This window comes from Balaenoptera musculus, chromosome 6, assembly GCF_009873245.2.
Source record: "Balaenoptera musculus isolate JJ_BM4_2016_0621 chromosome 6, mBalMus1.pri.v3, whole genome shotgun sequence".
Lineage (NCBI taxonomy): Eukaryota > Metazoa > Chordata > Mammalia > Artiodactyla > Balaenopteridae > Balaenoptera > Balaenoptera musculus.
Genome location: NC_045790.1, coordinates 97,276,180 through 97,420,358, shown reverse-complemented (window position 1 = coordinate 97,420,358; position 144,179 = coordinate 97,276,180). Strand labels below are relative to the sequence as shown.

General features: G+C 44.6%; 1 protein-coding gene across 1 annotated transcript; it reads left to right on the top strand.

Moving 5' to 3' along the window:
- Nucleotides 1–39,809: 39,809 nt before the first annotated feature.
- TNC (tenascin C) lies at nt 39,810–131,207 on the top strand. The gene is given in 33 exon segments (XM_036855126.1): nt 39,810–40,024; nt 66,005–66,598; nt 69,175–70,584; nt 71,885–72,148; nt 73,243–73,358; nt 74,115–74,271; nt 77,964–78,233; nt 78,979–79,164; nt 79,408–79,497; nt 80,987–81,250; nt 89,043–89,315; nt 89,880–90,152; nt 90,762–91,034; nt 93,843–94,065; nt 94,067–94,113; nt 96,421–96,458; nt 96,460–96,508; nt 96,511–96,534; nt 96,537–96,692; nt 104,523–104,795; nt 106,344–106,616; nt 112,013–112,135; nt 113,107–113,250; nt 115,076–115,197; nt 117,009–117,150; nt 117,915–118,023; nt 118,025–118,043; nt 121,325–121,457; nt 123,082–123,233; nt 124,000–124,096; nt 124,975–125,136; nt 127,734–127,897; nt 130,493–131,207. Coding segments are annotated over 32 exon segments (6,594 nt in total). The 5' UTR covers nt 39,810–40,024; nt 66,005–66,141; the 3' UTR covers nt 130,604–131,207.
- The last annotated feature ends 12,972 nt before the right edge of the window (nt 131,208–144,179 follow it).

Genomic DNA, 144,179 nt, shown 5'->3' with positions numbered 1-144,179 from the left:
TCAATTACACTGCTCTCTAGCCCAGCAAACCCTCCCCCGACTGGGTCATCCCAGAAAACCATCACATCTCATGGTGTGAAATTGTCTTGGAAACTCAAGCCCTAGGCTCAAACCCCTACCAAAGCAGAACAAAGAAAAGAGTGACACCTCAAAAAGGGGGGTTGGAGTGTAAAGACATCTTCCAGATCCTTGTGCATGGAGATCATGGTATAATCAGGGCTAAAGCACAACCTGTGGACTTGGATAACCAGGGCTCAAATGTTGGGTCCACCACTTAATAGCTGTGTGACCTTGAAAAAGTATAATAACCTCACTGTAGCTTAGTTTCTCGTCTAAAAAGTGGGCATTATAACACCACCTACCTCACAGATTGCAGTGAGGGTCAATTAAACTAACACATAGAAAATGTTTAGCACGTTGTCTGGCACATAGTAATTGCTCAGTAAATTTTAGCTGGCACACTATCAAGCTACAAAGGTAGAGGTAAACTAAATTGGTTGGTCTCCAGCACCAAAGCCAGGAGCTTCTGTGAACCTTTTGAACATGAAAATTGCATGAGAGTAGACAACCAAGGAAAGGAATCAGAGAAGTGAAAAGTATAATATCAATAAAAATTAGACTGGCCAAAACACAATTCTGAAAGCCAGATTTGTTAACTCATAGGAAATGTCTCTGGCAGAGGACCGAGTAACCCAGTTTGGAGAAATAATTAGACTGCAGACTGGACACGACAATGACTAAAAGGAAAAGAGTGTGGCAGAGTGTCGTAGCTGAGAGCACTTCCTCACCACACTGCAGTTTTCCCGGGAATGAGCTCAGTTTAGGATTAAGAATTTGGTCCCCTCCATGGAGATGCTGAACAGCTGCAATTCATTTTCAATTCCTGTCAAGACACTTGGATGCAAGAAGCTGGGGCAGGAATGCAAGGACGTGACATCCAGAGAGGCTACGTTCACCAGGGGACCATGGAAATGAGCTAGATACAGACGCATCCATGATTCCCATGCTGAAATGTAAATTAGGAAATCTTCAACGTGGTGAGATGAACTTCTCCAGATATGAATTTCTTCTGTTTCAACTTGGAACTGGTTAAGGTGCCTCGTGGTTGTGTTGGCTTCGATGTGTGGGTCTGAGCCCTGGGCTGGGAGCCTGCTACCTCCAGCTAACTTACTAAGTGACCTTGGGTAAATGCCTTTCCCTCTCTGGGCTTCATTTACTTTAAGTGTAAAGTGAGTGAGCTGGACCACTCCAAATCTCCTTCAGCTTTAGATGGACATGACATGTGGCCATAAAGAAACATAAATAACTGACTCTTGTTGTGGTTTCAAGGGGTCCAATAAATGACACCCCATTCCTCTCCCCAAATTCAGAACCAACTGCACAATTGAATTAGAGTCATATTTAAACAAGGGAATCCAAAAGTCAGATTCATCAGATAAAAGTTTGGTCTGAGGACATAGTTTAGGTCTGTGAAATCATGGGCTTCCTAACGCTGCACCTGAAAGTCGCATATGGGCGCTCCCAGTCAAGGGCAGCTCTGCATGACTACGTATCCTCCCCAGCCCCATGCGGCCAATTTATTTTAATCACATGGCAGAAAGCAGACCAGAACATTGCCCCCCTGCAGGCAGAGAGATCCAAAAAGGGAAAGGAGAAATCAGCTAACCAGTGGCTCTCAAACTTAAGTGGGCATCACAACCACCTAGTGGGCTTAACACACAGAAGGGTGGGCCCATCCCAGGAGTTTCTGATTCAGTAGCCTGGGCTGTGGCCTGAGAATCTGCACGTCTAACATCTTCCCTAATGATATCGATGTCGCTGGTCCTGGGACCTCATTAAGAACCACTAACCTAAGCTAAGTATCCTCAACAAATTCTCTCAAACTCAGCAAGCTGATCAAGTCACTGTTCCCCTGCTGGCGGGCCGCAGGGAGCGGGGAGGACATCCAGAGGCTCCAGGGACCCCAGGCAGACAGCTCTCCACATGGAGTGAGGGATGAGTGCCCCCAACACCAACTATTACATCTTTAGCGATTCTTATTCACGGAGTGCTTATTGATTTACTGACAAAAAGAAAGAAAAGCAATGCTACTATAATTGGGCTTTATTACATTAACTATAAGAATTGATCATTCGTAAGAATACCAGTATGATGCTTAAGAATAGTTATATTACTCTTCTGATTAAAAATAAAGTTTCAGGGGCTTCCCTGGTGGCGCAGTGGTTGAGAGTCTGCCTGCCAATGCAGGGGACACAGGTTCGAGCCCTGGTCTGGGAAGATCCCGCATGCCGCGGAGCGACTGGGCCCGTGAGCCACAGTTGCTGAGCCTGCGCGTCTGGAGCCTGTGCTCCGCAACGGGAGAGGCCGCGATGGTGGGAGGCCTGCGCATCGCGATGAAGAGTGGCCCCCGCTTGCCGCAACTGGAGAGAGCCCTCACACAGAAACGAAGACTCAACACAGTCATGAATAAATAAATAAATTAATTTAAAAAAAGAACGTGAATTTCTTTAAAAAAAATAAAAATAAAGTTTCATAATTTTCAGTGTGTTGGCCTAAAATGAAACAGTATAACAGACGGAGCAGGAGGAGAATTCTTATAAGTCTTTTCTTTGAAATTATATGCAATGTTGAATTAGATATTGCCCTAGACTTTACACTTGTGCTACTGATATAAACAGTTGGCAATCTTCATTAAGGAAACATCGAGGAGCTTAGTATCTCCTGCTACACTGCGTGCTGGCAAAAGTCGATGTACTAGGAGTTCCAAGATCAGGATTATGGTGAACCTTGGCTGTTTTTTCAGTTGGGTGACCTTCAGTGTGTCACATCCCCTTTCTGACCCTCTTTCCTCATCTGTGAAAGACAATGAAAAGGTTTGTACCCTCTTACCTTTCTCTGTTCAGCTTTGAGTACTTTCTATTTTTGCATGATACAAGTTCATCTGGTGCTTGTTGATTGAGAGCCCTTAAAATCAAGTAACTCATCTCATTCAGTAAAGCAGAAAAAAATCATGGATACTTAGAGAAGTAGAAGGCTGGTGAAATGCTGGCTGTCAACTTGGCCTTCTTTTCAGCCTGAATTGATTTGATTAAAGGAGAAGATAAGAGTCACTCTCACCTCCAGGTCTAGAGAAGAGCTCTTTATGCTAAACAGGCAGCTGGAAGGAGTTTAAACATTCCTCCAGCTTTAGAATTTCTCCCAAGGTTGAAAAAGCTAAATCAAATCAAAATGTGTCATCATCAAACATTCGAGAGGAATAATTTTCATCATGCAGTTACTAGGAGAGCGTGGTCTCTGCCTTCTTAGGAAATATCTGCTAGGAGGATTTGGATACAGGTAAAGAGGAACAAGTAGATGGGTCTACTTTTATCTGATGAAGCTGACATCTGGATTCTCTTGTTTAAATATGGCTCTAATTTCAGTTATACTGTTGGTCCTGAATTTGGGGAGAAGGAAGGGGTTTCATTTATTGGGCCCCCCTTAAAACCACAATAGTTATTTATGTTTCTTTATGGCCACATATCATGCCCATCTAAAGCTGAAGGAGATTTGGAGGGGTCCAACTCACTCACTCTACACTTAAGGCAACTGAAGCCCAGAGAGGGGAACGCATTTACTCAGCTTCACTCAGCAAGCTAACTGAAGGTGGAAGGCTCTTAGCCCTGGAATAGAAATATGAAGGTACATCAGGGGTTACTTTAAAACCCATTCATCAGCTGAGAATGCGGATTGGCTGAGATTTAGCATTCCAAGCCCACAGATGGGAGCCAGCTATTAAGTCTGGGCAGGGCACAGAGGGTTGGAAGCTATTAGCCTGAAACCCAGGCATGGTTGAGAGTTAGAGAAAGAAGATGGCGAAGACACAACCCACGGGAAGCCAAAGATTTAAGAGACAGAGAAGGAACAGTCAGAGTTGCCCAAGCAAAAGAGTGGTGCAAACAGATGTCGAAAGAGATGTGAGCCTCAGCAAGGACCAATTAACACTATCCATGTCGGTGATGAGTTCTAGTAAAATAAGAACTAGAAAGGTGGCCACTGGGTTTAGTAATATGAAGACTGGCTTGACCTCAGTGGGAACAGACTCAGGGAAGTGGGGGCACAGGGAGAAGCCTGAAGAAAATGAACTGGCAAATGACTCTGAGAAGAGGGGAGGTAGTGAATAGAGACTCTGTAAGGACACGTTTAACAGAGCCGGACATACAGGATATGACCAGAAACATGGGAACAGAGAAGAAAGTGATGAAGGTAAAACAGAGGAATGTATATTCCAGGATGAGAAGAAAATGCCACGCAGGGCGCAGCAGAAGGATGAGAAGCTAAGGTTTCTGCGGAACTCTTTTAGGTAAATTGATGCTTATGTATTATTCAAAGACACGTATCCGTGAATTAAATTACAAGCCTGAAGAGACAACAAAGAGGAAGGTCTCTTCTCCTTCTGGACAGCTTCTTTGCATCTTTGGCACATCTTCTATTCAGTCTAAATATTTATGGAGAGAGCTTTACTTGGAATTGCACCATATCCTTCAAGGGATGTTAGCAACATGACAAAGAGCCAGAGAGAGATGATGAATGCAAGATGCATGGTGAGGTGGGTGGGAGTGCCCGAGGCAGTGGTTCTGACTGCTACATTTTCCAGAGAGATGTTTTGATGGAATTTGGCCTTATGGGCAGGAATGCATTAATCATAATCTGTAGGAACATCTCAAGATGGGCAATCAGAATGATTCACTTGCTGTTAGCTCTTATCTTTCTTTGTGTTGATATTGTGATATTGTCAGTGACGCCTCCCAGGAAGGAAAAGATGGAAAAGCCCTTCTCTGTCTGACGGCCATCCACTTATCTATGACCTACACAGCCCATGACCTGGTCCTTGCCTGCACCTTTATCCCCATCACTTCCAGCAGTAACCCTCACCAATGCCACTCCACTCACACTCGCTTTCACTGTTATTCAAATACACCCAACTGGGCCTGCCTCAAGACATCGGTCCTGTTTTTGCCTCTGTCTGGAAAGCACTTATCGAACATATTTTCAAGGTTCTTCTCCATTTCTTCTCTGATCAAAAGACATCCCCCTGAAAAGGCCTTCCCGAGCCACTCTTTTTAAAATAAATCCCAAACCCATATCATTTTCTAGACCTTTGCCTTGTTATATTCTCCCACATTACTTCTACTTTGAATACTTATTTATGTGTTCCATCTCTTCCACTAGACAGAGGAATATTTTGCCTTTCTTAGTGCTGTATCCCCTAATATCTGGAAGAGTGCCTGGCACAGAAGAAGTGCCCAATAATTATTTGGTGAATGGGTGAAATCGTGAATCAGTTTAATTCATTAATTCTCCAGTAAGGCCCTTCTGGGAGCAGGGTCGGGTAGGTGCCCTTCATCTCTGCTTCTACACCTTCCAGATGTCTATCTAATATGATTCTATAATGTATTAGAATAAGAAGTTCTCGTGTCTGGCTCTCCCGGATGTTGGTAAGTTCCCGAAGTTCCTGAGGCATGGCTGATTTATCTTTGTCTCTGGTGTCTCACACAACATCGTTGTTCACTGGACTGAAGGCGAAAGGTTTTACACACTAAATACCAATAACCAAGCAGTGGGACAAAAGGTGGACTCTTGGGATTTAGCAATGACTCGTCTAGAAGAAGGAGAGATGGTGTTGCCACAAATTACATTTAGCTCAATCAACAAAATATATTAAGTAACCATTCAGAGTGACGCACCTGGTCAGCAGGCATTTTTTAAAACTTTTAATTTTATATTGGAGCATAGCCGATCAACAATGTTGTGATAGTTTCGGGTGCACAGCAAAGGGACTCAGCCATACATATACATGTATCCATTCTCCCCCCAAACTCCCCTCCCATCCAGGCTGCCCCATAATATTGAGCAGAGTTCCCTGTGTAGGTTATCCATTTTAAATATAGCAGTGTATACATGTGGATCCCAAACTCCCTGACTATTCCTTCCCCCTATCGTTCCCCCCTGATAACAATAAGCTCATTCTCTAAGTCTGTGAGTCTGTTTCTGTTTTGAAAATAAGTTCATTTGTATCATTTCTTTTTAGATGCCCCATATAAGGGATAACATACGATATTTCTCTTTCTCTGTCTGACTTACATCACTCAGTATGAGAATCTCTAGGGCAGGCAGCATTTTGAACTGAGGAGCAGCCAACCTCTATTCCAGCCATGGCCTTTATGTGAGTCTGAACAAGGTCCTTCCCGCTCTGGGCCATTCCCATCTGTACAGTGAGAAGATTAGGCCACGGGATGGCTAAAGGTGCCCATGGTATTCCAGGATTCAACACACCCAGGATAGTGAATACTGCAAATGGAGTAAGAAAAATATGTAGAATGCATACCCTGCTCTCAAAAAAGGCAACCACGCAGGATTTAGAGTCAAACCCAATTGGGTTTGAACCCAGACGCTGGAACTTACAAACTCCGTGAATTTAGGAAAAATGCATTCATCGGTCTAAGCATCCATAAAACGGAAATAGTAATTCCTAGCTCAATAAACAGTACCTTGCTTTGCCCTTCTTCATATATCCCATGACTAGCCTTTTAAGTAGAGCTGACTTAAGAACCAGATGATTCTTTTATAAACACCACCCGGCAGTTTGGATATCTCAAGCGCTGTTGCAGCTTCAGCCGACCCCGACACGGGAGGAGATGGCCTCTCTCACAAGGCTAAGGTTTTCCAGGACTCCCCTTTGAGGCCTCTGGGCAGACTCCATTTGTATTACCCAGGAAGGTTCTGGAGCCGATTCTTTTGCTAGAATTCCATGGTAAACATTCTTACACGTGACTTACTGCCTGTCATATCTCTGCAGCTCCCTTTCCAGAAGGGATTCCTACCGAATGAGGTCAGTCACTCACTTTCCGTAACTCCCATTTTTTTTTCACCCCTTTTGGTCTTGGCATTAAGATGCTGAGCAACTGTCTCTGGCTACATCAAGGGGCTGCTTCCAACAGCTGTGGGAGCAAAATGTTCCAGCAGCCTAAGACAGAGCCAAGGAGATCCAGGGAGGTAAAGCCCAGATTCCAAATCCATTTGGGGAAATTCCAAGTTAGTAGATCTAGTAGTCTTGAAGTACAGTTAATGAGAAGTTCTTATATATGCTTCTAGAGGATTTGGAAATGGATAAAATGTGAAAGTACTTGTCCTCTCATAGACATCTTCATCCATCAATGGCCCCCTGATGCCACGAATGATGTTTCTTCTCACTATGCTTCCAAAATGTTGGGGACCCTTAAAAAAACAGAGTTAAGCACACTGTAGAGTGCATGTAACTCCTTACTTGACAGACTGGCAGCAGCTCCCTCCCCACAGGCATGGGGGCCTTCAGGTGACCATCCCCACTGCTCTCTTCAAGAGGACCATGAACGTCTCAGGGGACCTCAGGCATATACTCACCCTCATGATCTCATATTGCTGAATTAAGAATAAGTTTGATAAATCACTTTATCTTTCATCTCATAGAGCTAATGCTTGATGCATGATGAATGCAGAGGTAAGAGCTGAATAGATTAAAATAAAGACTCTTGGCCCACCTGACTTAGGAAACGGCTCCTATTTCTCTCTCTAGCAGATCCTAATTCGTCTGTGGCTTCTTATTAAAATAACACTTCAGAAACAGCAATAGAAGAACTCAATTTGATTCAGACCATGAGTCTTCCATCAGTCACTCACCAGGCCTTCGCGGAACCCCTGGAGAAGCAAGGCTCGGAAGCCATGTTACCTGAATTTCAGTCCCAGCCTCCTGAGCAAGTTTTCTAATATCTCTGAGCCTCAGTTTTCTAAATCATAAAATGGCAATAATAAGAGAACCTATCTCCTAGGCTTGTTGGGAGGATTAAGGGTCAACACGTGTAAAGTAGTGTTCAACATCGAGTAGGATCTCAATAGGTGTCAGCCGTTATTGCTGGGAGTAGCAATAGTAGCATAGAGATAGCAGTTGGACAGCAGTACTGATAGTACTAGTAGTTAGAACTGTACGGTAATAGAGGAACATAATAGCACTAGTAGTATAGTAGTCATAGTAGCATGACAGTAATATTAGTAGTAGTCACGTTGTAGTAATGGTGCAGTAGTATATTAATAGCAATAGTTAACAGTATAGTGGTGATAGTAGTAGAATCGTAGGTATAGTTATATAGTATTAATGGTAGTAGTAGTATCATACAAGTAAAACACTAGAAATAGTGTTATAGTAGTACTAGTAGAAGTAATAGTATTGAAGGATAGCAGTAATGTAGTAATATTTGCTAGGCACCAGACATGGGCCCTTGCACTCAAGGAGCTCCTACTCCCCCAGATTCCTTGACTGTCCAAGATGAAAGTGGGCTTTGGGGGTCATCTAGTGCCCAGCCCACATTATAGAGGTGAGAACACTAAGGTCAGGAAAAGTGAAGTGACCCACATGAGATCACTTGGAGTTAATGTCAGAGTTTGGGCTCAAATTCTAGTCCCCTCACTCTCCCCCCAGTACTCTTTCCAATGGACCATAGGGCCACTTGTAGGTCATTTACAATCTCCTCTTACCAACTACCCACTCACACCCACCCAAATCCACTTTCCTCCAACCCATGAGAAAGCTGAAGTCCCCCAAACAAGTCATGCTCTCCGCTACCTTTGTGCTTTTACACGTGCTGTTCCCTCTACCTTAGAGACACTACCTCTCTGCTCATCTCAGTAACTCCTATTCATCTTTGGCACCTATCTTCTCTTTAAAATGTTTCCTAAGAGCTCCTTCCATCCTGGTTCCCAGGCTGCATTAGAGCAGTCTTTTTTCTTCTTCTATAATTCCTTACAACAAGGTCTATCCTAGCATTTATTATACAGAGTTCGAATCCATTTTTTAGATACCAGCATTATTATAAGTAGTTTACAAATTTTCATAAGAACTCCTATGAAGTTCTTTAAATGTATTTGTCTTATCTGTTTTCCAGTCCACTTGCTCGTTCCATAAATAATTATGGAGCGCCCACTATGTCCATGCATTAGGCCATAACGCATGCTATTGTTCATAGTATCTGTGAACAAGATATCATTGCTTCTGTTCTCAAGGAGCTAACAGTCTAATGGGAGAGGCAGGCAAGGAAGCAGCTAATTACAATACAATATACTAAGTCTTATAATAGGGGGGGCCCTGCGAGCATATGGAAGGGGAGCAGACCCAAGTTGGGAGGGGGTGTAGGAGAAGGCTTCCTGGGAGATGTGACATCTAGGTTTGGACTTGAAGAATGGGTTATTTGGATGGAGAAAAGTTGTAAAACTGTTCTAGGGTGGAAAGAGGTGCATGATGGAAAGACAGAAGGGAACATAGGTAGGAAAAGTTGGGGAGTGGGACGGGGAGTAGTACCAGGAGAGAAGGGCCGCCAAAGATGAACTGGACAGGTGGGGCGGTCAGCAGGGCAGGGCCAGTGTCAGAGCCCAGGAGCTCCTGAGGAAGCGATGCTAGCTCATTTACTACCAAGTTCGTCATACCCAGCACAACATCTAACACAGAGTAAGTACTTAATAAGTATTTGTCAAATGATTGCTTGAATGAACAAGCTATGGATAAAAAACAGAATGCTCTTAGGAATTTGGAGAAACTCCTTTTGTTCCTTTTTTTAAGGATTTCTACTATTTGAGACAGACAATTTCATCCCCAGACACTCTGAATACAGCCTGTTTGGTCACACTGTGTCCAAAGCACAATTCATAGCACTTTTTCTAGAGTTCCCCAAAGATTTCCAGTTTCATGGAGCCAGACTGGGGACATGTGTTTGGTGTTTTATAGATGGAAGAACAAAAGGGCAGATTCCAGAGAAGCATCAAGCTGAGCCCAAGTGATAAGAGAAATGACTAGAGAAGAAACAATAGTAAAAGAAACTTTTTGAAAATACAAGTACGTAAATCATCCTATAGCTATGCTGTCCTGATTAGAAACCCAAAATAGAAAAGAATTATTTTCTTCTGTGCTAATATTTCATCATAACTGGTAGTTCAACACCCCCGGGAGCCTGGAGTTTGTAGTTCTTTGAGCTGGCAGCTGGAAGGACTGACCTCAGAGCACTACCTTGTAGCCAGATCTCGGGAAAAAACACAGCATTGAGTGTGGGCTTCCGGAATCCTACGGAAACCTCTTGTTCCAGCACAGGGTTTCAAGAAGGAGACAAGGCTCCCTTAGGGGGTTGGCTGACAGAAGAAAGAAACTATTAAAGCATAAAGTCATACCAGGCATGGTGCCAGATCCCAAGTAGCCCTGGGGGTCACTGGCTAAGGACCAGGAAGTCAGGGGTCTGCCAATCAGTCATTTACGCAGCACCCTCTGTGCCTGTGACTGTACTTAGTCAGCTGAGACCGCAGTCCCTGTTCAACACTCAATGGCATGGTGGGTAGAAAGACAAGAGGCCCTACAGACATGATGATGTACCTCAAATGCTGGTCCTACGATTACGCATTGCTTACCCAAGGTAAATCTTCCAATCTTGTCTGGAAATTAAAAAAAAAGAAAGAAAGGATGGAAGGAAGGAAGAAAGGGAGGGAGGGAGGGAGGGAAGCAGGAAGAGAGGGAAGGAGGAAGGAAAGTGAGGGAGGGAGGGAGGAAGGAGAAAGAGAAAGGAAAGAAAGAAGAAAGAAAAAGAAAGAAAGAAAGAAAAAAGAAAGAAAGAAAGAAAGAGAGAAAGAAAGAAAGAAAGAAAGAAAAAGAAAGAAAGAAAGAAAAAAGAAAGAAAGAAAGAAAAAGAAAGGAAGGAAGGAAGGAAGAAGGGAGGGAGGGAGGGAGAGAGGGAGGAAGGAAGAAAAAGAAAGGAAAGAAAGAAGGAAGAAAGGAAGGAAGGTAGAAGGGAAGGAAGAAAGGGAGAAAGAGAGAAAACAGAAAAATGCTGTTGTAAGAACTAAATGAAATCACCTATTTAAGGCACAATTCCTCGCACGCAACACGACTTTATTAAATATTAGTGCCCTTCCTTATATTTGCTCACTGTCAACATAAGGGCTTTTAAAAATCCCCTTGTTACTCAGTTCGGAGGTTCCAAAATTTGTACAAATGCACATAAATTAGCTCTACTCTTGTCCCAAATGAATAAGGATCTAATAAACAGAGCATTCAGGGACTTGCCCATGTTGGGAGGGCAAGGAGGAACATATGCTCCTGGTGGACGCACACGCTCACCTGGAAGGGTCTTAATGGCTGCACCTCGCATTGCGTGCAAAACCATTAATATTTTTCAGTTTAAACTTTGAAAAATCAGAATCAGGTCTAGAAGATAGGATTGGGGTCAGTCATGCCTAAATGAAAATCTCAGTTACCATTGTGTGGTTCTGAAAGTGTTATTTAATCTCTGAAACCCCATTTCCTTTGTCATAAATGAAGATAATATCTATACCTCATAAGGTTTAAATATTAGAACGTATCATATATATGAAATTGTCTAATACAGGAGGTGCTCAACAACTTCCTTCATTCATTCACTCATTCATGTGACAAATATGCATCAAGCACCCCCAACGTGCCCGGAGGTACCCTAGGGATCTGTGATGCAGTGGTGAGCTAAATAATGCCTCTGCCCTCATGAAGACTTTACTCCAGTAGAGAAGACGGGCAATAAAAAGATAAGCAAATAGATTTCTCTCAGCCATAAAGTGTGCTATGAAGGAAAGGATGTAGAGCAATAGGATGAACAGTGGTAAGAGTGATGGTGCTAGAAATAAGCACAAGATTTTTTCCCCTTTGCTCACACAGTTCTTCTCCTTTTGAATTCCAAACTCTCCCACCCTCCAATCCTGGCCTCCAGCAAGCATGAATAAGAGGTTATAGTCTGTTGAACTGAGTCATCTGACATCTTTTAAATAAAGTAGTAGACACCAATAGAAGAGGGCATGGTCAACAGGATGGACAGTTTGGGTGTCTCTTTGGAGACCCTTGGAGACTCACAGCTATGCGGTCTCCAGGCTTGTCATAGCTGACTTGACAGAGGCAACTCTGGGGGAATGAGACATCCCTCCAAAGGAGGCTGTCCTCAATAATGCCATCTTTGTTGCCACAGAACATCGGTGACCTTGTTCTGAGCTGGGTCCAAGTCTGGAAAGAAGGGAACGGCCAGCTGTGAAAAGATCAATTTGTTTCCAATCCACTTTTTCTTACCGTCAGAGAGGCTGGCTCCCCACATTGACTGGGTCTGTCAGGGACAGATGCCAAGTAGGGCACAGACTGAAGAAACACCCCCTGTTCCCACTGAAGCAGGAGCATTCAGCCTTCTGAGCAGAGTCTGTGGCATTACCCACCACCCAGTTGTATTGGCTTGGGGAGACAAGGATTGGAGTAGTCAAGAGAGATGCCTCATTTCTAATTCAAAACTGTAACTATTCAAATCCTCCCCTTCTTCACGTTTGAAAATACCCAGTGTTAGCTGGAGGTGGGAGAGCCAGTGCTCCCGTATACCATGATTAGGAGTAACCTCTAAATTGAGGTAACCTCTTTAGAGACCCATTTGGCAGTATTTATGGAAACTGCAAGTTTGTTATAGCGGTCCATTTCCAGGAATTCATCCTTTAGATAAAGTCTCAGAAGTGCACCAAGATGAATGCAGGAGGATGTTTATTGCAGCACTGTTTGAACTAGTAAACATTTGGAATCAACTGAATATTATGTTGTAGTTAAAAAGAACGGGGTACGTGTAGATTTGTGTGGAGAGAGGTCCAAAAGAAAAAGGAGTAAAGCAAAATGTAATTTTCTATGTATGTACAGTAAAATCCATTTGTTATCTATAAAGTTAACCCCTCTATCAATGTATACATCCTGCTGTACTTCTGCTTATACTTCTGTCTAGTCCCACCCCACTCCCAAGATGTGATGATCTCACATGGCAAAAGGACTCATGCCATAGGTGGACGGAAGAATAAGAGGTCTTGCAAACCTCTATTAACTTTACTCTGTAGGTCTGTTTTCCTGGGCCAGGGTGAAGTAGACTCAATAGCCAGATAGGTGGTAATTTGCTTAGGTGGTTTATGATTTTTTCTGAGCTCTGTCTGAATGGGCAACTAAAATCATACTGTCAGTATTTTCAGGTTTTCAGTCTCTTCATAATGGATGACCCATTTCCTTCTTTCAACAAACAGCACAGAGAACAAATGTAAAGGAACCTAAAAACTCCCTAAACGAAAACAACAGTTCATATTGGCACAACCAGAATTTGCTCCCTTTTAGCTCTAAAACATCCAAAAGTTTTTCTAGTTGCAAATGTTACCGAGTTTATGGTGAGCACCAAATATTGAAGAAAAAATAAGTAATTCTGCCCATCCTACCCCTGGTGAGCTGTGGAATTTTGATCAAGCTTCAGCTGGGCTTCAGCTTCTCCCCGGGCTTCAGCTGTCCCTGTGGTACCTATGACAGGGACTATGTATACTCAGATCAACTCAAGGACGGCAAATACAGAGCACCAGTATCACTTCTCTCCTTGCCTCCTCCAACAGGTATGATTAATCACTCACACCATTCCTTCCTACAGATCCTCTGAATCCTTCTTGATACAGAAGGGCTATATAAGCAGTTACTCACAATTAATCCAAGTTGATACAAAAGATAAGGCTTAATCACCTTCTCCAGACTACATGATCTCTGAAGTTTTTTCCAGATTTGACATTCTGTTTCCATAATTCAAGGATTCATTTGAATCCTAGCTCATTCATGAAGTCAAGCTAGATTGCTAAAACACAAGTTAGTTTTTCCCACTTCTGAGTTATAGAATCTGGTTCATATAATTCAATATGGACTTGACTTCTGGCTGCTCTGCATTCCTGCCTTATTGTTGATACCTGTACAACTATGCTGCCTCTCTGGGGAGACTGAATATAATTACTATAATTAGAGAAAAGATATCTCATATAGCAATTTTCAAACTGCTATGCACTGTACAGCCAGAGGTACCCAAGGATTCTCCAAGGGCTCCAGTTGGCAGATAGCTTTAGGGAAATTTTCAGATTCTCAGCTTCCATTTTCACTATTTCTCAAGAATCTGAGGATTAGGAGGCTCCTTTTATAAATGCCTTTCTCCCACTTTACAAAAGGAAGCCAGGAGTCTCACTCATCCTGAGTTGCCTTAGGGTATAAGAATCTCCAGGGCACCAAATAAAGGTACAATTCACAATTCTGTTTTAACTGTTGAGAAAGAGAGTGACTAATGATCCAGTAATAAATCATTTTGCAAATCAGATGACTTCCAGTGTTTTGGTTACAACAAAACTGGAGGGGAATCTAATTAAAGCATCAGTTGAGAAATCATTTAAAAATGCTTTTTTGATGATTATCCCTACGTAATTCTGGCATACAACCTGGTAGGTGGTTATAACTCTGCTCTAACAAAAATCCTCCTTTCTCATTTATTTATTTCTGTGAATAGGTTTCTCAGTGATTACAACCAAAAAATGAAAACAAGGAGTAGAATTTATATAATACCATCTCATGTTAGCAATAATAAATATTTCTTAACAGATATATGATCTAATTGAAACAAATTCATCTCATTCAGAGAAACATTTCCAATAAAGCTTTGTGTTTCATGTCATAAGTATTTATCAAAATTTCAATAAATATATAGCGAATTGATCCGTTGAGTACTTCTAACAATTGTTATGACAATTCGATCCAGAGGAAATCATTTTGTGCTAGAACCTTATACTTACAGAACATTAAAGAAATTTTAATATCAATTTATATACATGTTTTGTTTCAGAGGAATATAATAACATGATCACTGAAAGACTTTCAAGTACAAAACACATACTAGATTAGGATAAACTCCTGTGGAGGAAACGTAATGGAAATACACATTTAAGGAGAAAAAGGAACTACATAAATTTTCAATTGTTAAGGAAGATCTTATTCATATATTTTTAATGGGTAGATGATAGTATCAAATCACCATGCAATTTAGATTTCATTAAATCTATTTAAAACAGTGATACGACAGTTTTATTTTTAAATGACTGTATTTTTAATATACTTGAAGTTATATCGTTTGCAACTATTTAAATGTACAATAAAAACATTTGTCGACTTTAAAAGGTACATAGTTTTCCAAGATTATTTTAGAGGGTACAAAAGCAAACTCTTAAAGACTACTGTATTTTACCACAGTGAATTCTCTTCAATAATTATAATAGGGCAGGTCAAATCATCAAAATGACTTGCTAATGAACTAGTCTGTGTAAAGAAGGTGAGGATGACACGTTTTCTAAGTATAAATGTTACCTGTCAAGCAGGGCTGAGATTGGACTAGATCTGAGCCTATTTTTCCATCCCAGTCCACTGTTTCCACCCATGGACCCACGCTACCCTTTGTTAACTGGGTGCCCTCACTTGCATTAGGAAAATGAAAGATTTTTAAGTCCTGGGTCTTTGTTGAGAGGTTAAAAAAAATCTCTTTAGTTACAGTAAATAATGTTGGTATCTTGGAATCAACACCTCATCTAGGGAACACAGGTAAAGCAGTAAATATTTGTATCATATCTTAGGATGTCCTTTCCTTCTGAGGTCAATTTCAGATGCTCTTCTTCCTGGGCAGATTGCTGAGTTGGGGTGAAGGCAAGGTAAGATAGTGGGAGGAGGGGAAAAAAGCATCCTGTCTACCTATCGTTGCTTCCGTTTTTAAGTGGGGTTTATTTATCCATTGACTCACGTTCAGTAAGCCTAACCCCGACACCCACTCTGTACCAAGTTCTAGGTTAGGATCTGGGGCTTCAAGGCCAAGAAGACATAGGTTCTTCCCTTGAAGAGTTTACAGTTTACTAAGCGGAAGACAAACTCATGAACAAACTATTAAGAAACTCTGTAGTACGTATTGTATTGGAAGAATTGTCAAAATGCTAGGGATCAGAGAAGATGGGGTGATCAATTCAACAAGAGGAGGTGATATCTGAGCAGGGTCTTAATTAAAAAGTAAGAAGTAAGGGCAGTCCCAGCTGAAGGCACAGCACACACTTTGACACGGAAGCATATACGGTCATGTCATTTGAAGAGTGGAAAGTACATCGTGGCTAAAGTAGAGGGTAGAATCAGCATGCAGGGGGCAGGAGCAGGAGGTGAAGTGCAAGAAACAAGTTGAGGATAGGTCATGGCGGGCGTTGAAAGCCCTGCTGAGGCATTTGGAGTTTGAACTTGAACTTTTGAACAAGGGAAAGGAGCATGACTAGCTCAGAATTGGTGGGTGATATATAATTCTGGGTGGCCCTGGGTTAGAACACGTGAAAAACACCTAGCCCGGCACTGCATACAAACAGATTCTCCAAAAAAACCCTTAGTTGATCCCTCAACTCCTTTTCCTTTCTCAAAGAAAGCAGAGCTCTGAATCCATGAAATACAGTGCATCCAGTATAAAATAAAATAAAAATCCATGTTTTATACTGAGAAGAAGCGGAAATGAGCCAAGAATAAGGTCAGAACGATTCCTTTGTTTTATCGATATTTATCAGGTACCTACTCCTTTACATGTGGTTCTACACATTTTTTTCTCTACTACAAATCTGCCAAGTAGGAACTATGATCCCCACATTACAAATGTGGACACGGGGTTACAGATGGGTTAAGTAACTTGCCCGAGGTCACATAGCTATTCACAAGCCCAAGCAATCTGGCTTACATGCCCTTAACCACTGTACTGTCTCTCTGAGACTATCAGGATGACTGTTCTGCACTGTGAGAAGGAAAACACAGCAAACCAGTGGGGAGAGTGGGTGCCTCTAGGGATATGTCTGGCCTATCCTTGGCTCCACGTCAAGTGAAGGGGTCCTACGTACACGTGCACACAGGCCTCGTCTGGAGAGGAATGGAGCGTGGGCACTGTGTCCTGCTGAGGCCAAGCTCACCAAGAAGCCCTCGTGCCACCCACTGCCTCTATTCCTGACCTGGAACTACCAGGTCCACCCAGAGGCCATCCTCACTCCTTCCCTGATCCCATTTCAGTGGATGGCATCACCACCCATGGGGCCCCCAATCCAGGACGCTGCTTCTCTCTACTTCATGCCCCACATCTGCTCAATCACCAAGCCCTGGCAAGCTTGGCTTTAACATCAAAAAAATCCTCCCAGTTCCCTCCATCCCCACAGCTCCCACCCTGGTCCACACAACCATCACCTCTTGCTTACATGATTATGACGGCACTTCACTGGTCTCCCTGACTCTGATTTGCCTGCTTCATGCTGCAGCCAGGATGATATTTGTAAAGCCTGACTCTACCCTTGTCCCTGTCTTGTGGACACTCTGGAATGGTCTCTCATCATCCACCTAGAGGAGGAGAGTTCAAAATCCTTCACATGGCTCTCAAGGGCCCTGCATGAGAACCTGCCAACTAGCCTCTCTCACCAGCCCTCCCCCCAGCACTCCCTCTCTCCCCCACCTTCACTCCTCAAAGATTCCTAGAACACGTACGCTGTTTCTCAGCTCCACACCTGGTAGGGCAGACCCCTCTGCCTGTCCCTGCCTCCCTCTCTTCTTCCCCTCTCCTCCGTAACTCCAAATCATATTCAAGATTCTGTTCAGGTGTAACTCTCTCTAGCAAGGTTCCCCCCGCTTGCATCTGGATCCTCTACTTGTTCTCTCATGGCCCCTGTACATGGGATTCCAACTGTTACTTATTTATCTCCTCTTCTGGGCTATATGCCTCTTAAGGCCAAGCCCCCTCATTCATCTGAATTCTTCCCTGCCTAGAACAATGCTAAACACACAGCAAGTGATCAGCAAATATGCATTAAATAAATGGATAAATATCTTCATCGTCAAGTTCACCTCATAATGGATGCTATATGTTCTCACAGTAGATGCTGTATGTTTGCATTGTTAGACATTTATTAACTCATTAGGGCCACCCCAGCTTCCCTCTCGCAGGGATGGTAAAGACAGACGGCTTCATCACCTCTATGGGACCACGTTCCCTTCGCAGGGGAACCCCTCATCCAACTAATTGAAAACAGGGGCTGAAAAACTCCCCCTCTGCAGTTTTAAAGGTCTGAATAGGCCTTCCGACCATGGATGAGAACATGATGGATTTTTCACATCCACTTTTCCAAAAACAGAAAGGAATCTACTCCAAGCTCTGGAAAAGAAGAGCTCTTGTAACATTTCTTTTTGGGGGGGAAGTGTTCCCATGAAGTGAGCCCCAGACTACCGAGTGGAAATCATGTCCTCACTCTCCCCTCCTTTTCCCTAACACACACACACACACACACACACACACACAGACACACACACAGACACACACACACTTAGAAGCAGATGTTTGAGGATTTTCCAAAATCAGGGACAGGTTTTGTTTCATGAGCTGTTTCATTGAGGGAAAGACACATTGAGCTTGCTAAAGGTCGAGAAAGGAGATGATCAGGGGCAGAGCGTAAGATAGTCCAGATGTCCAAGCCCTACCCACGTTTTGACACAGAGCTGTTGGGAGAAGTTTTGCAAATCTGATTCTAAAATCTATCATGATGTCACTGAACATTCTTTCTATCATGATGAAACACAGAACAATACATGTCCTATGGGAAATGCCCCGGCAGAAGCCCAAGGTATTGAATGCTCTGACTCCTTGGTTACACCACTGTTGAGCTTTCCTTGTACCTTTCTCTAAATATAAAATGAGCCTGGATGGACCTTGTAATACTTGGGTAGGAAAAAGAATTCCAAGGGTTTCAGTAAAACATACTTTGTTCCCACCATTTTGAGGGCCTGTTATGCCCAGACTGTGGTGCACGCAGAGCTAGACGAAGACATACATTTTTAAGCCTTTGAGGAGCTTAACATCTAGGAACTTCCATTTACTCATTTTTAATATGGATCTGGTAACATCTACCCACAGTCAATTTGAGAAGATTCCATGAAACAGAATGTGTAAAACAATTATCCCAGTGCCTGACACATGTGGGCTCGTAATAAATGTTACCTTATTTTGTAATCTCATGAGAGAGACACATCTGGAAGCAATTACTTAAGATCCAGGCAAGGTGGGTCATCAAGGAATAGAGATACAAGTAAAACAGAGATATTCTGAGCCGAATTTTGAGGAATAGTTTACAGAGCAGGTGGCATTTGGCTTGAGCATTAGAAGATGAAATGGCATTTTAGATAAGATGAGAGAGCCGTTTTCCCAGAAGTCTGTGTAACTGAAGCCCATCACTTGAGTGTGGAAAGAAACATTTCCTGGCTCAGCTAGTTACTATTGTGTCATTTATTAACATTATCAAATCTTTTCCATGTGGCTCTGCTTCCTATCCAAAAATAGATTACAAGCGAGAAACTGAGATTCTAGTTCCCAGAGCATCTTCATAATCTGTCTCTCCCGTGAATGCTGATGGCTAGACGGTGTTAAGTCTCTGTAGGGGGAGGTACTCTACAGTGATTCAATCGCCTTCTCTTAAAAGTGGGAACAGCTGTCGGTTCTCCGGGGATGGAGGGAGGAAGGACATCATTTATCGGAGAGCCCGTGGGAAAACAGAGAGTCCTCCGCACGTGGGTAGAGATCAGTGCTCTCTCTGGCTCACATCGTTGCTATGAGGGACTAGACTGGGTAGCAGAGACTGTATGTGGACTGCAGCCAGGAGGGCACGTGATTAGGGGGTCCCTAGCCTAGTGACACACACACGGGGGTGCTGGCAGGTGCTCAAATCACCGTGGATAAGCAGCATGTTCTCATCCAGGCCAGGCACGGGCCGTTCCGTGATGTGCCGTGAAACTCCCTATTCCGAAGCGGACACGGTCGTTTTTGGAAGGTCAGAAAATCTGAATAAACGCACACTCCACAGGCGAGCACACAGTACTCCTTGTGATCTGGTCAGCCCTATCTCTCCCTCGCAGATCCCGTGCCCATCCCTCCTGAACTACTCGCCGCAACTGAATGCTCTTACATGCCTCCTGGCCTTTGCACACGCTGTGTCTTCTACCAGAACATTCTTCCCCAGCTGCTTTGCACTGAGGACGTTTCAAAATTCAGCGTAGAGATAAATCAGCTAATCCTCCCTCCAGCCTAGGTGAGATGACCCTCATCCCGCAGGCACCTACCTCAGTCATAGGCTTCATGTCACTGGATGGTAACAGTCCTGTTTCTCCTCTTCTTTTTTCACACTTGCCTGTAAGCTCCTCAAGAGCAGAGACTGGAAGTTTAGGTCCCAGCTGCACACACTGTACCTCGTACACTCAAATGGATGTCTGTGGAATAAACAAATCAACGAAGCAATTACAATATGGGCAGATTCACATGGAACAGAGATAAAAGGGCCCCATGGATCCTTCTTCCCAAAGAGTTCTATTTTCACCCAAATTCGTTGACCTAGTCCAGTGTCAGGAAGGAAGAAAATTTCCTCTACCCTTCTAGGTTCTTCTGGCTGGTCTAAGAATGAAATTGACATAAGACAGATTAACAGGAGAAAAACAAACAAAAGTTTAACATGTATACATGGGAGAGACCCAAGAAAACTGAGCAACTCGCCAAAATAGCTGACACCCTCACCTTAAATACCATCTTCAGCTAAATACAAAAGATGACGTTGGGGGTAGTGGTTTGGGACAGCAAAGGGGAGGAAGGCAGTTCACAGAGATGGAAAAACAAATGCCTGGTAAATGAATGTTTGCTGAGCCATGCAGAGACAATGGGACACGGAGCGGACCCTGATTTCTAGGCCTCCACCACGGTTAGCCTGTGTTCTTCGCAGATATCTCTGGTGATAGCCCTATTCTGGGAACAGGCCTTCTATGTAAATTCTTTTAGGCAGTTAGGGGGAAGGTCAGAGTTTCCCCCTGAGTCCTCTGGGCCTTGATTTTTTTCAGCTCGAAATAATCCACATGTCAAAGACACATTTCAGAATGGCACGTTTTGCTCCCTTACACCAGCCCCCAGGGGAGTTTTTCCCACCACCTTGTCCCTAGCCCATCACTGTCACCAGGACGGAAGATTATATGTAAAAAGAATTAGTCATCCATTGAAAAGTGAGATCTGAGGTGCACAGCCAAATCTGTTACCTAAATTTGGGATTACCCCAAATCCCTGACCATCCCCCAAATGTCTGATCAAATGAAACTCATTTCCTCACTTTCCTAAGACAACTACCCTGGCAGTCCAGTGGTCAGGGGCTCTGCACTTCCACTGCAGGGGGCATGGGTTCGATCCCTGGTCAGGGAACTAAAATCCTGCATGCCACGTAGCATGGCCAAAAAAAACAAAACAAAACAACAACAACAACAAAAAAAACCATGAAAACCTAAGATAACCAGATAAACTATATTTCCCAGCTTTCTTTGTGGTTAAATTTGGCCGTGTGATTGGATTCTAACCAACGGAATGTCACTACTGTGTCTGGTCCATAATCCCACCTGTGAAATCTCCTTGCTCTTTCTGCTTCTGCTGGCTTACTGCAGGAAAGCACAGTCTCTGTGGAAGCCAAGCGGGTAGACCCATAAGATAGGAAGATTCTAGTAATGCTGCTTCAAAGAAAGCCAACCCCCTGTAGGGCTTTATATGAGCAAGATATAAACTTCCATCTTGTTAAGCCACTGAAAACACTTTTTCTGTGACAGCAAGTGTTCTTACCCCAATCAATATACTCTCTAACTGTACACATGTCACCCTTGAGCCCACGACACTATGAATCGGATACCCACACAAGCAAGGATTCTGAGAGGATGGGCCCCAATGATGGCAGGTAACATCCAGAGCTTGAGACAGAAGGTGAGAGCAACACAGCCTGGGGACAAGTGCAGGCCCAGGTGAGAGATGGGAGGCCCTAGGAACTAACTTTGCCTGTTTGCTAAAGAGCAATGCCAAGAGGGGTCCTAGATCCTTCCACCACTCCACCGTGGCAGGGAGGTCTTGGGTTAGCTGTGCTCTCCGCCAAAGATTAGCTCTCTTCTCACTAGTGAGAGGCATCTAGCTAAATGGTTAAGACCCAGGTCTCGAAGGAAGTGAGGTTGGAATCTGGGCTTTGCCCCTTAGTAGCTCTTGCCCTTTGGATGAACCAGCTTTGCTCACCCTCTATTATATCAGCTCTCAGGTGGGGATGCTAATGCACACACACATCACTGTCTTAGAATGACAGGAGATGATACTTGTTAAACACATAACACAATTCGTGGAATATTATAAACACTCAATTTTCAGTACCCATTCTTACTCTTTCATATGAAATACAAAACCTTCAAGATTTCTATCATTTATATATTTCTTTTAAAAAAGTTACTGAATACTTACCACCTGTCATGACAAACACAAAAAAATACACAGACAGAAATATCCAGTCCCTCAAAAGAGGATACCGATATCTTTTGGCTTTTTCTATTGCTCAGCTTTCTTCCCTTTAACAGACAGAATTGCAAATGAACTCCTCTCTCCTCGCCTGTCTTGCAATAAGTTTGGGTCTTGGAAGGTGAAAGGCCAGCCCACAGAGCACCAGGCAACTGTGGGTCTCCGAGCCAGAGCTGCTGCTGATGTAATCGGATCTAGCCACAGAGACTGTGACTAAGTGAAACGCCATCCGCTGTGAGGTTTCCCTCTGGTCCCAGGAGGGACCGGAGCAGGATACGAGGCGGCAGCGCCAGCGAGGTGCGTGGTCTGCGCGGAAATGGTGAGATTCCCCCACGTGTGCTGTGTCTCACCACAGGCCCGTGTGGGTCTCCCCAGCATGACATCTTGCTGGAGCTCCCAGGCAGGAGATGTGGGTGTGTGTGAGCGTTCACATGGTGGGGGGTGTGGGGGGGGAGGGGCGGGGCATGGAGGGCATAAATCAGGGTTTCTCAGTCTCGCCACTGTTGACATATTTGTGTGGGATAATTCTTTGCTGTAGGGGCGGCAGCGCTGTCTGTACATTGTAAGATATTCAACAGCATCCCTGGCCTCTACCCACTAATTTCAGGTAGCACTTCCCCCCCAAGTTGTGGTAGCCAAAACGTCTCCAGTCATTTACAAATGCCCCGCGGGGGGCTAAATCACCCTCTGTTGAAAAACCACTGGCACAGATCAAAGAATGAAACAAATCAGCCCTCTTCTTATTAAAGGCAGGGGTAAGAATTCAGGGGAAACATAAAATACAGTAACTCTCCAACTCCTTATCTAGTTTTAGAAGTGAAGTAAAAAGCTGGCGTTAGCTTTGATCGTTCAGATGATATTTGTTCAATAAAGAGGCAAATGTGGCAATTATACTTCAATAAAGATGTTTAAAAAAAAAAAAAGAGGCAAATGTATTGATAGAAGTAATAATAATTACCAACTATTTAGCAGTTCTATAAGCTTAGCTCTTCTAAGCACTGTATCTCACTGACTCTGAATGACAGACCTGAGTGTAGGTGTTCTTATCTCCATTTTACAAATGAAGACATTGAGGCCCCGGGAGGTGAACAGTCTTGCCCAGGAGCCTACAGCTCAGGAGCAACTGAGCAACTGAGCTGGGATCTGAACCCAGGTCTGCGTGATTTAAGGTCCAAACTCAGAGCCATTGCACTATCTTAGCCCATTATTGTGGAGTCTGTATGCAACGTTATAAAAATTCCAAAGCCGGTGATTTAAACCAATGAGTATCTAATGAGAACGTCTACCTTCAACATCAGCCTAGACAAACGGTGGGTGGATTTGAGTGAAAGAATCAGACCTCCATGCTCTTACTTAAACAAGACTAACTAACCCACATTTATAAATCAACATGAGATAGTACATAATTAACCCTTAAATTGGTGGCACACGTTAAAGGTGTATAACCAGAATGCTAAAGAGAAAGAATATGGTTTAATGCCTGTGTCCCTGAGTGGGGTGGCCCATATACCGTGAGGCTCCTCAGTGAGGACTTGGAGCTGAAAGCATGTACTTGGCATTGGACGGTCCTGGGTTCTAACCCCCACTCTGACACTTACCAGCTATGTGACTTTGGGCAGAGCACTTTACAACTGGGAGCCTAGCTAACTTCTCAGTAGGATGGAGATTAAAATACTGACCTCTCAGAACTGAACTGAGAACAGGTAGTGGGAACCAACATACAGTGTCCTGGGCTTCCCTGGTGGCACAGTGGTTAAGAATCCGCCTGCCAAGGCAGGGGACACGGGTTCGAGCCCTGGTCCGGGAAGATCCCACATGCCGCGGAGCAACTAAGCCCGTGCGCCACAACTACTGAGCCCGCACACCTAGAACCCGAGCTCCGTAACAACCGCAACAAAGAGTAACCCCCCGCTCTCTGCAACTAGAGAGAGCCCGCGCGCAGCAACGAAGACCCAAGGCAGCCAAAAATAAGTAAATAAATAAATAAATTTATTTTTTAAAAAAAACAAACATACAGGGTCCTACAGCCACGTGGCTTTTCTTTCATCACACCCATCACTTTTGTAATTATATGTTTATTTGTATATTTACATGTTTAATGGATCGCTCACCCAGGATTTTGAAAGTTCTATAAGAGCGGGGACTGTCTCTCTTTTATTCATTGCCTCTCCAGCACCTGACATAGTACTTGGTACATAGTAGATAGTCATTTTTTTTTTTTAATTAATTAATTATTTATTTATTTTTGGCTGTGTTGGGTCTTCGTTTCTGTGCGTGGGCTTTCTCTAGTTGCGGCGAGTGGGGGCTACTCTTCATCGCGGTGCGCGGGCCTCTCACTGTCACGGCCTCTCTTGCTGCGGAGCACAGGCTCCAGACGCGCAGGCTCAGTAATTGTGGCTCACGGGCCTATTGCTCCGCGGCATGTGGGATCTTCCCAGACCAGGGCTCGAACCCGTGTCCCCTGCATTGGCAGGCGGATTCTCAACCACTGCGCCACCAGAGAAGCCCGATAGTCATTTTTTAAATGTTGAGTGAATAGTAAATGTTAATGCATTCTTTCTCCCTGAATTTTCTTCTAAGATAATGAGTTTCCTGACACTGGAAGTATTCAAGCAATGGAACAATTAGATTCTCTATTCCTCTGTGTCCCTATCATTGTCTCTTATGGGGCCTTTCACCACAGCACACATCACACTGTTTTGCAATTACCCGTTTCTGTGCCTGTCTTCCCCATGAGTCTATAAACTCCTTCAGAGCTGAATGGATCACCTTTTAATCCCTGTGCCATGGTTCCAAGTCTAATAAATAAAATTTGCAAAGTAAAGACATTGATACCTTAGAGGGCATCCATCGACCAAATTAGAACTCAGACAAAGTTACCACTCTGTTTTCTTCCAAGTCACCAATTCTAAGCCTCAGCAACTCTAACTGCTGCCAGCTCTGCTCACACAACATCCAACAATCAGGAACAAAAGACTGGGGTGTTATTTCTATTGTTTCAGACAAGCATAGATAATCAATAACTCTGTATTAAATTAAATTGGCCTCTTTTACAAAGAAAAATTGTGAGCCAGATTTTCCATATCAAACTCTGCACTTCAAAGATGATTAAATTCAAGCATTCATAAACAAATATCGATAGAGTGCCAGCCACTGTTCAAGGCTCTGGTTAAATCCTGTTGGGTCATTCAAGATGGAGAGAATGATTTTGACATTGGGCATTCTTCTCATTTCCCCAAAGGAAACCAGATGTTCCTATTGGATTGTTCGGGTTAGACAGCAAAAAAGGAGCTCAGAAATCTTGGAGATAAACTCTTCATCCTCCAGTCTCAGCACCTTTGGAGAAGGGAACATCTGATGCTCAAAGGAAATAGTTAATTAAGCCACAAATACTTCCTAGCCAAAGGGAAGGCTCCTCCAAAGCAGAATGCTTAGGCATTGGAAAGGCTGGCATACCTGTAGATCTCATCTCTCTAATCACCATGCAACTTCCCTGAAAACAGGAATAGCTATTACTTCATCTGTGATTGTTCTCCGGGGGAAGAAAGAAGAAAATAGCATTTTTTGTGTCTGGGGACATAAGCTGATAGCCTTATGTATATAACGCAGTAGCAGGTACAATACTCTACAATACTGGAGGATAAGAAACATTTCATTTCTTTCTCTTCATTTCTCTCAACCATGCCATGCTGCGCTAAGTCCCCACCAAAGTAACTGGTAAAATAAAATAAAATAAAACCCAAATAACTGGTAAAATTTAATCTCAGCTGTGTTGGAAATTGTTTCTCTTACAAACTGGCTTATTCAAGAGTCCAGGGGTCTTACGTGGGCCCAGAACATCTGGGAACCAGTTGTATGCCTCGTTCCTCTCTGGCCACGGCAGGTATCCTCATTGTGCAAGCCTGCACCCCTAGAAGTGGGTGGCTTTGCTCTTTCCATACCCCACCATGGTGCTGGGATCTTAGTAAGGCCTAAGCTCATTAGTTGAACTAATATGTAAGTGCCATTTTTGTAGATCAAATGTAGTCAAATACCAGAAATTTTATATAAATCACCTATTGACTAAGTGTGCAAACAAGATTGCAACTTGCTAAAGAGCCAAAGCACTTCTACTTCTTTGGAAAACAACCATGTGCTACTAATTTCTGCTCATTAAACAGAAATTTAATCTTCTGGGATCTTCTCCCAGAAGATCCCACGTTGGCAATACTATACTAGCTTAGAAGAACTACTGGCAGAATATACTTCAAAGTTAGCACCCCTCAGCTGGTCTCCTACAATGCAGCTGTCTCACTGATTCATCCTGGCCCCCGCCCCCTCCTGTCTATGGGGATTATCAAGTCTTCACTGTAATTTCCTTATAAAGTATTTCCATGGAGGAAATCGTCTATCATCTGCCTTAAGGAATGAGTCATGTATCTATACTCTCAGAAGAGCACTCTCCCCATATCCCATTCATCTGCAAGCCGAATCCAAGCCTGGCCTGGGCAGGTGTTCCAAAGCATTTAGAAAGCCTTTGAACTTCCCTACAGAGGCCGCTGTCTGAGACAATGTCTGAAAGACTTGCTTGACATATCACTAAGGGGATCTTTTGGTCCCCACACACCATAACTCCCTCGGATGAGATCACTAAGCCAAATGGAAACCAGAGGGAAACAGAAGAGAGAGACAGGGTTTGTAGATCGTGCACAGAAGCACAGACGGAGTGGGGAGCCTGGCATGTGTCTACTTGCCCTTCTCAGTCACCTTTTTTGTCTTTTCTAAGTAGAAAAAGCTCGATCTATGTGAAGGATTTTTTTAACCTATAAACTCCTCTGGTGTTTGTGGGTCTTACAGAAATCTCGACAAGTTGCTTCCTCCATGTGAAACATTACAGAATGAGAAGATCTGGATTTTAGCCTCAGCTAACTATGATTCATAGTGTGTGGGCAAAGCAGGCAATGCTCCGGGCCTCCTTTTCTTATCGCACATTTGAGCACGATGACCTCTTAGCTCTTTTCAACTTGACAAAGTGTGCTGTGGACGAACCCTCAGAGTTACAGATGAGCAGCTACTCAGATAAGCTTGACACTTATTAGGGTCAGGCTGACTCTGGAATGATAAGGATTCAGTGTTTTAAGTCCAGTTTCACTCCTCTCCCTGGGCTAAATCACTCAACACTACAGAGCTCCCACATCAAGAGGCCACTTCGAAACGGTCAGGCTAATGGTGGAGGTTGCAGCTCCCTCTGACTTCCCTTTCCCGGCCTGTCTTCCAGCCAACACCTAAAAAGTCATATTAAAGGAGATGGAACAAGAAGGTATTTGAGGTATCTTTGTCTGGTTTAGGTATCAGAGTGATGGTGGCCTCATAGAATGAGTCTGGGGATGTTCCTTCCTCTGCAATTTTTTGGAACAGTTTGAGAAGGATAGGTATTAACTCCTCTCTAAATGTTTGATAGAATTCACCTGTGAAGCCATCTGGTCCAGGACTTTTGTTTGTTGAAAGTTTTTAAATCACAGTTTCAATTTCATTACTTGTGTTTGGTCTGTTCATATTTTCTATTTCTTCCTGGTTCAGACTTGAACGATTGTACCTTTCTAAGAATTTGTCCATTTCTTCTAGGTTGTCCATTTTATTGGCATATAGTTGCTTGTAATAGTCTCTTATGATCTTTTGTATTTCTGTGATGTCAGTTATAACTTCTTTTTCATTTCTCATTTTATTGATTTGAGCCTGCTCCCTTTTTTTCTTGGTGAATCTGGCTAAAGGTTCATCGATTTTGCTTATCATTTCGAAGAACCAGATTTTAGTTTCATTGATCTTTTCTATTGTTTTCTTTGTGTCTATTTCATTTATTTCTGCTCTGATGTTTATGAATTCTTTCCTTCTACTAGATTTACATTTTGTTTGTTCTTCTTTCTCTAGTTGCTTTAGGTGTAAGGTTAGGTTATTTATTTGAGATTTTTCTTGTTTCCTGAGGTAAGATCATATTGCTATAAAACTTAAAACTGCTTTTGCTGTGTCCCATAGGTTTTGGATCATTGTGTTTTCATTTTCATTTGTCTCTAGGTATTTTGTTTTATTTCCTCTTTGATTTTTTCAGTGATCTATTGGTGGTTTAGTAACATATTGTTTAGCCTCCACGTGTTTGTGTTTTTTTACAGTTTTTTTTTCTTGTACTAACAAGAAATTACAGGCCAATATCACTGATGAACATTCACACACTAGTGTCAGTATCACTGATGAACATAGACGCAAAATCCTCAACAAAATATTAGCAAACTGAATCCAACAATACGTTAAAAGGATCATACACCATGATCAAGTGGGATTTATCCCAGGGATGCAAGGATTTTTCAATATCCACAAGTCAATCAGTATGATACACCACATCAACAAATTGAACAATAAAAACCATATGATCATCTCAATAGATGCAGAAAAAGTTTTTGACAAAATTCAACACTCACTTATGGTAAAAACTCTCCAGAAAGTGGGCATAGAGGGAAACTACCTCAACATAATTAAGCCCGTAAAAGACAAACACACAGCAAACATCATTCTCAATGGTGAAAAACTGAAAGCATTTCCTCTTAGATCAGGAACAAGACAAGGATGTTCACTCTTGCCACTTTTATTCACAGTTTTGGAAGTCCTAGCTATGGCAATCAGAGAAGAAAAAGAAATAAAAGGAATCCAAATTGGAAAAGAAGTTAAACTGCCGCTGTTAAGCTGTTTGTAGATGACATGATACTATACATAGAAAATCCTAAAGATGCTACCAGAAAACTTCTAGAGGTCATCAGTGAATTTGGTAAAGTTGCAGGTTACAAAATTAATACACAGAAATCTGTTGCATTTCCATACAGTAACAACGAAACATCAGAAAGAGAAATTCAAGAAACAACTCCATTTACCATCACATCAGAAAGAATAAAATACCTAGGAGTAAACCTACCTAAGGAGACAAAAGACCTGTACTCCAAAAAATATAAGATGCTGATGAAAGAAATCGAAGGTGACATAAACAGATGGAAAGATATACCATGTTCTTGGATTGGAAGAATCAATACTGTCAAAATGACTATACTACCCAAGGCAATCTACAGATTCAATGCAATCCCTATCAAATTACCAATGGCACTTTCCGTAGAACTAGAACAAAAAACCTTAAAATTTGTATGGAGACACAAAAGATCCTGAATAGCCAAAGCAATCTTGAGAAAGAAAAACGGAGCTGGAGGAATCAAGCTCCTTGACTTCAGACTATACTACAAAGCTACAGTAATCAAAACAGTATGGTACTGGCACAAAAACAGACATATAGATCAATGGAACAGGATAGAAAGCCCAGAAATAAACCCACACCCCTATGGTCAATTAATCTACAACAAAGGAGGCCAGACTATACAATGGTGGAAAGACAGTCTCTTCAACAAATGGTGCTGGGAAAACTGGACAGTTACATGTAAAAAAATGAAATTAGAATACTCTTTAACACCATACACAAAAATAAGCTCAAAATGGATTAAAGACCTAAATGTGAGACCGGACACTATAAAACTCTTAGAGGATTACTGAGCCTGCGCATCTGGAGCCTGTGCTCTGCAACAAGAGAGGCCATGATAGTGAGAGGCCTGCGCACCATGATGAAGAGTGGCCCCCGCTTGCCACAACTAGAGAAAGCCCTCGCACAGAAACGAAGACCCAACACAGCCATAAAATAAAAAATTAATTAATTAATTAATTTAAAAAAAAAAAAAAAACTCTTAGAGGAAAACATAGGCCGAAAACTCTCTGACATAAATCACAGCAATATTTTTTTCAATCCATCTCCCAGAGTAATGGAAATAAAAACAAAAATAAACAAATGGGACCTAATTAAACTCAAAAGCTTTTGCACAGCAAAGGAAACCATAAACAAAATGAAAAGACAACCCACCGATTGGGAGAAAATATTTACAAATGATGTGACCGACAAGGGATTAGTTTCCAAAATTTACAAACGGCTCATGCAGCTTAATATCATTAAAACAAACAACCCAATCAAAAAATGGGCAGAAGACCTAAATAGGCATTCCACCAAAGAAGACATATAGATGGCCAAGAGGCACATGAAAAAATGTTCAACATTGCTAATTATTAGAGAAATACAAATCAAAACTACAATGAGCTATCACCTCACACCAGTCAAAATGGCTATCATCAAAAAATCCACAAACAATAAATGCTGGAGAGGGTGTGGAGAGAAGGGAACCCTCCCACACTATTTGTGGGAGTGTAAATTGGTATAGCCCCTATGGAGAACAGTATGGAGGTTCCTTAAAAAACTAAAAATAGAGCTACCATATGATCCTGCAATCCCACTCCTGGGCATATATCCAGAGAAAAACATGGTCTGAAAGGACACATGCACCCCAACGTTCATTGCAGCACTGTTTACAATAGCCAAGACATGGAAGCAACCTAAATGTCCTTTGACAGAGGAATGGATAAAGAAGATGTGGCACATATATACAATGGAATATTACTCAGCCATTAAAAAGAATGAAATAATGCCATTTGCAGCAACATGGATGGACCTAGAGATTGTCATACTGAGTGAAGTCAGTCAAACAGAGAAAGAGAAATATTGTATGATATCACTTATAAGCAGAAGCTAAAAAGAAATGATACAAAAATGAACTTACTTACAAAACAGAAACAGACTCACAGACTTAGAGGACAAACTTATGATTACAGGGGGTGGGGGGAAGGGTGGGAGGAAGGGATAGTTAGGGAGTTTGGGATTGACATGTGCACACTGCTATGTTTGAAATGGATAACCAACAAGGACCTACTGTATAGTACAGGGAACTCTGCTCAATATTATGTAACAACCTAAATGGGAAAAGAATTTGAAAAAGAAATGTATATGTATGAAAGAATCACTTTGCCATAGACCTGAAACTATCACAACATTGTTAATCAGCTATATGCCAATATAAAAGAAAAATTAAATTAGAAAAAAAGAAAGTATTCTAGAATCTAGTGAGATGGAGTTACTATTTTTAAGCCCCTGTTATGCACAAGGCAGGCCCATTTAGCCCTTGTTATCAGTTTCCTACGGCTGCTTTAACAAATCACCACAAACTTAGTGGCTTAAAAGAACCAAAGTTTTTTCTCTTACAGTTCTGGAAGGAAGAGTCTGAAATGAGTTTTACTCAGCTAAAATCAAGTTGTCCACAGGGCTGGGTCTTTCTGGAGGCTCCAGGGAAGAATCTGTTCCTTGCTTCCTTTAACGTCTGGTAATGGCCAGCATTCCTTGGCTTGTGGCCACATCACTTCAATTTCTGTTCCCTGGTCACATTGCCTTTTCCTCTCCTGTAAGCAAATCTCCCTCTGCCTACTCTTATAAGGTCGCTTGTGATTGCATCCAGGATAATCTCCTCGTGTCATAATCCTTAAATGACATCTGAAAAGTCCCTTTTGCCGTATAAGGTGACATTCACTGGTTCTGGGAAATTAGGGTATGGCTATCTCGGGGGAGCCATTATTCAACCTACTACAGTCCTGTCAGCTCTATGAAGGGAGTACCCTCACTCCCATTTTACAGACAAAGACACAGATGGGGCTCATAGAAGTGAAGGAATTTGAAACATTTCACACACTAGTAAATGGCAGAGTGGGGATTAAACCTAAGTCTGTCTATTTTCCAGTCACGGGCTTCTTATTTTATACCATTGTACCCAAAATACAGTCAGGGAGGAAGAATTTTTCTCTCCTCTTCTAGGTCCTTCTGGCTGATCTAAGAATTAAATTGACATGAGGCAGATTAACAAGAGAAAATCAAACAAAAGTTTAATAACATGTATACATGGCAGAGACCCAGAGAAACTGAGTAACTCTCCAAATGGCTGACACCCTCACCTTAAATACCATCTTCCTCTAAAGACAAAGGAGCATGTTGGAGTAGCTGGGACTTGAAAGGGGAGAAAGGAAATTCATATGGAAATGGAAAAGCAAATGTTTGGTAAACAAATGTTTGCTGGGCCTCAGCAGAGACAATGGGACAGAGAGGAGACTCTGATCTCTAGGCCCTGCTCAAGTTTCCTTCACCACCATGCCCAACCTGTATTCTTTGCAGATACCTCTCCTGATACCTCTATTCTAGGACAGGCCTTTTACCTAAATTCTTTAGGCAGCTAAGGCGTAGGTAAAATGAAAGAATTCTTGAGTCTTTTGGGCCTCGATTGTTTTCAGCTCAAAATAATCTCTACGACAAAGTTTGGGGATGGCAAACTTTGCTCCCCTACAAGACTGGTAACACAAGACCCTTTATAAATGGTTTCCGCGGTGGAAATCAAAGAGCCCAGTATTTTGCACATGGAGACTTCTGCCAAACCATGCATTGGCTCTGTGACTTTAAGCAAGTCCCTTGACCTCTTCTCACCTGTAGTATGGGGGAAGCTTAGGTGTGAGGATTGAAATAATGTCACTACTTTGTAACTGTTACTAGAAATATAAGTGAGTATATTTGCCATCAATCATGCCATTGGAAGGCTGTGGGGTAGGGAAGTAGTACAGGTGAGACTGCTCCGTCAGGACCGAGACCAGCCCAGGGGAACTCCCCAGGCAGGAAAGTGATTCCCGTACCTCTGTGATAGCTGTACATCAACCTCTAGGCCCTGCTGGGGGAGCTTCTAGCTCTGAGGCAAGCAATACCATCCGGCCAACTCTGACTAGGGGAGGATTTTCCATCACCACCTGAAGACACAGAATGTCTAAAGACTTGGAAAACGACAGGAGAACAGGACCCTTAAAGCCTGCTGTTGATTGCATGTGCACAGCAGGATGGAGGGGGACCTATGAAGGATGTTTAAGTAAACAGAGTAACCAGTACACTCAGTTTGGTCAACCTGGGAATCCCAAGGCATGTAACAAAAGGTGCTATGTATTTTTTTACATGCTTACACATTTTTTTTTCCTTTAACCCTTTTTATTTTAGTGAGCTCATTTTTGGAACATAGCTTGAGGTTATCTTTTCCATCATTTAAAAATGAGAAAATAGGGCTTCCCTGGTGGCGCAGTGGTTGAGAGTCTGCCTGCCAATGCAGGGGACACGGGTTCGAGCCCTGGTCTGGGAAGATCCCGCATGCCGCGGAGCAACTAGGCCCGTGCGCCACAATTACTGAGCCTGCGCGTCTGGAGACTGTGCTCCGCAACAAGAGAGGCCGCGATAGTGAGAGGCCCGCGCACCGCGATGAAGAGTGGCCCCCGCTTGCCGCAACTAGAGAAAGCCCTCACACAGAAACGAAAGCCCAACACAGCCATAAATTAATTAATTAATTAATTAATTAATTAATTAAAAAAATTTAAAAAAAATGAGAAAATAAAGGCCCAGAATAGAAAAGCGACTTACCTAGAATTGCCAATAGGCATCATTTTGAGATTATTTTAGAGTGTAGCAAGCATAAACATTTGATTAAGTGTATTTCCTTTAATCTTGAGAATAACTCTAAGAAGTACCAGTTATTAATGTCCCCATTTTACAAATGAGGGACCGATAACAAAGAAGTAAAATAATTTGTCCAAGGCCCCACTTCTTTTCCTAACTAGTCAGTGGTTGAATTAGGACAGGAACAAAATCCACGCCAGTACTTTCACAACTCCAGCATTAGCACTGACAGACATGGACTTCTCATGGCCTCTTGCTGCCACAGTACCCGAAGAAACACAAGCAAAGCCCCTCTTGCCTCATTAGACTGTTATGCACAAACTCCATAATCACTCAGGGTGGTCCATCCGAGTCCAAGAATGTCATTTTTGCCTTTGGGTACCTGTTAAATTAAGTACATGAGGAATCACACCCAATCACAGGAGGTTGGGGATAGAGCCCACAGCCTGGGTTTGGATCTTCTTGCTGTCATTTATTACTCACGTGACTCGGACAATTTACTTAAGCTCTCTGTTCCTCACCGCTCCCATCTGCAAAATGGGAATAATGATAGTATCAACCCAATGGGCTCACTGTACAGATCGCTGAACTTCATATATGCAAACCACTTAAAAAGTGCCTAACAGGAACAACTCAGTCAATGTGAGCCACTCTTATCCATCTTTGTCCACAAAAGAAATCTAAGAAAAACCAAGAAGAGAAATAAAGAAAAGGGACAAATTAAACATCCTCACAAGTATCTAACTCAGTTGTGACAAATCAGTCAAAAAAAATTCAATCTGCCTTGGCTTCAAAGCTGTGTATTCCCTCTGCGACCTGCGTTACGTCCTGAGATCCTCTGACTATTCATATTCATCACAGCAGCCTGCGCGCACACCAGTAAACATGACCAAAACCATCCCCTCAGCTCTTCTACAACTCCAGACCTTCCAACTCAGCACTGGTCGATGCTCATCGTTTGAATCCTTCCCTCTTCCCCTTTGGCTCCAGCTAAGAGGTCATCCTTAGAAAGTGTTAGCAAACAAGACAGCACCTGGTGGTTTCAACTCCCTTCTCTCCCCTGCTAACCCCTGCAGAGCCCAGAAATACTTTAGGTGGAAGCTGAGATCATGCACAACACAGCCGTGCCAAGTGTGAGCTTTCGACTGCAATTTGGGGCAGAGGGGATCATTCATCATCAAAAAAATCTGCATAAGGCATCACAGTTTACTGAGCACTTTCTCTTCCACTCTCTTACTTGGTCTTCACACCAACTCTGGGAGGTACTCGAGGTAGGGATGTTTTATTTGTCTCACTAATGAGGAATCTGAGTTTCAGAGAAGAGATATGATTTTCTCAAGATAATTCACCTTGTAAATGGTCAAGATGATTGGAACCCAAAACTGCTTGTGCCAATCTTATGCCTTTTCCATCCTCCCCATCATTCGGCCAATCAATCACTCATTTCATGGGAACATTAATTGGCTTCCCGGTGCTTCGAGAAGGAAGGCACAGTTCTTGGTCCCAGGGAACTCTCACAGTCCCTTTGGGGAATTGGGTGAGTAAATCAGTGATAACAGTAAACACTCTAATCATCTAATAAATCATTTTAAGGAAGTTTTATGGTTTACCTAAATTCTGCCACAGATCACATGCCATTCTAAAAACCATGATATGCAGGAACGATATTAAAAATAATTAACTAGTGGCATGGCATTTGCGCCAACAATAAACAGACACTGGTTCTAAACAGATCTGTTAGTAAGCACGTGAAAAGTGACAGTGCCTACCCTCAAAGTGTTCATGGCCTAATGAGCTAAAAAGGCAATTATACAGTGTGCTAAAAATAAAAAAATGGAAGTCTGGGTGAGCATGGATGAGGTGCCCTTCTCTCTGAATGTAAGGTTATGGAAACTGTCTTAGAAGTAAATCTTGAAAAATAATATAGGAACTTGCCATGAGGATAAAGTCCAGGGAGGGTTATTCTGGGGACTGGGAATGTACAAAGGCTTAGAGGCCTCTAAATTATTCTTTTGATTTTTTTACTTAGCATTTTTAAGTTGCTAAGATCCTTAGGAATCGCCCATTTTGTAACCAGTACACCAAGAGCCAGAGAAGAGAAGAGATTTGCCCAAAGTCACACAGTAAGTTATGCATCCTCAGGACTCAAACCTACTGTAAACCAAAGTTCTTTCCACTTTTCCACGCTGACCAGAGAGCCTACTTATTGGTTGATTCACCCTATTCCAGCCAGCAGGGAAGCTCTCCTCTGTCTTGCCACTCATTCAATGACCAATGACGTCTTTGAGCTTTTTCGTCCTTTGTTGTCTAAGGAGAAGTGAGAAGAGATGGAGAAGAAGAGCACTGAACAAAGCCTTGCAGACAGCAAGTCGGGGAAACTTGACCCTAAACAAATGCATCTAATTGAATGACTAGCCCACTGTGTTGGACCCGAGCTCCTTCATTGCTTTGGGAGAGATTTCTGGCAAATATAGAGTCACATGGGACTTTTGGACGGGAGTTAGCACACTGGATGAATCCCAAGAAGAGGAGGAAGAGGTTGGGAGCAGTGGGTAAGCAAGGGGGGGGTGGGGCGGGCTGGAAATCAAGGGGTCCCGTGGGAAGTAAATGCTAGACTTCTCAAAGAAATGGACGCTCAGCTTCCTCAGAGAGTGCCCAGTCCTGGCCGATATTCTACGCCCTGGCTGATCTATCTCGGGAAAGAAAAAAAAGTATTGCATTTAACAGACCTTCAAGGTAAAAAAGTATTGCATCTAACAGACCTTCAAGGTAATGAGAGTGACCTCACCTGAGGTGAACCTCCACACCCCCTCGGGCCTCCAAACCACGTCGTCCTCTGGCAACCTGTGAATGAGGATAGCAAACGAGCAACGACAAAATCAGGCTTTGGCCGAGAACTCCGTGCAGAGGTGGAGTTCACAAGCGTTCACTCTGCCCTCTCACCTTCCTGCTAAGTTGGAAGGTCTGGAGCTGTGGAAGGGCTGAGGGGCTGGTTTTGGTCATGTTTGCTGGTGTGCGCGCGGCTGCCGTGATGAATGCAAGTGAGTCAAAGGATCTCAGGACTTAACGCAGGTCACAGAGGGAATACACAGCTTTGGGAAAAAGTGTTTACCGTACTGAGCAGAGGGCCACCATAAGACACCGGATGCCAAGAGGTGCAGCCTCTGCCAGACAGGAGGATGAACGGGTATTGATTCCATAAGCATCCTCCGCTGTAATGTCTAATGTGGTTTGGTTGCTCAGTTCTGACCTTGAGGACCATCTTCATGGAAAGCAGCCGAGGTGGCCTTGGGTCAGTCATTTCTCTTCTCTGGGCCCCCTCTCCTCACCTGTGAAATGGATGTGTTGGGGAATCTAGTTTCCCTCTTATGTTCTAAGGGTGAAAAAAGAAGAATTTAATTATAAAGCACAGCATGTCAAACATTCACTTGTTCCTCCATTACTTCTTTCATTCAATAAACATTTACTGAGCTCCTACAATACGCAAGGCTCTGTGCTAGGCAAGGAAAAGCAGGTGTGATCACTGCCCTCTGGAGGCCTAGCATGTAGGAAGAAAAACAAGACATACGTATAATTATACCATGTAGAGTCAATGAATGTCCTAACAGAGTTACAACATGCATGGAAGCATTTCTTGTGGAAGACATCTAGGAAGCAACATGGTGAAGTTAGATCAGAATTGGATGCCAAGTGGATGTGAGAAGGTGGACGTGAGGATTCCAGGTAGAGTACGGCGTTAGCAAAGGTTCAGGTATTGGAGAGCACAAGGTGTATGCAGGCCTATTTGCCTGGAAGGGAGGCTGAAAAAAGTCCAGAGATAGATGAAAACAAGTGCCTTATCTGGGCTCCTCTTACTTAAAAGCCAAGGTATGGCTTAAGATGCCACATAGGTTTTGGAGAAAACTCCTTTTACAAGTAGCCTCTGCTAAAAATATACAAATAAAGCTAATCATCTCTGGAATATACTTCTATGATAGTTAACTTAATGCTTAATAATATTCTTGTTTGTTTGTTCCACTGGCCTGTTTCCTGCCTTGAGGGCCAGCCTGGTCATATTTGGCTTTGTTTTCCCGGTGATTGGCTAAGCCACTTGTAGTAGGAATACTACAAGGATGGGGGGCTGGGTTTGGGAAGTTCCCAGAAGAAGCCATATGCTATCACCCAGCTTTCTAGCACGTGCTCTTATTCCATTTAAATATACATACGACTGCAAATATGTATTGATTATGCATTATATGTAAATGTCGTCTATATGCCATATGACATGTATAATATACTATTCTAATATTTCTATTCCCTAACCCAGGAGATAAACTCTGTAGATTTTGAGAAGCCAAGAGAAATGGAAGCACTCACTACTGGTAAAAAGACACGGCCTCATGCTACTACAATACGCTTTAGCTAAAACACAGAGTTAAAAACTTCCAAAACAACCAACATTTGAATCAGCCAAAATAATTCGTAAGTTCAAATGAGTTGTCTTGTGACATGACTATTTATGGGCTTTCTTGTTGTCTGGGAGGGTCACTTAAGCAGAGAATCATAGGATACTGGGGCCAGAGAGACCACAGGGATGACCTAATCTTGTCCCACTTTTTTCAGATTGGGAAACTGAGGCCAACAGCAATAATAATAAGTATGGGGGTGATACCATTCAGTACTGAAAAGAGGCAGATAATTGAAACCTCTGTTATTCATACTTGATTTTTTTAAAAATCAAGGATCTCTGAATTAGCTCTGTGGAACAAAGAAACATATCTTCCATATACAAATATGGCAGTGATTTTTATACAAGCAGTGTTACAAGCTAATAGGGCATAAAACATTGTTTAAATATCATCTTACAATGTTCCTGGGCAGTAACGTGTAATAGAAAGAACTGTGGAGCCCAGTGTTGTCATTTAAATGCTCCCCAGGTGTATTCCCTCAGAGAGGTTCATTACTTCTCCGAACTTCAGTTTCTTCGTCTGTAAAAAGGGAACAGCACATGTGTCTATCTCACTTTCTGGTTCTGAGGATGTAATGAAATAACGTCTATAAAGTACCTTGGGCGGCATCTAATATAGACTTAATAAAGGAGGGTCCAGCGGTAGCTACAGGTTACATGATGCCTCATTTCCCTCCAGGATCCCAAAAAGTACTAAGTGCTGTGACAAGCTCAAGCGTGGGTGCCCTGGCCTGGCCTTTTCCCCCCCTCCCTCCCATGCCTGTGTGTGCCCTGAGGATACCCAATGCATGCTAACCACCAAACTCACCGATGACTCAGAGCTTGGAAAGAATCCACAGCAGGCTGGAGAGCAAAGGCGCAGCTTATGTTTCAAAGATTAACTTGTTACTTTTTTTTCTTATGGTGGGCACCTTTCAGCATTGAGAAGAAACCTCGGAGACCTTTGTTTAGGAGACGCAGCTTAGAAGACAGGACCAGGCACAGGGCATGTTCAGTGTCAAAAAGCTGCTCCCCTGTAGTGCACCGGGGCTGGGACAATACCGCCTCCAGGCAGCTGGACGGGACTGTGGCTGTCTCCCCAAAAGGGACTCCAGACTGATCTGTGTTCCCAGTGCTTTCCCCACCTGCTGAGAACTAATCCCGTATCTCTCTGCTGGCCCTGAGAAACCCCAAACACTCCCAGGCTCTCGAAAGGCTTTATCTCCTCTTTCCAGGAATTCGGCTCAGCCCCTCTGCTCTCTCCGAGGTGCCACTGAGCAGCTGCTGCCCAGCGCCCGGGCGGGCTAGCCCCCGGTCTCCTTTCCATGTTTCCAGCCTGCCTGGTGAGAGAGCCAGAGCTGCTGAGTCTTCTCCCTCTCGCTCCCTGGGCTTCTGTCTCACAGTTAGAAAAACCGTCTGCGGAGCAAAGCAAAAACCACTCTTTACTAACAGCTGCTCCCAGTCAGGGGCAGGAGGCGAGGGGAGAGGGAATTCCTACTTTTGCAATAAATTGTATGCAAATAGGTTCTCTTCCTGGCAGAGAGCAGGGAGTGAGTGCGTCTTTCATGAGCTAACCCCGTTCCGCTGGGAGGGCTGTTCCTTTAATTCACCAACTGAAAAAGTGGGAAAGGATGTCTGGAGGCGAGGCATCCCATTACAGAGGAAGGAGCTCGCTATATAAGCCAGCCAAAGCTGGCTGCACTGGCCACAGCCTGCCTACTGTCAAAAGCTCTCCCGCTCGCGCAGACACACCCCCCCCCACCCCGCCTGTCCGCCACACAAAGACAGCAGGCTCGGGGTGACACTGGGGCAGCGCACCGGGAGCCCCGCTCCTCACGTCCAGGTACTTATTCCATGGAGCTGGTTCACTCAAGGATCTAGGTCTTTCCTAACTCCAAAAAGGTAAGTCTGTTTTCACCCCATTTCCAAAGATGTGATACACTGTTTGCATTTCCAGGAGCAAATAGGTTGTGGTGTCCTAATTATAAAACTTTTGCTTTATCTTGGCTGCTGGCAAAATGGGGTATTTGCTGTGATCGGATGCACCTTGACTTGTTTTCTACTTGCTCCCTTCCAGTCTGGTAGATTTCTGTCTGCGTGTTTTAGTTCTATGAATAGCTCCACGTGCAAGGAACTTTTTAGGAAGTTTTTATCTCTGTCCTTCTTCTGAGGGAAAGTAAGAATTTATTCTTAACTCCCTACCGGGCTGATTCACCTGTGAATATTTTTGTTTGAGGGTTAAGGAAGTAGAGTTTGAAAGTGGAGTTTGCTCATGGCCTTACTTTGGGGTGGGTTGGGGGAGATTGATAGATGATGGTAGAAGAACAATAGAATTTTACATCTCAACAGCCCTTACCTTACAGTTTACAAAGAGTTGTGTATCCATCCCCGTGTTCCACAATATCCACCTTGTAGTCAGACATAGAAAGGGATGAGGGCTGGGGGACAGAACAGAAAAGGTAACTCCTAGGGCCAGGTGGACAAGTGCAGACTAGGAGACGGGAGTGGCGGACACTGGCTTCTGTTCTGAAGGGCCGGGGGACTCCCCATGGATACCTCCTGATTCATTGATCCCTGGGCTGGGTACCTGGGCATGTCTGGGGTGCTTAGAGCCAGCAGTATCCCCTATTTTTCTAGAATCACCTCTCCGTCCTCATCTCTCATCGCAGAAAGCCCTGAGAAACAATTGCCCCTAGGGATGGGAAGCACACCTCCCCTGGCCGACTGTGGAAGGAACGCGGGGGTCTCTTGTTCCCAGCAGTGCTGTAAGGGGATTAGGAACTTGGGTTTTGAAGCCAGGGATCCTTTTAGTGTCCCCACCACCACCACCACCACCACACACGTGACCCTGATGAAAATATGTGGCCTCTTCGAGCCTCAGTTTTCACTTCTCTAAAATGGGGACAATAACTTCTGTTGTCATTATGAGAAATGAAATATAAAGAGACTGGAAGAGCGAGGGCTCAAGAACTGGAAGTTTGGGTAGTCGCTGTCATTGCCCCAAACTGCTACCACTTTGGAAGTTAAAAGAGGCACTTAGCCAATCTTGGATTGTTTCTTGTGTGTTCCTCACCCCCCTTACCCCCGCTCCCTGTCTTTTTATCTCACCAGGTCTGAGGGCATCTCACTACCTGGCAGGTCAGATTCTTGGCTATATTTTACAAGCTGGAGGTTATGTTAGCACAGGTTGGGAGAAAAGGGAGAAGCCTGGGTTGTATGTAAATGTTTGAGTTTGGGCATTTGCAGATTCTGAAGCTGTCGGCTATAAAGTAACATGCTGCCGGGGGACTCTTTGGAAATGGGTTCCGTCCAGAGGGAGAGTGGGACAGGGAGCCCCATTTGAAGAATGAGCGCCTCTTTTTCATGTTTTTGTGGACCCTTTCCCCCTTTTTTATGGAGTTTTCCCATTTATGCTTTAGAAATAAAACCTGCTGCCCACCCCAGCCAGCTTCCTGCTTCGTCCTGCAGTGTGGCAAGGCCGACTCAGGAGAGGGGAGAGCTTTGTTCGGGGCTATTGAAACCTGTGGAATGTTTGCTAGCCTTGTGTGCATCCAGCCCTTTGCAGGAGACGGAAGTGAGTGCGCTTTGAACCTGTGCGTTGCAGGAAGGTGATGGCATTTGGGGAAAGAAAGTGAATATGAATATTCTCTGATTTGCTCAAACAATGTGAATTGGATAAGGATTGGGGGGGGTGGTTGCCAAACTCTACAGTTGTTAAAGATTATTTTTTTCTATGCTTTGCAAAACCTAGCTTCCTTATCTCGTCTCCCACTAACTGCCTCCCCCGCCCAAAGTGACCAACTTTCCAGCTGGCAGCTTTGTCATCCATATAAAGAGGATGACCATCTATAGCTCACAGGGCGCTTGTGACACTCAAGTGAGATAATATGTATATCAAACTTCGCACAGAACCTGGCACATAGTAGGAGCTCAATAAATGGAGATTTTCCTTGGTTTTCCTGCTTATCAATTTACTAGGACTTGTCCAAGATTAATGTTCTAAGACAGTGGCTTTCAAAGTTACTTTCAGCAGTGGAAATATTCATTAAATGAAATCGAAATGAATTGGCAAGACCCTAATATATGGCAGGCAAATGTGGGCCCGATTTGATTGAAGCAGGGGGTGGAGGGTCTAAAACTCACCCCACCCTCTGGGACATTTCCACAGAATCCTGAACACACAAAACACAGTTAAAAATCATGAAGCCAGGTGGTGTGCATTCAGGCTGCAATTTTGCACTTTGACAAGGATTTGTGCCCCTCCATGTCCAGTGGAAGTCCGAGCAATTTCCCAAGTAGTACGGTAGACAGACATATATGTGGGGAGTTTAAAATGCTTAGCAAAGGATGATTCTTTTAATTAATTGTAATGATGGCAATAGACAAAACATACGGAGAACCCACGCTCTAAGTCTTTGTATACCTCGTCTCACTAAATATCCACATGTCTCTGAGAAAGGGACCGTACCTATCTGACAAAGGTTGAAAAGCAAAGAGAATGAGAAACAGAACTCAGAGGGATGGAGCCGGTTTCCAGACCCAGGTCCCCATGACCCCCAAATCAGGGCCCACTCCGCCACGTTCCTTCTGAATGCTACTGCTTCTTGAACTGCCTTTAGAAGGGAAGAAAACGTTCTTTCTGACTAAATCCGCCCCTCCAGCCAGACTGTGGCCACCCATAAATGCAGCGGTAGCCTGATCATATAACCAGAATGGAATTTGGAAAGGGAATTCAAGCTGACGGAATGAAAAACATATCCCCCTTAATCTTACCCTTTCTAATGCTCACAAGGGACTATGAACACCTATTCTCTCCTTCCCCCTGGATTTCTACAAAGAGCCATGTTTTCTTGTAGGAAAAAATATCCAGCTGGCTTCATACATAAGTCATGCTGAAGTCACGGCAGTTTGAAACGCAGAGAGTAGGGAACAAACATTTAGTTGACTCAATACACCACCCCTCTGTGATGATAATACACACACACACACACACGCACACACACTCAAAATAGTTAACGTGGAAGGTTAACTACGTATCACATATGCGATAGGATGGTTTGCCTATGGTTTCTCATCAAATTCTCACTCTCACACCGCAAGTTATAAATTACTAGCCCCATTTTATGGCCAGAGAAATCAAGGCCCAAGGAGGTGAAATGGTGCGTCTGAGGATTTCCATAAGAGGGAAGCAGAGTTGGCTTTGAACCCAAACTTGTGGACCAAAAGCCTACTCTTCTTTCCCTTATGCTGCATTGTCTCCTGATGTCAGGCTGGGCGGACCTCTCTGGGACCTTGAATGATGTCTTTCGGTGGCCGGCCGAGATGGCAGAGAAGCCCTCAGCTGGCATTGGTGTCTATTGATTTTGCAGAATAGCCCTGTGTATATCACTTTTCATGGTGCTCAGGAAAGGTCAGCTCATGGTGGTAAAATTCTCTGCCTGGAAACAGAAACGTTCAAATTTCAAGCCCCGAGAGAGAGAAGAATGACACTAGAAGCAGCGGTCAGGTCATCACAGCTGAGTTTCATCCCACCCTTGGCCGAGCTCGACAGGTGAGAGCTCTGACTGGGAAAGCAGGGCTGTACCTGTGCCTGCACCCTCTCTGAGAGCCAGGTGAACGGAGCATCTGGTTTTAAAAGAGCTGATTGGGAGATAAATTGAAATCAGGGTGCCCAGCCTCGGGGCAGTGAATCCCAGGATGGCCAGGAAATGGTTGTAAGTTCTGAGCCACAAGTCCCCCTGGGTTCAATCACTTCTCACTTTAACATCACAGGGAATCCCCTTGAATTTAATCCCAGGCTAGTACGAACACCTTCAACATGTGGGAAGCATTAGATGAAGGCTCCTTTCCAAGAAGGAAACCCCTCCAAACTCCTGCAAACGATAGGCAATAATTCCATCCGAGACAAAGAGCGGTGGCCTTACCTACCATAAGGGGTTCTACACACCCTATGACCTTCTTTGCAGAGGAGAAAAGCCTATGCGCCTACCTGATTCTAACCCTGGTGACCAGATTATTTTTTTCAGTTACGCCCTGAAGCCTTGTTCTGTTTCCTCCTCTGTTGTCTCATTTTTCCCGCCTCTCCTTAACTTTAGCAACAACCTAAGTTCAACACTTCATCACTCCCTTTGACCCTCCATCATGGAAAAAAATTCAAATGCCCACACTGAAAGCAGATTGTGAATGGAAAATCCCTTCCATGTGTATTTTTAGTCTATTTGTGAGTGAGAATGAAAAAAAATCATTTCACGCCAAGTTGTCTCAGATTTTTTTTTGAAATATCCTGAAATTCACAGGCCCTTAATTATGCAGCCATGGTAACTCAAATAGCTTTGGTTGGTCCTTTAACTTCCCCTATCTCAACAGCTAGAGATATTTCATAAACTCTGAAAGTAGACAGCTTGTTTCAGAATTAACCACTGACCAACTCTTACCCTGGAGGAGGTGAGTTGGCTGCTACTGACTTCTACATGAACGTGTCTAAAACGTTTTTCAGGGAGGGGCTGAGGGGATGATGGCAATAACTAATATTTACTGAGTACTCTACAGGCTTTGTGCCATTTAATCAGCAACAATTGCTTCCAGCAAGGGTAACTGCCCCCCCAATTCAAACCTAGGGGACCTGGGGCTGGAAAAGTTTAAGTAGCTTCCCCGAGGCCGCTCAGAGGGTGATTGCCGGAGCCAGAACTCAAACCCACTTCCAAGTCCTGAGCAAGTGGTTATAACCGTCACGCTCCACACTGAAATTCTGTTCATCTCTGACAACAGACGGGGCTAGACAGAGCAGAGCCCGGAAAGAGTCAGAGGCATGTCTTTCAGACCCTAGTGTTATCTTCAGCAGGTGGTCACTGCTGCTTTCTCCAACTTGCTCCTTCAGGGCCCCCTTCCTGCAGAAACTGTAATTAAATAAGTAGTGTATGATTTCAAGTGGGATATGTTTCCCCTGCTGGGCTGGAAGCTGCAGGAGGGGGAAGCCCTCCTGCCAGCCTGAGACGTGAAGCATGGACGCACAGATAAGCAAGTTCTTGCCCTGCAGACGGGCTTACACACCCCTCTGACAGTTCCTGCAGAGGCTCTGTGCTTCCCCCCACTGCCCTCTGCACATCATAACTGCGCTGATGATGTCCTCCCCTGCCCCACATGACTGCACGCCACTGAGGCCAAGATCATCAGTGAGGCAGGAACCCTGTGTGCTGGAGCTCATTCTCCCCAGAGGTTAGCTACCTGCTGGCAGGTATCAGGCCCTCAGAAAGGTACTGTTGAAGAAACTCTGCTGTCCTCACGGAAATGAACAATAGCGCAACACCGCTTGGCTTCTGAACTGTGTCCTATGGTGAATGAAGCATTTTCACGTGCCAGATAGTCTAATAAAGCAGGATTCTCAGGAATTTATAAATGTATAAAATAACTTTTCTGTGCATCACTCTCAGATTTTCCCAGCAACCAAATATTATTTCACAGTTAAGTAAACTGAGGCCACAAAAGGTTGTCACTTGCACAAAGCAGAAAGTGGTGGCATTGGGATTCCTCTCCAAGCACTCCCCAAACTGCCTAACTCCCAGAATTGCACTTCTTCCTCTGTGTCATTCGGTATTCAGGTATTATTCCCATTTTCCAGATGAGAAAAGAGGTTGGAGGTAGCAGGCTACTTGCTAGAGGAAGAGTCACATTTTTAAAGCGTGGTTCAGTAGAGAGGGTGACGCTTAATACAAATACGAGAATTGCCAGTGATAGACATTAGGCAAGGGGATACTTTGGAGAGCTTAAATTTAATCACCTAGGGATGTGTTCCGGGTAAACTATTTGGTAGGTAGAAAAAAAGATGGCAGACTGAATATTGAGTGCAAGTCAGTATATTTTGGTTCAAAGCTCTATACCTACGGATGCCACCCAGGGAAAGCCTGGCTAATAGTAGTGCCCTGGGGAACTCTGCTAGGCACTTCATGCAATATGCACACGCGTAACCTCACTGCAGAAGCGACACACCACAGCCAGCGCAAGAGAGCCTAGAGCAGCACTGGACTCCCTGCCAGCCAGAGACCCTCAGGAACACTGCATCCAGGGTAGGCACCAAGATACAAAGCAACAACAACAGTAATAAAGCCCGTGAGTACAACCAGACGAGGAAGCCATGACTTTCCACCTAGGGAAGAGACAGTCCAGTAGAGGCAAATACCTAAGGAGCTCTGATGCAACAGAAGGAGCCCATCTGCTGGGGACGTGGCTCATGGTGGGCAGAGACACCTTTAGTGCTGCCCCCAAGGAAGTGGCCTGCTCTCCGAGGCACTTATGCCCTGGGTCCTGGGATGGTCACACAGAGGTAGCTCTATGCGGAGATGTCACAGAAGAATGCTCCAATTTATAGGTAGGCTGTTTAAAATAAATTCCCTTCAACCCATAGAATGTTGAAACTGAAAGGGCTCATTGGTAACCTCCAAGCCAGGAGCTTGGAGACTAGATTTAAAAGGTTCTTCCGAGGTATTAGGGGGCTGCTGTGGAGAGATGGGGAGGCCAAGCACTCAACCTCATTTCAACTAAAGCCCCTCCTCTTTTATCTGTTTTATGCACTGAGCCTCCTCGTGAAATGTCATTTGATGAAAGAGTTCTGTGGCCAAAAAAAAAAACAAAAAGTTTTGGAAACTGCTGGCCTAGTTTATCTTCTCTCATTTTAAAGATGGTGAAACAGAGACACAGAGAAGGGAAAAGTCCTTCTAAGATCTCATGCCATTTGGCAACAGGGTCAGCACTGAGTCCTAGGTCTTCTCTTGTGCTCTTAGAAGATGGGGGCAATGTAAAAAGTATCAGAGTTAATACATTCTTTAGAAAGGAAAAATTAGCAGAGTTTTATTCTCTGAACAGCTTTAGCACACATGAACTGAGCCAAGGAGTCCCCTGTATTAGTGATCTATCGTTGCACAACAAATTCCCACAAAACTTGATCATTTAGAGCTACACACATTAATTACCCTACAGTTTCTGTAGGTCAGGATTCCAAGCACAGCTTAGATGGATGTCCTGCTTCATGTTCTCTCATGAGGCTACAATCACAGAGTTGGCCAGGATTGGGGTCTCATCTGAAAGCTCAACAGGGGAATGATTAGCTTCCAAGCTCACTTGTGTGGTTGTTGGCTGGATTCAATTCCTTGCTGGCCGTTGGCCTGAGGCCACCCTCAGTTTATTGCCACATGGGCCTCTCTAACATAGCCATTTGCTTCATCAAAGCCAGAGAGAGAGAGAGAGAGAGAGAGAGCTTGCAAGCAAGACAGATATCACAATGTTGAGTAGCCTGATGGTGGACGTGACATCCCATTACCTTAGCCATATTCTATTGGGAAGAAACAAGCCTCTGAGCCATCCCACACTCAAGGAGAAGGAATTACACAAAGACGTGACTATCAGGAGGTAGGATCGGTGGCGCCAATCTTAGAATTTGCCTGCTATGGCCTCCAGCACTCCACTGTCACCGATTCTGACAACTTCTTATCAATCAGTTCATCCAACCCAACTGCACTCGTATTGATTAGCAGTTGGTACTTATGGCAACCACTAGGGTGGACTGTGTCTTATTTAAGCTTCTTATCCATTTATGAGGTGGAGCCAGGTATCTTGCATTAGATGTCATAGTTCACTGGGGAGCCATGATTCCTCTTGAATATAACCCCAGAGTAGGATCTTCCAAGGCAATGACTTCAAATGTATTTTATTCAAGGGCAAGGCAATTCAAAGGGACCAAAACTGAAACTCACCCATTGTTCCCCCCTCCACAACCTATTCCTCTCTTAGCAGATATTATAATGAAGACGACGCTCTAGGATTAATTCCCTCTCCTTTTCCAACTTTTCGTTACTACCTCATCATACGCCAAACCTGCGGACTCTACTGCCTTGACAAGTAAGACAGTTCACTGCCTCTCACCCTCCCCATCATCAAGCTAGTTCAGGCTGCGGCATCTCACAGATGGACCACTGCAACAGTTTCCCCACTACTCCCCATCTGCCAGCCTTCCCTTCCAATCTGCCCCTCAACTTTGGGTTGTAGAAATCAACCTTTCTAGGCGTAAAGTTTTCCAAATGGTTCTCTTTTGGCCATAGGAAGAATTCAGATCCCCAGCCTGGCATTCAGTTTTCTCCATGATCTGGCTCTGGTCTCCAAACAGACCTTGTAACTTCAGCTCTCATTCATGCTTTCCACACCAACCATTTCATGCTTTTTATGCCCTTCCAAATGCCATTCCTTCCTTCCTAGGATGTCTTTCCCTGTGGTTTCACCTACTCATATCCCTCTTCAGTTCAGGATCTACCTCCTGCAGCAGAGTAGATGGCCCTTCATGTCACCCCTTCCCACCCCATGTGTCTCTCTCTCATCACTTCATCATTCTAGAATTGCCTGTCTGCTCACAGGCCAACTCCTCCTGCCAATAAAGTTTTAAAAAGGAGAATTTGTATCTAGTTTATCTAAGGTCAAGTACAACTGGAATAAAACCCATTGTCTTCAACAACGGGCAGGAGTCCTTGCTGTGTCCTAGATTTGGACTTCGCCTTCCTCACCAGACTTTGTTCAGAAAGCCCGGAACTTGACATTGTTTTCATGCCTAGCCCTCTAGGCTCTCAGCTGTGCAAAGTGCTGTCATAACGCGTGACGGGGAAAGGCAGCCAGCCCTGAGACAGGAAACCATCTCAGGATGCAGACTTCAAGGAATGCCCTTACTTTCAGAGGTGGCCCCTAGGATCAAAGTTTGAACTGCCTGGAATTTTGAAAAACCAGTACCAAGGACAGAGGAGGCCCGTCTGGGGAATTTGAGGCTGAGTCACATGAGACGGCGGAAAATCTGGCAGTTATAACAAAGATCTGTCTACAACTAGTGGGAGGAAGGAGAGGGTAAAGGAGGGATGAAGATAAGGAGTTCTCTACCTTAGGGCACGGAGAAATTCACAGCCCAGGAAAAGGATTGGGTAATGGTTAAGAGTATGGCTCTGGCATCAGAAAGCTCTGGGTTTGAGAGCTTACTATTTGCTCTAAGTCTCATTTTCTTCATCTGTATTAAAGGCAAAATAGTAACACCTACTCCATAAGGTTATCGGGATGATTAAATGACATAGTGCAAGTGCACTGCTTCGCACAGAAATGCACTCAATATCAGGATTCTACTGTTATTGCTGCTGTTGTTATCTGTTGTTGAAGTAGTTCTTGGCAACAAGACTCCACTAGAGAAGCAGTTCCCAAAAATGTGTCCTGTGGAACAGCCTTCCCATGAGATGCACCTAAAAAAGTGTTCTGTGGCTAAAAGAGTGGAGAACACTTGACACTGCGTCCTGTTCTTGGAGATTCATAGCTCATATGTTCACTCAATATGTAATTCTAAGGGCTAGAGATACAATGGAAAACAAGACATGCAAGGCCCTTTTACTCATGGAGCTTAACGGTGAAAGAGGTAGACAATAAAAAAGGAATCAAACTTACAATACAATCTCCGGTAGATACTTGCTAAGAAGAAATCTAAAACGAGGTAAGGGATCGGTCAATGGCTGGTGGTGAGGGGCGTGCTCTTTTAATTAGGATGAGACATGGAGATGACCTTTGAGCAGAGATCTGAATGAAATGAGGAAATGAGCTCGGTAGGGAGTGGTGAAGAGTTAGGATTTTATTCGGAGTGTGATTAGAAGCCACTGGGAGATTTGAGGTAGAAGAGTGCATGATCTGAGAAATCCTACAGCAGTTAGTGTTCAGCTTTGTTTAATCCAGTTCCCTCAAACTTATTTGAACACAAACACCCTCGTCCACAGAACATCTACCTAAGAACGTCTTGGAACATAGTCCGGTAAATTCTGCACTGGTACACAAGGCTTCATAGGTTTTAAAAGGACTGTAAATTTGCTCTCTAGATCTATGGTAAAAAGCCAAGCAAACCATTTGGGCTGAAAGGGGCATGCCCAGAGTGGGAAAACCTAGCTCCAGAGGTAGAGACAAGGAGAGCGTCACCCTAATTAGCAGCTCTTTTTGGCTAAGATGATCAGTGAGCACAGCCAGTCTTCAGCAGACTCTGGAACTCCATCTCGAGCCAAATAAAACTTGCCAACATCTGCCTAGAATCCAATAAGCATTTGCAAACAATACACCTTGGCTTAAGCATGCTCCAAGGGGGGAGTGTATGAAACTTGAGGTCCAGCCAGAGGCTCTGGGAGAAAGACAGAGGTCAAATATTTCTGCGCTTACACATGGACAACCACCAGATTGCTGCTGAAGCTCTGGGAAATGGAAGCTGAAGGTGTCTGCTCTCTTTATCAAGAAGTGCTCATTTAAGTTTTCACCTTATATGAACTGCGGGAAGTTGCTTGATGAGTCACCCCAGTGTAGTAGTTGAGAGCACACATTTTAGAGTCACAAATCAGGGTCCAAAAGCTGCCTTTGCCTCTTATGTCAGTCGCAAAACCTCCCTGAGTCTAGATTTAACTTCCAAATAGGCATAATGATACCTGTTGTCATGACAAATGACAAGATAAATGATTACATGTATAAAAAAGCATCTGGCATAAGGCTTGGCACTAAACAGGCATGCAGTAGGCTTTCAACAAAATGTTAGTTTCCTTCCTGTCCGTTTCAATCTGTATTTGCTTTTATAATAAGGTCATCATTTACTAACTAACTGCTATATTCCAGCAAGTGTCAGCAAACTGCCATGGGGTGGCAGCCTATTTTTGTAAATAAAGTTTTATTGGAACACATCCATGCTCATTCATTTATGTCATGTTAAGGGCTACTTTATCTACTATTGTAGAATTGAATGGTTGTGACAGACCATCTGGCTGCAAAGCCAAACATATTTACTGTCTGGTCACTTAAGAAAAAGTTTACTGACTCCCACAAGTCAGTGTGTTAAATTTATGTATGTAATTTCCAATCATCACAACCTAGCAAGTTGTATATTATTATACTTATATGTATGAAGAGATTGAAGCAGAAATAAAGGTTCATCTAGTAAGTCTTCCTCCAAAAACATGAAGCCAAACTCTATACCTAAAGGAAGCTTAGAAAAATGATAGAAAAGTTATTCATTTGTATGATTCAGCCTCGATTTGCTCCTGACTGCCTCTGACTTATCGCTCTCGGGCTAAATTTCTTGACTTTCCTGCCATATGCTGAACTAAATGATCCTGTCTAGAAGGGATTCCCTCCCCCACCCCTGCTTCCTTATTTATTTATTTGTTTGTTTGTTCATGTAAGTCCATTCTTTCAAAAATGAGAGTTGTAATTTCTAGACCCTCTAAAATGCTCTCATGTCTTAACTAATTTCTTGGAAGCCATACATTTATTTTTAGACAGCACATAGCATGATGCCCAATTTTCCATAAAGGAGAGATTTTTAAGCTCCCCTGTCTGCTACTTCTCACTTTATCTCCCTCTCACTTACTCACTTTCTTTCTCTCCAGGCCAGACTCACGGAGAATAGGCTGTTTCCAGGGGCTTTACAGATTTGCCTGACACATAGATATTGTAGCACATTTGGCTCCGTGCCTTCCCTTCAAATTCAAAACTGTAACTAAAATGATTACGTGAACCCCAACGTCATCTTCCCAAGCGGTCCCATTTTAGGAATCCAATAACTCTCTTTATGTCAATGACGGTGGATGTCCTGCTGATGTTTATTGCATAAATATTAATTTTTTAAACTGAACAATGAATCTTGTTTCAAAAGATAACTTGGTATAGCAGAAAAAGCATAGGGTTTGGAATTAGACTGGGTTCTTAATTCTGAGTCAAATGATTACTGACCAGGCAACTAATTTAACCTTCTCAAGCCTTCAGTTCTCTTAACAGTAAAATACAAACAGTGCTTCCTAACTCGTAAGGTTGGTGTCAAAGTTAAATGGCATCCCTAAAGTTCCAGGCACAGGATACATGTTCAACCATTTGCCTCCCTCTTACTTTAAATTGCTAGAGAGGCTCCGTCCTGGAGCTTCACACTTATCACAGACCAGGCATAGTTGGGTATACCACTACTCTCATCTAACATATAAGGAAACGAAAGAGGAAAGGGTCTAGGATTTCTTCCAAATCTGCACTTTCCCCATTGTGTGCTATCAAACCTAAATCCTGTGACATACTTCAAACACAGAATAATCAGGTAAGTTTGGGAAACACTATAAACTCTCCCTTTCTTGGAGATTTCAGATAAACACAAACATATTAAAGACCCTAGAAAATCCTGAAGTAACGAAAGCTGGGTAATTTGTTTGGTATCAATAACATTTGGTTCAAAATATCATTTTCCAAATATGTTGAATTAGTAATCTCTTCCCCTTGCATTAATACAACATGTTGTAACTTACACCCTAGGAAAGGCTGCTTAAAGTTACCCAGCTGAATTAAGCCCAAGGCAAGGGTTGAAAATAATCTCTATTTTTCAGGCTCATGCACAGCTTCTCCTGTTCTCTCTGTAAGTCATAAAGGTCTTGCATTGCCGGTAGTCATTCTGGACCCTGATCGCTGAGTCCTTCTGAAATTCGGCCTTTTAACTCAGTCATGCAAACCACTCCTTGACATCATTAAAGGACGGCAGCAAAGCCGATGGTTAGGAATGGGGTCTCTGATTCCTGAGTCAGTCCACCCGAATTAAATTCCTGCTCTTCCTTTTCAGCTCTGTGACCTTGAGCTGTGTGAGCCTCCCTTTTCTCATTTGTAAACTGAGGGGAAAAAGGTAGTTACCTCAGAGGTCTTGAAGAAGATTCAATAAGATAATCCACGTTAAGATACGTAAAGCAGTTCCTGGCACAGATGTGTTCAATCAATGTTAGTTATTATTGTAGCATTTAAATCGCCCCTTTTTGAGAAAGAAAAAGTAGACAATGAAAGTATGTTTGCCTTGCCTGGGGTCACGCACATTAATTACTGGACTAGTCTCAGCTTTCCCTGAGAGTCTAGTTTCCTGCTTCCAGTCTTAGAGGCATATTTTCATTTCAGGAGTCAACTTTCATCAAAATGTGTCAAACTTTATTGAAGTTGATTCATACAGGCTTTTGTAACTGTCAGTGACTCCATCTGGCTCCCTCAGACCCAGGCATCAGTCAAGCCGCATTCCATCCATTTAAATATCAGCACATTGGGTTGGAAAAGATTGTCAAAGCTATCTAGTCTTGCTATGCCAAATATTTGGCACACATACCAACACTTCTGTACCCATAGCAGACATTGCTAATCCATCACAACACCTTTCCCCTTGAGTCCAAGCATGGCCACAGAATCTTTCTCAAAGCAGCTCCAGGCAGCCATTAGCAGCTAATTGAAGTTGACACATAAACTGAAACTTGTCATCCCAAACCAATCCAACCTCTTAACCAATACTTGAGTGACCTCTACAATATTACTGTCTATTTTTTAAAATATGTTCAGTGTTGTAGAGCTTCCTGATAGGGGAGGACAAGAAGGAAAAGGAGAGAGGAGGAGAATATATACTAACATCTGGGGAGCACTTATTATTAATATGCCAGGCATTTATAACTCCTTATCACATTCACCGTCTCCAACAAATATGGAAAGATCTCTATTTTACAGTTTAAAGAAGCCATAGTTCAGAAAACTTGCAAGACTTTGTCCAAGGCTCCCAGCAGGTAAACAGGATTTGATTTCAGGCCTTCCTGACTCCAAGGGCTATTTCTTCTCTCTCCCATCACAGTGCCCCTTCTCTGGTCTTGGGTGGCTGATAACAGCTTCACAAAGGCCACCATGTCATACGGCCTTTTTCAGAAAATCTCTTTTTTTAGGGTTGAATTATGAATCCATCTATAACCTGTCCTTCTTAGATAAATCTCTTTAATTTTTTAATCTTGGTTCAAAAGTTCAAGAATCCATGTTCCAATACTTGTGAAAGAGTCAACTAGATTTCTTAAAATTCTGGATGAAGGCCGAAACAGAGGAGGTCATTGTTTCACCGGGAAATGAATTCAAATCTATTTCTGAAACAATTTTCCAGAATTTTACAGGCACCTATATTGTTGCCACTTGGTCAGGCCCACTTTTTTATTTTCTTTTCCATCTAGGCAAAGAAACAGAAGAGAGAAAGAAAGTGCTCTGCAGAATTTTTATCTCAAAAATTGAAACCAGACCACACCAGGGCAGTTTGTGGTCTGAAGGTATCAGTGGATCTAGTCATATTTCATCTGAGCTTTTCTTAGGTATACTAAACCACAAATATGAACCTCATTACTGTGTCTGGGTGGAAATATTTTATGGATTAAGATTTGTGGGCTTAATTTGGTTGGTAATGAAACGTATGTTTGAGGGATGGGAGGGAGGAAACCATGAAGCACTACCGATGCTTAAGCCAAACACTAAAGAAAGAAACACTCGGTACCGCGCGGGGAGCGGGGGTGTTCTTAATATCGGCCATGTGACTTGGGTCTAAAATGAAATCCAAAATTAAGTTCAGCAGAAATAGTGCTGAATCAGCAATGGACCACATGTCACTAGAACGAAAGAGACTCTAGAACTGAAGCCATAAACAACTGCTTATGTTACAGGAGAATCCGAGGCCCCAAAAGCGGATGTGACTTGCCACAGTGGTTGGCAGAACTGTGGCCCGCGGCTCATCTTAGAGCTCTTCAATCTATGGCATGTTCTACTACATGGCCCCGTGAGAGCCCCAAATCTCCAGGAGCTTAAAAATAAGTAATGAACATTCAGAATACAAAAGGAGAAAGAGAGTGACGTAAATTTAACAAACAAAAATCACTACAATGAAATTGGAAGGATTCCTGACTAACAACCCAGGATGCTTCCCTTGCACTGAAACCAGAGTTTTACACTGACTATCTCACAGGCCTGGTGAAGTCCACCTCCTGCCAAAGGTCCAGCTGAGTATACTTCAGTCAGACACAAAGCTTGTCTCAAAGCTGACAGTACTGGGCTCTCAGGAACTCTTGGGGTGTTGACTAGAATCTCATAGGAAGGATTAAGTTCTGTCTTGGCCATTTTTGTAACCCCTGTGCTTATGGCGTCTGGGACATAGTACAAACTCACTGAAGAGCTGAATAAGCAAAAATGAACTAATTCCAGGAGTGGGGCAATGATGAATTCCTTGATACATCTTGCCTTAGAAGAGATCACAGGAGAGCTAATTACATTAAGGCCATCATGAAAATAAGAGTATTTGTTCATTCATTAATTCCATGAATATGAGCACCAGCTATATGTAAATTCAAATAAAAAAATATATTTAGCTTTATTTTATTCAAATATAAATATATTGTGCACTTACTATGATCAGGTTAGAGTGCTTGGTATTGGGTATTAAGAGATGAATGACTCAGATATGGTTCCTGCCCTCGTGGAGCTTACAGTCTACATACAGTCTAACCGTGTGAAGATGAACTGCTTACAGTTTAACGTAAATACAAGATAGAATTTGCTTATTGCTCTCAAAGAGGAAAATATACATACATGATAAAACCACCCCAAATCATTTTTAGAATGACATGTGATGAAAAGAATATTAGATCAATACTCAGAGAATTCACAAGAGGGACAAAGTTACCTGAGAAAACTTCTAATATATTATTTTTTTTGAACTGTATGTTGAAGGACAAAGAGATTTGCCTGCTCAGATGGCAAAGGGGCTTTTTGTGGAGACTTCACGGCATCTGGAATCCTTCCTCAATGATAACTGAGCTTTGACAGCTTCTCCAAGGTGTCTGTCAGCATGCTTCATCTCTATAGCACTCACAGGATATCTGGCTCCTTAAGGCCCTAATTCCAGGGTACTGATAGTATTCCCTCTTGAGCCAACTGTTTGGAAGTTATATAGACAGAGCTTGGGTCTGGTCTTGAATCATAACTCCCTTCCTTGGCCCTCCAGCACAAAAGGCTTTATAAGGTGGTGACTCAGAACACTTACTTTGGACTCTGATAGACCTGCGTTCAAATCCTAACTCCACTAATTAATGGATATCTGAACTTGCACAAGCCACTTAATTATCCCATGCCTCGGTTTCCTCATCTGCAAAATAATAAAGACACCATCTCATATCACTTTGTAAGAATTTAAAATTGGAGATTTAAAATGCTTAGCACAGGCTCTGGCAATTAAGCACTGAATGAATGATAGGTAATGATGTCTTCATTACTTTTATTATCCTTGTTATTATTTCAATCTTTTCCTGATCTTCCAAGGCCTCTTTGATCAATATTTGGGGATCCTAAGCATTTCCTCCTCCAGGAAGCTCTCCGTGAACTTCCAAGCTCAGAGTGACACTTCTCTCAATTCCTTCATTCAGACTAGCACTGCTACTCAACCTTGCTTGTGTATGTTCTAGTTTCTGAGATTTCTGGAAACAGAGAATAGGTCCTTACTCTGCCTAGTTTTCCCAACATGCAGTACATAGTAAGTAAACAGCAGGTAGCTCTTGAAAGAACCTTAACATGTGTACGCCTGCTATTGGCTTAGAGTGTGCAGGGACACTTAAGTATACCACAAATATTCAATCCACAATACATGGATTTAAAGTCAATTCTATTTTGTGACCTTTACGGGGGAAACTGTAAGCTTTTCGATAATAGAGAACATGCTTATCCCCTTCATTTTTGTATCCCTCATGCTTAACTCAGGGCTTGGCATATGCTAGGTATTTAATAAATATGTACGGAAAAGATGCATAGTTGGATGGATGGATGGATGGATGGATGGATGGATGGATGGATGGGTAGTAACTGAAGAAACCCTATAGCACAAAGAAATCTGGACATCTCTTAACACAGATGCTCTCCAAGATCCCATTGCTGATATTTCTTTCTAGGGACCATTACAATGACCACAGACTAAGAATTACTAGAAACCTTTCATATGCACTTATTGTTGAAGGCCTCGCAGTGGTTTCAGGCAAGAGATAAACCTTAATCAAATTCACTGACAAAAAGGGTAGGATATCTGGGTTTTAATATTTGCTTTACCACTAATTAGCCGGTGACCCTCTCTGGGTGTTTCAGTTCAGATATTCTCTTTCATGTCATGTACTACTTTTACTCAATTCAGTGTGGCTGCCTGAAGCGATATATTCGTAATAACTCTCAGGTGGGGGCATGGAAGCATGTAGGCATCAATTAGCAATGTCTGCCATGTACACTGGAAGGATGTGTGTGGGTGCCACAGGCTTGCCACCCCTGGACTCGATCTTCTACAGTTGATTCTAAGCCTGCTCAAGTCTGATGTTGATTCTGTAATCCGATATCTGTCTGTGTCTATCGAAAGTACTGAAAAACTGAGCCAAACATTTCCCGTCAGAAGCAATGTCTTGAAAAACTAAACCACAGGCAGACTGTTCTGGAGAAAGACCTGGCTGAGCAGCGTGGACAACCATCCCAGTAGCAGCACCGCCTCTTGGCCAGGGGACTGACCTGCCAGAAAAGAGCTCCACCCTGGGCTCACCGGCTTGCTTTTCTTGCTACTGAATGTGAATATGTAGGCTAGGAGGAAAACCAGGACTATAGACACAGCCTCCTCTTCTCCTAAGGATTTCAGAGTGTCTCTGTCACTTGACAAACTGAAACACTAAGAATTTTACACTTCTATGGAAAAAGCAACAGTGGGCAGAGGGGGCTCCCCAAAATTCTCTTAGGAATCCCTCATCCTTCAGAGACTAGCCTTCCACGAACTGCCTTCTTCAAACAAAAGACACAAATCATCACACAATAACAATACACCCGTTACTAAGACCTCCCTCCCTCCTGTTAGGCACTGTCCTAAATATTTCCATGTGTTATCTCATTTGATCTCATTTTTTTCCTCACTTGCAGTTGAAAGAACTTTATTGTGGGGTTTTTATGAGTGTTGCCATTTTACAGACAAGAAAGCTGAGGCTCAGAGAGGCAATGTTACACATCTAAGGTCAAAGCTTCTAGATGGAGCTATATGAAGTTGCCCCTATCCAACCATATTTGACCTATGAAAATGGCAACTCCATACGATTCAAACTAATAGCAAGTGGCAGGACCAGAATCCACAGTATTTGGCTGATTCTAGAGCAGATATTCACAAACATTGCACAGACTCTCCTTGGAGATTTGTCAGTTTTAGCGTCTATCATTCTTCCCTGTATTTGTTTACCTGTCTGTTTCCTTTACTGGACTATGAACTGATTGAGAACAGGAACTTACCATCATTGGTCTCTGAAACACCTCACTACCCCTTGATCTATCCCATAGCCTGGTCTTTTTTTATATATATATAAATTTATTTATTTAATTTGGTTTTGGCTGTGTTGGGTCTTCGTTGCTGCGCGCAGGCTTTCTCTAGTTGCGGCGAGTGAGGGCTACTCTTCGTTGCGGTGCATGGACTTCTCATTGCAGTGGCTTCTCCTGTTGCGGAGCACGGGCTCTAGGCGTGCGGGCTTCAGTAGTTGCAGCACGCAGGCTCAGTAGTTGTGGCTCACGGGCTCTAGAGCACACGCTCAGTAGTTGTGGTGCACAGGCTTAGATGCTCCACGGCATGTGGGATCTTCCCGGACCAGGGCTCAAACCCATGTCCCCTGCATTGGCAGGTGGATTCTCAACCACTGCACCACCAGGGAAGCCCCCATAGCCTGGTCTTAACACTCATTCAACTCATCTCTGTTGAATGCAAGAATGAATGATTTTAAAAATGACTTAATTCCCAGGACTCTGAAATGACTGCTGGCTCTACAAGCATCTGAACTGGGTGCCAGCTACGCCACCGTACTACCTAAATGGATAAGTGCTTCTCAGTGCTGCAATTCCAACAACCAGGGCTAGGAGGGGCTTTGCTTAGGCAGGCAGTGTTTGCTCAATGCTTTTAAGACACAGGTGGTGCTGGACTTAATCAAGTGTAAGGCTCAGATATCCTCGGAAAAAATCCACACTTCAGGCTGTTTCTTGGCTCCTCTCTCTTCCTGACACATTCCAACAAGGAATTTATGGATGTTGGGAAGGACAAGGGGTGAGGAATTCTAGAACCTTTAAGAAGGTCCATGTAAGTAACTCCATGCTTAACTGACTGTGCACAATAAAATTCTCTTGCCTGCAGGAAGAAAAATTTAATGTGGTCTGTCTCAGGTGTTGCCAAAATGATGTGGAAAGAAATTCATCTGCATTTCTAAACAGTAGGAATCTTCCTTGGCCCCCAAGCCAAGGCTGTTTGACGTAAATGCCTAAGTCAACAAGATAAATATATTCCGTGAGTTACTAAAAGTGAAGTCATAAGTATTCTGAAATATGATTCTAGCCAGTTGGAAATTTTATCTTAATCTAAAAATGAAACTTTATTCTCCAGCTGTGAACCGGGAAACATTCAAAGATTGTTGATTCCTTCATCTATGCAATGGTCTTTGTCCTGTGGTGAAGTGCCTAAAAATAACCGTCAGTTTGTTTATTCCATGCTGCTTCCAAAAGGTTAGCTATCAAACAGCTCTACTGGAAGAAAAAAAAAAAAAAAGGAAGATTTGATAATAAGCCAAGAGGCACCTCAGAGTATACAATTGTAAACCAAAAAGCTCTTGGGACATGGCTGCCATGACACTGACCTGACCGAGGTTTCCCCATCTATTAAATGAATGTTACTTCACAGTAATGTTCTGAATAAAAATCTATAATGCCCAAATCTGGAGATATCATCCTACACTGGCCACAGCTAATATCAAAGGAACTGAAACAAGAACTAATTTTTATCTTTCATCAGTGATGAAGACCTAACATTATTTAAATTTTTATTTCATATTGGGGTATAGTTGATTAACAATGTTGTGTTAGTTTCAGGTGTACAGCAAAGTGATTCAGTTAAACATATACATGTATCTATTCTTTTTCAAATTCTTTTCCCTTTTAGGTTGTTACATAATATTGAGCAGAGTTCCCTGTGCTGTACAGTAGGTCCTTGTTGGAAGTCCTAACATTTTAACACCTCCCCCCATCAAAAAAAGAAAAACAAAAAAGGCTTCAAGACCATTGCTTTATCCTTTTTTTTCTTCCTTTTTTTATAAAGGGCAGGCAACATAAGTTTGCCAGGTATTTGCAGACCAAGGGACTAAATACAGAAACCTATGTTTTCCCTAATCTTCTCCACAGATGACACTGAGCAATTAGGCACGTAGCCTTAGAAAGACACAGCAATGCTTACTGGGCTCAGCACCAGCCCTTCACATTGACCATTCATGCTCTCCTCACTGGCTGTACCAACTCCACATGCTCTCTCCTTTCCGCTCCCCTACACACCTTATACACCCCAGTAGAACCAGGACATCAGTATTCCGTACGTGTTACCCCACTTTTGCCTACATCAGGCAGCTGCAGAGGGAAGCTGCTGTTATTACTGTCTCCTTCCTCATTCTCCTCCTCACCCACGCATTCCTTGCCTTTTCTCATGCTATTCCCTCTTTTTAGACTCCTAATCTAGAAGGGTAGGCGGGTAAGGTGCAAATTCAATCCACCTACTCAGTTGTAACCAACCACTTTTTAGAATCCCACCCATCCTTCAGGCTCATCTCAGGTGCCACCTCTTTCAAGGTGTCTTTCTTCAGCCCCTCAAAAGAATGTAGCCACCCTCCACTTTGAACCTTAAAAGACCTAGGTTAGCCAATCTCTTTTGTTACCTATTACATCATTGTCATAGCCATGATGTAATTCCCTAATTCTCCCATGCCTTCTGGATGCAAACTTTCCTTTCTAATCTACTCTCTATTTGACCAGTATGGTTATTATTGTTTCTATTATCATTAGCTACCATGTTAAGTACCTACTATGTGCCAGGCACTGTGCTGGTAGCTTAAGATACATCTCATTTTATCCCATCTTCTCATAGCTTTATAAAATAAGCATATATATATATAGCCATACAGGAGATGAAACAAGTGATACTCAGAGGGGGAAGTGAATGGCCACAGGTAGCAGCTACCAAGTGGAAGAGCTGGATTCTAACACAGGTCTATTTCTCTGCAAAGACCAGGCTCTTCCTCCCATACCTAGCCACTTCATCAATAGAACTGTTCAGACTACTGAAGAAAATGGACTGAGTCCCCTCAAAAAGTCTGCAGCAAAGTAGCACAGAGTCAACAGAAGCAGGAGAGCCATGAGTTAATTTCGACAAACCTACCAGCTCCCAAGAGAAAGGTGAGGCAGGGCAGAACAAGATGTTAGGTGTAGCCAGAGTGGCTCCTGGGCAACCTACCTTCGGTTTTATTTGAAAAGAATCTCATGGAGAACTTGGGGTTCTAAGGTATGCAGAGAGAAAAAGAAAAAGCATTTCATATCCCAAGTGTAGGATGGGGGAAAGGATGAGGACCTGGGGCAAGCTCCATGTCCCTTCATATCTGAGTAGGCCAACAGCCATAAAGACCACTCCTTGCTTGTACCTGGATATGTTTGAACAGGTAAGGTATGGAAATTACACTGCACATAAATATTTGCTTATGTTAACTAAAAAGATGTCATCTTCTCTAGTCTCCTGGCACCTGCAGGTGAGGTACTCACCAATTTTAATTAGATAGGAGACTTAACAATATCCTACCTTTCTTTTTTAGACTCCCTCTGACCTCTCTGAGCCTCAGTTTTCCTCATTTGTACCATGCGCTTAACATCACCAAGCAGACTTCTAAACGTGCACTGCTAAATAGAATTTCCTGCAATGATGGAAATGTTATTTATCCACACTGTCTGAATTATAGCCACTAGCCACGTTGCTATTAAGCACTTGAAATGTGAACAGTACAATTGAGGATGGAACTTTTAATTGTATTTAATTTTAATAACCACTTGTAGCTAGTGGCTACCATATTGAATAACGCAGCTCTGGACCAAAGAATTCAAAGTTTTCTTCCTCTTCTTAAACCTTCTGTCTCATGAAGAAATCTTTAAGGTAGTTTTTTTGTTTGTTTGTTTTTTTCTCCAGATTAATTATTCTTGAGAAGTTAACAGGAATGAAGGCACCTAAAGAGTCACAAACACAATCACAGAGTTAATTTGGCTCTAAAAATTTCTTTTGATAAAAATAGAAAGTAGAGTCTGATCCACATGTGTATTTTTCTGCACTTAGCATATATGCCAAGGCAGGTTACAGAGCAAGGCAACATGCATGGCTTGGATATAGCCACTTTGTCCCGGATGTGTGACCCCAACAATCTATGTATTGAGCCAATACAAAGGCTGTGTCTCTTCCTGCTGCCCTCCTTTCACCTTTGCAAACATTGTCAAACAGATCCTTTAATCTCTTCATAAAAGATAGAAGATAGATAACTAGGTAGATAGAGTGTAGATAGATAGATAGATAGATAGATAGATAGATACAGGTATAGATGTAGACAGGGATATGGACATAGGTATAGGTAGAGATGTAGATAAAGATAAAGATGTAGATACAGATGTAGATGCAGAGATAGAGATAGAGATAAATATAGAGATATCTCCCAGGACATATTTGCCTGGGGGCTCTGAGACAGAGATTCCTTCACTTCACTGCAGAACTCACCCTTGCTTAGAAAAACAGAACCGCATATGCCAAGGTAGGAGTTTCAAGAGTTGGAGGGAAGAAAATCCTGGAAAAAATACTAATTGAAGTCCATATTTTTAAAACAAAAGCTCCCCTTTATTGAGCTCTTGCTGCTGCCAAAGACTGTACCATTCCCACCACACACATTATCTCATGCACTTTCCACAGTAGTCCTACGAGGACACTCGTAGCATGTTTCATTGATGAAATGACTCTGGCCTGTGGTATAGATAGTTTGCCCAAGGGAGAGGAAGTGGTTGAACAATGACTCAAGACAGTTTGTCTACAAACCTGTGCTCTTCAACACTCTTCTATTTACATTCCAGAGCCTTGGAGCTTGCCATATTCTCAAAGAAGCCCTTTCTGTTGGATAATTCCAATTAGAAACATATTTCTTCTGTTGTGCTGAAATTTGCCTTCTTGTAACCAACCCTCCTCTCCACCCCTAACGTACACACATTTTGATGCTTGTTTTGTCCTTTGAGGCCAGAAGGGACAAGCCAGCTCCTGCTTTCCCAGGATCTATACATAGGAATCCTGTTCTTCTCAATCTTGGCTTTCTCAGCTACAGAATAAACATGTACAGGTCCACACTCCTTCCCCCTACAAGACATTTTCCAGACCTTCCATTGCCTGATCACTTCCTGTAAAGATAAGAATCTGCTTGTGCTTTCTAAAGAATCTCTACAGAATAAGTTGCTCATTCTCCGATTTTAAAAGCCCTACTGTCCGAACATGATCCTTCATGTCTAACCTAAATATCACAAACTGTAATCTAAAGTAATTTTCCCTAGGTCTATCCTCAAAGGAGACATTAACAAGCCAGTTGTCTGCATGAGAATATTTTACATTCTTTTTTTTTTTTTTTTTTTTTTTTATTCTTAAAGGTTACTACTTGCTTTGTATGTTTGCTCCTCTGGTGTAAGTATTTCCAGTTCTAGTAAATTTATCTTCATAAGGTTTACCCCCTCACTCATCAGTGATTCTGCAGCTCCTCTTTGATCTAGATCCAAGTTGCTGTTGGGTTTAGTACTGGATTCAATGAAGAGGTCAAGCTTAAGCAAAAGGAGGCTATTGGCCTGGACTCATGCTAGGTTTTGTTCTTCAGAGCATAACAAAATAGCAGCTACTTTTTAATATGTGCCTATTATGGGCTTGACACTATGTTGGGTGTTTTCTGTGCAGATCTTTAATTCATAATTCCCTCTGGAAGGATTTTGACCCCATTGCAAAAGTGAGATCACGGTTTAGAGAGGATAAATATCAATAGCTTGCCCAAGTCACAGAGTTAGTGAGTGGCATTTGTACTCAGGTGTGTCTAATTCCAAAGTCTAGACATTTTCCACCACGCTGAAGGTATTTCCCAAAGTGCAAAAACATCCGCCTGCCCTCAGACCACCATGAGCCAATATGGAAAATACACAACCCTCAAGAATCACATTTCTTTCCTCCAAACAATGCAGCATTTGGCTGTGCCAGTGCACATACAGAGTGAAAAATCCTCACTCAACCCATACTCTGGTCATTATTTCCCTAGATTTGTTGCCTTAAAGTCTCAACCGACAATTCTAACAGCCTTTTAGATGGAAATTTAAGTCATTTAACAACACACACAAAAGTGTTGGGTAAAAGTCCAAAAGCATTTCAAACTTGGCCCATGGCCCTTTCTCATAAAAAAAAAAAAAAAAAAGAAAGAGCTAAGAATTGATGGGAAGAGGGTGAGAAAGAAGGACTTTGTGGAAGGCAAAGAGAGTTAAAACAATTGCAGTAGATTACGCAATCAATAAATATTTGTCTGGTAAACAACTAAGATAGGCTATGGTAGTTTGAAAGAAGAGAACTTGCCAAGTTCTCCTCTTTATAATAATTTTCATTCAGTGGGCTTGCCTACATCACAGATCCACAAATTCTTATTAGGAAACTAATTTGAATGATAAAGCATACAGATGGCCACCTTCTCACTGTGTCCTCATACGGCCTTTCTGCTGTGCACAAACAGACACAGAGACAGAGTCAGAGAGAGATCTGGAGTCTCTTCCTCTTCTTATAAGGACACCAATACTATCATCAGATTAGGGCCCCACCCTCATGACCTTCATTTAACCTTGATTACCTCCCTAAGAGCCCTATCTCCAAATATAGTCACACTGAGGGTTAGGACTTCAAGTATGAATTTGGGGAGGAGGGGAAGGTATGATTCAGTGTACGACACTCAGTTAGAATAGAATAAGTACTTGTTGGGACTTCCCTGGTGGTGCAGTGGTTAAGAATCCACCTGCCAATGCAGGGGACACAGGTTCGAGTCCTGGTCCGGGAAGATCCCACATGCCGCAGAGCAACTAAGCCTGTGCGCCACAACTACTGAGCCTGCACTCTAGAGCCCACAAGCCACAATTACTGAGCCCGCGTGCCTAGGGCCCGTACTCCGCAACAGGAGACGCCACTGCAGTGAGAAGCCCGTGCACCACAAGGAAGAATAGCCCCCACTCGCCGCAACTAGAGAAAAGCCTGTGCGCAGCAACGAAGACCCAACGCAGCCAAAAGTAATTAATTAATTTAAAAAAAAAAAGAATAAGTACTTGTTGATTGCAGAAGACATCAAGGGCTCATGGACATCTTTCTGAGTCATCTCTTGCCCTTGGTCATAGTTTGGATAACTGGTTCAGGAACATTCTGTCAGGCTCTTCTAAAAACTTGACCTTTTAAGGTTTTAGAAATAAATCGAAAAGAAGAGGAATTGAGGTTCAAAGAGGTAGAATACTATACCAACAGCCACATAACTAGTTAGATGTTCAGTTACAGTAAAAACTCAGTTTGCTTTCTAAAGTCTTTCATTTTCACTTCTGCCTCTCACAGCAGAGGAAAACCAGCAGATGGAGTTAATCTTAGATTGGAGGGTCAATAATAAGAGGGAAGAGTTACTGGACATCTATGGGACTACAGCCTTCATACCACTCAATGTGCTCAACCAGTAAATAGCAAAGGGCTTCATGACTATATGAATGATTTCTACTTACTGTTTTCACTTTCATCATTACTTTAACCTTGACATTATGATCTTCACTGTACAGAAGTGAAATAAGACAAATAAAAGTTATATAACTTACCCAAAGGCCCAGAACTAGAGCTGAGATCCAAACCCACATCTGATCTGTCTTGTCCTTTCTGCTGTCTCCCTATATTTCCAAATATTGAATAGTGAGTGAAGTCATTCATTCAAGATTGCAGAATTCTTTTAGAGACCATTTTATATCCACACTGCAGTGCACATTGAAGGAATAAAAGGAGACCTTCAAACACAGGAAATATAAATCAAAATTCACTTGGAATTGCAGATATCCAATAGATTCAATGAACAGTAGATACTAACAAGCTTATTGTTTTCCTTTGTTTACTTGTAGAAGAGAATTCTTTCAAGAAGATCAGGAACCACTGATTTGGATTCTACTCTCAGCTTCCAAATCCCCAGTTCTGCCTAAGAGTGAGATACCCTAGGACCGTAGAACCCCGGGAACATTCAGCCAAACCCACCTCCACCATGGGGGTCGTGACTCGGCTGTTGGCAGGCATCTTCCTAGCTCTGCTTGCCCTTCCTGCCGAAGGTGGCGTCCTCAAGAAAGTCATCCGGCACAAGCGACAGAGTGGGCTGAATGTCACCCTGCCAGAGGAGAACCAGCCGGTGGTGTTTAATCATGTCTACAACATCAAGCTGCCTGTGGGGTCCCAGTGCTCGGTGGATCTGGAATCAGCCAGTGGCGAGAAAGACTTGGTCCCACTGTCAGAGCCCAGGGAAAGCTTCCAGGAGCACACGGTAGATGGGGAAAACCAGATCGTCTTCACACACCGCATCAACATCCCCCGCCGGGCCTGCGGTTGTGCCGCCGCTCCTGATGTCAAGGAGCTTCTGAGCAGACTGGAGGAGCTGGAGAACCTGGTGTCTTCCCTGCGGGAGCAGTGCACCTTGGGAGCAGGCTGCTGTTTCCAGCCCGCCGAAGGTAGGAGCTGGTGACCGGCCCAGCCCCTCGCGGTACACGTGGGAGGAACGAGGGGCAGGCCAGGATCCATCAGTTGTTTTCCAGAGTGGGCTCCCTGGGGAACTAGCCCCACAAGGTGTTCATTCAAAAGAGATTTTATGGACAAATGATTGTGCAGAACGTAATCATCTCCGTTCTGCTCTTGGAGAGTCTTGGTGACAAATGTTTCTCAGAGGAATTTTCAGGCCTCTCAGAAGTCCTGCTTTGAAAAACCCTATTTTAGTTTAAGTACGAGTTTCTAAAACTTACTTGACGATGAAATCTACTCATTCTCTACCCTTAAAACCTATGAATTTATTTTGAAATCCCTAACCCAAAGATCATTCTCTGAAAAGTGGTGATGTAGCCCCATCACTTCGTTGTACAAATAGGGAAACTAAGGCCTAGAAGGAAGTTGGGATTCCTCAAGGTCCTGCCATAAGTGGCCAAGTTAGGACTTAAACTACAGTATTCCACACCCCAGTGTTCCTGCAAAGTTACAATGCTGCCTACGGTGATGCAAAATCTGTGGGAAATAGAAAAAATGTTCCAGTTTAATGGCAGCAACGATGATGATCACAATATGAATTGAGCCCCTTTATGTACCGGGAATTGTAATTCACTATCTCATTTAATCCTCCCAACAACCCTTTGAGATAAGGTTTAATACCCCCTTTCTACAGATCTAAGAAATGAGACTCAAAAAAGTTAAACAACTGGCACAAGATGACTCAAAGAGTGATAAGAGATAGGAGCTTTGAAGGTGCCTGTGTGTCTCCACAACTCATGCTATCCCAGTGATACCCTGTCTCCAGGTGCATCTTTTTTTTAAGGAATTGTGCCACTTTGGAATTTTGTCTTCATCTTCATTCCCTAAAGTTGATAGAGCTACAGGGGCTTCAACAGCTTCAAATCAGAGATGAAAATCTCTATTTCTGCTGCTCATAAAAAATACTAGAAATTATTCTGGCAGATTATTTCAAGAGTAGCCCTAATTGTTGTAAGTGGAGAGTACTATAGGACATCCTTTAGGTTTCCAAGGCAAAAGCAACAACAAAAAAGTTTTCTTTATGCACAAATTACTTTATCTTCCACTTCCGTCAACTCCCTGGCAAAACGCGGAGGCGAGTTACACAATAGGACTAATGCTAAAGAATGGGTTAAAAAAAAAAAGTGGTTAATGCAGTGCTGTCCATTAGAACTGTAATCTGAGCCATGTATGTAATTAATCTTAACTTTTCCAATAGTCACATTAATGAAAGGAACAGGTAAAAATGATTTTAATCATCTATCCAATACCAGTAAATAATCTTTCAGCTTGGAATCAATACAAAAATTGTTAATGGATATTTTACATTCTTTTCTTTTATGCTAAGTCTTTGAAATCCAGTGTGTTATGTAGTTCCCATTTAGAGCACATCTCAATTCAGACTAGCCACAATTCAGTTGTTTTGAAGCCACGTGTGTCTGGTGGCTACCATACTAGACAACATAGGTTTAGATTCTCACTTTCCAAGCCAACTTTTTTCTTAAAATTGACTTCCCTCCTGCTGTCAGGAAGGAGATAAAGTGTATTAATTCAACTGTATTTAGATGCAGAGAAAATGGAGCGAGTTTTGTTTGTTTCTTCTCCTTGGCTCCATGGAGACCACACCAGCCACTGCCGCAAGTTAAGCCAAGACATTACAGAGACTTCAAAGAGCCAGAGTCACAGCAGCCCTGACCACGTATTCCTCATATTCACCCACCACCGCAGCTTTCAGGATAGAGAGGAAAAAAGATGGAGGCACATGAGCTTTGTGAGGGCTGAGCCAAATGGGAAGTTGTCCTAACAGAATTAGAAAGCCACTCCTTAGCTGCCTCATTTCAGTTACAAAAAATTTAGAAAGTTTTGGTCACATAAGCACATATAACAACTTGAGTCGACCCAAAACACTCTGCAAAAGGAAATCACAGTGAGCACAACAGCAGGTCCTTAATGTCCTCGTTTAACCTGATTTACCCAGGGAAGTGGGCCATTGGTCCCACCTGACTGATGAAGAAACAGCTCCAGAGTGTCTAAATTTTTTTGCAAATGCAGCACAGCTATTGAGTCGAGGCATCAGAACTGAGTTCAGTTCAACAATTATTTCTTGGTGAAACACTTATTCTCCTGTATGTCTGACCTTGGCTAGGTACGGGAAAAGTAACGACACAGGCCAGCATAATGCATTGCACAGGCAGTGATTCGTAACCTTTGGGTCACAGGAATACTTGAAAATTTGATGAAAACTATGGGAGTTCTCCCCAGGGATGGAAATACACACACACACACACACACACACAATCTGCATATGAACCTACAATTTCAGAGAGTGCAGGTTAAGAATTCCCACCTAGTATCATTAGATGAGGCCCCAACTGATTTCACACAATAAGCAAGTGGTTTTCAAGCCAGATGGGGCCTGAGGGTGCAACCGTGCTCTGGCTGAATTTGAATCTGGGCTTTGTGGCTAGAAACCAAGAAACTGGGCTGCTGGTGCTCAGTGGAGAGCCTCTGTTCTCTTCCCTCCCTGCAGGCCGCCTGGACACCAAGCCCTTCTGCAGCGGCCGGGGCAACTTCAGCACTGAAGGCTGTGGCTGTGTGTGTGAACCGGGCTGGAAAGGCCCCAATTGCTCTGAGCCTGAATGTCCAGGCAACTGTCACCTGCGAGGCCAGTGCCTGGATGGGCAGTGCGTGTGTGACAAGGGCTTCATGGGGGACGACTGCGGCCAGCTGGCCTGTCCCAGCGACTGCAATGACCAGGGCAAGTGCATGAACGGGACCTGCGTCTGCTTCGAAGGCTACTCGGGGGTGGACTGCGGCCAGGAGCCCTGCCCGGTGCCCTGCAGCGAGGAGCACGGCCGCTGCGTGGACGGCCGCTGTGTGTGCCAGGACGGCTTCGCCGGCGAGGACTGCAACGAGCCCCTGTGTCTGCACAACTGCCACGGCCGCGGGCGCTGCGTGGAGAACGAGTGCGTGTGCGATGAGGGCTTCACGGGCGACGACTGCGGCGAGCTCATCTGCCCCAACGACTGCTTCGACCGCGGCCGCTGCGTCAACGGCACCTGCTACTGCGACGAGGGCTTCGTGGGTGAGGACTGCGGCCAGCTCGCCTGCCCCCACGCCTGCCACGGCCGCGGCCGCTGCGACGAGGGCCAGTGCGTGTGCGACGAGGGCTTCGCGGGTGCAGACTGCAGTGAGAAGCGCTGTCCCTCTGACTGCCATGACCGCGGCCGCTGCCTGGACGGGCACTGCGAGTGCGACGACGGCTTCACGGGCGCGGACTGCGGCGAGCTCCGGTGTCCCCGCGACTGCAGCGGCCACGGCCGCTGCGTCAACGGGCAGTGCGTGTGCGACGAGGGTCGCACCGGGGAGGACTGCGGGCAGCTGCGGTGCCCCAACGACTGTCACGGCCGCGGGCGCTGCGAGCAGGGGCGCTGCGAGTGCGAACTCGGCTTCCAGGGCTATGACTGTGGCGAGATGAGCTGCCCCCATGACTGTCACCAGCACGGCCGCTGCGTGAACGGCATGTGTGTCTGTGACGACGCCTACATGGGTGAGGACTGCCGCGAGCTGCGCTGCCCCCGGGACTGCAGCCAGCGGGGCCGCTGCGTGGACGGGCGGTGCGTGTGCGAGGACGGCTTCGCCGGCCCCGACTGCGCAGACCTCTCCTGTCCCGGCGACTGCCACGGCCGGGGCCGCTGCGTGGACGGCCAGTGCGTGTGCCACGAGGGCTTCACGGGCAAGGACTGCGGGCAGCGCAGGTGTCCCGACGACTGTCACGGCCAGGGCCGCTGCGTGGACGGCCAGTGCGTGTGCCACGAGGGCTTCACTGGGCTGGACTGCGGGCAGCGCTCCTGCCCCAACGACTGCAGCAACTGGGGGCAGTGCGTCTCCGGCCGCTGCATCTGCAATGAGGGCTACACCGGGGAAGACTGCTCGCAGGGTGAGTACCAGCGCTCCAGCAAACTAGCGTGATGACGGCCACCATCGAGTTGGCATGTGCTGGAGAACTGTGTGTTATACCAAACACACACACACACACACACACACACACACACACATACACACAGACTCTTTGACTCACCTGTTACAGAGCTACCTATTTGAGGGCTCAGAGGCTCAGAGAGGTTATGGAATTGTCCCAAGGACACACAGCTTATATATCACAGAGCTGGTACCTGAATCTGGGTAACTCATCTATGCTGAGTTTAACACCCAGTGCCCACGAAGAGGGTAGATGAAACGCTCACCTCCCTTTTGCTAAACATCAACCTTCTTTCCTCCTCTGTATTGACATGGAACCAATAATGAACTAAATCCCTCATTTGGATGGAAGTAAAAACTCAGCTAAATTGAATGGACAGTGAGATTACATAAAACAAACGGTTTTAAATGCACATTCAGCTAAAGATGAAGTGCTGATCACCTATGAAGCAGGCCCGTCTCTTAAATCACCTTTTTGTTGCTGTCTTTTATCCCAAGGACTGTGAATGCCTTAAAGGAGCATTATCCCAGCAGTTAGCACAGGGCATGTATTCAGTAAGTAAACACTGGTTGAGTGAAAACACAGCAAAGACCGATAATGCTCATGTTTAATGAGGGTCTTCTTTGTACTTCCCTCATCCACCCTTATATACCTGTCGTAATGGAGACTTTCTGCCTTGATTAAAGCCATTGGCACATAAAAACAAACACACGGCTCTGTGTTTGACATGGCCAAGCCAGGGAAGCCTGGTTGGAAGGAAGACCAGGCTGGCCGGGAGGAGGGGTACGGTCCAAATTTGATGAGTCAGCAAAGTTGAGCAAGTCCCTCTACCTCACTCACCTCTAAGAAAAGGAAAGAGTTGGACCAGATGAGCCCATTCTTCCAGTGCTAAGACTGTATGACGTGAAGTTCAGAGCAGAAAGCCAAGCCCAGGCTGCACTTTCCCATGCAGATGGCCTGAATCTGAACTAAGGTCCAGGGAGTGGAGAAGTCAGAGGGGCCAGTTCACAAAGAGCCCTGAAGGCCACACTGCAGACCTGGAACTTTAGCCTGAAGGCAAGGGATGGCCACCAAAGGTTTTGAAGATGGGTCACAGCAGGAGGGTCCTTGATGAGTCTGCATTTTAGAAAATGGAAGCTGGATTTCAGGGCTCTGTAACTGGGGGAAGAGACAGGTCCAGGGAAACAAACCAAGAGAGAATTCATAGAGTGCGTTATGACACCACCTGACCCAAACTGTCCTTCCTTATTCTTGCCAGTGTCCCCTCCCAAAGACCTCATCGTGACAGAAGTGACGGAAGAGACCATAAACCTGGCCTGGGAAAATGAGATGCGGGTCACAGAGTACCTCATCGTGTACACGCCCACCCATGAAGACGGCCTAGAAATGCAGTTCCGCGTCCCTGGAGACCAGACGTCCACCACCATCCAGGAGTTGGAGCCTGGCGTGGAGTACCTTATCCGCGTGTTCGCTATCCTGGAGAACAAGAAGAGCATTCCTGTCAGCGCCAGGGTGGCCACTTGTGAGTGAGCAGAGCACCTCTTGGCAGCCTCAACTGCCCTCCTCCTGTCCAGTACATAGTCCCCCCCCATGAGTTACTGCCTCACCTTTGCCCCTGTAGCTCTATGGCTGTCTTTATGCAGTTACACTAGTTAAAACTCTGGAATCCAGTTAAGCCCACTGAATTTTTAAAAAATTTTATGGACGTATAGTTGATTTACAATGTTGTGTTAATTTCTACTGTACAGCAAAGTGATTCAGTTATACATATATATGTATTCTTTTTCCTATAACCCATTGAATATTTGTTAAAGAAAGTCCTCACATACTAACTCATTTAACTCACAATAACCCTATGAGACAGGAGCTACTGTTAACCCATTTTACAGATGAGGAAACTGAGACTCTGAATGGTTAAGCATCTCATCCCATATCACACAGTTAATAAGTAGTAGAGATAGGATTTGAACCCTGGCAGTCTTAAGTACGCTATTCTACTACTACCTTCTATGGAGCTCACTGTCTATATATTTAAAAAATTCAAAAGTGGAAACATCAAGATTCAAGTTATTCTTCCTTTAAGAGTCCAACATCAGAATAATTACGTCCACTCCTAAAAAGCAAGCTGTGGCTAGAAATTGGTTCTTTTTTGCTTAGTAATAGTAACATTGGCTGCTTTTATTAAACTTGTGCTTCAGGCCAGGGACCATGTCCAGCAGTCACTGTGGGACTCAGCAGTCTCAAAACATTCCCAAGGGGTAGGCATACTTAGCTCCTTCTCTTGGATGATGAAACTGAGGCTCAGGGCATTTTGTTAACTCAACCAAGCACACAAAAGTTGTGATGATGGAGCTGAGATTCTAGCCCATCTGTCTGATTTCAAAGTCTATTGTCATATTAGGTTTAAGCATATGAAATTGCCAGTATTCAATCATATGGTTGGTCCTTATATTGATATTAATTTCCATGATGCCTCACATTAGACGGCAATCCAGGAGAACCCTTAAATAGACTCCAGCTCTGACAGACAGCCCTGTGGGGTTTAGTGGAATCATGTCTGTCCCCTCCACCACACATATAGTCATCTTTACCTCCTCTCTGTGCTCTTCCTGACAGACCTGCCTACACCTGAAGGTCTAAAATTCAAGTCCATCAGGGAGACATCTGTGGAAGTGGAGTGGGATCCTCTGGACATCGCTTTTGAAACGTGGGAGGTCATCTTCCGGAATATGGTAAGAGCACAGAGGAGTGGGCACCTTCGACCACGAGCATCTGAAAGCTGCTCACAGGGCTCTGTAGACTTTTCTATCAACTCACTTCCTTGGCTTTTGGTGGGGGACAAGGCTCTAAGTAGCCCCTGTGCATCTGCATCTGTTTTTAAGTGACTTAAGAAGTCAATAAGCACGGCACTTAGGGCTGAGAGCCTAAGTAAATAGAGGGCAAGTCATCTCTATGTTCCGAGTACCCATTACAGTCTTAACAAATCTCCACTCAGAGGCAAAGAAGATAAGAAATGGTCTCTGTCTCAGAATGCCTCCAGGCATATCTGAGATTGAGTATCCTTTCTCTCTGTGCCTAAAAGCACATGAGAGGCAGGAAAGTGGGTCCCTGAGTTCAAAGTCAGGCTCTGCCTCTTACTAGCTGTTTGGAAGATGGGACAATGACCTGAGTTCTGGGATGCTGGCTTCCTCGTCTATGAAAGGAAGGATTGATTTGGTGGCTCCAGAGTTCCTTTGGTTTTCATGCCCGCCATTTGACTTGAGTGTCAAAGGGGTGAGTAGAGAGGTCTGTGGGAGGGAGAAACCAACTTGAGAGATATATTCATCTCTCTATATCCTCAGCACCTGCCATACTGATCAGATGCTTAGTAAGTGCCTAGTGATAGATGAAAGTATGAAAGAGGAAGGCATGAATACAGAATGAATGAATCACATAAATGAAGGAGCTGGTACCTCCTTAGGTCTTACAAAGGTGCCTCTATATTTCAGAATAAAGAAGATGAGGGAGAGATCACCAAAAGCCTGCGGAGGCCGGAGACCACGTACCAGCAAACTGGCCTAGCTCCCGGGCAAGAGTATGAGATATCTCTGCACATCGTGAAAAACAATACCCGGGGCCCAGGCCTGAAGAGGGTGACAACCACCCGTGAGTATCACCTTTAATACCACTGACACAAGGATAAAGCTGATTGTACTGCAAAGCATCTCTGGTTGATAACATGCCCTCTTACAGAGCATCTGTATCAATTAGCTTTTTTTTTTTTTTTACAAATTTATTTATTTTATTTATATTTATTTTTGGCCGCATTGGGTCTTCGCTGCTGCGCACGGGCTTTCGGTAGTTGTGGCGCACGGACCCCTCATCATGGTGGCCTCTCTTGTTGCAGAGCACGGGCTCTAGGCATGCAGGCTTCAGTAGTTGTGGCACACGGGCTTGGTAGTTGTGGCTCACGGGCCCTAGAGCATAGGCTCAGTAGTTGTGGCGCACGGGCTTAGTTGCTCCATGGCATGTGGGATCCTCCTGGACCAGGGCTCGAACCCGCGTCCCCTGCATTGGCAGGCAGATTCCCAACCACTGTGCCACCAGGGAAGCCCTCAATTAGCTTTTGCTACATAAAAAACAAGCTCCAAACTTTATGGCTTGAAACGATACTTTTGCACATTGGTGATTTGGGGTTGGACAGTTTTTCTGTTCTTGACTGGACTCACTTATGCATCTGTATGGGCTGGGGGCTGGTTGGCCTAGGATGGCCTCAGCCAGGACGGTGCCCTTCTGCCTCACATGGTCCCTCAGCCTCCGGTGGGCTAGCCTGGGCCTGATCTCACAGCGGCGGAGCAGGCTCACAAAAGACACTGGGTCACTTCCATCAAAGCAAATCTCAAGGCCAGTCCAGATTGAAGGGGTGGGGAAAAGATCCATCTCTGTATGAGAGAAGCTTCAGAGTGACATTTCAAAGGTGCACTGATACAGGAAAATTAGCAAATAATCTACCATGCTATCTGATTTAATATTAGTACCCAGTCCTATGGAAAAGGTAGGGAAAATATTAATGCTATTATTTTTCAAGAATCAAAACTGAGGCTTAAAGAAGCTTAATCAGTTTAACTAACACCACGTGGTTAATACTATCAGGGCCAGAATGTTAAGCCTGGGTTTAGTTTTATGACTTTAACCCCATTACCAGTAACATTGACTAGGCTCTGGGTTATGTAGAGTGTTGATGCCGTGTCTTCAACAGGAACTTAAATAAAATGTGACTCAGTGCTAAAGATATCAGAACTTCTTGGGCGTAGAGTAGGATTTGGCACTGCTAGATCATTTGGTGGGGGGAATAAAAATCCTGAATTTGGAGTTGTTCTATCAAGAGGCAAATTTTTATAAATAAATAAACAAATAAAATTGTTTTGCACTGACATTTGGGAAAATATCTTTATCTTCTTCAAGATAGCATACGTGCCAACTATTTAAGGTATTGACTCTTCTTGGCAGGGGGTGATTGGAAAATTTAAATCTCTTTACTAATGACAAGAAAGAACATCTTGCATTTAAATATTTGCACATTTTGTTTAACTCAGATCCAATTCCTAAGATTGTCTTTTTTATAAGCAAGTGTTTTCCATCATCCTGACACTGTGGTAGGTAGAAGGCGGGTACCAACAAGAAAAAATCATTAGATCACCAGAAAGGCATAGAAAAGATTAAGCAGATGCTTATTTGCTATAGAGATGGCCCGTTGAAAATACAAAAGACATTTCTTTCATCTGCCCTTTTCTTTTTAATCTAAATTTAGGGATTGGCTGCTTTATTTTCTTCTTCTTGAAGGACAAACATCCCAACATTTGAAGTTTCATAATCACATAAATATCAACACTGAGAGGCAGATACTTACCTGTTTATTTTGCTGATACCTGCTCTTTTTCCAGATTTAAAGGATCTTAAAAATTTCATATTTAGCTCCTTCCCTCTCAGCTCTATATAGAGATTGTATGACAACCATTTCTGATATGTAAATATTTTTGAGAGGCATCATTTAAAGGAGAAAGAGCCTGGGCTTTAGATCCAAACAGTCCTGAACTTGAATTCCAGCTTCACCAATAACCATCACCTTGGGTAGATCCACTTCTTTAAGCCTTAGACCCACCATCTGGAAACCGGGTTCATATATCTTCCTACGGTATAGTCATGAGAGTTAAGACTTAAACGACAAAGCACTGTGCTTGGCACATAGTGAGCACAAGACAATGTTAATCTCCTGTATTGAAGGGTTCTGAACCTAGGGCGAGATCGGTGTCCTTGACTGAATCTCAACTTCTTTAATGAAAGAGCTGTTAAGAAAGGTAGTAGGTATGGTTCAGGTGTTTCCTAGCACCTTGAAGATCATAGGACAGGAGGCTTCACTGCTGAACTGCAGTATCATTTTCATTGTGGATTTCATGGCTTCAACATCTGTGAGCTGAGACTAATGTATCAATGCATAGAGTTCAAAAACTAGACTCTGCAGGTTTCTCACAATCAGCTATGAATTATTCCTCCTTCTCATTCCCTTTATAAAACCAAGTTCCTTTCATCTGATCTTGTTTCCTCAACCAGTGCTGAAAACACAAACTTAACTATTTTAAAAAATGAAGAAACATTGACTGAATGCTTTAATATCTTAATTTTCAGCCTGGTATGTTTTACTGTATAATGTTTTAACGCATTAAAATTATTTATCTAATTAGAAAAAAAAAGAGTAAAGACATAAATGGCAAAGCCTGATGCTACACTCGGGATTCAAAAAGGTCAAAGACCGACTCTCTGAATGACGGTATCTAGATTGTATAAGACGGTTTGAATAAACTGTAGAGAAATCTGTTACAGAATAGTGAGAAAAGCACAATACTAGGAAGCTCTTATTTTTGACTGTGGTAAGAACACTTAACCGGAGATCTACCCTCTTAACACGTTTTTAAGTACACAATAGAGTACTGTCAACCAGAGGCATAATGCTGTACAGCAGATCTCTAGAACTTAATCATCTTGCAAACTGAAACTTTATACCCCTAGGGGAAGGAGTATGTGTTTATCTGTTTGCAACAGGGTCAGACAATGGTTCTTGTTAGAAAGTGACATATGAGTGGGGTTTTGAAGGATGAATAGGAGATATTTAGAGGGAGAGGAGCAATCTCAGGAAGAAGAAACAGAGGAACAGCAAGTGTAGAGGCCGGGGGTGAGAAACAACACGGGGTGCTCTTGGAGGAGAAGTATGCTGTCAGAGCAGGAAGCCCAGAGCGGGTGGGGCAGGAGGTGAGCAGCAGGGCAGGAGAAAGGCCAAGATGAGGCCTCAAAGACAGGCAAGGCTTGAGATAGCCGTGACCTTCTTGCCTGAATTACTTTCATCAAAACTAACTTTCCATACATTGTCAAGCCAGTCACTGCCTCACTTTTCTGTTTCATTATTTGGATAGAGAAGTTACCAATTAGGGAGTTTTGCCTAATTAAAAAACCACAGAGGCTAAGTCAATGTTTTTCAAGTGAAGCAGCTCCTAAGTGTGTTTCTTCAACTTATGATGATGATGATGGTGATAATAATATAGTCACAGCCATTTATCATATAACTACTACATTGCAGGCTCTGTGCTAGATGCTCCACATGCATTATTTCCTTTAATGTTTGAAAAAACAAAAACCCTACAAGGTAGCTGTCATCATCCCTACTTATAGCATATCAAACAAGAAACTGAGGTTCTGAAAGACAAAATATGCACCTGGATCTGGAAGGCTACAAGCCCCCTCTCTGCTCAGCCCTTGGCACTGGCCCTGATCTCTGAAACCCCTCTGTCCTCTGCCTGTCACAGGCTTGGACGCCCCCAGCCAGATCGAAGTGAAAGACGTTACGGACACCACCGCTCTGATCACCTGGTCCAAGCCCCTGGCCGAGATCGACAGCATTGAGCTCACATACGGGATCAAAGATGTGCCAGGCGACCGAACCAGCATCGACCTCACACACGAGGAGAACCAGTACTCCATCGGGAGCCTGAAGCCAGACACAGACTACGAGGTTTCCCTCATCTCCCGCAGGGCCGACATGTCTAGCATCCCAGCCAGAGAGACCTTCACAACAGGTAACGGGCCTCCGCCTGCTAACAGCCCCAGGAAAGGAAGGATTGCCAGACTCCCATCCCCACTCCATGTCCGGGTGTCTTCCAGGCTCCTTTTACAGTGGAAACAATGGAAAGGGGATTTTCATTCCTTTAAGTTTTATTTTAAAATACTGTAGCAATTGATTGATTAATATTACCCCAAATAACTTTCTAAGGCAAAAGAAAATTTTTGCCTACATAGAAGATGCTGGTCTGAGATTCTCAGACATTTTGGTTAAAACAAAATTTAAATAAATATTTTAATAATAAAATGCAGTATATGAAAAACATAAATGACAAAGATGCCTTCTAACTTCTTAGCCTACAGCACTATCTTAAAAGTACCAAAGTGTCAATCATTCATTCACTAAATATTTTTTCAGAGCTCGGTAAGCTCCGTGTGAGTTATTAAAAATCCAGTGATGAATACAACAAATACAGTCACAGAGCTTATTTGCAAGTTTCTGTACAGTTTTTATTAAGCACGAAATCGGTGGAAAACGTGAATGATTGAGGTATTATGCGCTTTAATAATGAGGAAAGTGTCAAGTATGTAGTATTTGTTTAGATGTGCGCATTAGCTATTGAGCCAGAGGAGTGTGTGGGCAATTTTGTCATTTCTCTCCAATGGCAGGCACCTTTCATGTCTCACCTTGAACTGTCAAGGACTCCCTCTCTCCTGGTGCCTGGTGTTCCCAATACCAATGCCCCTTCCTCTCCCGAACAGGCCTGGATGCGCCCAGAAATCTCCGCCGCATTTCCCAGACAGAAAACAGCATCACCCTGGAGTGGAGGAACGTCAAGGCAGCCGCCGACAGTTACAGAATTAAGTACGCACCCATCTCTGGAGGTGACCATGCCGAGGTAGAAGTCCCCAGGAGCCAACAAACCACAACCAAAACTACACTCACAGGTGAGCTCCGCATCCCTGACCCAACTGGCCCTGGGGGCATGTCCCCACGTTGCAACCCTCCAGAGAGTGAAAAAAAACACTTCCCAGCTATCCATCTCACTTGGGCATCAGTGAGTCAGGCTGTGAAACAGTCCAGACATTGAGAAATCGTAGCCTTCAGGGACTAGTTCAGGGCCATTTTTATGGCCTTCTGAAAGTCTGTCCAGTTTTGGGCCGAATCTCAACCTGCATGTTCTCTCTTAGGTCTGAGGCCAGGAACTGAATATGGTATTGGAGTGTCTGCCGTGAAGGGGGACAAGGAGAGCGACCCAACCACCATCAATGCGGCCACAGGTGAGGCCCGCCTGGATTCCCACCTCCACGGGATGAGCACCAGCAGACACAACAAGGCCCAGGAGGCAGGAAACCTACTTAAAAAGAAATAGTAGATGCCCAGAGGAAAGAGGGGCTTCTAGGATCATCCAGCCCAGATGTCCACGTTCAAATGTAGCATAAGCACTCCCCATGTGAATGATCCTAACGCTACTCTCTATGCAGGAAGGGGGACAGGGGATATTTTACAAAAAATTGGAACCAGACTTTATAAGAGATCTACAAACTTTTGAAAGTTGGCAACCGATTCCATTTTTTATAAACCACTGACTAATCAAAACACATCTGGGGGCTTTTCTCTTAGCAAACACTTACCGTGTATTGCATACCCCCATCATATAGATTATAAGCGGCAGGAGCATAGTTTAAGGCAATCTTTGCTCTTACTCATTGCATCCTGCAGCTCCAGCCTCTGAGTGAGGATGCTGAGGGGCTACATGATTTGAGGCCACTGATTCTTTCTGCAAGTTTGTTTGTTTTTTCTGGAAAATTTGTAAAAAAGAAAACTCGTCCCTTTACCTCTCCACCAGCCTCCTGCTTATCTCCCCCTGGGACTATGATGATAAGGGGTGGCTGGTATGGGGAGATCATTATGCAGGATCCAATGCTGAGCACTTATACATATTCTTTTTTATCTTTTTATTTGGAGGTAATTGTAGATTCACATGCGGTGTAAGAAAGAATACAGAGAGATCTGTACCCTTTGTGTAGTTCCCCCCATTGGTAACATTTGTGTAACTACAGAAAACTATCAGGACCAGGAAACTGACATTGATACGGTCTATCAACTTTATTCAGATTTCACTCAACTGTGTGTGTGTGTGTGTGTATGTGTGTGTATGTGTATGTATGTGTGTGTGTATTTAGTTCTATGTTATCACTTGTAGATTTTGGAAGCTACCACTTGTTATCACTTGTAGATTTTGGCATCTACCACTACAGTCAGACACCAAATAGTTCCAATCACAAGGGTCGCTCTTGCTACACTCTTCTATAGCCAAGGCAACTCCCACCCTCCCCTTCACCTTAATCCTTGGCAATCACTGATCTGGTCTTCATCCAATTTTGTTATTTCAAGAATGCTACATAAAAGGAATCATACAATATGCAACCTTTAGAGATTGGCTTTTTCGCTAAGAATAATTCTCTTGAGATCCATCCAAATTGTGTCTTGTATCAATAATCAGTTCCTTTTAAATGCATTTAATTGAGTATCATTTCATGGTATGGATATACCACTATATTGTTTTTAATCTTCCAAAAACACAGTGAGGTACCGTGCAATAACAGCATCTCACAAAGGTGAAAACTAAGACTCAGACACCTGAGTCACCTGAAGCCACACAGCGCTACGGCAGACCTAGGACTGTAGCCCACAACCAGCTTTCAGCCCCAGAAGCAGTCCTGCCCTGAAGCCTGAAGGGTGTTCAACTCTCTGTTTTCCTCCCAGACCTGGACGCGCCCAAGGACCTTCAGGTTTCTGAACCTACGGAGACCAGCGTGACCCTGCGCTGGCAGATGCCGCTGGCCAAGTTTGACCGTTACCGCCTCAACTACAGTCTTCCCTCGGGCCAGCCAGTGGAGGTGCAGCTCCCCAGAGGCACCACCTCCTACATCCTGAAAGGCCTGGAACCTGGGCAGGAATACACCATCCTCCTCACAGCAGAGAAGGGCAGGCACAAGAGCAAGCCGGCACGGGTACACGCATCCACAGGTGAGGTCAGCCTCTGAGCTCTCGCCGCACCCTCTGTTGATTCTGAGGTTGCAGACCCATCAGCCAGATTGTCTTCAAATGAGAAGACCAGATGGGAAGACGTGGGGATTTCTCTACTCATGACTGCTCTAAATCCCATTTGAAAGAGTTACTTACCTATCTTTTCCTCTTGTCAACTGACTCGTCAACAGCAAAGTTCCCTAGCTGGGCAATCAAAGTGGTTTTTAAACATTTCCTCCTAGGAGAATTTAAAGCATCAAAGTTTGTGTTTGTCTTTGGTTCTTTTTTTTTTTTTAATTTTGTGCATTTCACAGAATCTTTTAAATTTTTCTCATTTTCCTCCCTCTTTAGCACAATTAATTAACTTTTCATTTTATTTCTTTTCAAGATGACCAAGACGTTGGGAATAATTCCTTGGTTTTTTTCCCATTAATTGTTTTTATTCCAGGTCTTTTGCTTTCCTCTCAGGTTACCTGAAACATTGCACACGGTCCTTTGAGCCTTCCACGGTGGCCTTCTCATTTTCTCTTGGTCATTAAGAGGTGAACTTTGTTTTTCCATGACAGCTTAATCCTGACCTCCAGTATCCCTTCTAGCCCAAGTATCCTGTTCTTTGTACCGGCTTCCATATTTTCTCAATGGCTAAACTGAGAAAAAAAATCAGTTCTTCCTATATGAAAATATACACATTTAACTTTGGCCCCCAAATATTCAAGAGGTACAGGGGAAAAATGTTAATTCTTCAGGGTATGACAAGTAATAGTCTTTAGTTTCAATTTAATAAGTAAGTATGTATTGAGAACCCACTGAATATATTGTAGTATGCTGATATTTGAGGGGAAAAAAATGGGTTATGTACTTAGCACTGCTATTCTGACTCATGTGCACTTACTCACCGTCCCTGGGGGAAGACCAGATGGTCAGAATGTTAGACAGCACTCAAGCAAGGAAAGGGAGTGACTGGGCAGCCCTCAGCCAAGGAAAGGGAGTGAATGGGGGAGTCAGGAGCAGCCAGAGACGGTGTCTTGGCAGAGATGCTATTCCAGGTGAGTCTCCATAAGCAGAAAACGTGTGGCACTGATGGGCATATTTGGAAATGCCTTGAAGCGTCTTTGTCATTTATGGATACTTTCACATGCATGTAACAGAAATCTCAAATAACAGTCACTTAAGCAAGATACAAGTTGGTTTCCTCTCTCATAAAAGAAGTCTGAGGTTAGGTGGTTCAGGGATGGCACAGCAGTTCCAAATGATCAGGGATTTGGGCTCCTTCTAGCTTTCTGTTCCACTAGTCTTAGTCCTCGGCTTCCATTCTCAAAGTCACCTCCATGTCACAATATGGCTACTTCAGTAGAGCCTTCGCATTTGTGTTCTAGGCAGCACGAAGGAGGAAGAACCAAAACCAAAAAAAAAAGTGCCTCCTAGATGAGAGTCTTTCTGGGTACCTCACCAATGACTTCTACTTGCATTTCACTGGCCACTTCGAGCTATAAGTAAGTCTAGGAAAGGTAGTCTTCTGGCGGACAAGGTTGCTGCCCACATAAAATTGTGGTAGTTTGTAAGGAAGAGAGAGAGAAGGGGTATTTACTAGACAAAGAGTAGCCTCTTCAGAAAGCCTGAAGTGAGCTCAGGTGGTCAATTCTGTTGACTCTGTGCACGGACTGCTTCCCACGCAGCTATGAGATGGTCATCAAGGATGCTCGGTGGGGGATGGGGGTGTGGGGGTGGGGTAGCTCGATCATAGATGAGGGGGGAGGGGAGAATAAATTGGGAAGAAATAAATCTACGGTAGAGATTTGAATGGTTCAGCTTTATAAACATGAGCTTGTTATAAGATGCGAAGGGACCACAAATGAATCAGAGAAACAAGAGGGAATTTCTTCTTCTCTTCCTCCTCCTCCTCCTTCCCTCTCTCTCTCTGCCTCTCTCTCTCTCTCTCTCACCCTCTCTCTCTCCCTCTCTCTTCACTTCTCCCTGAGTTTTACAAATGCTAGATTAAAGAGAGTTTCCTATCTCCACTCAATCATCTTACCCTCTGGCTATAGCCACTTTATCTCCTATCTCCAGCAGGGAATCCCCAGGCTTTAGCTGCTCAGGGAGATGAAAGCTTTCAAGTGAATCACAGGCTGGAATTACTTTGTCTCTAACTAAGAGCCCAGTTTTGGCATCCCAAGGGCTCAGTGGTTTCATTTCCCCAGCCGTGCCTCTTTAACACTGTTTTCAAAGAAATCACGTTGTATGTTTAAAGACATTCTTCATTACAGGAAAAATGTGCAAAGTCCCTTTTATGGGCTCTTCCCCCACTGTCTCTAGAATATTTCTCTCTATGGCTTTCTCCATAGAACTATTTTATTTTATTAAAAGTGAGGTGGGCATTTCTCTCCATCTCCTGAAGTCTATCTTCCCAGTAAATATCCCCTACAATATCCTCCCAGTAAATATCTCCTTCATTTACTCAGTCAATAATGCACTACAATCATGCTCCGTGCTAAGTCCTGGGGATACTACAGCAATGAAGACAAGTCTGTGCTTCCAAGGAGGTAACTATCCAGCAAACAGACGCCTTCACTTGCTGTAACGAGGGGTGTGGGGTGCAGTGGGAGCACGGCATGCCTTCTGAGCATCAGGATAGGCTTAACGTGGGAAGAAGTTTTTGGACAGACACGGAAGAGGCAAGCAGGACTATGTTGTAGAAGACGTAAAGAAGCAGAAGTCCAGGGACCTGGCCTTGGTAAACACATGGGGAGAAAAAAGAAACAGGAAAAGTGGGAGCGCTTAGAGGAATGTACCATGTGGTTATGAGTCCTGAAATGTCAAAGGGTCGTAGGTTCAAATGTCAGAAGAAAGGGATTCCCAGCTCTGCAGTTACTCGATTCTTAATAGCAGAAGTCTGCAAAGTGTCGCTCATTGTCTGTGGGTTTTACAGAGAAGATGTGAAATTGGCTGCCCCAAAGCATTCTTCCCAGGGAATTCCAGGGCTCTAGCCATGGCATTGAGCCAAAGCGCAAGCCTTTTCCTTGATGCAGCACCAAGTTAAAAGTATGCCCATCACACCTGAAATACAATGCAAAGACCCTATCACAGGCTACACGGCCCTACAGAGTCTGGTCCTTCCCATCTCTCTGACCTCACTCCCACTACTTGTCCCCTTGCTCATTTCACTGTGGTCACCCTGGCCTTCTCGCTGTTCCTTAAGTATGCCAAGCCTGCTCCTACCTTAGGGCCTTTGCACATGCTACTCCTGCTGCCTAGATACCACTCTTCTCCCAGTTGTACACCCAGCACCTCCCTCATTTCATTCAGCTCAAGTCTCATCTCAAAAGACCTCTCTGTCAACCAGTCTAAAATGGTGCCCTATCCTGACTTACCCCTTCATGCTGCTCCAGAGTTCCTCATGACACTTGCCCGATATCACTCACTAGTTGGTTTACTTACCTATGGCCTGCCTCCTACTTCTAGCCAGAAAGGACTCTGTCTCCTTCACTGGCTGCAGCCCCAGTGCCTTGAACACAGCCAAACACGTGGCATATGCTTCATGAGCATCTGGGGACTCCAGCTCCTCCAGAGGCAGTATTTCCACTGAATCTTCTGGTCTTTTTCTTTCACCTCTATATCAAAGGCCCAAATTCTCTCTCTTAAGGATTAAGGGAAGGGAAGTCATTCTCCTGGAGTCTTTAATTAAGCTTACTCTGGATAAAAATGGAAGGAAAGAAAGAAGGAATGATGGTGGAAGGAGAAAGGGATGGAGGGGGGAGAAAGGAAGGAAAGAAAGAAGAAAGGTACTATCCCTGTTAGCATTGAACAAAATGAGTATGGGCCAGGCATCTCCGCCTCCGGCCCCATATCTGTATTCTAATAAACTCAACAAAACCCTGCTTGAAGTGGAGGCCATGATTTTCTTTGAGCAGTAAGGGACATAAAGCAGGGAGGACATGCAGAAACACAAGGCCGATAAAGCATCCTCCCACACCGCGTAAGGCTTGACAGTGATACCCCAGTAATTCTCAAGGGTTTGGGAAGCAGAGAGGTGGAATTTTGCTTTTAGCCACAGCTGCAAGTAATAGAAGGCATTCTGCTCTGATTTTCCATTTTGATTTTCTCATGGAGCAAACTGAAATTTAGTCAAATATTTATCCATCCAACAAGTATTTATTTCTTACCTGCCATGGGTCAGGCAGCGCTGGTATAGAGAACAGAAAGACACAACCCCTACACTCAGGAAATGATGCACATTGCAGTGAGAATGAGAGGACCAAAACCAAAATTATAGGAACGTAACTAGTCTGCTTAGAGGAAAGTGTGGGAAGCTACAGGAGCACAGAGGCAGATACCCATCCCAGACCTGAGCAAGGTGAAGGCAGCATATCAGAGAAGGCTTTTTGGAAGAGGTGATACTTGGCTGAATCCTAAAAAAGGAAAATGAGTTGGGCAAGTGGAGAAGGGAGTAACGACATTTCCAGCTGGAGGAACAGTAGGTGAGAAGCTCAAAGGCATGAGAAACTTTATGTTAGTGAAACACCAGCTATACAGTCCTGCTGTATGATGGAGCTGGGGATAACAGGGTACAAGGTTACAGACATTATCAGTACCATCTACAAAGGGCAGTGAATATCATGCTGAGGGGCTTGGGTTTCACTCTTGACAGTGTGAACAGTCACCAGAAAGTTTTAAGGCAGGCAAGGCTTTTAATTTCAATTAACTTTACAAGATGAGATCCAAGCAATTTAATCTACCCTCAGGGGTCCTGAGGCTTGAATTTGGCCATCCCGCTGCTGTTGGAGAATCACTCTCTCTGCCATCGGTGACCACTAAAAGTGGATTCCTCATCAGTCAGCACTTGGTAATTACCATCTACAAGACGGTGGAAATCCAAAGATTTAAAGTTGGCACAGCCAGAAATTCCCCCAGGCCAGCTGGTCAACTCACCATGAGCACAGAAATGGGATTTTGAAATTCTGATTTCCCAGGCCCACTGGCATTGTTCAGAGGGTAGATGCCAGTGCACAGCTGGAAGAAAAGGACAACAGCCTTTTCATAAAGAAAGGCCAAGAAATTCAGTATGGAACTATACAACGGAAACACGGGGCTTCTGGGGCAGTAAGCCCACAAGTGTGTCATTTGCTATTGAAATGCAGAGTCCGCATTGATGTGAAGCCTCTGGTCTCAATCTCAATTGTTGTCTGCTGTATTTTTATTCACGTTTTTCCCTCTCTTTTCATAATTCTTACCCGCCTCCCTTTAATTTATCTACTGATTTTATTCATTGAAGTTACACCTTTTACTTATCTGTCTAGCATTTGTTTAGTGAAGGGTTTTGGGTCGGGCACCAAAAGCACCCACCCAGCAGTGGTCACGGTCACAGCACTAAATATAACTGATTTTTTTTTCTTGATCTGCCTAACCCCCTCCCCACAAAAAAAACAAACAAAAAAAAAAAATGGAAGAATAGCCAAAAATTTTGGTGGAAGTATCATCACCATGACTATTACCATTTACTGAGCCACGTGACATTTTATGACAATTACTCTATCCACTGTAAGAAGAGATGAAGCAGGATGTGAAGGACATTGTATAAAGTATCCGTGGCATATAAAAAAGCTGATTTAAAGAAAAAAATGGTTCTCATGAGGAAGAGACATTTTCTAATGTGGATCTCCTCCTCTCTCCAACCATCTTTACTACAACAGCTTAATAGACAATCTGTAACCCCTCCATAAACCCTCCCTCCCCCAGATAGGTAATTCTCCCCACATCTCTTGCAACCTGGTACCTGAAATCTCTTTCATGGAAAAAAATATGCTTTATGTCATAATTAGAGAAAGAACTTAAAAGGCAGTTACCTGAGAGGAAACACTGACTTAATTCACACAAGGGGGGTCAACTATCAATGTCAGCTAAGTTCTTGACAAGAAGCTTTCACAGCAGCAGGAGAAAAAAAATAAGAAAGTGGGATAAAAAGGAGAGTTTATGGGCCACAGAATTGATTTCCTTAACTTTACAGCTTGGCTTAGATTGGTTTTTGTCTGATGGCTCTTCATGCATGAGGGCTCTTGGAATATTTGAAAAGGACACGCTCCTGACTTTAGCTGTGCTAAAATCCCAAGGTCAAGGAGATAATTGCTACAACTGGAGCACTGCTCCTGGCCTCACAAGGGCCACTGGGTTAAAAGATAGCTGATCTTTTTCCCTTTCTTTCCCCACAAGTATACATCGCTTGGAGCTTGGGGTCCTCTTTTTCTCACCTAGACCATGTTTGTGTGGTTAGGAACTGCTATGGGGTCTTGGATAAGGGCTCCGGGACACAGATTTGGGTTGAATGAGGACTCCGTAGAATGAAGGTCAAGGTCAGGTATGGCAAACATTTTCTGAAAGGGCCAGACAGTAAATATTTTAGACTTTTCAGGCCATATGGTCTCTGTCTCAACTCCTCTACTGCGCCACTGAAGCACATAAGCAGCCATCAGCAATATGTAAATGTGCAGGCACGGCTGAGTTCCAATGAGATTTTTACTTATGACATCAAAATTTGAATTTCATATACTTTCATCTGTCATGAAGTATTCTTCTTTGGATTTTTCCAACCATTTAAAAATTTTAAAACTGTTGTCAGCTCACTTATTACCAAGAGAGGCAGCAGGCTGGATTTGACCCTCAGATCATAGTTGGCAGACCGCTGTTCTAGATCAAACAAGATTTGAAGGAGTGTCAGCTTTGCCAAAATGGAACAATTGGGAAGAACCTTCCCCAGAATGTAGAGAAGTCTGAATCAAACAGATTCTTGAAAAGAAACATTTTCCCCTCTGAAAGGATATCTTCTATCCAACTGCAAGCTAAGATTTTCAAGTGAGACGTCTGCTTTAATGGACAGATGATAGGACTGATTTGAAATGAGCAGCCAATGTGAGGCATATAGAGAGAAACAATTTGTTCACCTAAATGAGCTCAAGGCAGTTCTTACTCTGTTGTTTAGAGGATCTGTTTCCAGAGAAAATCCTTTCTTCCTAGGTGATGCAAAGTCCAGTTAGGCTCAGCCCTGGGCAAATTATCACCTTGAAGCCATATTCAGACAAGTGAGTGTTCTGTGCTTTGCTCATCCTAGAGATGAATAAAGACGGCAAGTTTTAATTGAGCTTAATAAGCTATTTCTCCCAGGGCCTCAGTCTTTCTTTCTATCCAATGAGGGGCAGCTTTGCAAAGACTCAGTGACTTCCTCAGGACAGCCTTACTTGTACTGTGTTAATTTATCTCTGATCTTTCTGAAGTGGTTTATGTAAACTGATTTGAGCCCCAGAAACTGACAAAAATCCCAACATAAAGAGACTATAAAACATGCCTTCCAGGAGAGATTGAGGAAGCACGGAAAGGAAGAGAATCTAAGAGGACCAATTTCCTCAAAATACAGAAGGCTGGACGGCTCAGACCAAGAATCCCGAGAGTAGCCGAAGGCTGTTCCTATGATCTCACCTTTAAGATGAGAGCCGCTTTCCAAAGTGGAAACTGCAGCCCAGAGCAGTACTAACCCAGACGTGTAGCATTTTCCAAATCCACAGGACACTGGTCAATAGAAAAACACCGTATTCAAAAGACAAACCCAAATACACAGCAAGGCAAAATAAGTATTCTGTTGACTTTTCTGTTGGTGTTTTGATGGCGACAGCGTGGCCCAGGGATGCAGGTGGCCCTGGGGCCCCCATGGTCTCGCAGCATTGGCAGCGGGTTTGCCATTTCTGAGTTCCCAGATGGAAAGCATTTCAGGAATGATTTAACTGACCCCGTCTCTGTCATTATTCAGACCACGCCCCTGAAATCGAAAACCTCACCGTGACCAAGTCTGGCTGGGATGGCCTCAAACTCAACTGGACCACAGCTGACCAGGCCTTTGAGCACTTTGTCATTCAGGTGCAGGAGGCCAACGGGGTGGAGGCGGCTCAGAACCTCACGGCGCCCGGCAGCCTGCGGGCTGTGGACGTCCAGGGCCTCAAGGCCGCCACCCCTTATACAGTCACCATCTACGGGGTGATCCGGGGCTATAGGACACCAGTGCTCTCTGCTGAGGCCTCCACAGGTACCTCTTACCTTTCTGTCTATAGCTTCTGTCTTTCCCAACAGGAACCTGCCCAAGGATAATCAGACACAACTCGTTTTTGAATAGACTTGAGTACCTTAAGTTATAGCACTATGGTGCCTAATGATGGGGAGAAATCAAGCCGCACAACTCCTGGGGTAGCTTTCACACTGCACCCCATGTGCACCACAGCCTCTGGGGCTGTGCCTAGCCCAGCCTGGGGACTATACACACAGCCCCAATGGCAGGGACTTTTGGCTTCACAAACAGGCTCCCTCCTGGTGAGGGATGTTAAGGCATGATATTCAGAAGGAAAAAAAAAATAATAATCTCTTTGTCTGCCAGAGGCTAGGGCAATTCCTTAATGAAATAAGATCACAAATGTTTTCCTACGCCTCACCCCCTTGGCTCTATTTCTCAAATTTAGGAAGCTGCGTGGTTATCTAAAGAAAGTCACATGTTTTTTTAAAAAAAAAAGTAATATAAAGCCTGTTCTTTCATTAAGGAGTCCCTGGATCTTGGTGTGTGATTTGATCATTAAACTGGTTCTTTGTCCTTCTCCAGGAGAAGCTCCCCGTTTGGGAGAGGTCACGGTGTCCGAGGTGGGCTGGGATGCCCTCAAACTCCACTGGACGGCTCCGGAAGGAGCCTACGAGCAGTTTCTCATTCAGGTGCAGGAAACTGACACAGACGAGGCAGCCCAAAACCTCACTGTCCCGGGAGGACTGAGGTCCGTGGACCTGCCTGGGCTCAAGGCAGCCACTCACTATAGCGTCACCATCCGCGGGGTGACTCGGGACTTCAGCACAACCCCTCTCTCTGTTGAAGTCTTGACAGGTATTCTAGACAACTTCATTAATTTGTTTCCTCCCACTGTCTCTGCTCAGGAGGGATCAACGCTCTTCCCTGCTCTAAACTGGGTTCAGCCCCTACCCCAGTGGGGAATACCGGTGAATCATCCCTGCTTCCTTACAAAGGTCCCGTCCCTTATTTGGCCAAGCCCTAGTCCTAGCATGGTAGCCAATTCCATGGAAAGTTCCACCTACTCCTCTTTTATATAAATTGAGGTGACTTTTCTTTTAAAGCAAGTTTCAGTCGTAATAGCTAAGAAGTTGGAAAGCGCACTCTGCGAGTGGGAAAATAAAAACGTTGATCTGAGCTCATTTTCAGAATGTATCAGAGGACTCCGCAGAGCACCATCTGTATGTCAAGAATGGAAGCTGTGAACAATTCTGAGAACTATGTCTCATTTCCAAAGGCTGACTAGGAAAGCCCTGGCTTTAGTGCCAACAATTAGAGTGTCCTCAACACCTGCTGTAAATCACGCATCTGTGATCAACACTAACCAGACAACTCACCCCAACCTCAACCAAAATGCCATCTCGCCTGAGTCCCAGCGTGCAACTGCCTTTTTTAGTAACTCAGCAACTCTGTCTTCTTATGCAGAGGAGGTTCCAGATCTGGGGAACCTCACGGTGACTGAGGTTAGCTGGGATGCCCTCAGACTGGACTGGACCAGCCCAGATGGGATCTATGAGCAGTTTGTCATTGAGATCCGGGAGGCTGACCTGGCCCAAGAAGCTCGCAGTCTCACGGTTCCTGGCAGCCTGTGCTCCGCGGAAATCCCAGGCCTCAGGGCTGGTACCCTTTATACAATCACCCTGCGTGGCAAGGTCAGGGGCCGCAGCACTCAACCCCTTGCTGTGGAGGTCATCACAGGTATACGACCCTCCTCCCAGACCAGGGACCTGATTGTGTCAGCCAATTCATTGGAATAGAGAAAATTCCCCATGTATCAGGGCCCTCTCTCAAAGCTGTTGGCAGGCAGCATGAACACAAGCTGTAACTCCGGAGGGTGTGGGTTGGAATTCCACCTGTCTGGCCGAATATTCTTGGGTATCTCATTGTACACCTCTGAGCCTTCATTTCTCACCTTCAAATCAGAGATAATACTCCTACCTCAGAACACTGTCATGAGCAGTAAATGAGATAACGAACGAAAGTACATAGCAAAGCACCCCTCCTATAGTAAATTTTGAATGCCAAATAGCTAAATTTATCAGATAGCAACATATCATAATATAAATAGCATAAACAGTAGGGCTGTGACACAAGAATAAGGGCAGAACTTTCTAGAGAAATCTTATCATGAGTGGCCTCAGAGTCACTTACTGCCATCCATCTGGTAGTCAGACCTCCACAGAATAACCTTTGAAATGATCTATCATCTTCTGCTCAAGTTAGCCAAGTCTCTCTCTCCTTAACACATCCTCAAGGCAGGGCTATTTCTAAGAAAGGAGAGTCATGTTTGACTTCAAAGTTTTTGATTCAGTTTGGAGAGGAAAAACAATTCATCTCAATTTGTCCCCTGAAGATGTGCAACCCCATCTGTTATAGAAAACTCTGTGCTGGTCATGCGGTTTCTAGAAACAACTTTAAAAAAGGCCATGGGAAAATGAGCCTGATGTGGGGGAACAGGGTTTTTATGCTGGGCCCTAAGCCCATGCCCTTCTCTACACATACTGTGTTTTGAAAATGCCGCCCAAATAACCTAATCAAATGAATTGTTGTCCTTGCTCATACATACCAAATAAACCTGGTCCTTGCTAGAAACTACACACAATTCCCCAAATAAGAAAAGTAATGTTGCAATACACCTAAACTGGCCAGATTATCAATGGCCTGTGTTTCCCAGAATATTGTCAAACCAAACAAGAGCAAAAGGGGCCTTTGAGACACGTGGGATCTGGGAGCAGGGTGCTAATGATCCGCATCTGTAGTTTGTAAACTTTTTGTTTTTAGCAGCAAATTCCTTTTGCACGTGAAATCTTACAAGGAACCCCACTATATGACAGATAAATGAACAGCTATTCTTGGTGAGCTGGGAAGGAGGAGAGGGCTGCCCGCACCCATGTCCCCAACCCAGTTCTTCCATAAAAGGACCAGTACTACAGTTTGAATACAGCCCCTCTAAAAGGTCAAGTTTGCCCAGACTCTCCTTGTGCACTGAATCCTGGAATATCTCATACTCTTTCTGGGGGAAGTCTTGCAGATATTTTCTTTTCTGACTTCAAATCCATGGCCACTTCAGCCTTAAAAAGAGAGGCTGGGAGATTGCACTTAACCCTGAGCAGCATTCCACTAAGTAGTGAGTGTTTCCATATCCGGAACCCAAACTCTCTAAATCAGCAATGACTACATTAAATTTCCTTCCTACCTTGTAGAAAAATGAATAGTGGGTCCTGCTCTGCACCATTTGCTGAGCAAAACAGAATCACTTTTAATGAAGAGTAGGCACAAACAGCCTTGTTTGTGATGCAGACATTCTTCAATCAGACACAAAGTGCTATCAGGAGAAGGGGGGAGGGAAAACGTGAAGCCAAGAATCCAGTACAGTACGGAAACTTTGATCTCTGAAAGATGAGAAAAGTCCAGAGATAAAACATCAGACTTGTCCAAACCTGATTCAGCACATGCTTTATACACCCAGTCAGACAGCCTGTGGCCAGCAATGAGATGATCTCTCCAAAGTCTAGTAATGAGACGAAGCAGGTCATCCTCTCCCACGTGACCAAGAAGTTCCAAGGAGAAACATCCGAACAGTGACACACAGCTCTGCATTCTCAGAGCCAACCAACTGAGGATAGAAAATACAGGGGAAAAAATTCCAGGAAGCTCCAAAAGACAAAACTTGAATTTGCCATGTGCTGGTAACTACACACATAGCATTTACATTGCATTAGGTATTATAAGTAATCTAGAGAGGATTTTTTTAAAGTATACAGGAGGGTGTGCATAGGTGATATGCAAATACTACACCACTTTATATGCATCCTCAGCTTGTTATCTATGGGGGTCCTGGAACCCATCCCCCAAGGGTACCAAGGAACAGCTGTGTATCTGTTAGGCTGCCGCTTACCAGGTCCTCACTGTGTATCAGGTGTGATGTCAGGTATGTGTCAGGTATAAGCTCAGAGGTTTATAAATATTATCATCCAATCATCACACGTTCCAATGAAATGGTACTGTCAGCTCCAATTGAAGATGCGGAGCACAAGTCTCAGAGATGACCTGGGTGACATGCCCAAGATTACGCAGCTAGCGAACACCGGTGTTGGAATTCTAACCAAGGCCCCTCTGCCTCCAGAGCCTGTACTTTTCACCAACTCCTACTTCTCTTACCCTGACCCACAATCCCACATTTTCCATGGGCCTTGAGGGTGCTAGTCATGCATGACCCTCAGAGACCTCCCAGCAGTGGGTTGTCAGGGGTCGTGACGGCACTGCCACCTCAAGGATGAACAATGTAGATGTTCCCCTTTCTGACCATCTTCAACTCCTGAAGAAAGCTGTGGCCAGATTACCGCAGTTCAAACAGGAAATTCCCCGAGACCAAGAATGACCACACACACAAACACAGGAAAATCTCTTGCCCCTTTCTTTCTTCCCTAGAGCTGGGCTGTGGGACGTTTGCTTTCTCCGTTTTCCGTTTGCAGAACTGACAAATTCCTCTCTGTCCTTCTTCAGCGGAGCTCCCCAAGCTGGGACACTTAGTCGTGACCGAGGCTGGCTGGGATGGCCTCAAACTCAACTGGACCACAGCTGACCAGGCCTTTGAGCACTTTGTCATTCAGGTGCAGGAGGCCAACAGGGTGGAGGCGGCTCAGAACCTCACGGCGCCCGGCAGCCTGCGGGCTGTGGACGTCCAGGGCCTCAAGGCCGCCACCCCTTATACAGTCACCATCTACGGGTGATCGGGGCTATAGGACACCAGTGCTCTCTGCTGAGGCCTCCACAGGTACCTTCCTCTCCCTGTCCATGATGCTTTCTCTCCAAGAGGCGTGTGGGGAGCCGGCTTCTGTCCATATCTAAATCCTTTCCATGTGCCCATCGGCTACTGAACTTGCATGCTCACACACCTCCCTAGGGGCTGTGCCTTGGTCCAGATGCCTTTGACATCTCAAGAATGAACGTGCAGACGCTACCTTTTCTGACCTCTAGCCTCTAGCCTCTCCAGACCTTACTATCCAATCCTATAACTACATCTCTTCTAAAGGATGGCTTTCCATTTCACAAGACAGCCTGATGGTCTTAACTCTTTTCTCCAGTGCTTGGATATAACTAAAAGCCGACCCTTCCCATGTGTGAGTTCTGGTGGAGCACAGATTATTTACCTTAGAGAGTCTTTTTGCTAGTTGCAAATGGTGCTTTACTATCCCAGATCCCTCAAGGGTATGGGCATGCGGTTCTTGCATTTCAAAATGTTTTAATTTAAATGTTTCTTTAAAATGCACTGAGTATAATAAGGGAAACTGAATTACCCTCCTCCTCCGGGCAATTCTCTCAGATACTCAGTCACTCTTAGAACATCAAATTAGCAAATAGCTAAACCAAAAAAGAAAAAAAACAAAAAATCACACAATTATGACTGGAGACAGTACCAAAGAACAAGCCATTCATTAGCAGAAGTACACACAGCAGCATTTGAAGCAAAGAATGTCCCGGGCTATGAATGTCAAAGATCTGATGCCCTTTTTGTTCTTTTAGTCGAGAGTTGCTCCCTGGACTGTTGGCCTTTGAATGGCAAACTCTCAGCCCGGACCCAGGAGGGTGCATTATAGTTTACTCATCACTCTGCTCCAGTGACAGGGCATTCAGTGTTTCCCTGCAGCCTGCTCAAGAGCCCAGCCCTCCCCAGCACTGCTTTCCATGTTTCATCTTCCCATGTGCCTCCATTGGTTTGAAGTTGAGTAGAGGCTGTTAGGTTTGGTTTTGCATATGCCTGCCCCATTTTCCTATGATTATTGCAACTAAACTTTTCTGCAAACCTGTGTGTCCTAGTGGATTCTAGCAAAAACGTAGCTCTGCATTTTAGCCTCAATCATTTCAGTAACTCTCGCTGAGATAAACACACAGCACAGACAACTGCTGCATGAATGGTGACCCTGAAATGCCTAAAAATTGCAGCTGAGGCTGCCCTGGATGGACTCAGGGCTCTTTTATCTAACATCCATAAACAATCCCTTCTCAGAAGGCAAAGAAATCACCCGCCACTTTTGATCTTTCCTGCAGATCTTGCGGTTTGGGTGTTCTTAGTATTTTTATATGTTGTTTTTTTTTCTTTATAATGATAGCAACATTCTTGCTCCTGACAAGTCGGTCTGTGGGGAAGGAGGGCCATAATTCCATCTGACCTGCGTTTCACCAGATCTCTTGGGATGGGAAGTCTTTCTCCTGCCTTGCTAGAGAGACAATACTAGCTTTTCAAATCTTGCTTCTGCCTGCCCTCTGCATGTTTTATTCCTGTTGCTCGGAAAACCACTGGTAGGATCATCTCTGAGAAAAAATGTTACTTCTTGGCTGAACAGGGTTGCCTGACGGCCTTGTCCTGGCTCAGCTCTCTTGGTTGGCTATGCAGTACTAGCTTTCTTGGCCCATGTAGAAGCAGTTAAGAAAAGACAACCTATTTTAACAGAATATGAGAACAGCTGGCCCTTGTCAGAAGTATGATGAAAATACCAAGAATTACACTGACCAATTGCCAATTCCCTTTGAGTCACAAAATCAGAAGCCTCAAGGTACCACCTTGGGAGGGTAATGGCATCAGAATTATTTAGTCGTCATCTGAACAGATGGGAGCTCCCTCAAAGCAAAGGATGTCTGCTGGCTGGAGCCAAGTACTCGTGGTCTCCTGAGTGCAATTTAAGAGACTAGAAGCCGCCAGCGCTCGTATCTTTTGACCGATGGCCAGCATCCCTGAGGTGTGGCTCCCAGAAGCATCTGGGTTTCGTCAGAACAGGTCCTGCTGCCGTCACTGGGCATGTCTCCTCACACACGCCAGATCTTGGCCAGGCCCTGATCTTGTGTGGCAGCTCCAGAGTGGGGAAATCTAATTGCCATACCTTCCTTTTTGTATTTTTCTTTTAATAAAATCCCCTTTTTCTCTCCCATTGGCACTGATTGGTAACATCGCTTCATGTCACCCTAAGCCTGAACTGTCGGACCTTTCTAGCTATGGTTCTGTTAACAACTGCAGTCTAAAACCCAAACGCAATGATTAAACTCAGAGTTATTTGTTTCTTCTCTCCTACCCCTCCTTTTTCAGCCGGAGAACCTGAACTCGGAAACTTAAATGTTTCCGACTATCACTCCTGAGGGCTTCAATCTCTCCTGGACAGCTACCGATGGGGCCTTCAGACCTTTACCATTGAAATTATTGATTCAATAGGTTCCTGGAAACGATGGAATATAACATCTCTGGTGCTGAACGAACTGCTCACATCTCAGGGCTTCCGCCCTAATAATCGTTTTATGTCTACCTCTCTGACGTCACTCCCAGCAATCGGATCAAAACCATCAGTACCACGGCCACCACAGGTACATGCACATTCGCCCGGACCTCCTAACACCCTCTCTCCAGAATCTTTTTTGCAGGGCAAAGCCACTCCTTCCTGCCACTGAAGCACAGGCCACAGGCACTAACTGTTCCGTGACACTAGGCTGGAGCGCTATTTAACATAACTCTCTTCCAGCAGCAGCCCAGATGGTGACTTTCCTAATTTATCCCTGACCAGGACATTTGCAGCATAAAATGTAGTTTGGTCCAGAATGCCAAGTTGAATCTGGAGAAAAAGAATTCTCCTCATCAGTAGCCAAAAGCCATGATGAGAGCTGTACTTGACTTGGAAAGACGTCTATATTGGTCAGAGAGGTCTTAAAAATTATATTGTGTGTTATCCAACTGTCTTTGTCTTCCTAGTGCCTTTGACTTCCTAATACCCAACATATTTCCAATGATTTAATGAAACTGAATTGGGCAAGTGATGAGAAAGAGCAAAGATTATTCATCACATGAGTGCACGAGGAAGTCATGCCATTCAGACCACTCCAATTCCAATGCCACCTCTAGGAGAAAAGACCAGAATATGCTGGCTTGCTTCCAGAACAGTGAATGGTAGATGGCAAAAATAAAAGTAGAGTAGAGTAGAGTTTAAATAAGGACTTGGTCAACAAAAGAGTGAACTGCTTCACTAAATCCGCCGGTATCTGTGACATACACGCTATGGGAATGCTTTCTGGGAATGCAGCAAAAGAGAATTCTATGTGAACTCAGAAAGGAGAGCCTTGTCCATTCAAAATAGCATTCTTAGCACATTTTGGACAATGCCTTCTCTTGAGAGGTAAAGTTAGGACATCACACACTGAAATTTAAAGTTATTTGTGGAGTAAGGCACAGAGAGTCTTTTCTTCTTGATCACAAAAAGGGGGTCCCATATTCTAGAGGAATTCAAGAAAAGGGTTAACATTGTAGTATCAAAAGCATCTATCATTTAAGTCACTCACAGTTGAGGGAGAGTCTGTCCTCATAACACTACAAAGTGTTATCAGCGTGGACCACAGGAAAAGCAGTGAGCCAGCAATACCTAGTCCTCATCCCAGCCAGATGAAAGTATACCAAAACCTAGGGAAATTAGTCAAACACATATATTTCTTCCTCATGGCTCAAGTTGGTTTTCAAAAAAGGGCAAGTGTCTTTACCAGAGGGTAAAGGCTAAAACTTTATGGATTTAGTCTTACATGTTTTGATTTTGACCCTCTAATAGTGTTTTTTTTTGTTTTTTTGCTTTTTGTTTTTTGTTTTTTTTGGCTGCGTTGGGTCTTCATTGCTGCGTGCGGGCTTTCTCTACTTGCGGCGAGCGGGGACTACTCTTCGATGCAGTGCATGGGCTTCTCATTGCGGTGGCTTCTCTTGTTGAGGAGCACGGGCTCTAGGCATGCAGGCTTCAGTAGTTGTGGCACATGGTGTGGCATGTGGGATCTTCCCGGACCAGAGCTTGAACCCTTGTCCCCTGCATTGGCAGGCGGATTCTTAATCACTGCGCCACCAGGGAAGTCCCTCTAATAGTGTTTTGAATTGACACACTTTTGTATTTTTTTCTTCTTGCTTTAGTAGCTGAACCTCTCCTTAGCTGCCTCACTGTCTCAAATGTGACCTCGGGTAGTGTGTCCATCTCCTGGAAAGCTCAGGAGTCTGCCTTTGATAGCTTTCTTATAGAAGTTAGGAATTCTGACCACCTCCAGGAAATGGTGGTACGTTCTGTGCCTGCGGCGTCTCGCAGCTTTGTCATCGCCAACCTCAAAGCTTCTTCTGATTACACTGTCCACCTTCACGGGCTGATTGGCAGGCAGTGTGCTCAGACCCTGATGGTGCAAGCAACCACAGGTATTTCCCACGATGGGTTCTTCACTCTCCCTTGAACTTCCCCTGAAGAGCCTTCCAAAAAAATCAACCTCTACCCATGTTTCACCCTCCTGGTTCCTCCAGATCCTTCTCAAATTTGAGAGAGACATCCAAATCAGAGCTTTAAAACTTCAAAAAGAAAAATTCTCACCCCAAATTAAGGAACTTCTGTGTCAACCTCTTTTTTCTAAATACCCACTCACATCTGGAGTTGCTCTGTTTGTTTGTATAGAGTTAACCTGATGTGCTTTGGTTGAATTTCCAAACCATCCTTTCATCTGATCTTGAATAATCTTTTCCAGTTCCCATTATTGTCTGCCTGTGGTCTTTCTAATCGAAGTTTGCCCATGTCTTATTCAAAGGGGTGTGTGCATGCCATTGTTGTTTCCTCGGTCAGAACGATCTACATTCTCTTTCTCTCCACCAAGATTTTAAAAGTAGTGTCACTAGCATGCAGAGAAAAAGACCCTAAAGCACACCCCAAGTCCCACATGAGAGGACCCAGTGGTCTCATCTTGTTCTTGAGACTTTTATTTGTCTGCATTCCCTACAGACTGCTCTTTTTTGACATTTACTCTATCAAGCATGTTTTGTCATCCACTAACATCTGTCACAAAGTGTCAGAGTCTTCCTTTCATCTATCATCTTGTTCAAATCTTGGTGCATGTGGTGAGCATTCAGAGTATTAAGTTTTTGAAAATGTCTGTCTTTCCTGGAAGCAGACAACATGTCAAGAAATTGTTTCAAAGGGTTAGAAGTGGTAAAAGAAAAACACCCCTAGCTTGCATGCAACACTGACTGGACCCTAACTACCGTTCTCTGAGTTTTCTTCTTGCATCTCGCTTTTCAGCTTGGTTGCATCCTTTGGGAGACAGCTAGAGGTTAAGGTGACCTTGAAAACCCAGGTCTTATTGGGTTTTGGCACTGCCAGTCTCTGTCTGGTGGCATGAAAAGAGTCCTAACGTGCGTCCTTAATTCGGGAGATTCCTTCCACAGCAAAATATAAGGAAAAAGCAGACAGAGTCCCATTTGAAGGATTTCACTTTTTCTGTGGTTGAGGTAATTTGCCAATGCTGTACCTGAAAATTATAGCATCATTAGCTTCTCAAACTAATTGCTAGGGAGGAAATCCCATGCCATTACTTACAGCTATCCTCTGCTTCTGAGCCAGATTCATTTGTCCTTAGAGACTTTATGGCATTGAGTTATGCTGTGCAGTTGTCCACTTAAAGTTTATCCAGATGAGCTCCTTCTTTCCTCCAAATACTGGAGCTGCAGCAAAACAACACCCGAGTCCTTGGAAGAAAGAGTCTGCTTCTTCCCAACCCTAAATCCTGATCCTGGTATCTCAATCCTCCAGGACTGTTGCCTCTCTCTAAAATACAGTCTGGGTTGAATTTATTTTAATGTTAGTATTATTTGATAAACGTGCATTTAGGTGGCCAGACCATATACATCCCAGTTGAAACTAGCAGTATAGGCCCCCTACATTAAAAATGAGTTGTTCTCATCACTGATTATCTAGATTTTAAGGGACAAGAGAAACTTAACTTCAGTGGAACCATCCATCTTTCCAAATTATCCAATAAGTGAATTTCATAATCAGAAAATGCAAAGTCTAACTTCAAGTTTTCCTTTAACTTCTACATATACCAGGAATTTTTAAATAGAGGACATTTTCACCTTTATAGTGTTTAGAGTGAGATGTAGATTTTCCTATGGTGCATACATTTGGGTTTTTGACTACTACAAAGAATTTCTCTTCTGTGGATATTAACCTTTAATTTCTACAATCCAAATAGATCATAGAAGACTAAATCGGGAAACTCCAAAGTAGCATTTTCTAAGGCATGCTCAGGGGCACACCAGCAACTTGACATGTTCAGAGAATATTCCCCAGAAAAGGTATCCATTGATAAGTTTACAAAGTGCTGGGCTAAACAAAATTAAGTAGGTTTCTTTACAGAACCAGCATTCTGAGGCCTTTAAAATGCTAGTATGCTTCGTGAATCTCTAGGGTGAGATATAATATTCAATATAATGTGAAGCTATCTTTTCTTGGAACATCTTACAGAGCTAGTGTCCCATCACAAACCTTAGAAAATGTACTCTTAATACGTCTTTACAATACTTCATCTACTGCTATAATGGCTTCTTCACTTTTCTTCACACATGACCAGCAAGTGGTCACGTCTCTACTTAAAAAAAAAAATGCAAGTCCACACCTGCAGAGAAAGCAATATATTTTCTAACATTATAACCAGCGCAGGTGTGGACACAGCCTAATACGCTACCTTTCTGCAAATATTTGGAGGGATTGATACTTTCAGATTCTATGGCTACATTCTGTAGAAATCCTCTGCTTCCTCTCATGATGTGTCTCTCATTCTCTCTGCCCATGTTCCTTTCCCTCAGAGCCAGAGCCACTGTTGGGCAGGCTAATCCTTAGCAGTATTACCCCTGACAGCTTCAGCGTGTCATGGACCACTCAAGCCGGGCCTTTTGCAAAGACTGTTATCAGTGTTAGGATTTCTCCCTCGCTGCACGAGCCCCAGCAGTTCACAGTCTCAGGAGACGCACAGCACGCTCACATCACGGCCTTGCTGGAGAGCACTGGCTATGACGTTAGTGTGGCAGGGACCACCTGGGCTGGGGACCCCACCAGACCCCTCACTGCTTTTGTCGTGACAGGTACTCATTCAAAGGTTCTCGCTTGTCTCTTCAGAATTCTAAAATGAGGAAAAGAAAGAAAGAGGATAGGCATTCTAAAGGGAAATTCAACCCCAAATATAGTCTTCATTCCATATGTAAACTTCTACATGAAAAGAAAGTAAATACTCTTGCAAAGAGAGACCTTTCACGGCCACTTAAAGGAAGTGGAGCCAGTAGACTCAACAGTTGTATAAAACTGCCAAGGAATTCTGTGCCCAGTTTTACAGGCTGTCTGATTCACGGTTTGGAGACTCTGGCTGAAGAGTGAGTTCTAAGTTAGAAATGGCCCAAGGCAGGATTTTGTCCATAAGTCATGCTAGGTAAAGCAGCCCATGAACTACCTGCCCCGGAAATAATAATTTATCTTTTTCTTCTAAAAAAGTTACTTCTCAAGATTGACATCTACAACAGATTCATGAAGGTTCAATCTAAGATAGCAAATAGATCTCAGTTTTAATTAAACCTTAACCATTCATTAAACTCGACTTCTTACTTCTCTTTGAATTACAAAAACAAATGGTTTTCTATTTCCTTTCCTGAAATTATCCTAAATCAATGGCAAAGGCTGCAAATGGTGTCAATTTACCAAATCTCTAGCCTGAAAAGCCTCAGAAAATATTTAGAAGTCTCTTGCCTTCCACTAATGATAATTTTTAGGAGACCAACTTTGTTGGCTGATTTTCACTTTAAACCAGGCCTCTCTTGAGGTCTGGATTGCTATAAATTGCTATTTATCTACATAAGTAAAATACATTAATAAGTTCAATTACATATTTAACTAGAGGCGGCATGGTTTCCTAGAAGAGTGGGGATCTTGAGATCAGGCTATGTGGTTTCTAATCCTCTCCCACATCTTTTTAGCTACATAACCTTGGCCAGTTCTTAACTTCTCTGCACCCCACTCCTTTATGTATGAAGAGAAAATATTCACAGGCACCTCCGGCAGCCTTTTCTCAGGGATTAAATGGACGTGGTGCAATTTAACTGCCCGGCATCCCGGAGGCATTTTACAGTTGCTGGGTCCTTTCCTCTATCTCCCAACAATATGAGGAAAGTAGTGTTCTTAAAAATAAGCAATAGAAAAAAAAAATGAAAAGAAAGAAAAAAAAAAAAAAAAAGCAACAGCCTAGATAGAAACAAGAGACCTCTGCAATCATGACTTTCCTATTATTTTTAAGAGAACACTACATGTTTTCATGTAAGATCAGAGAGTAGTTAATGCTTTCTGTCCAGTTAGCTAATGTGAATTCAATTGTTCAGTCTTCAGATGCAGAACAAGTAATTCCTTAGTGGGGTGAGGCGAGGAGTAGCCATGACTAAGAACTTCAGTGCCCAGAAGGGGAAGCATGGCCGGCCACGGATCCCATCAGGCCCTTATTTATAGCCTCTTGCAGGACCTCCCATAGAACAGAGAGAAGAAAGGGAGGCTGGTCTTGGGAATCCTAGATCCAGTTACAGCATTGTCTCAGCTAATCCTTGATGTGAAAAGACTCCGCATTTTAAAAGAAGCATATTTTAAAAAGAGAAAAGAAAAAAAAAAAAAAAACTGAACATAAGGGACTATAAATAACAAGCCCTTGATGGACTAATTAGCCTGAACGCCCTCCTTTTCATCAGAAGTCTCTGCTTTGATGACATGGAAGTGCAAGGAGGCCAGTTATCAGAGAAGGCGCCACTTATCTAAACAAAGCTCTGCAACAGAATTTGAAACCCTTGCCTTGCAGACAAAGAGGCCTGTTTGCACAGTGTATGTGATTTCATCTTTGTCTTTGATAGAGTTATGATTTGGGGGAGATCCTTATTTGGTTAAAAAAAAAAAAAAAAAAGCTTCAAGGCAAACACCAAGTGGTTCAAAATAAGTCCAGGAAATCCAAGCCACAGCAAAATTTAAATCTCTGCTTAGGGGGTTAGGGCATTCATTCACTCGTTCTTTCAGTCACCAAACATCTGTTTTTAAACATTTTTCTTTACATTCCATGATTAGACTCTGGGCATTAGTGTAAGGTCATTTATCTCTTTGAATGCTTCCATTTAGCTTCAGTGAAAAAGCAGGCTCTAACCTAGATGGCGGCTAAAGCAGCCTTGGCCATGGAATTCCCATCCCCATGCCCACTTTGATGAAAAATAAACACATTCACCATGACTGTGTTTTGTTTTACTAGAGGGGAGCCACTGGACCTTCTCCACTAACGCTGCTTATGCCTCCGGTCTTGCCAGCACCCATGGGCTTGACTAATTATTAGACTTTGGCTTAGGGTGTGGAAAGAACATTGAACCCGGAGTCAGATGATCTGGGTTGGATCCCAGCTCAGCCGCCTAGTGGATATGTGACCTTGGATAAATCGTTGACCTCTCTACTTCCTTTGCTGCCATGGGGGAGAAGAGGGGGTAGTAATATCTACTTACAGTGTCATTGTGAGGACTCAATAGGATGATGGATGTGAAGCCTTGTCAATTGGGAAGTACTGACAGAAACCAAGCTGATATAAGGTCATTCCTTTGGGGAATCCCTTGGCACCTATGAAATAAGAGTGCCTGAGACACAGATGTCTGGTGAACGAATGAACAAACAGTGACAGAACTTACTGAAGAGCCTAACTTTATCCAGGAAAGTAAACAGCAAAAGAATTAGCAAATCTTGGTATTCCTTACTGGGCCATAATCATAAGTGGTTACATTCGGACACATGAAAAATCTTACCTCGTCCCTTTGTCTCAGCTGGTGAGGATGTATGTCACTAACTGGCCTATTCAACTTAGTTCAAAATAGGAACTAGAAGTGGAATAGAAACATACGAAGTATACCAAAAAGGAAGTATACTTTAAAAAATAAAATAAAAAAGCTGATTTCCTTCAAGACTACAGGTTAGTGGGAAATAGACAAAGGAGTCCAAACCCAGCACAAGATATTTGATTTTATTGGGAAAAATTCATGGCCTTTGGAGTCAGACCCAGCTAAAACCTTGCTCTCTCACATACTAGGCTCTGTGACTTCGGCCAAGTCAGTCAACTTCTTTGAAGCTCAGTTTTCTTACCTGTATAATGGGAATAACATCTATCTCATAGGCTTGTTGAGAGATTTACACAAGACAACATCATCTGGCACCCAATAAGCTCTTACAAAATATGCACTTTCTGAGTATATAACATGTTTAATGATTGATTGGGTATCTATCAGTGTTCGTGGAGACTTGTGCTTTCCCAGCAGAGTCAGTGCTGCTAACCTGAGTTATTTTCACCCCTCCCTTCTTTCAGAGGCCTTGCCCCTTCTGGAAAACCTAACCATTTCCGACATTAATCCCTACGGGTTCACAGTTTCCTGGACGGCATCGGAGAATGCCTTTGACAGCTTCCTAGTAACGGTGGTGGATTCTGGGAAGCTGCTGGACCCCCAGGAATTCACACTTTCAGGAACCCAGAGGAAGCTGGAGCTTAGAGGCCTCATAACCGGCATTGGCTATGAGGTCATGGTCTCTGGCTTCACCCAAGGGCACCAAACCAAGCCCTTGAGGGCTGAGATTGTTACAGGTATTTTGGCTCAAGTGAGCCATTTTCTCCTCTTCCTGGTTCCCTTCCATGTAATCCATCTACGAGATCACCATGGTTTTAACACCCTTGTCCATGTTCCCTACTTAATCCATAGATGTGGCCTGTTCTTTATGTCACCCCCCCAACACTCTCTCTTGTCTTATGTCTCTAACAAGCACTCCCCTTCTCCCACTCCAGATACGAGAAGGTCGAAATGTTTCCACTAGGCATCCCAAATCCTTTAGGCCATGTCTTGTCTGTAGCTCTTGTGTGCTTACTCCACGTCACCCTCTTCTGTGTTCATCATGGCTGGTCCCCAGCTACATTTCAGCCTTCTCAAAAGAAATATACCAATGAGTATATTTCAAAAATTTATTTACCACGTTTGTCACCTCAAAGCCTCAACTGTGATCTTGACAAACTTCCCAGGTGGGGTTGTCATTGGAAAACCAACTGTGAACTTATACTGGTAAACACTAATATCATCGAGATTCTTCAACACAGACTAAATCCATAATTTTCTCAACACTAATAATTCCTAGAGAAATATAGCATGAACAACTTTAACAGTCAACAATCTGTATTTCCCAAAGTCTTTCTAGAGATTACTAACTCCATATTCAAAGGTACTACTTAGTGAAGAAGTTCCATGTTCAAATAAGTTTTGGAAACACTGAGTTAAACATAGTTTAACAGGATCCTTGACCACAAGGCTTTAGAGAACATTCTAATGTGCATGCTTCTCTCCAAGAGGGACTTACCCAGGCAATGTTTCCCAAACTTATTTTACAATGGATGATGATCAAACAGGAATAGTTTGCTCTGACTATACTTTGGGAAATTCAGCTCTAAATTTACCTTGACATTGAGTTTTGTCTAGTTAAGGCAATCCAAGATAATACCTTGGGTCTGAAGTATGTAGCACAAGAGGTTCCAAGTCTTAGTTCTACCATCTGAACACTTACTGAATGGTTAACAAAAAGCAGGCCAGTCAAGAGTAGGAGCCTTCTTTAGTAAAGCAGCTCCAAGAAAAAGACCAAAAAGAACATAACATTTTACAAGCCATTTTCCTCAGGATCAAGGGAAATATAATCAGTAGTATCATCACGGGCAGCTCTACAGATCATTAATGCTGGTTTATGTGTCTTTTCAAAAAGAAAAGAAGAAGGTCTCACAGAGCATGGGCACTCAGCCACTGGCAGACAGAGAGCAAATGTAAACAAGTTACTGACTTTGAACTTGTTTAATAATGCATGGGAGGGGCCACTGCTGAGTCCAGATGTGGATTTACAGAATTGCTTTTTAGACAAAACTCACACATGCAAGCACCCACTTGGCTTGTATGGATGTGTCAACTCCATCCTTCCCCTCTCCCCAGATCTACTAGACATGTTCGTGTTGGATAATTTTATTTTCGGTATCTCAGGACACGTTCTACCTCTGAGAGCTGGGGCATCACTCCATATTGATACCCCCACTGGAGAGAAGATTGCACGGGCTGCTGAATGATATTCTCTCTCCTCCTTCCACCATTTTCTCCCCCTCTAGAAGCCGAGCCGGAAGTTGACAACCTTCTGGTTTCAGATGCCACCCCAGACGGTTTCCGTCTGTCCTGGACAGCTGATGAAGGGGTCTTCGACAGCTTTGTTCTCAAAATCAGAGATACCAAAAAGCAGTCTGAACCACTGGAAATAACCCTACTTGCCCCCGAACGTACCAGGGACATAACAGGTCTCAGAGAGGCCACTGAATATGAAATTGAACTCTATGGAATAAGCAGTGGAAGGCGATCCCAGCCAGTCAGTGCTATAGCAACAACAGGTACCGTATATAAATGGGAGAGAATAGAGAAAAGTTCTCTGTTCCTCTTCTCACAGGGCTGGGAAATTACAAGAGCTTCGGATGCAGACAAGCTTGTGTTTGAATCCTGACTCTTGAGTAGAGACCAGGTGACCATGGCTAAGTCTTGACGCAAAAAGTATGACGCCACTTACTTAATAGTGTTATGAGGATTAAATGAGATAATTCATGGAAAGCCCATACAGAGGCCCTGGCACACAGCAAGGGCTGAGCAAATGAGAGCTATTAACATTTTTATTATTGTCATTAAGATAGTCATTACAATCAATCATTGCTTTTTTTTTTTTTTTTAATCCCAAAGGCCCTTCCTTCTACCTATTATCATGTTTTATCCAGAGATATACTTCCTTGTTCTTTGGTCAAATGTTCAAACTATGCAGGGAATAATGAAGAAGTGGTACCTCCACCTATAAAGATTAATACTTATAAAATGCTATGTGTGAAATAGTCAGTACCCTGATCAAGAAGGAAAAAAGAGGAGGCTGGCAAGGTTGGCAGGTTGTTCTTCATGAGGCCCGTCATTCTATTTGATACTCACAGCAGCTCTACAGGGCACTGGAAGGAGAAATGAAAATCCTTTTCAATATGAGTTGTTTCAAGGAGAACGAAAAAAGATGGTTATAACATGACTGTTTATAATGATAATACTAAGACTCATATGACTCTTTAAAGAGAAAACGAATGACCTTCAACAGGTAGGGTGAATTCCTTCAGGAAACTGAGGCAGGTACAGAAATGGAGCATTTGCTAGAGACCACTGCTTCAGAGGAACCAGGGGAAAGAATCACAGAACCACAGGCAGAGGTAGAAGGGACCTGAGAAATGATGTAGCCCAGACTCTTCTGTTTGTGCATGAAGAATCTGTGGCCCAAAAAGGTGAAGTGATTTGCCTAAGGTCACACAGCCAGATTTGGGGTAGAACCCAAATGCCAAGTTATTTTAATATTATTAAATATAAGCGGGCTAGGTGACAGATAACCAACGAATATACACACTTGCCATCTCTGACAGGCAAAGGGCATAACACTAGCCAAAACCTTCCCGTTGTCCAGAGATGAGTATTTTTTGATGCCAAATTTCAGGACCTAATGAGCTCCGAGAAGCCACCTGTAGAAATCATACTCAGTATTTGTAGACGTGGAGCAATTCAGCCAGAAGAAATACCCTGTTTCTTATTAACACAGACCCTATCCCAGGGACGTGGGTCCTTGTCTCCTCTTCCCTGTGGCTTCCCATAAAAGAACTTCAGATCAGAGGCAGAGCCTGATTCTGACCTTGGTTTATAAACACTGCTTTTCAAAGTTTACTTCTCATCACTGGTTTTGTTTTGCTGATCTTTTTTTTCTAGAGGCTCTGCAGTTCTAAAGCAAAAATGAATAATCATGAGCTTTTTTTTTTTTTTCTAAGAACAAGAAAAAAGAAAGGCCCTCTAGGATAGCCCTTTCTTGGATTTTTTTCTCTGGGGCCTTGTGTCTCACAGCCGAAGAGAAGTGTGTGCGTCGGTGTGTGTGTGTACGTACACACGTGTGCTCCGGTACTTGGCAAGGACGGGCGAGGTGACTCTTGACCACAGCAGACGTCCAATTTACCTCATCAGCTTCGTAAAGTTTCCCTTTTGTGTTTTCTTTCTTTCTCCTTGTAAACCCTTCTCGCTGTTCCTCTTTTTCCCTGTAAAAGCCGCCGCAGGTTCTCCTCTCACTCCCTGAGCATGAGCTGGCAGCCCTGAGTGCCCCAGCGCCAGGGAGCGTGGGTAGAAGCAGTGTAGCTGAATGGTTAAGCCTGCAGGCTCTGGGCAGAGCCCCTGGAGTCGGATCCCTGCTCTACCTCTTCCCAGCTATGTGAGCGTGAGCAAGTCTCCTTTCCCCTCCGGGCCTCAGTCCCCTCATCCGGCCAATAGCATTTAACTCCAAGGTCAGCCATGAGGTTCATGTCACATCATAAATGTCAAGTATTTAGTTTCCTTGCCCACTGTAACGATATTAGCTAATATTATGTTTGGGTGATTTAACGTACATTTTATTTTTTAATGGCCCAGTTGGTTCAAAATTCAAAAGTTAAAAAAAAGGATATACAGTGAGGTCTCTATTCTACTGTGTCCCTGACACCAGTTGTTCTATCTAGAAGCAGTCAGTATTACCACTTTCTTCTGAATCACTGCAGAAATATGCTCTACAAACAGATAAGATTAGACATAAGTCTATGTTCTCTTTTTTTTTCACCTTTTTCTTTTGGCGTGGCGGTTAACATACCCACTCTTCCACACATGGGGGGGGGGTGTTCCTTGCTTATTAATAGATCTCAGAGATAATCCCATACACCTTATTTATTTAACTATTCCCCTACTGACAGACCCTTAGATTATAGGTTGTTTCTTCTTCTGTCAATCTCTGCATTTGCAGTGGCTCCTCTTCCCCCTCCGTGGTTTGAGCCACTTCTTCACAACAGCCTGGGTTCCGCTTTGGGAAGCCCAGAGTTGCCAGGAGCTTCTTTTGCCTCTGGGGAGTTAAATGCCAACATGCCTCTGTATACCATCGGGACGGTCCCCAGAATAGACAGAAAATAGTTCAAAATCCAAAACCAGAGTAAGATGACTTTGTCATTCTCTTCTGGAGGTTCCTATTGCTCACCTTGGGGGTAGTGAGGACCCTGAAATGCTTCTTTAACCTGCCCCATCACCACCCCGAAACATACACCCTTTCCACCCCCAAAGCCAAGGGGGCAGTCCCTCTCCCAAGTCCCAGAATGTGCCCCCTCCCGCTCTACCTCACTTCTCCCAGCCAGACAGCCTCCCAGCTTCCCCGCTCAGTTGCAGCTCAGATGGACTTAAAGCCACACATCACGCAGCTGCAGTGGCATCGTGTCTGGGGACCCGGGTCAGCGGGTCTGCAGAGACACGTGCTCAGCAATCCTCCCTTCTACGTGAAACAGGCTGTTTATGCCTGGTGCCTTTGCCTCTGACGCTCATAAAGTGTAAACTATCGATTACAGAGCACGCACTTCATGTCACACACAGCAGGGCAACTGAAACACTTTACCTCACTGATTCACGTGACACAGACAGCCTAAGTGCCACATTCGGCCCCATTTCACAGAGACCTGAGGGGCTAAGGTGTTTTTAGCTAGTAAAGCCAGAATGGAATTCAAACCCAGGTCAGTGTAACTCCAAAATCCTTGCTCTTAAATCACACTGGCTACAATAATCGTCCCCTGAGCTTATCACGATTCACATATTAAGTATTGAATAAAAATATGTTGGAGGGAGAATTTTTTAAATGATTGTTAATGGTCACATTATTAAAGACATTTGCTCCAGATTTGGGGAGGCAACATTTTATGCAGAGAACAGACAGAAGTACTCTTCATCCTCCTTGAGAATTTCTAGCAATTCCAAATGTTTTCCTAATGGAATTTTTATTGAAAACCAAGAGTCTTCTTGGAAAGACAGACAGAGGCATTGCCTTTCCTGGGTCTCCCTAACTTTTCAATAGGTATGATTTAGTTGTTCTCTGAGGCTCAGCCTTCAGGTTCCTATTGACCATCTCTTCTGCTGTGGTGCTGGAGACCTGCAGGCCCTACTTATGGCAGAAGGACACACGCTAAAATAACAAATTGTCTTCCACACCTAGGAAGGTCTGTTGCCTAAAAATACCATTGACCCTGGAATTCTACCACTACTGTGCCATTCTTCAGATGACACATGGCTATCTATCTTCCTACTGTCACTTTCATCAAGCACATCCCTCAGGAGGGCATGACAGATGAGGTTACTAATTCTTATGGTTTTTCAGCCAGGGCAGATAATATTGCCATTCTGCAGATGAGAAAATTGGGATCGAGAGAGGAAAGCTGTGGCCACAAGATACACTTTCTACAATGTGCCAGGACCTGCCCCAGTGAGGTTCACAGTCAGAGTGGACTAGCCTGGCAGAAGGAGAGCCCCAGTGCCTGAGTTTACACACCCCATGGGGGTTTTTTCTCATTCTGCCTCATCTAGATCTTTCCTGGGGGCTACCACAACATTCAGGTGGCCCATGGAAAAAAGAATCACGTGGGAAAGAAAAAAAAAAAGAGAGGGCAAGCATGTTTACCGAGTTCTTACTGCATGCCAGATTCTGTGCTAGGGTTTCACATCCATTATCTCTGCTAATCCTCAAAACATTCCTGAAGGTGGGCACCACTTTTCCCACTGGAAAGATGGAGACGGAGCAACTCAGGCTCTCGGAAGTGAAGGGAACTGCCCCTGGTTGCCCAGCCTCTCCGTGGTATTTGGACAATCAAGATCTTCCAGGCTCCAGAGCCCCTGTGGCTTCGAAAGCTTTCTAAGGAGAGGGCAAAATCCCAGGCAGCCACAGAACCTGAGGGTGGGCAGCAGGTCACAGGAGAACGCCGCAGGAGGAGAGAAAAAGACAGAAATGGAGAGAAAAAAAGCTCCCCAAAGTGGGCTGTGGGTTTCAGAACTTAACGATCAATGTGGGATGCAGAGGGGAAAAGATGAGGAAATGAGTTCCCGGGAGACCTGAAAATTGTTTCCTGAATTCTACAGTTAAGCATGGTCAGCTGAAGAGGGCAAAAAGCTAAGCCAAAAAATACACAGAGAAAAGCCAAAGGAAACTGGTTTTGCGGGGGAGGCATTTACGTAGCAGGAACTGTCCCTCAGGCATGGCTTTCCCCCAGGTAGACCCAATATCCAAGGGGTGTTTGCTTTGGTGAAAGGTCTGAGGTGGTTCCTCTGGCTCTGGACCTCCATCCAGTTCTGGGAATGGGTTTGTCGAGGTCAGTTTCCACGTGAACATTATTTCCAAGATCCCAGGGCTGTGCTCAGCTCTGCTCCTGGCACTTAGGAAGGTCATATCACAAGAGTGTTCACTGGAGAACTTAGCCTCAGTTTAGTCCTCTGTAAAATGGCTACAACCACACCTCAGTGGTTTCTAAATGAGGGTTAATCCTTATCAATTGCAAAGAACTGTACAATTGTCAAGTCTTGGTATCACTTAATAAAAGGAACTAAAAAGCAAAGATTTGAAAAAACGCTAAACATCAAAACTTAAAGGAGGGTGTATTCCAAGCTGTGAGACCCCTCATTCACCCTCACTTCCTTAGACGTCAGCTATGGCGCTAACGTTCTTGAATGAAACCAAATGGCAGCTCTACAGCTCCGGGCCCTGTACCTGAATGAAAGAACAACTGTTCCCATCAAGTTGTAACTTAATCACAGATCACCACATTCTCCATCCCAAAGCCTTGGCTGGGACATAAACTAGGGACTGAGTTTTCATGGATCAGGAATTCGGGAAGGATCGCTGATGAGCAAGATAGTTAACCGTTCCTGGGTTTCTCCTGTGCTCTTTCCTCGACAGCCATGGGCTCCCCGAAGGAAATCGTTTTCTCAGACGTCACTGAAAACTCAGCCACTGTCAGCTGGAAGGCACCCACTACCCAGGTGGAGAGCTTCCGGGTTACATCTGTACCCACTGCAGGAGGTAGGGCACTTGGGGAGGGGAGAGGGAGGAGGAAGGATCTGGAGGGTTTGGGTGGAATAGTGAAGAGACCCTGATAATCCCATCCTCCCAAACATCATGGCCAAAGAAAACTACTTCTTTATATTTGAGACCACCTGGATAGACTTCATTTGTAAAGTGCTACGAGACCCTTGGAAGAAACTATTTTGTGAAGGGTCATGTTATGAAGATCGTTTCCAGGCTCATAGTCTGGGAAGCTGTGACTTAGCAGAGTTGGGAGTTCTAGTTCAGAGCACACGGGCTATAATAGAGACCAAGGGGGTGGGGGGAGCATAGTCAAATATGTCTAAAGACATTCTGGGAGGTAGTGAGCTCCCCATTAGTGGAAGTGTATACAAAGATGATAGTTGATAACCTCTTCAGAGAAATGTGGTAGCATCTCTGCGGGGAGTTTGGCCAGCTGATATACAAGCTCCTCACCAGCCCCCAATTTCTAAGAAATATAAACTTTGGACTTTTTCATAGATGTAAGAGTACAAGCTTGACCATGACCATTTTCTTCAACAGTAGAATCTCTGCTAGTAAGGGATGAGTCTATATATTCTTTAGCTAATACAATGGATTAAATATATCAGATATATATTACATAGCAAGCTTCCCATATTCTTTGTGGGAAAAATAGGTAAATAAAATTTGTGCAACATGGCCAGCTCTCTACTGAATGGAAACTTGCCATTTTTAGCACATTGTGACCTCATGTTTTTTCCTCCCCTGGCTCAGTTTTTGGCATCTTCATGGATGGAAAAAACATTATACAAAAAGTAAAACCTCTTCTCTTATGCCAGAGGGTAGGAGCAACTGAGAAGTCAAGAAAATGGTGTTGGATGAAGATATAGTTTCACTGCCAAATCGGATACACCCATTCTTGAGACAACTGTGAATAAGTTTCAGTGAGGTTCACCTTCCCTGATCTTGCTTTTACTGTGTTCTAGGTACACCCTCAGTGGTAACTGTGGATGGGACCAAGACTCAGACCAGGCTGCTGAGACTCTTACCTGGAGTGGAGTACCTTGTCAGCGTCATCGCCCTGAAGGGCTTTGAAGAAAGCGAGCCTGTCTCGGGGACGCTCACCACAGGTGTTTTTCTCACCTTCAGCATTATTTCTCATGATTCAGAAGCTAGGAAAAAAGTTTTTATTTAGGAAATTCTCGGGGAAAGTGGGCTGGGTTTGGCGCACCAGCGGTCTCATTTCTGGTCCGTCTGTAGCCTCTTTTGAGCTGCATCCTCAACCTCCCTGGGCCACTGTTTCCCCCCTGTTGTGGGGAAAATAGCACAAGTTGGGGAGTCATGCTGACCTGGTGGAAATCCCACGTTCTGCCACTTCTAGATACATGAGCTGTCAGTGAATTTCTCGAGGGTCTAGTTCCCTTCTCTGTAAAATGGGTGCAATTCTGCTTCCTTTGCAGGAAGCTGTAAGAATCACGTGAAGCTGTATATGTAAAGCGTCTGCAAATATAAAAAATGACTGTACACATTAATCCACTTCCTTCCCTTCCCCGATAGTGCCAGGACCAGCGTGAGGATCCTTGCAAGCAGGTGCTTCACGCAGACACTATAAAGTAACTACTCTGGATCTGGCAGCTACTGTATTTCAGGCCCTGTTACTAAACCCTTCACATGTAAACCCCATAGCTATTATCCTTCCCATTTTACAGAGGAAACAGCTGAGACCTGGGGAAATTAAATGCCTTGGGCAAGTCCAGATAACTAGTAAATGCTGGAAGCAAATTTGAACTTAGGTCAGTCTGAATACAAACTCTGTATTCTTCTAAACTAAAGGATGATTTTCCTGTTATAACCTGATTTGTACAACACACTGTAAGGAGGGAAAAATAATGAATTGCATTGAAGGAGAATGAAGTGGAAAATTTCTCTTCAGGCAGCCATGTTCCTAAACAATTTATCCTTTGATATAGGAGCAATTAGCCAGCCTAATCCGTTAAGGGATCTAAAGAATGGGCCTCACAGGAAATTTTAAAAATATCCTAATAGTCTTAAAAGGGTTGCTAATATGCAATTAAAACCTCCCGTCTGAACCCAGAGTTCTGCCCACCCTGCCACACAGATCCTCGTTTCCCCCCTAGAAATCTTTCATTCAGGGGTTCTCCACGGCAACTGGTTGCAAAGTCTGGATCTGTTTCCTCCAGAGGCCCCGTTGTCCTCATCCGTTAAAGGAGATTCTGTATGCGAAAGATGAGACAGGAAGGACCTCAGAGTGGACGGGGTGGGCCCCAAATCACTCTACCACCTCCTGACTCTCAGGCCAGTCATTTCATCTCTTGGGGCCCAGGCACCTCATCTGTAAAATGAGCTGATGATGACTGCCGCACCCCCCATCCTCCCAGGGCTGTCGTCCTGGAGTAATTGTGTCACAAATGTGAACAAAAGCGGGAACTAGTCATATTTAGGTTGTTTTCTAAGAAAGGGATGTTGGGTTGTAGCAGTGGTGAGTTAAAAGGGCCAAGGCCCTGGGACAATCCATCCCTTCTCGGTACAAGTCATTTGGAAGTCATATTGAAAACTCCAAATAGCTTTAATAGTCATGTTAATAACAAGTGCAGTTACTGAGTGCTGCCCCCTAACACATTTCACACACATCCTCTAGTTCAGCGGTCCCCAACCTTTTTGGCACCAGGGACCGGTTTCATGGAAAACAATTTTTCCACAGATGGGGCAGGGCAGGGGGGGGAATGGTTCAGGCGGTAATGGGAGCGATGGGGAGTGGCAGATGAAGCTTCGCTCACTCGCCCACCGCTCGCCTCCTGCTGTGCAGCCCGGTTCCTAACAGGCCGTGCACCAGTACTGGAGTCCAGGAGCAGTGTAGACAGCAGAGCAGCTGTGGTCTGATGTCCTACCCCATGACTGCCCATCTCTCCAACACATCACCATCTTTCCTTGCAGCTCTGGATGGCCCCATCTGTCTGGTGACAGCCAAAATCACCGACTCAGAAGCCTTGGCATGTGCAGCCGGCCATCGCCCCTGTGGACAATTAATGTCAATCTCCTACACAGGGGAGAGAGAGGTAAGGTCGTGTCCAAGACCCTCCCCACCCTGAGGAGTGTCTGTCCTGCTGTAAACTCTTCCCGTTCTCCCTTCTTTGTGCCACACTTGGTCCATGGTAGCAAAAATGCATGGGTAGACTGGAGAGTCCAGCAATGTCCCTGTGGCTCTCGACTGCCACCTGAGAACAGACTCATGGGCTGGGACTGGGGCTGGGTGGGTGGGGGTGGAGGGACCAGTTCAGGCGGTGGCAAGAGAGGTCCTACCCGTATCCCCTGCTTGTTGTCAAGTGAAAGAGCATCAGCACCATGGTTGTATCAAGGGAGGCCAGCGGGCCATTTAAGGAAAAGCAGAGGGTACGTCTCCAGCCTGTTTCTCCTCTCCTGCTAGGCTCTCTGCCGTCAGAGTGAGTCACCCTCTCCAGGCAGCAGCTCTCACCTCTTACAAAGAAGGAGTCCAGAATCTGAAATCTTAAACAGACTATTTCAGGTAGCTCTGGGGAGCCCGGGCTTCTTGGATGCCACAGACGAGGCCTATTAGAGCAGACCTGATTGAGAAATCAGAAATTATTTGTCCTTGTCTTTGCAACCATCTGTGCTAATTTACTCAGTTGGAGATTAAACACTTGGTTGGGGCACCAGCAAATCAAGGCTACCAGAAGGTAAAATTAAATACAAATAAGAGAGAAGAGAAAGAAAGATTCCTTTTCAGTGAACAAATCCATACTTTTGTCATGAGCTAGACTAGAAAAAATATGTTGTTATTTTAATCTCAAAGTATATGTGAGTTTCATATTTTATGGTTCAGTATTGTTTTACCTTCAGTAACAATATGAGAGGGCACCACAAGCTGTGCTGGGGCCTCTGAAAATCTTAATTCAGCCCGGGCAACCACTTACGAGAGTTCCTTGCGAGGACAGAGCAGAGATGGGGTGGGGCTAGAGGGATGCTTGGGTTTATTCTTTCTACTTTTCTATTTTTAAATATTCCCTGTGAGCAAACTCTTCCAAGTCAGGGGAGATGATGTTGTCTCACTTAAAATAACTCAGAGTATAGTTCGTGGGAATCATGGAAATTGTGGATGCAAGCGTAGAAATTTCCTAGAGCCCAGAAGTGTGCGTGAGGCTGGGGGCGTGGGCTCGTGACTGATGAACAGAGTGACCAGCTCATTCCACTCGGCCCTGGACCTTCCCAGTTTTAGCCTTATAAGTCCCATGCCCTGGGAAACCTCTTAGTCCTTGGCAAGCCAGGATAGCTGGTCACCTGTGATTGAGAAGTAAGCACATATACCTGGGCACCATGGTTTGGGGTCCACCGTTGGTCCTGACCCAGTGGGACTGAGAGCCATTAATCAGGCCCTGGTGTGTCTACGCCACCTGATTTTTGTGATCCCCCAGCCTAATGATTTGACATTTGGCAAATAAAAGGACATGAGAGTAAGTGAAGAAAAGGGGAGGGCAAGCAATGGGACAAATTAAATGTGAGTAGCCCAACCCTGGAGATGTTACCTGCAGCTCTCCTGTAACTGGGTCCTGTGCCTCAGCTGCAACGCTGTCCCAGCGGCACCCTGTGCAAAAGTCTCCTGACCCCCAGGGCCCCTTCCTTCTGACTGGTGCCTGAAAACTCCAGTACCATATGATAAATCCTTTGTATATGAAGTGATTGCTCAAGAGAGAGAGACAGGAGTGTGAGTCATGTCAGAAACCAAACCTGCTTTTCTGTAGGGTCACTGAAAGTTTCTATGTTAGAAGGTGTGTGCGCTCTTGGCCAAGTCCGCTGATGGCCCAGACAGTGGACTGGTAACTGCCACGGTGTGTATATTTCCTGTTTAGAGCCAGAAATTACCCGCACGGTGTCCGGGAACACAGTGGAGTATGCGCTGACCAACCTCAAGCCTGCCACGGAATACACGCTGAGGATCTTTGCAGAGAAAGGGCCCCAGAAGAGCTCAATTATCACCACCAAGTTCATGACAGGTACAAAGACATCGAGAGCTGGAAGATGCCCACCCACAGCCTCTATCTTTAACAGTATCCCTCTCCAACTCTTATTTCCCCAGTCAGCTCCCCTGCAATGTGATGACATCAGCATCAGCTAAAGTCACCGGTGCCCACTCAGTCAAGACCTTAAGAAACACACCATTTCCTTTTGCACTGAAATGACCTTGCTCTCCCCACGGACTAGGCAACGATTTAAGAGGAGGCTTTTTAAGTGGAAAACCAGTCCCCGCTGACCCTAAACCCAGTATTTAATGATCCATGTTCTAGGCAGGGAAATATTTTTAAGAGAAAGATTTTAAAGGCAAGTTTTCCTAGATGTCCATTGGGTTTTTATACATTGAGATCTTTTTACAAACTGCAGCAAGCAGAGAAACAGAGGCAATGTCCTCTGAGTAGGGGTGAGCGCCAATACCATCATTCATCTGTCCTCTTCTTCAGAAACAAGGGGGGTTCTAATTACGTTCATGGCTGTGTCTTTCTTCCCAAATCCAACTAAAGCCGGTCAATATCCTGTTGGGCTCAGGAAAACGTGGCCCTTGGGATGAGATGAACCACAGAGGATGTACGCCTTTGGAGGTCATCTGGCTCAACCTCTTCATTTACAGATGGTGAAGGTTTTGGCCAAGGTCATATAAGTCAATGGTAGGGAAAGGACTTGAACCCAGGCCTCCTGATACCCAGCTGGGGACTTTGTCCTACACCTGCTGACTTATTTGATATTAAATTCTTATCTTCTCCAGACCTCGATTCTCCAAGAGACTTCACTGCTACTGATGTTCAGTCGGAAACTGCCGTTCTCACCTGGAGACCTCCCCGGGCATCTGTCACTGGTTACCTATTGGTGTTGAATCGTGGACGGTACAATCAAGGTATCTTGAAACTATATAAACAACTCCCCATGCTGGTTGAAACATTTACGTGATCCTCCAAGTAGGGAAGAATTATCTGGATGCTGTTTCTCCTATCCCAGTGCAACTGGGGAGCTGGGAAAAAATTAGTAGGAACTGGACACCATGCCAGACATTCTGAATCATAAGCCCCAGCCTCCCTGTCTCATTTTAACCAGACTCCAGTTCTGACAGCCAGCCAAGGTCAAGAACCACTGCTCACAAGACTTGAGGACATTTTAGGAGCTGGACTCTTTGTCCTTAAATGTTTTATTGAGCAAAGGCCAAAATCTTCTTCTGCATCTTTGCCATATATCTCACAGATGGCATCATTCCATTATATAATGAAATATATATCACCATGTTCTTATGACATCAACTGTTTACAGCAATTTTTATTTGTATTCCCTCCCCATGATTTTTTTTCTTCTACTTTTTAATTTGGCATAACTTTAGACCATCACACAAGCGAAAGAAATTTTCTAACCTTTACCTTCTAAACTTGTTTTTGACTTTTTAATTTTGGTCACCATCCTTTACATTTCCAAGATCTTTTACTTATTTTCTGCACATTGATCTTTTGCTAGCATATCGTTTGCATCTCCTGTTATCTTCTTCTCTTTATCTCTAAGAATATATGTTCTTGGTATTTTCTTCCACAGCCTACACAGTGTTTCCTCCAAGGTCTCTTTTCTGGTTTGCTGCTGTTTGGTTTGGTTTGGTTTGGGTCTCCTTCTTTCATGTTGGAGACTTCCACCTAATGCCTGTTGGTCTTTTTGTACTGGAGCCAAGAATGAAATAGCCGATTGGGAGGTCTAATTGCACAGACAGGTCTTGTCAACTATGGCGCTCGCTGTAGAGTGACTGGGCAAGTACCCAGCAATTTTCTTGGGGGACTCCCAAGCATCAGGACTGTAAACTATTTCTCTCGAGCTCATCAGTCTCCTTGGAGGATCCTCCACCTCCTTCGAACCAGGCTGCCAGGAGCCTTGCTGGAGAAGGAGCCTGGGCTCCCACTGTGTACACACCTTCACTTCTCCTGTTTCCAGTGCAGCACCCGAGCCTCCCTTGCAGCTGGGCCTGATGGACTTGAATCCAGAGTCTCCTCTCTGGCTCAGGCTCTCCAGGGAGGAACCTCAGCCTTTCATCTGGGCGGGAAGGACAGTCACCCAGACTGTTGGGGGATGGAGGGAGCTGGGGATCTGTTTAGTATGCAAAGTTTTAAACAACCTTTGTTCAGCCATGCCCCACACTGGCCTTCAAAGGCAATCTCTGCTTTTGCATACATTTCATTCCTGAACTTGCCGGGCTCTGCAGCATTGTGGCTGCACCCACTAGTTAGTTAGCTCCTGGCTTTCTCCATTCTGTCACTTCAGCTGTCACTCCACCACTCCACACTTTCCACTGATCAAGATTCTGGTGACGTCAAGTACCTGCTACTGTCTCCTCTGCCATTTCCCTCATCCTTGTGAGTTTATACTTTATATCTCTTTTACTTTCATTTTAGTGGGTATCAGAAGCAAGTAGAGATAAGCTGGCTGTTCAATGCGCCATGTTAACCAGGAGTGGACACACATCTCTAGTTACCATTACGGTCCTTCTTGGAGTCGCTATAACAATGAACCAACTCACTGTGTGAAGAGAGGCAAGTCCCTCGCCTTCTCTGGGTGTCAGGGTTCACATCTGTAAAATGAGTGCACTGAACTCCCCGGTCTCTAAGGGCCCTTCCTGGTCAGGCATCCTAGGATTCACTGTTTACCTGAAGTCATCAGTCTCATTTCGATCTACCCTGATTGCCTAGAAGATAACTTTGAACAGCAGCTTAGAAAGCTGATAGGTAACTTTATCCCCAAGTAATTCAAGGAACCCAGCTTTGTACCTGATTCTTCCCCAAGGACCAGACCTGGGGGCCACACAAAGGTCACTGGGTCACTGGTATCAAATAGGCACTCACCCGGGTTTACTTCCCTGCATGTCCAGCCCCCAGCTTAATCTGTTTCACTCAAGAAAGTCAACCTGGTAGAGGAGGAAAGAGTCCTGGACAGGATGTTAGGAGACAGGATGCAAGACCATCCTCTGCCACCAACAAATTATGGAGCGAGTGCAAGTCTTTTAGCTTCTTTGAAACTACTTACACCTCCAACACCCCACCCCCTCAAACCCTGCCGCATTGGAAAAATCAGGATAACTTCACCTTCCCAGTTGTGAGGATGCCAAACAACCTTCCAGGGGCCTCCACACTGATTCATTACTGCCTAAACCCAGTGGGCTGTGTTTGAAGGCGGTAGAAAGCACTGTTGTGTTTGGTTTGCTAGCACTGCAGGTTGAATTCCAATCCCTGACACCAAGGTCACCTGCTAAAAAGGTGATTTCACAGGCACTGGAAGGTCAAAAGAGGATTTGAAAAGAAAGAGGATCTCCTGCAGAACTGAAACCGATCCCCCTCGTCTGGACAGCAGCACAGGGACCAGTCACAAACGGCAGGTGTAGTTACAATAGGTCTACAGCAGCTGTACACATCTGCCTCTCCTGGACATCTCTGTTCTAGAAAAGAGACATGCTGGGTCAGCTTGCGCTGTCATCATGCCATGCCTCCTGAGCAGTCGTAATCATCTCCTGACTCAAGAGATCCCCTGAGTGACTATGCATCAGAATCATCCAGGGAGCTTCTTAAATAGACACCTGGTCAGGCCCCACTTCTGGCTCTCATGATGCAGTCACTCTAGGATGAAGCCCAGGCATTGTTTTATTTTAAAGCTGCCCAGAGATCTATGCAAAAGGGCCATATTAGGGACCACTGACTTAACTGGTCTCAAAGTCTAAACCTTTGCCCTTTGTGTGATTCATCTTCCTACCAGATTAAGCTGAGATCATGGCATTCCCTTTTTCAAAAAACTTTCAGGAACCTCCATTCCTTATCATGATAAACTTCAAATTCCATAGCTTGGCACTTAAGGCCCTTTGTAATCTGGTCTTTGCCCACCTCTTCCACTGCTCCCCTAACTGAAGTGTGGCTGAGGTAGGTCGTTGCCTCCTCATATTACTTGAATTTGCTCTGCCCCTTCTGGCCCCAGGAGCTTTGCTCAGGCTGCACTCTCCCCGTGTCTGCAGCCCTGAAGTGAGCACGGAGCCTGGCACAGAGTGGGACTCAGCGGATTCTTGTTGAATGAAGAAATTAATGGATGGGTGAATAAGTGACTGCATCATCTGCACTCTGAGGATTCATGTGGCCAAAAGCTATTATATTTTTCTTCTGCCCTTAGGAAGTTGTTGTGGATCCAGACACCACCTCTTATAGCCTGGCAGAGCTGAGCCCATCCACCCACTACATGGCCAAGATCCAGGCACTGAACGGGCCCCTGAGAAGCAAGATCATCAAGACCACCTTCACCACAAGTAAGGGGCTCGGGAGGAGACTGAACCAACCCTCCACTTCTCCTCTAACTGCTACTTTAATGTTTCCATCAAATTTCTGAAAAGAATCAATTCCCTGCTATTACCGGAAAAGCCAGAGGAATGTGGATGCAGGAGGTTACAGGCCTCGTGGTGAAAGGGAAGAAGGGCCAGCAGTGAGAATAGCTGGATTCATTCCCCATCTCCACCACTTGCTCCATGTGACTGAGGAAAGTTACTGCCATTCTAAGAGCCTCAGTTTCTTCCTCTGTATAACGGGGTTAATAACTATCCCTTCTTCATAAGGACCTTGTCAGAATCGTTGTATTGTATTTGAACTCCCAGCCCAGTGGGTAGCCATTGTCGAGGCTCATTATAAGCTCAGTGTTCTCCTTCAGGCATTTACAAAGCCTGTTCATATTCAAAATCACAAACAGTCCTCCCACGAAGCTGGTACGTTGGGCCAGGATTATCATGCCCAGTTTTCTGGTGGGAAAACAGAGGCTCCCAGAAACTAAATGACCTGCTCAGGGTTATACCATGAGTTAGAGTCAGATCTGGGTTCAGGTGTCCCAGGATCAGGGAACCACCTCCACACCCGGCCACTAGATCTCCTCTGCAGGTGGCAAACGGGCAAGCTGCACAATTGGTGAAGAGGAAGCATCATTCTCTGAGGAAGGGAGGAGGGGATCTTTGCAGAGCCCTGAACCTGGGTAAATGGAGTGTATCCCAGGGCTGTCTCCTGCCCTTCGCACTTCACTCTGGTCACTCTACACACACCTGCTGAGGGAGGGGCAGAGGCAAAAGCACCTCTTTGCCAGATCTCACGGCACGTGCTAGGAGCACAAAAATTATGAATGTGCCCTAAAGACGCTCTCAGACTAGGGCTGTGAAACAGACAAGAAAACAGCTAATGATACAACCTCAGGTGAAGGTAAAGTGCAGTGAGGAGGTCGGATCAGAAAAAAGAGCTGCTACTACCCGTCAGTTCTCAAGCCCACCTGCTAAGCATAGCCCCAAGATCATTCATTGCTATCAAGTTTTTAATTTTTGCACCACATTATTACACGTGGAGGTTCCCCAGGCATTCTTGGGTTAGCCCTGTAAGATCCCCAGGCTCAGAAGGCAAGGCAGTGGCAAGTTCCGGACTAGAACCCTTGTCTTTGGCTTCAGAATCCTCTGAAGAGCCTGAGATGCATCCAGCCTGACAGGGTGTCCTCACCCACAGTGAGCCGCCCCCCGGGTGCTAGAGACCCAGCCGTCCTGGCCAGTACTGGGTGTTCACCCGGTGCTCCCATTAGGTGCCGCCGCCTGGCTGCTCCCGGTCGATCGCGGTCAACCTGACACGTGGCCCTCCCAGCGGTTCAGCTCTCCTCCCGCTGATATCACTGGGGGCTTCCATCAGTGTAAGAGACTGAACTGGGTCCCCTTCATCCATAACCTCTAAGCCTCACCGCACTCCCCGCAAAATAGCTTTAGTTCCCATCTCGCGCGTGAGAGAACAGAGCCTCAGAGAGGTTGAGTTGCTCGCCCATAGGCGTCTAGTCAGTAAGCACCTGAGCTGCAGCCTGAAAGCTCCTGCTCCAGTCCTGCTCTGAGAGAGCCACTCCTTCTCCTTATCCCGCAGCTGGAGTCCTGTACCCATTCCCCAGGGACTGCTCCCAAACCATGCTGAATGGAGACACGACCTCTGGCGTCTACACCATTTATCTGAACAACGACAAGACCCAGAAGCAGGAAGTCTTCTGTGACATGACCTCTGACGGGGGTGGATGGATCGTGAGTATCATGGAGACAGACTCCAGAGCTCTCCGGCAGGGGGGTGGGGGCAGAGGAGAGGCCGAGGTCCTCCCCGTGCCCTCTGACACTAACGGGCATGAGGTTCTCCAAGATAGTGCCTGTCACATGGAGACACTCAGGAATTCTCTCTTAAACAAAGCAATGGGAAAGAAGCTGAGGATAAAAACCAGTTCCCCTGTTTTCCCGTAACTTATCTCATTTGATCCTCAAAAAACTCTGTGATCTATAAATGACCGTGGTCATCGAGCCCCTTACGTTTACTAATTAACATTGGCCATCTTGTGCGAAGAGTTTTACACGAACTATTTCCATCCCGTTACCATATGAGCTGGGTAGTATTTTTTTAAATTATTAAACTTCCTTTCTTAGAGCAGTTTTAGATGGGCAGCAAAGTTGAGCCGAAGGTTCGCTGAGTTCCCGTGTACCTCCTGTCCCCACAGGCACTGCCTCCTCCGCTGTCAGCACCCCACACCACAGGGGCGCATGTGTTACACGTGACCAACCTACACTGGCACATCACAGTCACCCAAAGCTGGGTGGTAGTCTTACTAATCTGTATTTTTCGGGTGAGAACACTGAGACTCAGAGAGGGGAGGTGACGTGCCCTGAGTCACATGGCAAATTAGTGAGGACAGAGGTGGGGACGGGTGCTTTTCCTGCAGTGGCGGTTTCTTCCTCTCAGAAAGAGGTCTTCTCTTTCCTTCAATAGCTTAAGCGCACCCAGATTCATTGGTTATGTTTATAGGTGTTCCTGAGACGCAAAAATGGACGTGAGGATTTCTATCGAAACTGGAAGGCCTACACTGCTGGATTTGGGGACCTAAAAGAAGAATTCTGGCTTGGTAATACAGTCTGCGTGTTTGTGTCCCAAATGTCCATTTCTGTCCTCCTTGTCATCTGTCCTAACCCACAGCAAACTGTGGGAGAGGAAATGGGTTAGGAGGAAACAATAGCTCTGGTGGTTGACACAGGATATCAAATTCTCTATGGAAAGACTTTAAATTCTCTGGGTCATTAAAAATAAAAATCCAGTCAAAGGAGAGCCAACAGCCAGGCCTTAAGAATAAGCCTAGCCTCAAGTCAATCACTGGGCCATTTAGAGAATTATCCTCACTGATGTCATTCATTGCTTCCGTCCTATGCTAAGTCCCTCAGGGCCACAACCTCTAAGTCTCATAGCACCCCACAAGGTACAAAATTCCTATCTTGCACCTGGGAAAACAGAGCCTCAGAGAGGTTACGCTGCTGGCCGTAGGAATCTAGCCAATAAAGAGTTGAGCTGCAACGTGAACTCTCCCAAGCCAACACGACAATGCCATCATCCATCCATCCATGCAGCCCACACTGCAACAACCGACCAGCACAGGGCACTGTCCTACATCCCAGCACCCAGGCCGGGGAATGTCCGTCCCTATCATCCATTGCCTTTCCCTTGTAAGGAGCTTTAGAGTTTAAAAGGTACGCGCTCCACCTTATCTCCTGTATCTTCACAATACATTAGGAGGTTGGCAGGGCAAAGATGTCAACACAATTTAGCTGAGGCTCAGAAACCGTATATATCTCACCTGGTGTTGCAGCAGCAAAGAGCAAACCGAGCTGCAAGCCCAGGTGTGACGCAAACCTCTTTAGATCACACGCAGCCGCTGCTCTTACGGGGTGAGTAGGAATAGGGGTCTCGGTCACTGCGTTTCTTAGGCAACCCCTTGCCTGTCGTCCACAGGGCTGGACACCCTGAACAAAATCACAGCCCAAGGGCAGTATGAGCTCCGGGTGGACCTGCGGGACCACGGGCAGTCAGCCTACGCCGTCTACGACAAGTTCAGCGTGGGAGACGCCCGGACTCGCTACCGGCTGAAGGTGGAGGGGTACAGCGGGACGGCAGGTATGCACAGCCATGCTCAGAGCCCAGGGAATGCAAAACCTTCTCGGGTTTTCAGCCAATTCCTCCACTCCTCGTTCCTTCCTTCATGGGTCCATCCGTTTATCGACAAATATTTGAATCCCTACTAGGTGCCAATCAGCAGAACTACAGTTGAACAAGGTTGGGTAGACATTTTGGTCACCAGAACATAGAGTAGGTTGGGAATTAGGACAATCAGGATGGACTTGTAGCTACCATCACTCAAAATATGTCTTTTTCTTATCCATGTTTAGATATCCGTTTTAGACTGAGAAAAAAGCAGTCTCTTGGGAGCCTTAATACTCATCTACTCCCGTGCTTCTCAATTTATTACATATATATGACCCACTGGGGGATCCTATTCGTGTGCTGACACAGTATGTCTGGGGTGAAATCAAGATGCTGCATTTCTGATAAGTGCCCACATGATGCCACTGTTGGTGGCTTTGCTGGTCTGTGGCCTGTACTTTGAGTAGCAGACAGTCCACTCCATCACCCAGCTGGATGAATCTCTTCTAAGACATTCCTGCCACATGGCCAGCCAGCCTCAGCCCGCACACCCCCATGACCAGAAGCTCACTACCTCTCCAGCAGTCCTTCACTCCTTGACTGGTACATAACCTAGTTTGGGTTTTGAAGATTTCTTTGACTTGAAATGGCCTTTGTGTGGTTTTCTGGCACCACATTATAGGAGAAACGAATAAGGAAACAATATGCATTCAGGCCCACTAGGTAGCAGCTTCTTTTGCAGATACTTCATATGCATTACCCTCTTTTAGTTCTCACCAAAAAATATATATATACATATATATATATATATATCTCCAGGAGATATTGCTATTATATAGATGAGGAAACTGAGGCTCAGAGAAGTTTGGCGATTTGCCCAAGATGCAACAGCTTGTGGATGGTGGGCTCACGGTACAAGCCTGGCTGCTGACGAGTATTCTTGGTAACAAGGGGGATCAGGTGTAAGACCGTGACCACCCCATGTCACCCCCTGCCCACTTTGGGGAGGTTTTCAGTTACGTTTATTGAAACAGAAGAGACAGATGCTATAGCACATTCCCAACCTCTCAGCCCTGGAAGGATACATCCATAATGGAAAAAGCTTCCACATAAGATTTGCCAAAAGCCAGGCTCAACCTAATGAAAGACTGAGCTCTTTAGAGATCAGTCTGGTGGAAATGAAGAGAGACACCCAGGGGCAAAAATTGTTTTCATTCTTGCATCCCTCAAAGAATTCTGACATTTTATTACCTGGCAATAAATACCTCTTTTGTTGAGATGGCTTCAGGCAAGGAGGATATTGTTACAGGGCAAGCAAAGGCACCGAGTGGCAGGAATGTGGCCTCCACCCATCTCTCTCTGTATTTCCAACAGAAAACGAGCCATGATATGCCCCTTCACTGAGCTAACCCTTGGAGCTACACCCTCCTGTGTGTATGGATGGCAACCAGCCCCTCCACAGGAAAGCATCTTATTTCATCAATATCTAGCTGCCGTCCTCATGCTCTCGATAGCTTCATCAGTTACCAAGGCACCCAAGTCCCTCTGACAACTTGCTCCAAAATATCAGGATAAAATGCCTTGATGTCTTGAAATTTTTCTGCACTGCATTGACCAGGGTTGGGAGTGAGGGGACACAGAAAGAAATGGCACTTAAATGCTCCTAAAATTCAATATATTCAATTACAAACTAGATTCCCATATAGCACTATATATACATGGACTTTTTGTCTAAGAATCAGGGAAAACGGGTCCCATAAACACTTTGAAAAATAACTGTACGATATACAAGCTATTTGGTGACATCTAAAACCTGAAAGGTTTGATTATAAGTATGGCTCTGTAGGCTGAGACTCAAGATAGACTGTCTCAGGATAGCTCTGGAAAACCAGCATGGCAGAGTGGAAAACTAAACTCATGCTAGAACTTGATAAATATTAGATGGGTGAGTGAAGAAGTGAGTGAATGTGAGTTAATGAATAAATAGGCAATAAATAAATAAATATATGAAAAAAATTGTTTTAAAGTATGGCTCTGAATACTTGCATTTGAGGGGAAAGCACACCATTATTAAATACAAATTTTCCACCTTACTCTCTGATTTCCTTTACGTAAAGTGAATGCAAAAACAATCATAAAGATAGCAACAATCATGACCGTTTGCACACCATACTACCTGTTTAGTGTACACCTTCATATCCATTGCTCCAACAGCCCTCTGAGGTGGATCAAATCAACGTGTAGTTCCATTCTACAGATGGGAAAACTGAGGTTCAGCAAGAGGCTTGACCTGTTTCAGGGTCACAGCTAAGAGTGAAAGAGATGGGACTGGAGCTGGACCCTCCAAAGCCACCTGTAGCCCTCCTTCTACCACTTTATGCTGCTTCTATCAGAAACGAGGCTCGGGGATGACACCCATGTCCTATCCAGGCCCACTCTGGATCCTAATTCGGGGTCCAGTGTTCGAGGCCGGCCCACCCCAGGGCCCTTCAGTCGTCACCCTGGCACTGCCCTTCACAGCCCACAAGGAGCTCCAGCTGGGCTCTCAGTCTGTGCTTTCTCTCTCCCAGGTGACTCCATGGCCTACCACAACGGCAGATCCTTCTCCACCTTTGACAAGGACACAGACTCGGCCATCACCAACTGTGCCCTGTCCTACAAGGGGGCTTTCTGGTACAAGAACTGCCACCGCGTCAACCTGATGGGGAGATACGGGGACAGGAGCCACAGCCAGGTGAGCAGACTGCGAGGCTCCGGGCGGGGCTGAGGCCAGGAGGCAGGGAGGACCTCAGGTCTAAGACAACAGAGTTCTTCACAGCAGGGAGAAATCTCCATGGCACCGCAGGCCAGGAAAGACCACAGAGACAGCATGTCTTAACCCACGAAGATCCCAAGGAGAACCACTGGTCAGGGAGACACCACACATAGCAAGCTTTCCTCACATTAAGTCTTTGTCTGAACCCCAGAAGGAAACAGGTGAAAGTGGAGGCCGTCTAGGTGAACCAGGGGTGATGCAGGCCCAGGGTGCTGCCTCCCCACCCTGGCCTAGAGGCACCTCCAGCACCCCAAGAACATCTCAGAGCAAAGACCACAGATTTTAAGTCCCTTCCTTTTCTGATTCCTAAGATCGAGGTCCAGAAAAAGGTGACTTCCCTGAGGTCACAGAGCAAAGCTGGAGGCAGAGCCAAATCTTCCAGCCCTCCAAATTTCCCTGCACCACACAGGATGCTGTGACACAATTTCTGCAATCATAGAAACGGATTTTTTAGATTCCCGGTGGAAATAAGTGAGCAAAACCAAATTCAACCACTATCTCACACTGAGTCCTGCCCGAACTAGCAGGTACCTGGAAAGTGGGCAAAGTCTAGCGGGCCCAGCTACTTAACCACGATGGTTCTTCTCAGCGGCCATCCCTGCTCCAGGGAGGAAGGATGGGTATTCACCCAGACCGATCACCCTGGGCTGGGCCTCGGCCAGTCTTACCCAGTCTGCACCCTGGGATCCCTTTGTAAAAAGGCAAAGGTACAAATCACACCAAACAGCCCCAGGAATTCTGATGGGTGGTCCCGGGTGGGATGCAGCATCTCGTCATCTTGCTTATTTACACTTTTGTTGTTGGGTTTTTTTGTTTTTTGTTTTTACCTGCTGCTCTCTGCTATTAATGATTTTGATACATGTGTTTATGTTGATTTAACTACCAGCAAATGATTGTCGTGACCTTAAATGTAGACCTTACCTTGACATAATTTCTGACACTTTTCAAAGCATTCTCGCCTTGTCTCCCATGTGCATCACTTTTACTCTGCACGGGGACCAGGACATGACTTTTCATGCCTACTTTACAGAGGAGGGAATACTTGAAGGACACCTCTGGACACCCGTCCTGTGTTTTCTCCATCTTATCATGTGGCCTCAATAACACATCCGCTCTGAGAGCTACTGTATTGCCTTTATCTCCTTGTTCCCTAACACCAGTGTAACACAGAGTCCTTTGGGAGGGGGAGAAAAAGCTACATGCCAAAAGGAAACTTCTTTTTCCATCCAGTTTTGGAAGAAGGAGATGACATAAAAGGCCACAGAACAATTATGGGAGTTCAGTCCCAGCTCTGGCTCTGTGTGGCCTCTGTGAAGTCACTTTCCCTCTCTGCCTTCAGTCTCCACCACAGTACAAGGAGGGCTTGCTTCCAGCTCTGAACCTCTATCAGAGGGGAGAATGAGGGCAGAGGAAGGCAGCACAAGGATCAAGCTGAGTAATTACAAACACATTTGCCCATAAAATGAGTCAGCTCTTCTCAAATCCCATCCCCCTGTCAGATACAGAGACTGTCCAATATCAATGTCAAAAAATTAGAATCAAACAAAACATCTATATTTTCCCTCATTTCACCAGCCATTATCTTCTCTGTGGACATGTTCCCTCCCAGCCCTATGAAGCTTAAAGAGAAGAAGTGTCAGTGTGCAGGGTGGAGGCCTTATAGGAGAACTCTCTGAAGCTGACCCCCACCCCCAGTAAAACAAGGGGTCTGTGGGATTCCATGGGCAGATTCTACCATCTGTAGACTTTGCTAAAGAGTCAGACCTGGAACTAGGAGGCCCGGAAGCAAATACAGTCTTTTCTTGAGGAAAATCTTTGGTCAAAATTCCGAGAATATCTCTCCCTTCTTGAGACTGGGGAAGAATATTTACTGAGCACCTATGATGTTTCCAGCACTGTGGCAGCTCCTTTACCGGCTCATTTAATCTTCACAGCATCCTTCCAAGGTTAGCATTTTTGGGCCTTAAGAAAAAAATAATGAAACTGAGGCCCAGAATGTTTTGATAACTTGTTCATTTATCTCTCAAGTAAGAGCACTAAGATTTAACCTTATATGTCAGGTTGCAAAACTTGTGTCCACGTATGCTCTTTGTGCCGTGCCATAGGAACCCCTATTAAAACACTCCATAGGAATCCTGTGAAGTATAGACACCCCTGCATATAGCTACTCAATTCTGTAAGCTCCAATCATGATCCAAATTCCTGCAGCACCTAATCCTAATGATGGCAAGTTTCATCAGCCACCACTTTATTTCAAGATGGCAGATCAAAGCTCAGTGCAAGCTCAGGTGACTTCTGCCTAAAGTAAAAAAACTGACTGATTCAGCCAGCCCCTTTGAAAGTTTTCACTACACAGATCAATAAACAGCAAGAGACAAGAGACAGCTGTGAACTACCAAACGGTCAAGTTGAAACGGAACTCATCTTGTTCCGTCAACTCAACAGCAGTGGTCGGTGAACACCTTGCCTGATGGAAACCAATCTGAAGGTCTTGTCTTTTTCTCTTTTTCACAGGGTGTTAACTGGTTCCACTGGAAGGGCCACGAGTATTCAATCCAGTTTGCTGAGATGAAGCTGAGACCCAGCAACTTCCGAAACCTTGAAGGCAGGCGCAAACGGGCATAAATTCTGGGGACAACTGGGGGAGAGAAGAGTAGGGCCCAGAGAACGAAAATAAGATTACCAAAGCATCAATGTGAGCAGTCTGGCCATTAAGCCACACCTGGGCACCTGGCAGGAGCTAAAGTTGACCATGGATCACCCAGGCCGGCGGCAGCAGCGCTGGCCTCACCCACTCTGCGATGACTTCCTTCACACCAAAGACCACAGTGTCCAACAGGTTTCCATTTCGTTGTTTGATTCAGCAAAAGTCTTCCAGTGACAGCATGACAATGATTTTCCTTCTCTTGGGTGGCTCTGGGAATGAGAGCGGGGTAGGCTGTACAGTGGTAGTTTGTTTTAGAACCAGCTGTATTTTACACAAAGCTGTATAATTAATTATCATTATTTTTGTTAGCAGTGATTCAATGTGTGTCTTGAAGCCGTCCCTTTTTTTACATTTCAGAAAAGCAATACTGTTTCGATTTTTAAGGATATGATTAATATTATTAATATAATAATGATGATGTAAACTAAGGATTTTTAAAGAGATCTTCCTTTCCAAAACACATCTGGAAAGTACCTGATTGTATTATTTTCTTTGTTTAATAAAAGCACAAGTACTTTTAAATTTGGCCACTGGTTTTCCTTTCATTGTCGAGCCTGAATTCCACCAAAGCCACCAAATTCCACCAATATGTTTCAGCAAAGGAGGGATGCTGGAAGGGAGAGGAAAGGAGGGATGATGGCCAAGCAGGAGGGGAAGAAGGAAAGGGAGACTACAGGCTGGGAGAGAGGAAAACATTTTTGAACAAAGCTGAATAAGTTTGGGAAAAGCTTATAACTTAAGATACAGCTTCCTGCTCAACACTTCCAAGATTAACAGTTTATCGTTTTAAAAGACACTTTTATACCCATTTTCTAATGCAGTCTCCTAAAAGTTCTATGACATAGATGAGGTGACAATTGTTCTCGAGCAAGAGTTAAGGTCCCCAGAGGCAGACTGCCTGTGTTCAAACCTTGGCTCCACCATTCCTTAGCTCCCTAACCTCTCTGTGCCTCAGTTTTCTCATCAGAAAAGTGGGGATACATGGACTTCTTAATTTCATAGCATTTTTGTGGAAAATAAATGATATCATCCCCATGAGGCCCTTCGCTTGGTGCCTGGCAGATATCAAGTGCTCATAAGCATGGGCTGTCGCTACTATCACTTGATATATGGTGGACTCGGGGGCGTCATAGGATGGAATGACTTGCCTGTGGCTATTTACGCAGTTAATAATAGAACTAGGATTTAAACTCAGGCCTTCTGGCCCCAGTGTTCTTTCTCTCCCCCAAGCCTCTGGTGAAAATCTCTCCTTCCCTGAGCGTACGTGTGCCGCGGTGCAGAATGAGGGGTGTGGGAAGCTACCTGAATCCTTCATCAGGCTCCTACAACCCCGAAATCTTAGAGAGAAAGTCTGTTAGGAATGTCTCCTTCTCCCCTGCTCAACGTCCCCCAAAAGGAAGAGAGCCTGGGTCGCCCAGTCTGGTCCGCCTACATCTAGTGATGGAGGGAACTCACTGCCCAGAAAAGCAGACCGGTTTGTACTCAGAGAATGTGAGTCAGGGCCGCACATTATACATTTGTCTGTTAAAACAAGGATGGTGGTGGGCGTTGCAATTCTCAGTTCATTCTCTTGGGGATTTTCAACAAATCGACTTATTTAATGAAAACGTTTGGGCTGATAGGCCTCACTCAAATGGAATGTGATGGCTCCGAAACGAGGATCAGAGGAATTTATGGCTCCAGCCAGATCCTTTGCTGCTGAGTTCATCTTGCTTTAATAAATGCTGTCATGTTATATACACAATTTGCTGTTCCAGATCATAAGACTTGTTGCCTACAATCCAGCCCTAGCAACACTGGCCTTGCTGTGTAAACGCAAACAAACTGGCTCCCTGTAACAACCAAACCTTAAGCGAGGGGCTTAACCCCCTACTGGCTGCTGACTTGGGAGCCCCCGAGCCCCAACTTAACCCCTCCCGAGAGAGAGAGATGTAACTAAGCTGGTAAGGTATTCCCCAGAAGCCACACAAGAATCGAAGTCTCTTGGTGAAGATGCCGCATCAAACAAGAGTCCTTAATCATGGCCTTCAGAAGATCGCAGACGCCTCCACATGGAGACTGGGTAGGCAGAAGGCCCGAGGCCATGGCATTCAAAACCACCACAGTGGGTTTCAGACTGTCTACACTCCACAAGTTCTGGTCAGAAGTGTGGGTATTCCTCAAACACATCTTTCAGTGGCTGGCTCTGTGGCTTTGTTCAAGCACCCTCCTCCATCTTGAAAGGTCTTGTGAAACTCTACTCCCCCTCAAAGTCCAAGCCCACTTCCACCTCCATGATGCACTCTGTAGCTCTCCACTGAAAGTGCATTTCCAGGGTGTTTGGTCCCCCCTTTGCCCCTCCCCTATCCGCTCTGCTCCCCTCTCCGTGCTCTGTATCCTTAAGACCACCCTTTATGAATTAGACCAATGGACTCTCATGCCCCCAGGCTTCCAGCGGGCAGCGCAGGGATGTGGAAGGGAAGAGACTGATGGAGACGGAGCGGGGGTGAGTCGGGGAGCTCCTTTTCCAGCTCCACCTCTACAGCATCATGGCGGGCGGGCCATCATGGTGGGAGAGTTTCCCTCAGAGGAGTTACGGTGCCTGTCAATTGACTGTCTCCACACAACTGCTCCCCCTCCAAATTGCCCCTTCAGGCCAGGGGTGCTCTCTGCACATCAGCTGCTACTAGACCTGGGGAACCGTGCTGGCCTTTGTGGTTCTCCTCCAGCCTGCCCATCCCTTTGGAAATAAGCCCTCTAGTTAAACTTTTCTCAGGGACCCTGATGGGCGTGCCCATTCTCGGGGATACCCAGGCACTAGGTACCACTGTCACAGTTGCCTGCTGGCCTTATCCCATTATTTCCGCTCATGCCTCTCTCCCTGTAGTGCACGGTGGTCATTTATTGGCTTCCCTGCATCCCAGCTCCTTTCTGGTTTTGGAGAATTTCCCATTGGGTGAGGGCCCTTCCTCCCACCATGGAAGCCACAAGGGAAAATACTCTTTCCTCTTCCCCATGGTAGCCGGGCTTGGGCACACAACTTGAGCTTGGCCCGCTGGATACCTGCGGAGGGACTTCTAAACTTCAGCAAGGAATGCAAACCAAAGAGCCTCTGAGGCTGCTTCCCCACACCCACCATCACAGCATCTACCCACACAGCCCCGTCCTTTGGGACTACAATCCATCCCACCTGCTCCCTTTCTCGGCTTGCCCCTGCCAAGCCTTTCTCCTTCCCACCGCACCTCGCCAACTCCAGAGTATCCAGGGGGCTCCCTGTGGGCTGTGCCGAGCGGCTCTCTTCTCCCAATATTCTCATTCCCCTTTTCATTTGAAAGTCAGTACTGAGTAACCACCATGTGTCCAGCACTAAGTGAACAACCTGCCCTCATGCAGCTTCCGCGCCAGGGAGAGGATGGCAGTGTGAGTTATACATTCACAGCAGACAAGCGGGTGTATAACTGCAGACTGAAGGCATGCTTTGGAAGCAAATACGAGACGCTAGGAGAACATCTAATGAGGATCTGACCAGGATAGCTTCCCTGAGGAACAACACATGAATTGGGATCTAAATGGTCGATAGGAGTTAACCAGTGAGCGAGGCAGGGGAGGCAGAGGGGAGAACATTTTTAGAGGCCCTGAGGCTGCTAGCCTGCTCAGAAAGAAAGTCAGAGGCTCAGGAGAAAGAGAGGCTGCAGCGGCAACAGGAACCCTGTTCTGCAGGTTCTTTTGGTCCAGAATGAGGATTTTAATCTTTCTCCTAAATGCAATGGGAAGCAACTAAGGAATTTTGAGCAGAGAAGTATTATGCTCATGTCTTCTGTTGTTTTTTTTAAATCTTTTTGAGAATGAAATAATGCCATTTGCAGCAACACGGATGGACCTAGAGGTTATCATACTAAGTGAAGTAAACCAGACAGAGAAAGACAAATATCATATGATATTGCTTATATGTGGAATCTAAACTAAATAAATAAATAAAGAGACAAATGAACTTATTTTCAAAACAGAAAGAGACTCACAGACATAGAAAACAAACTTATGGTTACAAAAGTGGAAAGGGGGGTGTGGAGGGAGGGATAAATCAGGAGGCTGGGATTATCATATACATTCTACTATATATAAAATGGGTAACCAACAAGGACCTACTGTATAGCACAGGGAACTCTACTCAATATTTTATAATAACCTATAAGGTAAAAGAAACTGAAAAAGAATATATATGTAAATGGATGAATACAGGAATGAATCGCTGTGCTGTCCACCTGAAACTAACACAATATTGTAACTCAACTCTACTTCAATTAAAAAAAAAAAAACACCTTTTTGTTGCAATTTGTCTTTGGGCCGGGAGGTACAGATCGGAAAGAGCCGTAAGGAGGTCACTGCAGGAGTCCAGTTGAAAGGTGACTGAGTTTACATCTGTGGTCCTGGAGAAGCAGCATACAGCTCTGAGAGACGTTTAGAAGGTAAAATCCATAGGGCTTGAGGTCTCAGAGAGCTTCTCCATGTGTACACCCCATTTTTGAGCTGCTCTCAATTCCTACAGGAGATTTTCCCTGTCGTCTCAATTAAGCCAGACTAATTAGGGATGTGGGGAGCTGAAGTCAAGGCTCCATTAGCCTCCGGAACAGGGGGGCTACAGGGTGCCAAGGAGCACTAAGGCATTGCTCTTCAGAATTTGGGTAGGGTGAGCAGGAGAATCAGGGGGGACCCTGGAGGTTACTGTGGCGATGCCAGGGGAAGCCGTGGCTGGACACCAAGGGTGAAGGCGGTGCAGGGCCTGGCCTTGCAGGCTTTGCATCCTCTGAGCGCAGCTGAGAGCTGGAGATATTTAGGCCAGGAGACACCAGCGTTGCCCTTTAGAAAGCTCACTCCTGCACTAGAAAGGCATCTGCCTGTGCACCTGTGTCCTCCGGCCCGTGGGGTGCTACACTCCTCACACATGCGTCTTGCCAGGATTTGGGCTGGTGTGGTATCTTAGTGGCCAGCACAGGGCTCACTCCCTCGTCCTCCTCCCTCCCCAGAGAGCCCTGCAAAAGAATTTAGAGCTTGGAAGGGAAGCAGGGAAAAGCTGTCCTCTTGAGAATCGCTCCAACCCCACCAAGACTGGAAAATAGATTTCAAGACGTTTCAGAAAGAAAACACACACACACAGTCAAAAGTTTGCAGTTACAGGCAAAAAAGTTGCGTATCAGAGCGATGAGATGACTTCCCCAAGTTCACCGGCCCTGAAGTGCCAGAGCTGGGACTAAAACCTAGGTCGGCTGACCCCTCGGGCTGCAGCGCCTTGAGGAGCAGGCATCCATCCGCAGATCTATTCCTGTATCCACTTTGCTGTTCGGCACACACGGAACACCTGCCATTTGCTGGTTCCCTCACAACACTCACAGTCTGCAAAGCTGATGTGATCATACCAGCTTCTTTAAGCAATTGTGTTTGCAGTCAGAGCCAAGCTCGAATTCCAAGTTTTCCAATTACTGAATGATCTGGGTCTAGTCACTTAATTTTTCCGAGCATCCCTAAAAATGAGAATGAAGAGGACCTATGCTGATGAGAATCTGTGATGATTTAAAAGAGAATATGGGCAGCGCCTGGCCTTGAGAAAATGCCAGCGCAGATCTGTCTTTGACGTTGAAAGACCTTTGTCCAAAGCCGAGCATCTGGGCGAAATACTGAAGTCAACCAGCAGATGGCAGCCTACCCCGGCTTTAGGAGAGCACATCCTTGCGGATGTGTTGACGGAACGAGGGGCTCCCAGGCTCACAGACGCTTTCAGGAAAACACCTTCTCTACTGTCACTCTAATCCCTCTTTCGAGGAGGGGCTGACACCCAGCCCAGAGCAGCAGGGCATGGCAAGCACCTCTTCTGCTCTTTCCTCCCCCTCTGCTACACAAAGCCTCCTGTCAACAGCCACAAACCCTCTTGCTTATCACCTCTTACAAATGTACGCTGTGTGGGGAGGGGAGAGGAGCACAGGGTGGGGACAGGGAAGGAGGGTTTCTGGCCCACGTATCCAGTCCCCACCCAGATTCTGCAAGGACCCCTGGCGAGGACCCGCCTTGCTCCACTGTATTGATGTCCCATCACCAATTCACTTTCACCTGTTAACCCCGATTGCTGCTTGTGAAGGCCAAGCTCACACATTTTCTCCTGTCCTATGGCTGTTCCTTTGGCTTGCCCCTTGCCCCGCAGCAACAAGACCTCTGTCCTCCTTCCCAATTGCTTCTCTCTGCAGACAGAGTGAGGCACGTCTAGAATTGGGGGCTAGCTCCTATTGCCGTTGGTCGCTGTTGTTTTACTTTCCCTTCACCTCTAAAGCCTGGTTTAGATGCCGATCCCTCCAGATTATCCTGAGCAGCTTGGACAGCACTGAAAATGAAGCCAAAGACCCTCTGTCCCCCCAGAGCCATCCTCCTGAAATGCTGAGTTGTGTCATCTCATTCCGCTGCTTAAAGGCCTCCAAAGCTCACCTTCCGGCTTAGAGCAAAGCCAAGGTGTCACAGTGGCCTTTGACGCCCCGAGTGATCTGTGCCCTGGTGCTTCCCTGACCTCAACCCCTCTCTCATGATGCGCTAACACACTGGCCTCCTGCCGTTCTCCAAACCCAGCAAGCACTCTCCCACTGCAGACCCTTGGCCTGGGGCACTCTGCCACGCCAACCTTCCCCCCATGCATGGCTCACTTGTTCATGTTCTTCAGGTGTCCTCCCAGTGTCACCTTCTCAATGAGCCTTTCCCTCACCTCCTACATAAACACACACTTGCATACTCACATGTGCAAAAACACATGCACACATGCCCTCCCATCCCCAGTACTCTTCTTTATTTTTCTCCATAGCACATAATTTCACCGGACAGACATACTACTGGTTTACTTAATTGCGTGTATGTTTTCCAGAAATCAAGCTCCGTGACAACAGGGACTTTAAATGCGTTTCCCCTCTGCTGTATCCCCACACCTAGAATGGAGCCTGCTCTGTTTTTCTCAATCATTACGTGTTTACAGAATACATGATCAGACCTGGGAGGAGAGGTCTATTAGCCTCACCTTATTTTTCTATTCAATTCACTGAGTATTGACTTTGTTCCCAGATCATCATTGTAAGTGGAAACAAACAAACTCAGAAAAGAAGTGACTTCTCCAAAGTGGCCATGCAGTCAATATGGATTCACGCTCAGTTCCCGTTCACCCACCTCATTGCCTCAACAGGTCAAAAGCTAATGGTGGGATTTAAAGAAACAGGAAAGGAATTGCTCTATCAAGAGCCCCAGACAGCAGCCTCTCCTAGGGAGGGACAGGCTATGGGCTGAGATTGTCTCACAGCCAAGGAGGGAGAAATCCAATAGGACATTTAGAGGAAAAAAACACCATAAGTATCAGTCATTTCAAAGACAGAGGATAATACGTGGCCAGTGAAAATTACTTCTGCAGGGACTTTCCACACATGTGGGCTCTTGGAGAGCATCCTCCAGTTTTGGACAGAGGTCCTACCACCCCACCACACAGAGAACCTTCATTTCTCAAGGACTGATGGGAAGTAAGCAAAAGCAGCTGACTGCGCAAGCCTTTTATTTGCAAGCGTTAACTTTGAAAGGTTACTAAAATAATAGAGAAAAAGAAAGAGAGAAAGGGAATTTTCCAGGTATGGTAGGAACATCACTAAACTGGATTCACCTAGTTGTGGGTTCAAAAGCTTCTCCAAAAAGTGCCTCTGTTTTCCGGTGCAAAATGAGGCCTGGATTATCCCCAGAGGCATTTAGCTTCTCCGTGTATATATTTCTCCACAATCAAGGTCTTCTAAGCAATTAGCAAAAGACAGAGTAGACCAGGCCCCGGGTGTGCAAATGAAATCTGGGAGAGAGGGACATAGTAGACCCAGCTCAGTAGAGGCAGAAGACCACACTCCACCTGGGCACCTTTCAGGTGAGCATCAGAGTCAGGTATGAAAAGGCATCTACCTCCACCCAAAAGCCCAGTTCAGGGTAGCAAAGAGCTTCCAACTCAGTGCAACACAGGGTTAGCTTCAGAGTGGGCTACAAATTCCATGAGGGCATGGACTGTTCTGCTGTGTTCACATCCACAGGACATGGAGCTTGAACACAGTAGCTGCACAATTAATGTTTATTTATTAAGAAATCAATTTATAATAGTTGCCTGGAAGTTATTGGGAAGGACAGTGAGGTCACAACCAGGCCCATTCGAAAAGAAGGTTGCACTCAATTAATAGACGTTTCATTAATATATTTGTCATTCTTTGAACGGTGCATATTAGACAATCAGGATGGTGGGAAGACTAGAATCCCCAGCTCTTTAGAGAGAGAAAAATGGAATAATAAGCAGGTACATAACCTCTGTCTCAAAATCTCTGAAGGTCTGTCATGGAAAGGAAAGAGCAGACATTCTGTTAGGCGACAGAGGGAAGAACGAGGGTCCAATGGTTAAATCTACACGGCGACAAATGGCACTCAAATAAGAAAAGAAATTGTAGCGACCAAAGCCATCCAGAGAACAGGCAGTCACAGAAGCAGTGAGCCCCTGATACTGCAGGGATCCCAGGTCTTGGTAGTGGTTAGACATTAAACAGAGTGGTGTAAGGTCCCTTCCAGCCCCAAAATGGACTTACTCTGTACCTCTGGTTCAGTCAGTTGTTTCATACAAGGCGTCCAGAATGTAGCTCTACTCCAGGCTTTCAGGCTCCATCCTGAGTCTGTAATACAACATGAGGAAGGGCTGTCAAGAAAGAGTTAAGACAGTGAAGTAAGTCAGAAAGAGAAAAACAAATATCGTATACTAACGCATATATGTGGAATCTAGAACAATGGTACAGATGAACCGGTTTGCAAGGCAGAAATAGAGACACAGATGTAGAGAACAAACGAATGGACACCAAGGGGGGAAAAGCAGCTGGGGGGGGGAAATGAATTGGGAGAGTGGGATTGACATATATACACTAATACATATAAAATAGATTACTAGTAAGAACCTGCTGTATAAAAACTAAATAAAATTGAAAAAAAGAAAGAAAGAGTTAAGACACTACAAAACACAGATGTTGTTCTTAAGAAGAAAGTGGCCGTCTGGGAAGACAGGAGAGGTGAAGGAAAACCAGACTGTTGCCTGTCTCTCTGCTCAGACAGAGCCCTTCCTCTGGGGAACACCCTGGGGAGGAGCCATATTTGCAAGCTGGCAACACCATGGACCTCCTAAGATTTCTGGGTTTAATTAGTTTCTCCGAAGCAAGCTCCTTACAGAAAAAGAAATATGCAGCCTCAACCATGACTTATTGCCAGAGACTCTCACTGCCTTGCCTCCCTGGGCCAGGATTTGCTACAAGAGACTGCTCAAGGTCAAATTTCACTTTCTAAACTTCTCTTAGGAAATTATAGGAGGTTTGCTCAAAGACACAGTCTCCATAAAGGAGATCTTAAGTGTAAAACATATATAATATTATCACATTCAGCTCCCTAACTCAGTCACCACTTCATCCTTTCTTCCCCACTTAAGCTAAATACCATGAGCATTCAAATGGAATTTAAATGGCTTCATGTACAGCATATAATACACGTTTTTAATACTAAGTCTTGAGATCGATCATAACAAGACCACTGGGCAAGGAGCTAGAAGAGTGCCTCTCCAACCGGATTGCAGGTGTGGAGAGGGCAGGAATCATTCCTTGGCAAACTCTGGCAAGGAAGATAGAGATATGCTCAACCAATGAATGATGGCTTCAAGCTCTGGCTCTGCTGCAGAACTAGCCGTGTGACCTTGGTTCAGTTCCATAACTTCTCTGAGCCACAAATGTTTTCATGTATAAATCAGAAATAATGGGCTTCCCTGGCGGCGCAGTGGTTGAGAATCTGCCTGCCAATGCAGGAGACATGGGTTCGAGCCCTGGTCTGGGAAGATCCCACATGCTGCGGAGTGACTGGGCCCGTGAGCCACAATTGCTGAGCCTGTGCGTCTGGAGCCTGTGCTCCGCAACAAGAGAGGCCCGCGCACTGTGATGAAGAGTGGCCCCCGCTTGCCACAACTAGAGAAAGCCCTCGCACAGAAACGAAGACCCAACACAGCCATAAATAAATAAATAAATAAATAAATAAATAAAATTTAAAAAATAATAATAATAAAAAAATAAAGCAAATAATTTTTTAAAAAATTAAAAAAATAATAATAATAACTACCTCGAATGATTACAACAAATGCAATGATGTGTTTGCAATAATGCGTATGCAGTAAAGTGTCCCAGAAAGCGTCTCGCATAGACTTAGGGCTCAGCAAATGGTATCCTCCTCCTACTCCCTAGATCCACACCGCACACAGTGAGTGACCGGTGAACCTTTGCCTGGCTGATGTATAGACGGAGCTGATATGAATGCTTGCGGTTAATTTAGGAAGAGCAGACAGGTGAGTTCATGTGCCTTGGGTTCAGGTAGCGGCTCCACGGAAGAGTTTGGGGCAGAGGGAGAGAAGGAAATCTAAAATTTAAGTATACCTCTGCTAATTGTGAGAGGCAGCTAACACTCATAATGTGTTTTTCGTCTACAGGATGATATTTAATGTAGTGTTTCAGCTCCAAAAAGCCAAGTCCCTGGATCTGCCAGAGGATTCACATAAGATTCACACATCTGACAGCTTTTCATTAGTAAAACTGGGTACACAGCCCCAGGAAATTCCATTCAGAGTCACTTATACTTAAAGGAACCACATAATAAATTCCTATTATGTCTGGTCCGCCCTCCCTGCCCCCGCTGAGTTTATTTCTGCAAATGAATGTGTATCTGATGCTGTGATCAGGAGGAGAAACATATGTCATCCAGCATGTTCCCTCACTGCCTTAACTGCAAGGAAATTAAAGACAAATTCATTGGCCACTATTCCAGTCATCACAGCTCAGGTCTGGGGCATAAACTATTCCTTCTAGATCCTTCTAAGGGTCTCTGTTCTCTTTTTCATCCCAGTGATTTGATTTTGCTTCTGTTTAATCCATAAACCATCACAAATCTTTCTGCAAAAAGGTAAGATAGATCTTTAAAATAAGAAAGTGCACACAGGTTCCCAGTGTGGGTTCCCCTAGTTTGAAAACAATATCTGATTTCTCTCCCTCAGAGTCACCATCTTTAAATGAGTGATGATACTACAAAATAATAACATCAAACACTTAAAACAGCTCCAGATATATGCCAAGTACTGTTATAAGTGCTTCCCATGTAGAAACTCATGTAATTTTCACAAAAATCCTAGGAGGTAAAAAATGCCATTATGTCCATTATACAAAGGAGGAAACTGAGGCACAGAAAGGTGAGATAACTTCAAAACTACACTCTTGAGGAGGTGCTTTAGTTAATGCAATTAGGATTAAATGGAACACTTTAATCTAGAACCTCATGATCTGGGAACCATGAAGACAGCTGTGGATACAGTCAGGCTGCCCTCCATATCCACGGTTCCACATCTGCAGCTCCAGCCAACCACAGATCCAATAGTACATATTTACTGAAAAATATCCGTGTATTCATGGACCCGCACAGTTCAAACTCGTGTTGTTCAAGGGTCAACTGGACACTGAATACACTGCAAAGGCTGGCAGTGGAGGCTGCCCACGCAGTACAGACACTGATTATACGGGTAAGGAATAAGTCTTTCCTCTACCACTCAAGTTTCACTCTCAGGAACTGCAGAACCTCACTGTACAAACAGCAAAAGCCAAGAGGTTGTGTGCTGTAACTGAGTCAGAAGGGAAGAAGATGCATACACATAAGGGCATGCAACCTACTGTTTTCTCTGCCTACAAGGCAGACATGTCATTCTGCAGGCTCTTCCTGACTTGATGCTTCTCCCCCAGTGTGGAGAATTGAGACAGGGTTCTCGAGGTCATTGTGAAAGGAACACCTGCATCCCCAGCTTCTGACCACAGTCTGTGACTCACACTGTATTCAGGCAAGCTGGTCCTGCTGAGCTGGTCTGTAGAGAAGTGGCTGCTGTCACCTGCGGCTCGGAAAACTATGGTCAGTGGAAGGCAGTGTCCTGCTGGTCTGCATTCCAGAGTCTCCAGAATTCTAGGGGTCGCTTCAGGCTGCTTCCCCTTTGGACCAAGACTCAAAAAGAGATTCTTTCCTGGTCTTAAAATCCCATCACCTTCAGGGTTTCAAAATGACCTACATGATAGAAATGCACCTTCATTGAGGTGTGTACACAAGTTGTCACTTCTCCCAACCTTTAGTGACATCATTGGTGTGGCCACACTGAGGGAGAGAAAGCCAGAGACAGGAAAGTGCTCTTTAAATGACAAAGCAGGACCAGGAAGTGCATCTTGTCCATTCCCAAGAGACTCCTACTAGCCTGACATTGTCTGCAGAAATAACACTGGACCTTCCTTCTGGTCTCCTCCTAAGTCCCCACTTCCTACTGCCTGGTTAGTTTCTGCTGGGTGCTTACCTTGCCTGCTGTGCCTGACTCCTCTGACATTTTCGACCCCAATATCTGATCATCAACCAAAGTTTTAGCATTCCTTTGGCACCTGCTCCCTGGACCAGCATTGGCATTTGACCCCTAGTCTTCTGTAATGACCCCAACCCAAGCCTGGTGCAGGTCTTGTTTGAACCTATCCCAACACCCAGACACATGTACCGGCTGGTAGGTTTTAAGCTACACTGTCCGGGCTGCCAGAGAAGAGCCATGGCAAGAAAAATATTGGGATGGAGTAATCACAGGTAGGTGTCCACAGATAGGACGCCAGGAAAGCCCCTTTGGAGAAGGCGACATTTGCACCTAGACCACTAGCGTAGGGGGGAAGAGCGAAAGGCCCCGAGTGAGAAGCAACCTGCAGCCTGCTGAGTGTGGGTCCAGCAGACACTTCCTGTATCCGACATCGTCTCTGCCCTCAGTGTGGCCGCAGTGGACAGGTCATCCTTCAAGCGCGTGCCTCTAAGTCTCTCCATCCTCTGCCTCAGGCTTTCTTCAGAGCCTGGGAAGCCACTCAGATCTAACTCAGGAACATTTCCAAAGTGGGAGGTGGACTCCCTGGGACCCCTCAGCTAGTGAGGGATGGGAGGCCTGGATGAAGGCCCGGGCTCCTCTCCTTCCGTGGGGCAACTCCAAGGCACGTTCCGCAGGCCTTCTCGCAGGAACTCCAGTGGGATGGAGCCATGGCTGCCCACGGCAAGAACTGCATACCAAAGCACACACTGGTCCTGCCCTCCTCCCTGCCTCACCCTGCCCACGCCCTCACTCCTGCATCCTAGGAATACCTGCCAAGCTCTTGTCTCAGGCTGTGCTTTAGGCCTGATAAGCTGAGGGGGAAGCTCATCGTGGCTATAGTGAAACAGGAGGGCTATATAAGACCAGGTCCGTGAGGTCAGTACAAGCCAAACCATGAACGGGCCATGGAGAAACTTTAGACTTTAGACTGCACTACCCAGTGGTCAAGATGGTGGAGCCCAGCCTGGGAATCCAGCCCTTGGACCTTCAGGTGGCAGTGGAGGCCGGGGATCTGGCCTGACTGGATCTGGCCTCCG